The sequence below is a fragment of the Haliaeetus leucocephalus genome, unplaced genomic scaffold, assembly GCF_000737465.1.
Source record: "Haliaeetus leucocephalus isolate CR32 unplaced genomic scaffold, Haliaeetus_leucocephalus-4.0 Scaffold317, whole genome shotgun sequence".
In the NCBI taxonomy this organism is placed as follows: Eukaryota; Metazoa; Chordata; class Aves; order Accipitriformes; family Accipitridae; genus Haliaeetus; species Haliaeetus leucocephalus.
Genome location: NW_010972753.1, coordinates 7912387 through 8015600, shown reverse-complemented (window position 1 = coordinate 8015600; position 103214 = coordinate 7912387). Strand labels below are relative to the sequence as shown.

Here is a 103214-nt window from a genome sequence, read left to right as displayed (position 1 = left end):
CTAAGTGGTGTAGCAGGTCACTAACCATTTCCCCTTGGATTATGGGGCTTCATTCTGCTCCTCGTCCCTGTCTTCTGGCTGAGGGGACTGGGTACCCAGAGAACAAGTGGTCTTGCTATTAAAGACTGAGGCAAAGGCTGCATTAAGTACCTCAGCCTTTGCCTCAGCCTTTGTCGCTATGTTTCCCCCTGCATCCAATAAAGGATGGAGATTCTCCTTAGCCCTCCTATTATTGCTGATGTATTTATAGAAACCTTTTGTCTTTTACAGCAGTAGCCAGATTAAGTTCTTTGAGAGCTTTCGCCCTTCTAATTTTCTCCCTGCATAACCTCACAACATCCTTGTTGTCCTCCTGGGTTGCCTGCCCCTTCTTCCAAAGGTTGAAAACTCTTTTTTTTTTTTTTTTCCTTCTGGGTTCCAGGCAAAGCTCTCTGTTCAGCCAGGCCAGTCTCCTTCTCTGACAGCTCGTATGAGTTAAGAGGGGTTTTTTTGGTTGGCTGGGGTTTTTAAGTCTAAACATAAGTCTAACATAAATCTAACAATACAGAAAGCAAACAGAAAAATGTCTTCCGTACTGGTATTCCACTGGCCATGCTATCCTGTAACAAACCGGGTGATTCATGTGTTGTCTTTTTTTTTTCTTTTTTTCTTTTTTTTTTTTTTTTGCCTCTTGCTTAAAGTCAGGCGCTGTGTGAAATTAAATGCCCCAGATAATGGCTACATCAAGTGTTCAGGTGATGGAAATAACTATGGTGCTACATGTGAGTTCTCCTGCATTGGTGGCTACGAGCTGCAAGGAAGCCCAGCTAGAGTATGCCAGTACAATTTGGGGTGGTCAGGAGTGGAGCCAACCTGTGCACGTAAGTGAGTATTTCACCACTTTACCAGAAGGGCTGCCAGAGCAATGGTTCTTGTGGCAGTGAGAATTTGGGAAGGGGGTGTGAGGTGGAATACAGCTGCAAACTTTAATGCCCTAGAGGTAAGAAACCTAACATCTTCATCTCCTCTGCCAATTTGCACTTGCAGCTGAAGTCTTTGCTGGATGATGATGGTACCTCACAACTTATAGCATGTTTTAGCCCAAAGCTCTGTAAAAACTTCAGATTCTGGAGTCAATCCATCTTGCAAGCCAGAACAGCTTAAGATAAAATTGTTGGCTTCAGTGAGGCCAGTATTTCACCCCTATCTTCTTTATTATTATTCTCTCATTCCTGTGCTTCTGCTGTCTAACAGTTTGTGCTTTTAGAAATGGATCTGTTTTCAGTATGCTCTATAACTTTTGTTTTACATTTAATTTTAGCCATGAATATTAATGTGAATGTGAGGACCGCAGCTGCACTTCTGGATCAATTTTATGAGAAGCGGAGACTGCTAATTATTTCAACCCCTACTGCAGCCAACTTCTTCTACAGGATGCAGTTGGGTATGCTGCAGGTAAAAACAGTTTGGGGTGGGGGGCTGCAACTATTTTTTTTTAAATTTATTTTTAAAGAAAGACACAAGAGGAAAAGCTCCACTGCTTGATATAAATCCACAAACTTCAGCTGTTACATTGCAGCCATTGGAGGATCTGGCTGAAGCAGTAGTGGTTCTGGATTAATCCTTTTTACCTGGGTTTCAGTTTAAATGTCTCCCCAGCCTCTAATTCAGCTCCCTTCTGGATTGTGCTGCCTCTGACTGACCAGTCGCTGAATCCCAAGCGGTTCTGGCCCTCTTCCATCCTCCCCAAATTAATTTAACTTGTGCTCAATAATCATTCCCTAACTCACAGCAGCAAGTGCTTCTATCTATCTTGTTTCTTTTCACACAACTGTAACAAAATTCAGTATGAATAATCATTGGGTTATGGGCATGACGATGTTTTTAACTGCTGGCTGAAGTTACAGTTGTATTAAAAAAAATATTTTTTTTCTTTTCCCCCACTAGATTAACTTGGCAAGAAAATTCAATATATTGATCAAAATGAAATAGTTTAAAATACTAAATTTAATGGCTATAGTACTTTTCCCACTGCTTGACAGTGGTCAAACAAGTTGGCATGAAAGAAAACTTTCTGCAGTTGACTTCCATTTCACATACCTTGCTTTGATTGCCAAATTAGATTAGTGGCACAATGCTTAATACCCTGGCATCTTTTCATGTCATTACAAAGCCAAGTTTATATTTCTCCTAGGTGGTCCCTGTGTGTTGTTTTTCTTAGCATAGTTAAGAATCCGTCATTTAACATCCCCTGGAGTCATGAGGCTGTAGTTCTTTGCAGTGAGAATTAGAGACTTTTCAAAGTATGCTCTTACTTCAGTTCAAACCATCTCACTAACATAAGAAGATCGGACTCTTTATGAACACTTGCTGCATGCTCAAATCAACCCCCTGTTCTCTCACTGATAACTAACACACCTCTTTCTTCTTTTAACCCTTCCAGCCAGCACAGTGTGGTTTAGACCTCCGACATGTTACTGTAGTTGAATTGGTTGGTGTCTTCCCAGCACAGATAGGAAGAATAGGCGTAAAGCTGCTGCCCCCATCACTTGCCCTGCAACTCAGGTAAAGTAAGCTCTCTCTACTGTTGTGTTTGCACCTTAGCATATATGATGTATTGCTTTTGATTCCCTGCATCTCACTCTCTAAATATACATATTCTACTCTAACATACATAGCAAGATGCTGGAAGGCAGACATTGATGAGTAAGTTTTAGGATTAATTTGCTCGCTCTCTGTGCAAATAGCTACTGTAAATTTGTGGGCATTTGGTATTTATGAAATTAAAAGCATAGACTTCAGCTTGTTTCACATTTAAATGGGTCACAAGTTTAAGTCTATGCCACTCTTTCAAGTGCTATGTCTTCCTTGACCTTTTGCTCAAAGTGAGTGAATTTCTGAATTCGTGTGAACTCCCCATGCATCTCTTTGATCATGTTATAGGTCTATATTTTTGGGTGCTGCCACTGAAAACACTTCAAGTATGTCTGTATTTGTGCTGGAGTTGGTCCGATGCAGTCATGACAGGCTGCAATCACTTTGCAAGGACTTTGCCAGTGCAGCCCCAAATGGCAGCAACAGCTCATCTCTGCAGTGCTGCTGGTGGCTGCGGCCAGGCTGGAAGGGGAAGCAGCGGTTGCTCTTTGAAGTCCCACATGTAGAAATGATACAGGCAGGATTTCAAAGGGGAAATTATCTCAGCCTCCCCAGCCTGACTACAACAGTTTTACTGAGGTGCCTAAACTGTTTTAACTTGGGTTGAGCGTGGCAGGGGGTTGGTTTTCACTTGAAAGGGAGACTTCAAGTGCCAGCATTTCCTAGGGCCAGGAGGCCTCATTGGCAGGGAGAGTAGTAGTTATTTAGGAAAAAAGTCCAGGAGCATTATTTAGGCAACATCTTCTGTGATATGCCTGAGGAAATGGAGCGAGTTTCAACTGGGGACAATAAAAAAATGCTGACAAGTTGGAGAGGTTTTTTTTGGATTGCAAAATATAAAAACATTTGTTCTCTATAAAAGGAAAAAGAGAGCACAAAGAGCTTTCTCTTTTATTCAAAAAAGTAAAAGTACTTTTACTAAAGTTGAAATGATTTTCTTGTGGCTCTGTAGAAAATAAGCAGCTCTGGTAACACCTTATTCCCTGCCCCTGCCCCCCCCCCCCCAACCTTAAATGGGGTTAGATTTCAGAAATTGGTATAGTATGACCTGCCATGCACTCGGTAAAAGTTAGTTTTCCATTTGGTTTTTTTTTTTTTCTCTGTTGTTACTGCAGTGTGTGAATTACAGCATTCTAGTTCTGGAAGGCACTTAAATCAAAATGAAACGCACCCTTAAACATCTTGAATAAAGATGCTGTCCAGAACTGGCATTCAGTAAACTAATGAGCACAGGTACTCTAGTTAAAACTTTGGAAACCTCAGAAGTTAGCATTTGGATTTGTAGAAGGTAAGTGTTTTTTCTTAGGTGAGATGAGGCACAAGAGGAAGGTAGTTTCCTATCATCATAGCTTAGCTTCAAACTTTATTTTAGTTTGAATTTAATAGCCAAGCTCCCTAACTGCAACAAGAAGCCACCTAGAGCACTCAAACTTGTTAGAAGGCTGAGGAAGGTCAATTTTGATGCTTTGCACCTTACCAACATTCCCCCCCCAAGACCCTCTTCTTCATGGCAGCTTTCCTGCCCCATGGCTGCCTGAATTTATTTTCCCCACACCAGTGGTGTTGATGGACTGCATGTCTAAGGATCTTCTAGTTCATTAACTCCTTCAAGCAAAAGATGAAAAGAGCACCAAGGATATACTTTTGTTACACCTGTCACACCTCCAGAGGAGCTCGAATGACCATTTTTACCACTTGGAAGGAAAGGATTCTGCCATGATTACCAGTGGCTTTTGTTCTCCTAAATTGGAGTTACCACCAGGTAGATGGTTATCATTAGGAAGTGATGAAAACTGATTCCAATAATTTTGTCCTGCTTTTTCTCATTGTAGTTTTATACCATGTGGCAGCCAAGAAAGGGAATAGTCTACTTGTAACTCTAGCTCCATTGTGGTGGTTTTCATTGGGCAATGATTATAGTACTTTTGTCTTACCTTTTTTTTTTTTCTCTTGTGATAGCAATAGGGAATGACACGTCATAGTCAGAGGTCTGAGAAGAAAACAAAGCGGAGCCTGTATAGCCCCCTCTGACCATCCCTGCCTTCCTCTGCTTAGATCCAACAGGCTGGTTCTGCCATTTATTAGTTTGAAGTGCCCGGGCAGTAGATGACGGGCTTTAACAAAACACATTCCTTATTTTGCAGGCTGCTGCTGAGGATCCCCCATTACAATTTCAACATCGTGGTGATGGACAAGCACGGAATGGACAAGGAACGTTATCCTTTCCCAGCAACACCAGCTGAGCTCTTTGCACTTATTGACAATTTTCCCTTGAGAAAAGAAGAGATGAAACTGCAAGCAGAAATTGGCCAGTCATGTCCCTAATTCAGGATCGCAGGGCCTGCAGTTGTCAGTGAATTTTTTTTAATCCACATAATTCTCCCCTTGGTGCTACACAAAAGCATGGCTTTTTTAATCACTGATGTACAGATTTTTTGTGTCTATTTTTTAAGTCTGTCCGGCTGTGTAGCTACTTTGCATAGAAGTATGCATGATGCTTTTTTGTACTTTCAGCCATCTTTAGATAAATGTGTATGTAGGATTACTACCCAACGAAATTTCTTGTACAGAGAGTGAAGAACTGAGGCACGTTTCTGGGAGTTTATTTTGGATTTTTCATTCAGTGTAAAATTGGGGTTTCTTTCTTACTGTTTACAAGTCTTTTTATTAATAAAATATTGTTTTGCAAACAGATAGTTGTCTAAAATTCCTTGTGGAGATAAACTTTTATCGATTAATTCAAAAGTTGGATCAAAATACCTCTCTGCAAATGATTATAACAGAGATATTAGCCTCAGATTGAAAGTGTACAAGCAACTGAGCAGTGTCTTTCAGTTCCACTAATAACACGGTCGATCACAGACACAAACCATAAGCTGAACGCAATGCAAGTACCTGTTTTCAGCAGCAGTGAGGAAAAAACAGCTAATAGAGGTATGGAAGTCATTGCCAGAAGGAATATATAAAGGAACAGTGAGCAGTATAGAAGATGGGCAGTAATTACTAGAGGCCACATACTGCAATGCTTGATAGAAAAATACGCTCTTACCTGGTATGCTTCTGCTTCTGGCTTTTCATGTCCAACAGACTTGGAGTAGCAGATTTCTTTCCCTTCTTCATCCTGGAGTCAAACCAGGCTGTTGATTTGATGGCAGGGAAGCATCATCAAAGATTTGTCATTTCCAGATCTGTGAAAATATTTGTTTGCAAGTCATCACTCACAAATTAACAAAAACATAAAAAGTGTTAGGAGGCAATCTAAAAAGGACAGAGTTTTTTATTGTTTTACTATACCCCACAGTCTTGCCCATCCACTGCAAAGAATATACATTGTGCATGAAGAATGTAAGCATCAAAGGAGTGAAAATTGTGAGTTACAGCTTTGGATACCTGTTTACAGGATATGATGCATAATTTGACATGCCTGAAAAGCAGCACTCCCATGTCTTGCTGTTCATTCTTGCTGCTCAAGAGCACAGCCCTGTTTTTTCAGCCAAATGCTTGTTTGTCTTTGACTGTAAGGTAGATTGTTTAATTTTACACTCTGGTGTCAGTAAAGGAACAGTTTAACAGCATGTTTAAAGCAATCCTTACCAGAGTTCAGTCTCTCACACCCTCTGAAATTAGAAAAAACTCTTTTAAAAAGGTTGTTCCTGCAAGTGAATTAATTAATGAGGGAATAAATGTGAAGCGAGCAAAGCTAACTGTGGACTAAAGCGCAACAGCACCAAGGAAGGGGTGGGTGGTGGTAGCTCCTGTCTTCTGGACAGGATGGTCTGCTTCCGAGAGTGTTAGGAGACTGTTACCGAACTCACCAGAGTAGGTACGAAAGCATGGCACAGCCCCGGTGATGAATCCCTGCAGTGCTGATGCCAAAGGCAAAGAAGATCTGGGTACACGTGGTGGTGGTGCCAGGTTTGCAAGGATGAGCAACAGGAGGGCGAGGAAGCCCTGACTGAGCTTTCTGAGTGTTGGCCCTAGAAGTAAGATGCAAGGACAGGATTGATGACAAAAATCACAGAAATAGCGTTTCTGTTCCAGACCTGACCAAACCAAACCCAAAGTAAGTCCTGGACCCGCTATAAAGGAACAAGGCGGATAAGAGCCAGCGTGCTGATGGACACGGCTGTACTCCAGGTTGCTTTTCCTCTGCTGCCTAACACCAGTGGTTAAGAAAACTAGATGTGGCTGGGCACACCAAATTGCTTCATGCCTTAAGTGTCACATGTGGAACAGAGAACCTGAGGACACATCCACGCTGCTGTGGCCACAGTTCTCTGGCTCAGGTTCTCTGGCATACATATGCTTATAGCGTGAATGCGCAGGTAGACAGGGTTTTTTTCTCCTCACTTTCCTCATTGAAAAAGCACATCAACTGATTTCCAATGATTTAAGATTTTTTAAAAAAAATTTAAAAATCTCTAATGGGTCTGATTTTTCTACTGTATTGCTGCAATTCCAATCTGCAGCTGCTCCATTTTGATTTAGGTACAGAATCAGTGCATCCAGTCATTTTTCATGACTGAGTGAACCAGAGCAGGGCTTTACAATTGCTACAATCAGGAAAGCGATTGCAATCACTCCGCTGTTACAGGAAATTGAATTAAGTGGAGGAGAGTGCATGAGTGATTGGATTACTAGTTATAGTTCTACACAGAACATCTATTAAAATCTTGTGATTAAGAAAAGCTGTTCTTGATTAGTAATAAAATGTTTCTGGCATCTTCTGTTGTACTTTTTTGTGGGGAAGAGTGAAAAACATCATGTGCCACCTCTGTTTTGGAGTCAAATCAGCCTGCACGTATGCTATGCAGGGATGTGGCAGATTGGCCTTCTGGGAAAGGAGTGTTTGAAAAAGGGACTTAGTATTTCTGGCTTCATCCCAGCATTTATATATTCAAATAAACTCCAAATATTCAAATATATTCCAATTATTCATCCTGTAGACTTCAGGTCCCAGAAAAATAACACTGCGTAAACAAGGTACAGCATCTACACTAGTGCACTTTTTTTTTTTTTTTTTAAAATAAACGTTTAACAGAAAATTCAGCTCCCTCAAAATCATACAGGCTGGAGTCTTTGTTGTACTACCAACATGGCTGCTCTTGCCATAGCTCTAATCCTACCACTGCTGTCAAAACGCAAATCCTGTTTAAAACATGAATTTTAGTTGGGAGGATTAAAGGCTGTTTCCAAGAAGCAAGACCTGCCATGAATTTTGCCCTTTCCACTCCCACCTCCAAGCTATTCATTGCAGAAGATGTGACAGATCACAGTGTGTGGATACAGCCACAGGCTGGAGGTTCCTACATCAATCTGGAGATACTTTTCAATTTTGAATATGAACCAAAGACTTCAATCATTTTAGACCAGAAAAGAATTCATGTTTCTGTCATGCAACATCTTTTGCAAACAAAACTACTGGGATAATTGTGGGAAGCAGCAATTTCTCACCAGCACAAAACAATTTTGTAAATGGCCCGATTTTCCCCAAATCCTACCCAAGAATCCACCGAATTTGATGAGAATAACCCCTGCCACGAGAGAAGAGACAAAATTTGAAGTTGCACATCCCTATTCCTGAAGTTCAAACCATCCCCTCTGGGACAGAAAGCGTTACGCTTTAATGAAAACACCAATGACCCTTACAGCTCTGCGCTAAATGATTACAGCACGCAGCTTCGTTACAGCTCACTACTTACATAAGAGCATGAGTCAGACCGCCTAACATAATTAATGAAAACACAGAGGCTAAAAAGGAACCTGAAGTACATTTAAATACTCTTATGATCGCAACCCACTTTTTAAATTGAGGTGGTGAAATAATGGAGCTTAGGCTGTGCAATCTCAGCGCTAGATCACCTCCAGGCACTCACCTTACTCTGTTAGCGCTGTACATCCACAGAAAGGGAACAGGGAGCGATCGCTTCGCACCGTCGGGAGATGGCACGGCTCCTCTCGGCCGCGTAGCTGCTGCCCGTTTCTCTTTTCCCGTCTGTGGCTGGAGGATGTTTTTGTGGCAGCTCCATGAAGGGAAGAGTGGGAAAACACTAGGAGACGCTGGAAGGCAGAGAGCAGCAAGGCTGGCTGGGCTAGAGGAGCCAGTGAGGACTCTGGCAGTGGTGGACAGCCCATGCATTTCTCTGGCCTCTTCCACGCAGTGATCCGGCCGCTGCACGCTCTGTAAAATGCAAGGGAAACAGATGGCAAAGCCAGTGTCCGTGCAGCATGTGCTAGTGCGTACCTAGTTACCACCGTATCTCCCCACCCATGCACCCAGAAAGTAACCACGGCCTGAATTTCAGTAATTAGGTTGGCCCGTGCTTCCAATTCGCATGGAGAACTTCGCATCTATCACCTCAAAGAGAAGGGGAGGAGAGGCCGCAGTTCAGTTCTACAGAAGTTACAGAGGCGTCTTCCAGACCCCCAAGCAAATCCTTAGCTAAGGTCCCCAAGCAAAGGTACAAGGAGCAGAGGAATGGCAGGAGGGCTCTTCCCCCACCTGCAGCTGCCTTCCAGTCAACGGGTGTTTGACCTCCCACCCTCATAAAAGCCAGAACCAGCACGGGGACAAGCTAGACGGGACTGGCGTGAGGGCAAAGGAGCCAGCTGCTTGTGCCCAATTCACACCAAGACGCCAGTGAAGCCCGCTGAGGTGGTCTCCCCTTAACCAGGGTGCAGGAACCCACAACGCTGAGCTGGATTTTCAGACTAGTGCAAAGCGAGCAGAGGCCAGCACGGGCCCAGAGGCCAGGAGCGTTATTTGCTTTTCTGGTTCGTCTCGGTCAGGAAGGGACAACAAGACACAAAAACCTGGAGAACTGGAGAACCAAGAGAAGATGGAAGAGAGCTCTCAGCTCTGAGAGGTAAGTTGAAGTGAATGTGACTCAGCTGAAAGTATAAATTTAATGGAGTGATCAATTTTTTTTTTTGGTTTTTCTTAAAAAAAAAGTTGAAAAAAATCAGGGCCAGTAATTACAGAAAAGCTGCATTTTGAACATACCTCGGTTTTCAAGTGGGCAGGACCTCGAACTAGGGAAGAGGCAGGAGATTTGGAGACGGTGGGGAGGACCTGCTGAACACGCAGGGTTAAGGCACACGTAAAATAATTCTTTAGCAAGGGGGAAGACAACACTGCATTTCCCTTATTCTTAGAATTACATGTTAAAAAGAAAACAGGTTTAATGCTTGTGAAATAAAAAAATAGCTTAAAACCACTTACAGTGGAGAAATTAAGACCAAAAAAGCAGAGAGACACCGTCAATGGAGTCCCACCTCTGAAGACGTGGTGGGCCTCTTGCACTGTTCATCAAATATAACTAATGTCTTTACCTCAATGAGATAATAGGGGATATTCCTGAAATACATGCTTAGAAGTTTGCTGTAATGCATTTTAGGAGACACAAGGACACAGCAACATGTTTCACTATTTTAATTTTAAAAGATAGAACAGTAATCTTGACAACAGCTGCAAATGTATTACCAGCCACCTTTGTCCACAAAACTGAACGTACAGTGCATAGTACAAAAACGTTCTGGGCAGGAAACATTTTGTTTTGTCTAAATTTGGGCAGAACTTAATATACCGCAATGCCATTTACTGCTACTACTGTTCAAGTCCAGCAGAATAATTAAACAAATAGCTAGCAACAGATTTTAAGCAGAACAAAGGCAGAACGAGGGATACGTGACATTCTCCAATTGCTGCAACAAATGACTACGCTTGGCTTTAGGCAAACCTCAAAAATTAGAACTATCCTCAAAAATATACACCAAGCTCTCAGGAGCAGTAGCACACAGCCATATAGATGTTATTGCCACAAAGCAGAATTGTTGAAATCACTGATCTAAATAAAGGCCCAAGATGCAGCAAGGGTGAGTTTCAAAACAACCTAGAAAACACCTAAAAAGCAAGTTGAGATTCACTTTCTGGTGTCAATATACACAGTATAATTAACACTGTCTTACTACCACTTATCAAACAACATTTGCAGTCACCAGGCTGGAAATTCACGGGACACAGTGGTAAGGTTCTACTAGCGTGCTTCTCAGCATCTCCTGCTGAGTTATGGTAAAAGACATCACTGCGAATAAGTCAGCATCCTATTTTGGAATTCATCACGTGTTCTGCCACTATTTCTCTAGGGTTCTCAAATGTTAACATTGTGTGTAAAAATAAATAAATAATAATTTAAAAAAAATATATATATTAAAAAAAAAAAGAGTTTACAAAGCGCGTGGACCAGCTCTCAGGAGATGGCTATCTCTGTCATTGTTGCAAAGTACTGAAGAACAATACTGTATGTTAGGGAAGTAATATTTCAGTTTTTACCTCGTATGGATGAACGTAAGTGGGGCTATCACTTAACTGCTGCATGCTGCCTCCTTCCAGATACTGGAGATTATCGTTCAGGTAGAACGTTCTGGTGAGGGTTGCAAGGGAGGGATGAAGAGAAGAGAGACCCTTGCAAAGATTCAGGTACAACCCTTCCTATACTGTGTGAATCCACAAACTAGACAGCTGTGGAAATAGGACTCTGAGCTCTTTTTTGAAGGTGTAGGAGATCCAAGCAGCCTCTCTCTTCATTGACTCTCCAGAGCAAACCACAAACCTTCCATGCCTGAAGCTAGGCAATGTGTGTACCCCTCAAGAAGCCAAAATTATGCCAGTCTAAATGCACCCCTCCTGGTACCTCTCCTTATCAATTAGCACTAGTGGATGCTCAATAGCTGCTCTGCTGTTACAATTTAGTTGATGTTTTGCAGAATACAACTTAGAATAATTGCACTTGGCAGGGCCTAACCAGGCAGGAAAACAAAAATAAAAAATTAATACATAAAAATGCTTCTTTCATGCTACCTTAGCATAATCTGCATTGGAAGAGGCACAGAAGAATAAGCTTCCAGCCTAATGCACCATGATCAAAGCATACTCACCATCCCAATGCCTTCTCTCTTAAGCCATCTGCTAAAGCATCCAGCTGGGAAAGAAAGATCGAAATGTAGTATCTAAAAGGCATTCAAGGAAGGCAATGGCACTTGGATTAGCACACGAAGATGGAAACAGTGTCCCTCAGAGCCTTTGCAGCTTTCCTCCCACCCTCACTCAAACGTAACACGATGGAGGTGGAAGAGATGAGGTCACCATTTCAAACCTGCGTTAGCCTGTTTTTGGCATCTAAGCATGCGAGAGCATCAACATTTAGAAGCCTGAAGTTCCAATGTAGCTGATAAACTGGGCAGAGAAACTTCCAGAGAACAGGTCTGGATACCAAAGTCTGATGTCAGGGTTTGGAGAGCTCTCAGCATCAGCTCTTTTTGATGGATACTGGCAATAACCACACTGTCTAAAGAGGTATTTACTGGCCCCACTTGACGTTTTACAGTGAAAGTTGCACTTTTGTTGTTCTTTAATGGGCCAAACCCTCAAAATCTAATCACAAGGGGGAAAAGATAGTGATGAAAGCCCTGTAGTTACCTTGCTAGAAAAATATGTATCAGAGTAAAAGGTATTGTGCACCACATTTTCAAAAAACACTGTAGAGGAGGTTTCTTCTCCACTGACACATCTTCAGTTATTTAAGTCTGTGTGGAAAAATACTTCAGAAACATCAGCTCTGCTGTGTCTATTTACTCAGGGAAGGATTTTATGAATCATTGCTAAAATTGTGGTTATTTTCTCCTAAAAATTAGCCTTGAATAAACCATTCATGCACCTTCAATACCATAAACATACATACAGAAGGAAGGCTTTTGCCTAATTCCTGGCTTTCCGTCTTTTTGTTCAGCCTGGTAACACACAGTATGTGATGACGCACAATTACAGGCAATTAATTCAAATATCTGGGAAACAAGAAATCACATCTGCAGTTAATCATCTCGTGCTTTTCCAAACCATAAATCATTTTTGTAAAGGAAGAGACCAAAGATATAAGAGATGTAATTAAATGTGACATTTTCCACAAATCAAACGCTTCCTACAAATGTGCAGTTAACACCATAGAACAGCAAAGCTTTCCAAATTGCTCTAGTGTTTATACGATGCTCATCATCTCTTTGAGGCTCATTTGAGGCACAGTGTGATACCTATTATATGCTACCATAATGCAGAATTGTCACTGCTAACCTAGGAGGTAATTTCACTGCACTACTCCAAATCCCATCAATGGCAAAAACCACCACGTTGGCTGAAATTACTTCCCAGTTGAAATTTTTTCCTTTCATATGCTGAACTGAAGTTGACACCTACAGTCTATTCATAGCCCGGTCTATAATTTCAGGTGCAGGCTCAGAGGGAAATTTTGGCCCTTTGGAAGGAAAAGGCAGAACTTAAAGCCCATGTATGAGCCGGGTTACACTTCCCAGACGAGTCCATTCATCACAAACTCTATCATAGGACCAAAATGGGCAGAAGCCGAAGTAGTAAAGCACAGACTTTTTCCCTTCAAAGCAAGACTTGATTTAACTAAAATGTTCATACTTAGAAGGTTAGAAAATACCATTCAAAAATTAGACAAACTCTTGTACTCCATGTATAAATAAAAGATTTAGTACAGTTCAAAATTTTTTAAGGTTTTCAATTTGGCAAGAGAAAAAGGTGTCTGCTTTGGGGTCCAACTTGGAGGAATTTTTGTGTTCTTTTTGTTTTTCCCATTTTCACCATCAAAATGAAACAAACCCAAACCATCCAACTGCCCAGTGTTCCTCTACAACTCTAGCTGGAATTTTACCCTAAAGAATCGTTTTCTTTAGATTTAACAAGCTTTATCTTTTTGAATCAACTTCCAGCAAGTGAAAAATCAAGCTTGTGCCTCCATGTCAAGATGATATAATTATTCCCAAAATAAATGCAAGTTTGCAGTACAAACAACCAAGCCAACTCGGACCAATTCTGTTAGAGAGGTAGTTTAGGTGCCAAAAGTTAGGTTTAGTTTAGGAAAAAAAAAAGGTTGGTTTGGTTTAGGAAAATTCAGAAGAAACGTTGTTCACTCAGTTTACTGATCTTCCTTTGTCTTATACCCTGAGCAATCACATGCCATGCAATTATATTATTATTCAATCTGGCAAGCAGACACGTGCTGGCCTTGAAAAAAGATTATAATCCTATCTCATTATGGTAGGAGTAGCCCACAACAACTATTCAAAACAGCATGCTCTTCACATATGACCTGCGTAAGTCCCCAGAGGATGGGGGATCTAAGTAGGTGTAAAATCACTTTAGGAAACCAAATGGCAAAATTACCATTGAACAATTGTCACGGTTAATAAGATTAATGATTGAATTGGCCCAAACTCACTCTTATCATTAAATCCACTGTTAACTCACAGGGGGATGTTCAGGAGAAAAAAAGTCCTACTCTGGTTAATAATTAACATGCGTGGGCACGCCTGAATGGGATCCCAGCCCATTCAGAGAAAATTCCACAGTTGTGCAAATCATTCTGGCATGTGCTTTAATCACGTCACTCTACTCCAAAATCTGTTGCATCAAGGTCTTAGCTAACTACGTCCAAACCCAGTATGGGTCTCATCTCAGCGACCCATCAGATGGTGACAGGCATGTGAACATGTTCCTTCTGTTCAAGGGCACCAGAAGGTCTTGGCTAGAGCTGTCAACTGAATGAAAAACACAGTAATACCATGTAGTTCTGGAAACTGTTTGGGGATTTGTTACAATTTATTTTCATTAGAGGCTCTTTGATTACTTTGAACCAAGTCTGCCTTTCATACAGTGCATTAAAATAACCCAGAGAATGCCAGAACACCAGCACTGTACACCAGCTCACCTGCTCCTTATTTCTAGTGTGCAACACAGTGCATTGGCCTTCCTTGGTGGGCTGCTTGGTCCCAAGCCTGCCACCCTGCACGCTGCTCAGCCCAACCAGCAAACATGACAAAGAAATGTTGTTTGTTATCCTTCATAACATTACGGCTTCTTACCTTCCAAATACCAAAGCACAGACTGACTCTGAATCTGCTTGTACTGTATCACTGCTGTCTTCTAGGCCATCTTTGACCCAGAGGGAGACACGTAAACCAGGCATTACTTACTAAAAGACTAACTAGATGCTCACTCTGTGCCCCGCCAGAGGCAGAGGAGTTCATCAGCTGCATCCCAGTCACCAGAAGGGACAGGGAAAGCCAGTCCAATCTCTGTACAAGGTCCCGTCCTCACTGGCTTCAAGAGAAACACAATCCATACAAGAAACCTGGGTTAAAAACGTGGGCCTGAAAGTGCAGAATGCATTAAAATCTCACTCGGAGCCTTAACATCCAAGGCAAAAAGTACAATCCTTCCCCACTTTCAAACGGGCAAAGTGACAAGAGCCTGAACACCACTGAAGTCAAGCGTACCTGTGGTACCCCTTAAGTACTTAAAGTCTTTCAGAGTCTGCGTTTTCCCATGCTGGACCTCAGCATTAATATCCCCTCCACAGGGGCTCCCGGACTGTCAATCATCTTCTGCCAGAGGTGCTGCTCTTCCCCTTGAGAGTCCATCCAGTCAACCTCCTTGCCATTACTTACACCTGGCAATTGCAAAAACATGAAGCATTTTGGCATATTAGTAACCAGTTATTTAATATCCTTGCTTATTCGGTCCAACAGGGTATAAGAAAGATGACAAGCAATTTAGACCGCCACCTGTACAGGGAGTTATACTGAAAACAGGTAGCTCCTGGAGAGCACCAGTTTGTCATTACACTCCTTCGTGGCACCTGGGCAGAGGCACATAAACCTCCCCACTCTGCACCACAAACAACTTTCTTCTAACAGAGGAGGAAGAGACCCACACTTCTTCCAGATCACACCATCGTCAGCAGAAAGGCTGCTGCTGGACAAAAGTAGTCTCCTCCTTCTCACTGGGATGCTAAGAAATGCTTCCAAGGTATTCCCAGAATATTCTAGAATGCGCAGAAGTACAACAGGGCACCAAATTTTTGTGTCTCACTCATGAAGGAAAGAACTAAATCATCTACACATTACCTGTTGCCTTCTCTCCCTTTTCAATTTCCCCAAGTTCCCGTATACTTTCCATACATTCAGTAATGTTTCTGTCCCTCGTATACATGAATCACTTGGGGTGGGGAAGAAGGACAGCAGCGTTAAGAAATGCAATCACCAGTCAGGTGGGAACTTACCATTTCCAGTGCTCAAACGGACACCTCCCAGAAAAATATTACTGGAGAGCGACTCCTTGTCCCACACAGTCAGTTCTAGGCAGACATTACGTATATCCCTTGAACTCAAGCCACTGAAAGAAAAGGTATGATTCCACTGGGGGTTCACGCTCTTTTTTATTATGGGAGTTTTGTGTTTCGTAGCTTTGCTGTCATCTGGGAGAAGGTATCTGGGAGATATAAAAAAGGAAAATTGAATATGTAGATAGGATGTCATGTAATAGTCACAAAGAATTACAATCATGTAGAGATTCAAATGAGATCAGGACCCTATTCCCCACTGTTATTAAATTAAGCATACACCTGAAGCGTATGTTTAGCATTTGTGCTCCATTTGTTCTTATAGCTACAGTGCCAGTTATCAACAGCAAAAACTGAAATTAGGTCTCCTTGCCCCATGTCTTTCATCTTAACCACAAACTTTTTATTTCAGTGAGACTAAATATAGACAGGATCATAAAAATCCTGGCTAGAAGGGGCCTCTGGAGTCACCCAGTCCAGTCTCACTCTCAAAGCAGGACAGAAGGTCCTCCCAGAAAGAAACAGAAATGACTGATAAAGAAGGAACTTCAGCAGTTTAGCACCAGTACTTTGAATTGCCTAACACCCTACGGAGTGCAGAGAAACTAATGCTGTAAAGTCTGACAAGCTTTTCACATTTTACTTTTAGTGGAGAATTCCTTTAGAGAAACTAGAAGAACTTAATACTCTAGTTGAAAATCAGAGGTCTGTACAAATTTCCATAGTCTGTATCTTTGCCTCCTTCAGCAAAGCTAACGGAATAACTGTGTGGTTGCATTTAAATACTAAAGGGTTGCACGTACAAACAAATCACTAGACCTTGATCAGGATTCCTGTGCAGGTTTTTACTTGACAATAAACATGAGCTGGTTTATTGCAGGGGGCTAACAGTGGCCTAAGCTATGTCAAATTATCTCAAGCTAGTCTCAAGCTAACAGTGCAGATCAGACTGCTGCAGCACCTCAACTTGTTCATGGCAATTTTATTATGCTTTTGGCCATGACACATGACAGACCAATAGTCCGAGGAAAAGAGACTCCTATTCCACTGTACTGAATAATCCACGTCAGCAACAGCAAACACCACTAACTAGAGATACTCCAGAGAATTACTGGCCACACATTGCTACCGCTTACGTAAAAAGGCTCTGCCAACATTTTCTCCCTGAAGTCTGTTGCAAGCTCCAGGTGGGAACAAGCTGTAGTGGAATCAGACAGTCTATTTTCAGTGAAAGAAAATGCCTTCACATATATCAGGCAAAGAGAGATGGCATGGGAGAACACATACATAGAAAGAATAGCTCAAACTTCTACATGAAGTCTATGAGCTTAGTGATAGTTTGAAGCACACTACCAGATCAAGACAAATTCTCAGCTCCACCAGGGAATTAAAGGCAGGATGGTCACCGTTTAGTAACAGCACTCAAACTGTTACTAATGAACTACAGCATATCTAAAAATCAGCAATTCTAAAAGCTAACATTGAGAGCAAAAACTGGCAATGAAAAACGTTTTAAACTATCCATTATTTCCTAAATGTAACATTTCAAATGTATAACTTACATATATGAAAAATCCAATATAATGAGGCACGCAGGATTATGTTCATTTTATTCAAACACAAGTATATCCTATATGTAGCATTTTCTATATAGTTTGGATTTTGCTTGTCCAACACAAAATGCTGCTTATCTAATAAAAAGATGCATGTATGTCATACTATATATATCTTTATGTATGCACATGCACGCAGGCCTACAAGTGACACGGACCGTAAATTTTTCAAAATTATGCATCTTTAAAATCCAACCTGAAAGCCATCAGAACAGAATTTTTAAACCTCTTCTGTCAAAGAATATTAAATGTTAACAACAAGACACAATTAGAGTTAAGATACTACATTTGAAGTCAGTGATAGACTTCCTGGGCAGCCTCAGGGTTTAAATGTGCTCCTTGACACTGTACTGCCAAAGAGCTTTCCCAATTAAGCACTAGGAAAAAAACCCTCAACTATCTGTAGTATAAGAGAGAAAAATCTTTTCTCATTAGTGTATTTACTTGAATCAAAACAGAATTTCCTCACACAGATAATGAATTTTCTTTCTGCACATTTCAGGTGACACCCATTAGAACGAACCTCAGTTTGGTAGAGCATGCCAGCTTTTATAGGTGTTACTTGCAGTTTTACAAGGAATCCAAACAGATTTCTATCTTCCTGAAAACCAGTTTCTTATTCAGGAGTAGTCTGGCTATTCCTTTTAGTAAAAAAAAATGTACTGTTTCAATTTCCTGAAAATGTAAATGTCACCATCAGATCAGGTATCATCTCCAGTGCAAAAGCCCTAATTTACAACTTCTTGCCTCCAGGAGTGATGAATAGCCACCTACTTCTCTCTGCCGACTCAGTGGAAATGTTTTCCTTTACCAAACGTTATATTCTGTAACAGTGTGCGCATTAGCACACTGGATACTTCTGTATGAATGGTTCTGTACCACTTAACTGAGATGGCATTTAAATGTGATTGTATTTAACCACTGGGACAACTCATACCTCTCTGCCCTTATTCCACAGCATCCTTCTCTTCAGCATACCATTTCGAGGTGCCAGTTGCTTTTCAGGACTGACACTCCATGCACATATATACAGATATATTGAAAAAATTTGGGTCAGCCAAGATATGATTCAGTGCAGCCATTAAAAAAATGGGGAGAAAAAAAACCCACAGACCCTTTCACGAAAGTGTCAGACGTGCCTCCTGATTTCACTGCTGTTAAATTCTTCGCTTCTTTGATGAGGACTTCTAATATACCTCCAGATGGCATGTGAGAGTCTCCCTTTTTTCCCTTTTTGAAGCTCTTCTTTCCTGCACATCGAACAGAGTTGCAACATCATCATCAGAAATTATATATACACTGCAAGACTGATTTGGAAATGTAAATTGTTTTGGCTAGATTTTTTTTTTAATTGTTTACTGCAATGGGATTAAAGTATTCCTTATGAGGAGATTCTGATTCTCTGTGAGTAGAGAAACTAATAAGGCAGGGACAGAAAAATCACTCCATATTTGATAAAGAACTTGACCATGTAACTAACTAGTCCTTGCTAGACACAACGGAGAGCCCTGTCTGAAGTCCTGTCCAAATATGAGTATTTGTGGATTACTATGCTGACCAGAAAGAACTGCATGTCCTGTAAGTCCTACCCTCTTTGCAGAATCCACTTCTACCACTGGTGTTAAGGCAGCCCTACACCCCAAGCAAGGTATAAATGCAAAGCTTAAAATGCAGAAATACACCGCATGTATTCCACATGTAAGGATGTAGTGCTCCGCGGAGACCGTGACAAAGGACATGGTGCTCACTGACACGCTACTGCTTTTGAAGAGCACCATGAGGACACATGTACTTGCTGCTGCTGCAGATTCTAAGAGGCTTATCAGCAGGGATCGTACACGCCGATTCAGGCTGAAAGCATCAGGAAAAAAAGATCGGGAGGGATGTTAAAATGTACTAATTTAAAAAAATGCAGACAGTGTATATCTGGACTTTTCAGACAACAATTAGCTTTTAAGAGAAAAAACCTTGGAATTACTGCTAACAGAGGGAATGTAATTTGTCAAAAAAAAAAAAAAGAAAGAAAAAGAAAAGAACTCTAATACATCTATCAAATCCTAATGCTAACAAGCAATACTGTCACCAAGACGTACACTCAGGTGCTACCCAGTAATTGCTTTCACTTCAGATGATTGCTGTTCCTCGTGCTACTACAATGCAAAGAGTTAGTAACTATTTTCCTCTGTTCATTGTTGATGAAAATAATGGCTTACCCTAAAGATTTCAAATAATATTTTACAGGATTGAATTACAGCAATAATACAGTAAAACTGAGCAGAGGCAAAGCACTGTGAAAAAGAGGAGATAGGTAAGCTTAAGGATAATTAAGCATGAAGAACTAAGTGAAGTCTATTATATCCAGCTATACACTGGATATAATCAGCTGAACAAAGAACCCACAGACTATGATGTAGACAATTTATTTCTATATGGCTGTCCTCGATCATGTTATCTAATGTCTGAATTTTTTTTTAATTAGGTCGCAGCCATGCATCAACACTTGACTGCACACTCCTCTTCCCTTCTCTCTCCTGTAGTTCAATGTAAGAGCAGAGGATGGAGCAGGAGAAACATACTTACAGTTCAAAATTTCCACAGATAAAGACAACTGGTATATTTAAGTATGGTTTCAATCTTCACTAATACCTTTACTTCATCCTAGGTGAGGATTTTTAATGCTCAGAGGGATGTTATCATATGCTGCCATTAATGTTTGCTTTACCTTGAAACTGCCCTAGAGGAAGCATTAGGTTTCTGTCTGGCGGAATGTAACGTAAAACAACTGTCAGTTCTCCTTTATACTGAAGGCCAACATCTGTTGCTACCTCCACCTGAAAAGAAAAAAAACAAACAAACAGCACAGAAATCCAGCTAAGGTTAATCATTCACCTTCTCCTTTTGATTTTAATTTTGTTGTACCAGTACAGTCTTTGAAACACTTCTTAAACATATCAAGATGTATCAGCCCACTTTTACATAATTAGACATTCCTGATTGAATGCAATCACATTTTAGAAAACTTTATCAGCTAGGGAATGCAAGCTCTCAGAAGAATAAAGCCACATGGCATTAGATACTGTTCAGTGAACATATCGAGGAGAGAGATACCTAGCATGAGTAAGTGAAGCAAACAAACAGAAAAAAACCCGTCAAACTTATTTCTGCACATATAAACTGTAGCTAATTTAAGCTGACGCTCAGCCCTTATTTCCCCCAATCAGGATTTTAAACCGTAAGTGGTTTCATGTACTTTAGAGGAGTCACTCCTGAGTCACTCTTGGAATGGAGGCGTGGGGAACGAAGGCAAGGGAGGAGAGCGGGGTCCAGCTCTGAAATAGAAAACCTTGAAAACTGTTATTCCCAGTGTCCTGTCCCTTTTCTACACAACTACTATTTCTGCACCTTTTTGTTTTATAAATGTTTGAATCTTGCCCAGAAAGAATGCATTCAGTGCTCTTCAGAGCATCCTTGTTAAAAGAACATTAGGCCTTCACTGACAGGCGCTGAACTTCCATTCGCATTGTAAGAAGTTGGAAACTACATTTTAAAAACAATAGATGCAACACAGAGAGAACACATTATGCCAGTTCAAACTGACTTCTAGAAAAATAAAGTGCAGTGAAAACAGAAGTCTTGTATGTTTATATTAAAGATCAGGTCTATGAAAAACTCTGGCATATGCTAACCTTGCTCAGTGATATTTACTAATGGAGGTGGGACTATTCAGATTCTCACATTTCCGTTCTGTGCTTAGGTTTGGGTACAAATCAACAAATCTTCCTGATCTCTCAACAAGGACAAAGCACATGTATAAAGAGAAAGGATCCTCGAGGGCCGAGACACACACACCAAGGTACCACACGAGCCTCTAAAGAACTGCTTATAGACAAATGTCTGATCAGTGACAGTATTTCTCTGAAACGCCTTCAGCTTGTTTCCTGACTCCCCAGGAAGGTCAAAATTCTATTATCAAGAGAAAAAAGAACCAAAAAAACCCCACCAGAGATACATACGGTGATATGCACAGTCAGCACTGCCTTCCTATCGTAGCCTCCAGTCCAAGGCACTAACTGTGTTTAATGGGGCTAAGTCTGTACACAAGGATGGGACAGGGAACAAAGCAATTTTAGTGATAACAACATGGCCCTTTTGAGACTCTGAAGCACTTTTACAGCAACACAGGCATTCCTGCGCTGACTGAGAAAAACGGTCCTGTCTCCACCACTGTCTGATGCAAGTCGCTACAACAGAGGACAAAACAAAACCTGTAGTAAATGGCTGTGGAATAATTTGCACAACATCTAAATCCTGCCAGTCAGGCAGCTCCCTTATGGTCTGAACTATGCAAGTTTAGGATCAAGTTTCCCATAAAGGCAGCAAGGATTATTTTTTCCATTCTACTGATGGACAAGTAGTATAAGTTCTTACATCAGGAACAATTTGTCAACCTCCCCCCCAAACCCACATATAACGTGCCTCTAGACTCTGCCCCCTCTTTCACCACAGAACTATTTTCTCTTCTTTTTTCTGATTTAACCACACTCATCTTGAAAACAGACATTCAATGCTCATAGAAGAAACAGGTCTAAAGTCTCCAACCTTTTCACTAAAGCAGCTAAATTATTCATGATAGAACAAATAAAGCACTGTAATAAAACCTGGGAAATGTTTCACTGCCATTCCTGTCTCTATCAGGCAGATCATACAGGAGAACACCGTGTACTTTGCATGTGTATTAACCTGTGCTTTTTTTTTTAATTCAAAATACAATAATTGATTTTTTTTTTATTATCTTTGCTGATCAAAAATCTTAGCAGCACTTTAAGTTTAGAAACATTATTTATAACAACTTAGGAGGCAGACAAGACCAATTCTGTGTTTGCTTTCTTTGGTAAAAAAAGAACTCATTTAAAAATCCTTTTAATGGGTTTGGAAATAATCAGACAATACCTTCCAGCTGGAATGGCTGAAATGCTTAGCGCCTCATTACTTTTTTCCTGAGCAGGAGAGCTTCATGACTGTCTTTTTTTTTTTTTTTCTCCCCAAAGATTGAAATGAGATGACAAAGAGACTACTGCATGATAAGAAGCCCAATTTCAGACGAACATTGCATACAAACTCCAAGCAAAACGAATACTAGATGTGTATCTTATTGCTGTATACCGGTGCGTACTAAATAAGAGCAACATCTGACATCAGCCAGAGCTATGACACAGATTTAGTAGACATTTCTTCTACTTCAAGAGCGGACCCAACAAAAGTAACTTACACGAAGCAAGCTTGTAAGGAGGACTGTATAATCCTGGCCTGGACACAGTGCTGACTGAAACATGTTTGCCCATCATTAGGCACTTTCTCTTTCTAGTCTTATCTCATCGGGACCACGAAGGAAGAGCTGGTGGTCACCCTTATTAACAAAGCTGAACTAGGAAACTGGGAAGGATCTTTCTTGCCACTTATAAAGTGTATGAGTGTTCAAAGAAGAAACTAATTTCCTTACATATCTTCTGGCAAATTATTTACTAAAATATAAATTTGTGACAGTTTAGATGTAAGCCTCACAAAGGGCTATACCTAGAAATTAATTATACAGCAATCAGATCCATCACCCAACTGAGAGAAAGGCACAGATCAAACACTCCCTCCTAAAACCCCGAACATAACACTATTTCCTTAAAAATAATGAACACAGAGCAAACAAGTCATCTGAGTCTCTCTCCACATCACTTGCAGTAAAACCTTGGATTTTTCTGCAGCAAAAAAATACACTTTCTGAAATGGCAATCTAAACCACTGGAATTTCTGGGGATTCTGGCTGCTGCAGGAGCAAGCAAGGCAGAAGGCTTTAATCCTCTAGCTCACAATAGCTCTTGGAATCTCTTCCAAAAATAAACACCTTTGCCAAAGCAGGGGGTGCCTTAGAGACAGAAGTCATCCTATCCTTAGCTAAGTAGAATGCAAGTCCTGTTTCACAGACCAATTGATTTGCCTGCTCAGAAGCCTTATCTTGTACCTTCCTAGGCTAAGGTGAATAAGAGATTAATAAGTCATTTTGTCACAGCTGAAAAGTGTGAAGCGCTTTGAAATGAAACAAAAAAGACCTGTTTCTTTAATAAACTGTTAAGGGTTGAGTAGGGGGGAGTGGTAGAAAAGTCCTTTGGCTTATGTGCTGTTTTTTAAAAAGAATCCATTTCTTTGCAAGGCCATTTCTCCGCTGCCATTTATTACAAGACGAACTTACAGTTTATTTAAAAGGTGGGGTGGTTTTGTTTGTTTTTAAGTAGCTAATCATGTGTAAAGTTTTCATGAAGACTTTAAAACCGGTATGTTTTGATTGAATAAAGAACACAGACGTTACTTTTATTACCATATTAGACACTCAAAAAATCACTGTTTTATAAACACGTTCCAAAGGAAAAATAACTAAGCCTTGCTAAATTTGCTTTGCAACACTTTCACTGCCCCCTGGAAACCCTTACCTTGGGCTGGAGCACAAACCACTCATCGCCCTGATTTTCAAAGTTCCAGGAATCTAATGGAATTTCCACCTCCCCAAGGAAGCTGTTGTGTCCAAATCTGTCATAGTGCCAGACAGAAAGCTGCAGGGTCCTGGTTTCTAGCTGTGTGTGACTGATGACATACTACCAACAGAAGAAGAGAAAAAGAAACTCTCAGAATAAGCAAAAATAATAGTTTCCATGGAGCTTTTCAGAGCTCTAGTTCAATTTCATGAAGCCCACAGCAGCTAACAAATGAAGCATGAAAGAGAGATTTGTTTTCTTTGCAAATGACATTGATCTAGCTAGAAAGCTCATAATGTTAATGTTAAACCTAACTCTTCTCTTTGCAGTATGCATCCAATGGTAATTAATGTTACTATAACGATTGTGTTTCTTCTGTATTATTTACTGGGTATTTATGACTATAAAGAAAATTACGATGCTTAAAACTACTATCTTGTTAATTCCTTATATGTAAATGAAGCAGAGCATCAAAGTTTAGTTTGTAGGAAGAAACCCCACTAGTTCTTTCACCCCTAAAGAGAGTCTGCTGTACACTACTTCCTAGAAATAGTGTCCTCCTCTCCTTTTCAATTGTATCTTTGTAACTCACGAAAAATTGTTCTGAAAACAAGTAAAACTGCATCTGCAAAGCACTCACCAAGTGTCTCAGTCTTAGTAACCATTGTTGGTTTTGAAAGCTATTAAAAAACTCCTCTGAAGAAACAACATATTCTAGAAAATACACAGAAAACTACGAACATCTGGAATTGTAGCTCCGCATACTCTGCTTTTAGCAAAAGGCCCATTAATTCCCTGAAATTCACCCTTCTCCTAGTGTTAGCTGAGGAGACCCAGACGTCGTCTTTTTTGCATCGAGAACAACGTCTGGACATAGACACATATTCTCCAAAGGCTGAAACAGTCGAGTCAGTTGGCGAGCCACCCAAGTAGGCTATTCATGTATAAGTATGTCTAAAATGCTTAATCCTAGATGCCAACATTTCCACTGTGAGAGGTGTCGTATTTAGCAACAATGGAATAAAAGTCAAAGAGGGAAGATACAGACATTTAATTATTTTTCTTTTCTAACAGTAGTAATAGTTCAGGCGAGCAGATGCAGCTCTTGCTTGCCTACCTACAATTCAAGTAAGCCATCTTCGTTACAATTTGCATTTTTAGCAAGCTGCTAGATCCTATCCTCACCAAGCTCCCTACTAGCAAACATCTTTAGTGCTATTTTCCTTGCTAAATAGAGTCTAACACTTTTTTTTTCTTCAGTTCAGGCAAGTCTTAACTTTACTATAAACCATTTAAAAATGAAGCTATACAAGAAGACTCTCCCTTGGCAAGTAGTCTGGCCAGACCAAGTGTGTGTAAATCTGCAAAATGGTTTTGTAGCCAGGTTAAGCCAAGTATATTGGCCAGGGAACATCTGTTAGCCTCTATTATAAGAAACTTATTTAAAACATCACAGAAATTTAAAAAAAAAAAAAAAAAATTCAGGAGAAACTAAAAAGAGTTTCTGGCCTCGCGACGGCCAGCTGGGATAACTCTCGTCAATCGACAAGGAAGGGCAATCACCAGGAACCTTGTGGTCCACGTGCCAGACCAGTTCAGGCGGTGAACTGGGCAGAAACTCTGCCATTCCCGCCTGCACCACAGGGCCAAGGAGGTGAATAAGCAGCTCATGAGGAGCTCAAAATAGTTGAGTCTCTGTAGTGGACGTGGGCAAAAGGTAAGGAAGGAAGAGCCTGCGCGCTCTGCTCCACCAGCCCTCAAGGAAGTAATCTGTCATCGCCTTTTGCAACAGAAAGTGAACTTTACCACAGCTTTTGAGAAAGGCAAGAAGCCGCTGTTGGAATTTTCTTATCAAAGTCAGTTCTGCTCTAAAAATAAATTAAAGCCTCCAGGGAAATTCAGATTTTACTGCAAAAGGTTATTTTCTCTCGAAAATCACTTAGATGGGAAGTTTTAACCTAGCTCTATTTCAGCATCAGTTGCAAACTTTGGGCTTACAAAATCTTTAAGGTGCTTTTAACATCTCTGAGCTCAGGTTAGACAAGAACATCAGCAGTTTTGAAAGAGATCTATGGAAACTAATAGAAGTTTTGCCTGTAAAGGGGAGAACCAAACAAAAACACTTCCTCAATGCTGAAAGCCAGAAATTACAACTCATAGGATTACTAGACTGTTTTTTGCTTAAATACACTCATTTTGAGGTATCTCTTCCAAATTCTAATCCCCATACTGGAACACTTAAAGAAAATGCCTGTGAACACAAGCAGAACATTCATCACAGCCTGAGAGAGCAACAGTGTTCTCACCTTCAGCGTTTCATTAAATTCTGGGTTAGTGCTGTTACTTTTAATTTTGGTCTTGCGTTTACTTTGGCGGGACTTATCAGGCAGAAGGTAGGCTTTGACATATCTGCAGATCAAGTAGTACGTTATCAGCAAGGAATAAAAATGACCAGTTTGAGCAAGGACCTGACATTGCTACATTGGTGACACATACAAGATAATTCATTTCTGCAATCTAAACAATGTACATGTAACAGACAATATGTGAAACATGGAAAGGCATGGTCTTTATCTACGAATATAGCAATGTTATTCAGATAGATCAGAATAACAAAAGGCAGAGCTAAATTAATTTACTTGCCCTTAGAAATGCAGAAAGCTTTCCTAACACTTTCCCTTTTGTAGTATACGATTACTGACTGATTACACGTGAAAACACATACACTGAAAATACAAGAGAATGAAAAACTTCATACCTTGCATACGAAAGGATCACATATGACTAGAGACACTAATTATGACTTCCTGATGAGAGAATTTACACATTATACTGAAAACTATAATGAGAATCTCAGAAAACACGGTCCTTGCAAAGTGTATCTATGGATGCGTGAAATGGAAGTTCTCCCTATCCCTCCCTCCCTCCAAAACATCAGTCCTCTCATATACTTTAGTTTTGATTCTAGAAGTAAGAAATCAATTCAGCTTCCCTATTCCTTCATATTTTTTGCTCTTTTGTGGAGACTGCTATCAAACAGATTGATAATTTAAGTAATCTTATTGTTTTCCCAGAACAGCACACGCTGCCCTAAGAAACGTATTGAAAACGCATTTCCCACAGGGAATCCAAACCCAACCATCATCGAAACACTGGCTTGTAGCAACTGGATCCTATGAGTTCTCAGGCTCCTATCACAACCCTAGGCTACATCACTGCACGTGACACGGTGAAGGACACCCCTAGCAGAGCCTAAAAAGGAAATTCTTCTCTCTGCTTACGGATCAGTCCTTTGCTTCTTCTCATCTGCAACAGCCAGGTTTCTGCAACTTTTTACCAGGATGTTGAGGGCACCTGTTTTGTAGCTGTAGTTGATGTTGAGAAGGATTTCGCCGCTGACCTTCACGTTGCCATAGTCACCAGTTTCACTATATACACTCAGCATGCTGTTAATGCTAGTCTGGAAGGGGAGAGAAAAAGGACTTAGAGGCTTAAACAAATTACTCATTTCCAGACTCTGCTTTTTTCATACAGACACAGCCTTGCAATATTGTCACACTTGTTAGGACTTGCTATGAAAACAGATGGATCATAGAACAGAAATACCACTTGCTTCTATCTGATGTAAAAGGGAATAAGAACCATAATTAATAATAGCTTAAATGTCTAGACAGTTGATGTTTTTCCATACAGGACTCAAACCTATTTATAAACATGACTAAATCTAAATTACCACTGTTTAATCCATGCATGAACTGAAGAGCAGACAGGCTACATAAATTGTAAGCTCATGTAAGTCCCAAGCGGGGGGGGGGGGGGGGGGGAAAAAAAAACATCACCTTTCTGGCTCAGCTGTCCACCTAATTTTTAATAAGTCTCATAAGACAACTGCTGACAGAACCATTAGAAAAAGTTGTAAGAATGCTTCCCATAATGGAGATGGTAGAAAAGCATGTTTGTTTAAAGCAACACCCACCTCTCATTAGTAATTCTAAAAGAATGAGCAAAATTCCATACCCACCATTTCAGCAATTTTCCTAAAGCCAAAAAAATTTAGCAAAAAGCCCACAAAATTTTCCACTGCAGGGTAATATATCACACCCCAACTTCTTTTGTTCACTCATACCATACAGAGTATTGCTATGAGGATTTCCTCATCCAAAAGATTACAATTGGGAGAGCACTAAATATTTTTAAAGAAAACCAAATATGCACTCTGCCAGAACCAAAGGCATTCGAGAAATCTGATGAACGTTTTCTTTTGAGTCATTGATCAAGATTGCTCAAAAACACATATAACCATCTAAATCCTAACACATAGGAACCTTGCAAGACATACAGGTATAGTCTTCAACACAAAGGGAGAAAAGAGAGAGAAAACTTAAAAGTAAGCTAAGCAGAGGATTCAGGGGAACTCACAGTATCACCATCTGTTTCAGGCACATTTAAATACGTCCATTTTCTGTCAGAGCCTTCTGGGGAGTTCTTTAAAGAAGGCAGTGCAAAAGGTCAAGAGAAAAGAGCATTAGATAGCTGCAATAAGAAAGAATAAGTGCAGTGATAAATCCTTATCTATATAGACAGGTAAAGGAAGTTTGTATTGCAAAGCCATAACAAGCAAGAAAGGAAAAGGTATCACCAAATCAGAGAAAAGCTACGTGTTTTCCATGTACTTCAAGTATTGAAGGACACATGGCTCAAGGTAATCAAATAGAAATGAAGTATCTGCTGTATCAAAATAAACAAATTACATTTTTAGAACACCAACTCAGAAGATTTGGATTTGTCCTCATTTATGTCTGCACGAAGTCAATTCTCACTTAAGCTAGTCAAAAGCTAAGCATTCATGTATTTGCAGGATTGGTGCCTTTGTAAGAAATTGCAATTTCTCTGTGGAGTTTGTAAGAATAGATAAAAACACGCACAAATGTTTAAACATGTCACTCTTTGGGAAAAAAATACAGTAATAGAATACTGGGGGAAACATTTTTCCCCCTCTGCTTGCCAAAGCAGTATCTGGAAATCTCACCAACGAGCTCAAGGGAAAGTACATCTTGATCTACCTCCTTCCTTACTGGCTGCAGGGAGGAAGGAAGAGCACAGTCAAGGGGAAAAGCCACACAAAAAGTATTGGTCTGTGGCAAAACTCAACACTTTGGGCACCTTGCCTAAGGGCCCTGCAGCAAAGAAAGCTGAAGGGATAAGCAGGTCTGTGTCAATATGGTAAACAACACCAGACATAAAAACCAGAACAAGCAATCATTATCCATAAAGTTAATTTTATACATCAAGTCAGAATAATAAACAGCAAAAAGGGTGCTTTTTGTATTTCTGCTGGCCTTCTTGATCCTTCATTTAAAAAAAAAAAAAAAAGAAAAAAAAAAGAAAAATGCTTGTCCTTTTATTCCTTTGTACAATTGCTGAAATTCCACAAAGAGGACTGGTTAAAATCACTGGAGAATTAGCAATGCACAACGACAAACGTGTCCTATTTCCTCCTATTCCTAACATGCCTCGAGCTAAATTCCAGCCTTTACCATTTATGCATTTCCACCTCTAGCATACATGAAAAATGGGTATCCTTGGACACTGCCAGTGAACTTAACAGTCCCAGTATGTGCTACAAAACGCCTAAACTATGCCTGTAACAGGAACGTGACAATTTGTGTGCCCACTTCAGAAAACAAACAAGGTTATATCAACACAAGGCGGTGCACGAGTTGTTCTCTGCTGAATCCAAATATTCTTTTTCTTGATCTTTAGGTAAGTGGGCAGCAAGGGATAAATGATTTGGGAAAAAAAACCCACAGAAAGTCCTAAACAAGTAGATGACCTCTGACCCTAGAATTTATCCAAACACAATATCTGAATTGCTTACAAACCACAAAATAACACAAATTTAGAAGTATTTGATATACTTGACTTTTTTCCCCACAGACTCTGTTCTGTGGCATTTACACTGGACATTACATACACTAAGTGTAATGTCCTTAAGAAATCTACTCGTTTTCCAGTTTCGTAAGTAGTAAACAACCACCACATATGGAGGGTGCAGAGCCTCATTTTAGTACCTCACTAAGAATTATATTTGTTTTGCACCGTATCTTATTGCTGCAGTAAGGCACTTGAACAATTCAGTCTTACTGATGTAACGGGTCTTGACAACAACACATCAATACATTTAGGAGAGGAATCAGCGAAGGATGCAGAGAAAACGAAAAACACAGTTTGTGCATTAGCTTTGGGAAAACACAAAGAATACCCTAATGCTGAGATACAGTTCCTGTTCAATGTCACTTTCCATTTCCATTTTTGCTCACTCATATTAAAGGTAGATTTCAAGTATATTTACCCTTTGAGATATTTCTTCCTTTACCTCAAATGCTCATTGCCATACTGTACTTTAAATTCTCATATTCAAAAAAAGAAAGAAAAAACAAAGAAAAAACATGCAGTTAGAGCCTACTATTTATTAATAACATTATTTCAATGCAACTTAATAGTACACAGTCATTTGGCAGATAAGCACATGAAAAAAATCCATACAGTGCAGAAGGCTCAAAGGCTTATAACAAGGCAAAAAACAAGAGAGAGATGGGCAATGTTAGTAACTGGTAACACATGCTCAAGGGGAATAAAAAAAGAACCTGCAAAATTGACCTGCTCTTGCAGGGAGAAGCAGCTTGCCATTTGCAACTTTGCCATTAACATAGCATGCAGTGACATTAAAAATCATGTCATGGTGAATACAGAGAAACGAGAGCAATGAGATGTGAGATTATCTCAAACCTACAGCACTGGAAAAGCTACGCTCTGCTTAAGAAAAAGGTCAAAGGGAAATCCACAGCAAAGGACAAAACCCAATGCACAGACGGAATGCTGCCTACAGCACGTAGAGGGAAGGCTCTCTAAATGCAGATCCTCCGTTAGTGGCCTAAACGAGAAAACACTTAAGCACCTGCAACCTTCATATCAACATTCAGAAGAAAGAAAAATAATTCTGTCTAAAAAATCCATGGGACGAGCAAGCATTGGAGACAATGAGTCATAGTCAGCCTCAGGTAAGTGGGTCTAATTAGACCAGTGTCAACAGGCTACGTTTGCTCAAGTCTGATTTGGTGTGGAGTGCCACCCAGCTCTGTTGTGTCCGTTTCCATGAACTACACAAATCAGAAGGGAAAAGGGTCTGGACACGGCCAGATCTAAGACACGGAAATGCTCTGTGACAGCAATTTGCTCAGCCTTTTCTCCTCCCTAGGTAAGCCAAACTTGGATTCAGCCAACTCCATCCCTTTGTGATCAAGAACTTAAGTGGGCATTCCCTGGGCCCTGCTTCCATGGGGACTAACAGGGGTGCAGTCTAGAAAGGACAGTTCATTGGTTACTGTCATGGACCAAATTCTCTCTTCCCTTTTAGCATACAGACTCCTCATCTCTCTTCATCCTCTTCAAGTCTCCCATCTTCTACCTAGAGTTTGTTGCAGTTTTCTGATACTCTATATGCTGACCAGAGCTATTCTTAGGCACAAGTCATAAGGAAGAGTGGCCAGAGAGGGCTCTGCGACTTTTCTGAAGATGGTATAAGTTGCCCGCATCCTAAGTGTCAGATCCCAAAGATGAGATACACAGCATGTAGTCATAAACTAGGCATGTTAAAGGCTACTTTTATCATCCGTTTTCTTTCCTAGTGAACAAGACTGCATAATGAACTGCATAAGGCTTGTTATACCACTTTTGTTGCATCTCAAGCACCTGTTACAAGCTGAAAATGCAGCTATCCTTTTAAAACCAACTTTAAGTTGCAGCAGTTAAGACAACTGCAAGACTCAGACATCTAATTTACAGTATATAGTTTGTAGGTATGACAAGAAACAAAAGGATGTAACAGAAAAATACTACAATTGTTGCAGAAGGTAGAGAAGTTATCACCAACCAAAATCCCCAAGTATCTCCTTCCTCACTGTAAAGAGAAATACTTTTCTGATGTGGATGGCACAGCAATCATGTCATGAAGAATGGGAGAAGCTGGGTTGGGGGATGGACAATGATGTTACAGAAGTGGTGTATGCATGCAAACACACAGATGAGTATTTGTGTCCCAAGAAGGTGAACAATCAGAAAGTGGTTTGAGATGGAAGATGCCGCCACAGCCTTGTTCTCTTCATTTCAAGTAAATTAAGATTAAGTGGTCCTCTGCAAAGCTGAGCAGTCACGTATTGCAAACACCTATGGTTTGCCTTCTTCACGTCAGCTTGGTAGTAACCTGAGCGTGTGAGGAAATCTGCTGACGAGTATGCAAAATGGTTTTCGCTTTCCATGCACTTCAGAGAACATAATTTTAGCTTTGAACAGCATTAAAAATGTAATAGAAAAACTATCTAAATATTAAAGGATATTTCTCAAGTGGAGGATGAAAGATAATCTGCTGCTAAGTGGTATGAAGTTAAACTCCATTTTGGAGGAACAATGTTGTCTTGTGGAAGGAAAAAGCATGTTTTCTACTCAAGATCTTACTGTTGATAATCCACTTGTCAAATGTCCATGTTTCCTTGAATAACGAGAGGCCACTATGTCATCAATATCTTCTTCCGTTTCGTCCAGATAATCCTGAATGACAAACAGGCATTTTAGTCGTCGTGTTCTGCTCTGTATTTGGTCAGCTTCTGTAGCTTAGTTTTGTTTCATACATTTTCCACTTTAGGAAGATGGTGCAGGATGCATTCAAAATTCTGATCTCTAGAGGAATTTTGATTTACGTTTTCCACATCTTTGCACAGGCACACAGCGTAAGGGGAAAAGACGCTGTTATGGTATCAGGGTTCAATTGCTTAAGAACTGAAAAACTTGACACACATACTCTTATTCTGGAGGTGCATACCTTTGCATGGCCAACAACTGTGCACATAAACAAAACCCACTTCCATGCCTACTAAAAATCCTATGTGAATTACCTTATTCTACTTACTACTATTTGCATTCAGGAATTCAGGTTTGGAAATCTTAGAAGGACATGGCGAGACTTTTTCAAATCTTAACAAAAGAAAGGAGTGAATTAAGGTCAGACACCAGGGGCCAGGGGATCGTTGATACTGGTTTGTAGCCAGAAACCATTAGATGATTGATTTCTTGGTTACAGTCCAAGATCCATGTTTTTATGGGACATATTTTTTACAACCCAGCAATCCAGTTTTCCAATTATCCGTATTCATAGCAGTCACACTCACACAAATGGAAAAGCACACAATTTGCATTACACTTGCACCCTTTCACGCTGTCTTTGGTAACAGGCAACAATTTTGTGAACAGGATCATTAACACAGACCCACTTTCTAACAGGCAGTGCTGAAAGCCCCAGGTTATTGTCAAACCACATGGGAAGGAACTTGTCCTGCCATCATACACACTGAATATATTTGAGGGGTAAACAAAAAAACCCAGATGATGTGCATGTTTTAAAAATAATTAAATTCCTATATTATTTTAATAATTTTTTAAAAAAGGAGGAAAAATCAGTAATCGCACAGCTTCATATGCTTGAGTTTTAGTAAGTCAGACTGAACTGTAACATCTTTAGCTCATATACAGAAAAAAAATTCATTTTTTAAACATAGCAATAAAGCAAAATCTAAAAAGAAATTTAAAATCTGGTTGATGGTTCTAATAGGACTGTTAACTTTAAGTAAAAGTTAAAGGAAAAAAATCCAACAGACAGCTATTATGCTATTACGTGTAGCTTGGAAATTTCAACCATTTCCTTAAACCCTATGGCAGGTATTTTGAAAGTTTCTGCTTTTAGTCTTAATGAAGTCAAATATTCAACTTCCTTATTAACTGCTTTGCAGATATAAAAATCTCACGTGGTAACCTACCTCACACTCTATTGCTTAGTCTCTATCACTTTCTTAAACTAAACACAGAAGTACTGTATTCAGACTCAGGAGTCTCAAAGACTTCTATGATAATCAGGAAAAATAGAGCAAAGAAATGATGCTGGAGAGTTGAACTGCCACAGTTTATGTAAAGACCTGCAGAGCATTTATCATTAGAATGCATAAAACTAGCTGTTACATCTCTTCTCCTTTGTTCCAGTGACTGAACTGAAATAAAGCCAGCTGAAAGTGATGCAAAATTTTCTATTACTACTTTCCACTTGTAACTGCATATTTAATATTGAGCAGAAGGAAATCAGGATGAGCCATCACTCTACTTGGGACCAAAATTTACATACTGAAGCAAACATTCCTCTTCGCTTCATGTTCTTACAATGAGTTTCCTCTGCTAGTATCTTCTGTTTCGAATCTATTCAGGGCACTGTTACTACCCCACAGAAAAAAAGAAGTCAAAGATAATTTATACTCTATGGAAGAAGTCCATGGACACCCAGGCACAGCAGAGCAACTATTTCAGGGAAACAGATAGAGCTGAATCCTTCAAAAGTACCCCCCGCCCCCCAAACCCCTAAAATAAAAACAAAAAACCCACCCCACTCTTCACTTCTACTCTCCTCACTAACTTCAGAATTCAAGTGATGTACTCAAGTTTAAAACTTGGCACAAGAATACACAATTTTCTTTCTTGCTCATACAACAGGAATAAGCAAGTCTGGTAACACATGCAAAATTCTTTCATTTACACTGTCCATACCTGTGGACTTTAAAATAAACAATACTACATTTTTATTGCTGAATAGTTAAATACAGGACAAAAAAAGTAAGGCAACATCTTCAGACTGGGGTTTTTCAGGTGTAGACACTCAAAGGTTAACAGTGCTTCACAAAGAGTCCTACCAACAGCTAGCTGACTACCAATTTTTGTCTGCAAGCAGATATCTAAAACTGGGGAAAAAAAAAAAAGTTAACATTTAACCTATGCTCTTAATTCATTTTGCACCACAATGATTATGTTTCTCAGGAGGTGTTACAGAACTGCAACTACACCATTGGTTAGTGTTATTATCTTATTAAAGTTAGAGCTAGTAGGACATTAATCTCATAGTCTTCAGCGGGGGTTATAAAATGCACATTATCCAATTACTTCTAATAAAACAGCTGAGCATGTAATGAACACTACTTGGTCAGGAATTCAACACACACCTCTCTAGATAAGGTGCTCCCACTTGAACACAACACTAGATTTAACTGGTTCCCCATACTCCTTGGTAAGTACGTACTACACACAGTACGCAGGTTTCTGGGGGTTGTCCCTTTTCGCTATCAAGGGCAACGTCAAGTTAGAGAAGGAAAACACCCATACAATTTTCCAGCTGATCCCTCTGTATGTGTAACGGGGTTTCCTGATAAAGCTGGGAGCAAAGCAGCTAAAAAGCGTTTTCCCACCCTTTCACCTGATAAATTCCAGCAATCTGCGCATCCTACTGACACGTGGCATCTCCCGCACCACCGCTGTCAGCTCCAATCACCCAGGAACGAGACTGAAGGACCTCAGCTAGCTCCACCAGCTAGCTGGGAGAAAACGTGGTATAACTTGTCTCAGGCTGCAGGAGCTGTTGTTATCCTTGTCAGGTATCTTTCTTTTTGCCTCTTATAAAGATACAAGCACCAAATAAACTAAACTCCAGCAGGAATACAACTTTTATCCCAAAACACTGCATCCATAATGAATATGGGACAAGACTCCAAAGGACTCCTGTGAGTCAAACTACCCTAAAAAAATACGGTAACTAGCTAAAGCTGATGAATGCAATCAATTGATTTTGTAAGACAGAGCAAGTGAGGACATGGGTAGAATCAGAGATCTATGAACCTTGTTATGAATGAAGTTTAAAGGAGAATCAGCACTCTCACAGATCCCAGAGCAACTAAATCAAAGTTATGCCACAAGAGAGGTCTCTGATATTTGCAAAGAAGCTAGAGAGTTGCTGAGATGCAATCTGAAATTTCATTCAGTCAGCAAGACTGAAGCAAGAGTCAGCAAGAAAGAAAAAGAAAAGGAAAAAAACCAAAACCCTCTGAATAAGAGGAAGACAAAAATCAAAGAACAGAAAACCACTCTGGATTTTGCATCTCTGGCACCTGCCTCAGAGAAATCCCTAAGTGATAACTACAGTGCCTGGTACAATTAGAGCAGAAAACTGACATAAATATATTTAAAGTTTGTATTTTCTTATTTTATGCTTTTCTTCTGCAATGTTTTCCAGTTTCTTAATCAAGAACACAACCTTTTTCTTTACTACAATTAAAAAATAAACCACTTATTTTTGAAGCTTTTCTTCCACAGAAATCTGACACACAGGAAGGGCTTTTTTAATTTCCTTAAAGATTAACCCAAACAAAACAATGCTGCAGGCAAATTCTCTGAGTGTTTACAATCCAAGAAAACAGATGGGAATCCCAACACATCGTTTTCCACCGAGCCACAAGTATCAAATGCTACAAGAAGGGGAGACATCTCCCATGGCCAATGCTCTTCTGAAAAGAGCAGATGGTAGGGAAGGACTATGACAATAGACAAAATGCATAAACTATAATGCAGATGGTTCTGGGGGGTTTTAAGCTACAAGCACACATTTGGAAACTCCAGAACAAACTATGATTAGATGAAGAACTACTTAAATAACTTCTTCCCCCCCCCCATGCATATTTAACAAGCTTTGAAATTCTATGATAGCATTGATGCACATCTGCAACTTGTATATCTTGGACATGTGCATAAAAGGAGAGGGAAGTTGTGAATCATTTCAGGAAACGTAGCCCATAGAATACATAGAAAAAGGCACAGAGATGTTTGGGCGAAAACAGTGAACAGGAAGAAGAGGAGAGCAACAGTGACAGAACAGAAAGTTGGGGCTGCATTTGCTAAAAATATATATGAAGGGAAAAATCAAAACCAGACAAAGATTAAAGCCTTTAAAGTATAGTATTTCTCAGGATCAGAATTACAATCTAAGAAAGTATGAATTAACAGAACTTTGGAGCATGTGTAATATAGTGCCTGAAATTTATTTTTAGGTCAGATTTCTTTCACCTGTAAACTCAAAAACCAGCAAATCAATAACAAACTGTAACCATGACTATTCATTGGAATCATTCTATAGCCAACATACTTGGAAGATAAAGCTGTTTAAAAACTCATTAAATATCCCTGAAATAATGCTCTGCATTACTTATCTTTTACATAGATATACATACAGTGCCGATTTCATAAGTCTGAACAAACAGGATTTCCACCAGGTGAACATTTATGTATTTATAACTCACCAGTTCCTGATCTAAGGCACTAGGTACAGATTTGCTTCTTATGCTCAGAGTATCTTCATTTCCTTCAGAGAAAGATTCACTCAAATCTATCTCCGATCGGCTACGATCTAGAAGATAAAAACAATTAAAAAGATTGCTGTAATTTGTACAAAAACATTCCATTTCATCTTCCACACTTTAATAAGCGTTGTCTCAGACCCAATTGTTTTTTAAGAAAAAAACCATCAAAACAATATTTTAGGTATTTGTCACGAACTCTATGACAACTGAATGTCAATATGATAAATGGAAAAATATGCTTTCTGATGCTGTTCAGCCTTCTGGCCAATACTTTTTTCCCTGCACTATTTATCCACTGTAATTGTCTCCTGTGGATGATATTATAGATCAAGGTTTTGACTTTCTCTGGTAGGCCTATCAGCCCGGAATATTGCGAAACTTGCAGTCCAAGTGTTCACAGTGATTGTCACATCTGCCACCACCAAACTCTCCCCAGCGTCTGCTTCAGAATTAAGCAACTAGGGATGCAGATGGACACAGAAAGTACTTCTGCCATTACTGGTGTTCCCTGTGCACAAAGGAGGAGGAAGCAAACAAGTCTCGAGACCCGCACAAGTTTCTTTCAGTCCTACAGGCCACACATCCATTCAATAGGCAGAAGATTTGTTAGATGTCTTGGAGAAAGATTTTCTTAGTCCTCTCCATATAAATCTTTTGTGTTGAGAAAGAAAGAGGGGGAAGAGAATACTTTTAGATCCTGCAGGTAGGAATCTGGAAAGTTTTTAACTGTTCGTCTTCTACCTGGGCTATAGATGATGTGACAGGAAAAGTCACTCTCCTGAACTTAATGTCCTTTGAGATCCTCCAACACGGAGATAATGAGGAGTCCGAGGCCCGCTCCCAGGTTGCCTGCAATTTTGCTCAGCATCCATCTGCTTTGGTGACATGTGGCCTGTTCTTTTCTATTAGGAGAACCTTTATTTTATAAGGTAGCAGAAACAGGAGAATTTTCACTTCATAAAGTAGCAGTCTGTAGCACCTCTGCCTGGAGTTGCACTGTACAATATTCTCAAAGAAACACTGATGCTTTCAAGTTGGAAAATCTAAGGTGAAGAACATTATCTCCTTTGATTAGCTCTGTGGGATACATCACTAGGTTTCTGCTTTGGGCTAAATTCAGCTGAAATGAAGTGAGCCCTGCTGTGTTTCAGAGAGAAACCTGTAAATCTGGACCCACTCTGTTAGCCTTATAAGAAGGTGGCGGAGTGCGTGGGAGAAGCAGAAGAGTGCAACGCGCTCCTGCCTCCCGTTTCAGGTAGGAAAAGGAAGATCTCCACCCGCTGCTGCAAAGTGGCTCTGACAGCACCTCCCTGTGCAAGCCTCGTCTACCTAACAGCCTCCAATGAAATGAAGTAAATTACAGATGAATCAACTGGTTTGGCGTATCACGTATGAAAATGAAATGACGCGAAATCTGTATCTGAATTTTTTCCCAAATTTGCTTCTGGGCAAAGTGAGTGTGAAATGTAATGGCAGCAGCACAGTAGTATTTTATACAGATCGGAGATAGGTAGTATTTTATAGAGCTGACCACACAAAGAGTGATTTAACGATGTGCAATTATGAATGAAATCTTGTACCAGTTCTAAGAGCGTGTGATTTACCTAGTACTAACATTGTGCCAACATTACTGGGGTTAGGATTACCACTTCTTCAAATGTAAAACTTGTGAAGTGGTATAAACTTGGTTAGTAGGAGGGAAGGATCTTCAGAATGAATATAAACAAATTTATGAAACTTACATCCTTCAACGTGCTTTAAAAACAAAAGGAGCAGAGTCACAAGAATAGGAATAATCCTCTGATAATAAAGGCTGGCAGAAAGAAGGAAAAGACTTAATACTTGCCTGATGACAAAGATACCCTAGAAACTGCAATAGAAGGTGTTCCAGATGCTTTCCTACAGTGCTTCTTTACTAAATCTTCAGGTACACTTTCACTTGCTGGAATAATCATGCCAGTTTCTAAGCCAGGGTCCTGCCCAATAGGAAAAAATGCACACCCCATAAATACAAAAATCAAGCTTATTCACTATCAGTCTACAAAAGTGTAATTTCTATTAGCTCCAAAGCTCCTTTAGCATCCAGTCTATTACTGAATATATTTAGATTACTATCTAGTCTGCTTCGTTTAGCACAGATCATGCATAAAATTTGCACAAAGATGTGATTCATGCATACATTCTGAGTTTGCAACTGAAGAATCAGAGCAATGCATCAGGAGTGAGAGGAGGGAAGTGAAACACTCAAATCCATTAAAAGTTCACTTAGCTTGGAAATTAAAAAAAAAAGAAAGAAAGAAAGAAAAAAAGAAAAGACAAAACCTATTGTTTCTATACCAGCATAATGATTTCAGCTAGGGTAAAACCAAATGGACTTGAACTAATTAAATTATGCCAGTATAACCCTTAAATAAAGCCAATATGCTTGACAGCGTTATGGCTTTTTGCCTTCCTGTAAAGGAATACCTAACAACATCACTCCAACTAAATTAAATGGATTGGCCTTTTTCAACCAAATCTAATGCACTTGAAATCAAGTCAGTCTGTGTGCCAACAAGAATATAAATAAAACAACTATTAATTTATTTACAGCTCCTAAAACTGCCCTTCATATATACTAACTTATTTTTTATTAGGAAAAACAATTAGACCAAGTATTTGAGGTTAGAAAAAAAGCAATGCATTCAACAGGGCTCTGATCTCACATGCTTATCTACGTTTTTCCAAACATTAATGGTAAAAGGCATTACCTCTGACTATAAATTTCGCTTTCCTTGTACACTTAAGTTTTGGCAACTCGGAACAACTTGCTAGTCCAACCCTGATTTCTTAAGAGGGGTGACTGAAATGAATTCGGGAGGGTGTCTCAGTGCACAGCCAAGAGGAACGGCTTGACACGCAGGCAGGCTGTCTGGGACCGGAGAGAGTATCTGCTTCTGGCTAGATGAGCCGCATCCTTCTGCTTATTACCAAAGAGCCAAGGCAGCTAGCTCAGACGTGGCCACCTACATCCCAAGAGGCTTAACAGCAGGGAAGAGGAATCCCACATTTCGTTTTGATAAAGCGTCTAGCACACATTCTGTTTTATGCCATAATTTATGCAGAGGCCAGTGTCCAAATCCAGAAAAAAACTAAAATTAGCATGACCTGATCTCCTGTAAATGCTGAGCTTGCAAAGTTTCCCTTAGAAGTCAGTGGGAGCACGCTGGACTCTGCATGCTTGCAAGTCACATCCTTAGTTCACAGCACTTACTCAAGGCCCTGAAGTGCCAAAAATGCTTACTCACATCCCTTGTGCTTCCCCGTTCAGAATCTATTACCCATTATGTAATGCTGGACATTAAGAGCAATTTTTAGACAAAAGAAAAACGTCTGCCAAACTGAAAACCACATCACTGACAGAGCATGGCAAATTCTGTTCTAGTAGAGATCTTCACTGGTCCCAGCAGAATTAGGGAAGAACCAAAATCGTCTCTGTCAGGCTTGCCTTTTCTGGGCTACAAGTCGATCTAACAGGGCAGATACCAGCCAAGTCATCTCGTTTGGCGTCAGCTCTACATCACGGTACTTACCCGGCTATAATCTGCAGTCATGCTGCGCGTGCCGAGTGCTGGAGACCTCCGTAGGGAAGGGATGGAAACGTTGCCTCTGTTCGCAGGACCCACGGCCCCTTTCAGATGGCCTGCAGTGGACTCTGCAACACTGCTGTTCAGCGAAAGCGTGCTCCCTCTGGGACGGAGAGAAGAGTATTAAAGCGTTATTGCTTTGAGCAAACCAAGGCAACCCATTCAGCAAACCATCGCAAGAAAACAGCCGTGGTAGCAGTTTATTAGAATAACATTGCCCTGGATGAGTTGTGTGATCCGCTGCAAGGAAATGGTCACCTGGAAAGAAAAACACGGGCAAGGGTGAATTACAATTACTTTTTACATACAAGCATTTTCAGCATTTCTACCAGAACTGCAGATAGCCCCAATGGGCGGCTCTTGTCCAGGCTGCAGAAGCTGCATTCATCCATGTTCATTTTGCATTCGCATCTCAACAGTAGGTGCGACGACTCGTGTAACACTTCCTACCAGGCTGCTCCTTGGTTTAAAGGAAAACTACGGTAGTTCTGGCCACTTCTGCAGCCAATGTGAATGCCAGCACTGTCTCCAGAAAGTCTAAAATCCTTGGCTATCTGCTCTCGGTCCTCTCCAGAAAAACAACAACTTGCTCACTGCCCTATTTATATTGCAATAATGACTCTTGACCCAAACTTGGAAAGCTAAGAAAGCTGGGCAAGTCTTTTTGCCAGGTTTCGTGTTACTAAAAGTGACAAAAAAAGCGTCTGTCATCAGCATACCAGAATTCAGTTGCTAATACCACAACAGGCAGAAATTTTTCCATGGGACATTTTCTATTAGAAAATACTGATTAGTCCATGTGAACACTGAGGGTTAGAAAGGGTAAGCTGTTGCACTTTTTTGACCTTTTGAAACAATGAAAATTAATTTAAAATGTATTTCAACACATTTTCAATTGAAGTTTTATTTTCATTTGAAATTTGTTCTGCAGTAAAAATACAAGGTCTTGGCTGATCTACTCTTCTTTATCCACAAACATCAGTTCAAACTTTTTCATTTTTCTTCACAACTCAGAGAAGTCTCAAAGAGTCTTGCAGGACAGTAACAGTTCTGCACACATTCCTACTTACTACTATAATAAAAATTAGTGGTAAATAGGAATTGATGCAGGAATTACACCCTTTTCATATGGCAAATACAGTGTCAGAGGACAATAGTAGTGCAAATTTGCTGGAGAAAATTTTTGGAACTTACAGTATATTTTCAGACAAAAGAGGCTCGCTTAATAAATATTTCAGATTTGCAGGCATCTTCATTGTGCTGGATAACAGCTGAATTTCACCTTCACTTGGTTTAGGCTGTCATATCATGTTTAGAGTAACTGCAGTAAAAATCTTCTTTACCACAATGGAAATTTTGATTAGAACTACCACTGAACTGAGAAAAAAATACTCTGGAACACAACAGCTCCTGTCTCACTGCTTGTCCTGGTTTCAGCTGGGATGTAGTTAACTGTCTTCCTAGTAGCTGGTACAGTGCTATGTTTTGAGTTCAGTATGTGAAGAATGTTGATAACACTGATGTTTTCAGTTGTTGCTCAGTAGTGTTTAGACTAGAGTCAAGGATTTTTCAGCTTCTCATGCCCAGCCAGGGCACCTGACCCAAACTGGCCAACGGTGTATTCCATACCATGTGACGTCCCATCTAGTTTAGGAACTGGGAAGGGGGGGGCAGGGATTCGCCGCTCGGGGACTGGCTGGGTGTCGGTCGGCGGGTGGTGAGCAATTGCCCTGCACATGGTTTGTACATTCCGATCCTTTTATTACTACTGTTGTCATTTTATTAGTGTTATCATTATCATTATTAGTCTCTTCTTTTCTGTTCTACTAAACCGTTCTTATCTCAACCCACGAGTTTTACTTCTTTTCCTGATTTTCTCCCCCATCCCACTGGATGGGGGGGGAGTGAGTGAGTGGCTGCGTGGTGCTTAGTTGCTGGCTGGGGGTAAACCACGACACTGCTACATTAAGTGAGCACAGGCTCTGAGTCCACACTGGTGGAGCTATTGAAAACAAGGAACACAAAGGAAAACCCCAAACAAGACTGTCTACAAATGTTGTGCAACCATGTTTTTGTCTTTTAGTGAGCATATGGTAACCTTTTTAACAATTACTATCCAATTTCATATACTGACAACAGTAGATAATGCATAATAAACACGCTCTTACGCCTGTGTACTTCACATACATGCACCACTACTTTTTAATTTGATAAGCAAGTGATCAACAAATCCTACTAAATGTGCTTTGGTTGAATTTTAGCCCTATCTGTTTACACAGAGATGTGTCTTTGGTGCTGCAAAGTCAGAAAAATCAAGGGTACTGGCTGTCATCTGTATTTTATTAAAACTGTTGGACTTCAATGCACACACCTTAATTTCCAAATCTGCCCATGTATGGGAAGTAGCCAAAATGTTGAAAACCTGAGTTTTATTGCATGACACACCACTTTGATGGATTGTTCTGACTTTCTGTTACAAAAATTGTTGTTGCAGATTTTTTTTTCCTCACTGTGTAAACTAATGTAAATGAAGAGAAGTGTTCAGAAGGAATAGTGGGCTGGCATAAAAGATCTGAAAACATGTTACAAGGGGTTCTGCAGGAGTCATCAGTCAGACTGAGCACTTGCACATCCAACCTGCTAAACAGACCTCTCCTGTACTTTGCCCTTATTTCAATCTGCTATTAGAGAGAGGGTCAACACATTTTATACACATATTAAGTAGACAACGAAAGAAAAATGTTGTTATAAGGTGACTATGCCAGGCATTTCCACGTAGTAGACAAGACCTCAGTACATTGGGGTAGTGTGCCTGTGTAGATGAACCTGAAATTCCTATCCTATTTCTCCTAGAAGTATCCTGATGCAGCCTCCTGGTTAATTCAGCTGCAAAATCAGTAAACATTTTGCTGGAGCAGAAATAAACGAGTTGAAGAGATGAAATCATGGCCTGGGACTCCCTGTTCCCAGCTCAGTACATCTTCTCTTAAACAGTATTGTTTAGAAAGAATAAAAATTCTCAGTTTCCCTGCTGGTAGGTGAAATATTACCAATTTTGGCAATGCAGCTAAAAAGATGGTGGCAATTACAAAAATCAGAAATAGGCAGGAAAATCTAGGACAGCTACAGTGTCACAAGATGTTGTTATATTATTTTAATTTGAAACTCAAAACAGTTATGGAGGGTAGCCTGGGAAGCTTTGCTGTTATTTTTAATAATTACTACTCAGTTCTCTAAATTAGCAATAAATGAACTAAAGCAAGCATCCCTAGATATCTAATTAAATATTTAACCATGCATGTACAAGCCAGGAATTTTCATCCCTCTACTAAGAAATATAAGCTGCTCCTCAATCCCTCCACAAACTAATATTTAGGAAGTGCCATATCTTCCATGGACAGTAAAATAATTCAGCCCCCCCCCCAAAAGCATCTCCTGGCAACAAAGCGGGGTTAACTATGTACTTTGACACAGGACACTGATTTGGCCGGGTGAGATGAGATGACAGGTAGAGAAGGAAGTTGCCATAATGACTCAATATGCCTAATTTAATAAATCCCTCACCCTGGCTCCGGGCAAAAGCTAGAAATTGATGCTTTACGTGAAAGTCAAGCAAGGCAATCAAACATAAAGGCTATTTTTATAGACTACTTCACTCTGTTTATCCTTCTAAGTCTGTACACAGAGCTTGTTGGGTGCTGAATTCTACCACCCCAAACAAAATTATTTTGCTTCATTTATGGTTAACTGCATGACAACTTTCTTGCAGTTTGGCCATCAAAACAGCTGCACAGATCTCTCACAAGCATTCCTTTGTCCTTATTCTGCTAAACTCTTAGAGAAAGTTACTTAATATTGCATAACCTTAGTGTTAAGCAGCGCAGACACCAGATTCCTGAGCTTTTGTCTCTTAGATCCTTCACTCGTCTCTACCCAGACTCGTCATAACCCAGAAAATGAGCAAAAATACTACTTCTGGTCTCATCAAAGTCAGGTATGAATCTGGTTAGATACAAAAGGCCTAATTAGCTTAATGAAAAAAACTTTTGTGAACTGTGTATGGATTAAACAAGAAAACTAGCTTTAAAGCTGATTTGGCTAGTACATGCTGCAGCACCCAGTGGGGAGGGGATCAAATTATCAACTTTCAAGAAGATTGTCACCGTCAACTTTATACATGTTGCAGAATATCCAGCAATTGGGTATTTGAATTATAGGTAACAAAGGGAAGCAAGTTCTTGCTTAAACAAGAAGGCTCATCTGTGGGTGAATTAAACTTCGTGATGTTCCTTTTACCTGATATCCTGTGTTCCTGTACATCAGGAACTACACAGTCTCCCAGAAACACTGTTTTAGAGCTAGAAATTTCTATGGGATCTTACAGAAAATTATTATTATTTTTTGATCCAGAGTGCAAAATTTCTACGTGTGTGCACCTGAGAAAATAATGTGGGTCTACATCCGGTACAAACTATCCAAATGAACAAGAAAATAGTGAGCTATTTTTTGTCTTCATTTTGGAGGTGGGACATGAGAGCAATGTTGCATCTGGAATTTTCCAGTGCTATCAGAGGCAATAACAGAGATCTCTTAAGCCAGAAGAATGATAAATGGAATTCTATCAGAAATAACTGGGACAATAATCATGGAGAGAGAAGGTCAAACAGAGCCTCTGAAGAAGAAAATATAAATTATAATCAATTAACATGTCATTACTGGAGAAAAACTTTGGAACAAAGCACCTCAGGTCTGTAACATGAACACAGCTCATCAATTAAAAGCCAGAAAACAAAAAACAACATAGTGACAGCAATCACCAGCCAAACACAAGGAGAGAAAAGGAAGATGGGTGGAGATAATTTTTAGGTTTTCTCTTTCTTTTTTTTTTTAAATAAGCTGTGCTTCTCACATAGTATTAAAGCTGAGCACTCAAAGACACAATGCAACACAGAGGACTGGCACACACACGTAGGTCAAGCCTGGCATGAGCTGTACCAGATTTCTGCTGCTCACCTCTCAGAGCAAGGCGTTGACTTGCCATTGCGCAGACTTTGGGTTTCAGGTTCTGAGCCTGCGTTCCTTTCACCTTCGTCTTTTGCATTTTTAAGTTCTCCTTTGGTAACCGCCCTAATTACCCTCCTGATGAAAACACAGAATAAAAGATTTTAAAAGTTGTAAGTTATTTTCCCAGGAAACAGCAACCTGACTGAAATAGTGATGTGCGCATTCTATAAATTTCATGTGTCTGACCCATGGACAACTCCGGATATAAGGGTCAATAGAGCACCAAATCTGGTTATCAAACTGACTCCTATGGACAAAAAACCCCCATCATATTTGCTAGAAACTGTTTTTTAAGACACAAAACATTAAAACATCCCTCCTACTCAACATGGCCACTTCAAGCTTTGAACCAGAAGTGCCTTTTGTGAAAATTCCTCTATTTTATTTTTTTACAGTTCATACACAAAAAAGCATTTTGACTAAGTATGTGTATTTTCCCCTAGCAAATTACACTATATGTATTTTCTCTTAAATATTTCTTTGCAATTTCTACAATTATATGCATCAGTGCTCCAAACACTCTATTTTCTGAAAACATAACATCACCCCCTTACCCTGCAACATGTGGCCTAATAAGACAGAAATGAAAAAAATGAAATAAGGTTTTGAAAAATAATAGTATTCTTCATAGACTTACAAACAACAATAGACTGTTAAGTTATCCCATGACACTAAGTGTCAGTAGCAGTTGGCCCCAAAACGGCTTTGCTAAAAGAAATCCAACTCATGAGATACATGAATGTGGAACCTGAGGGAGGAAGAAGGAGCAAGGAAGAGGAGGAATAATGGACTACTTCTAAGAGAGGCCACAAAATATACTAGAAAAAGCAAGCCTAATTCTTGCAGGATTAAATTTCCTTTATGGGGAATGTCACCACCAGAAAACATTTCAGGCCACAAACTGAAAAAGGCTGAACACCACTAAAATAAACAACAGGCAATTACAAAAAAGAATGGTTTCTCATTGGGGAATATGACTAATAGGTTTGCACAAAGGATTTAAATGAAAAGAGGATTAGAAGAGTAAATTTTAATGCACTCTTACTATAGCTACCAATTAGCATGATTTAGAGCAACATCTAGGTCCCATTATAGTAGATTCCCTAAGCTGGTTCTTTCTTCACCTTAATTTGAGAAGCCAGATGCATACTGATGTTCTTTTTCCCAATATTATGGACAGATAAATCACTCGTGTTAATTTCTGGAGTCACTGAAACAAGTAATTCCATACTCAGCTCTTTTCAGAAGTAAAAAAGCTGTAGAAAGCTATCTACCTACCCTATATTTAGGATCCATAATAAAATGTGTTTTCTTCCAACAGAAACAAAGTTTTCCAACTAGCAGCCTGTGGAGCTCCAGCCATGAGCTCCCATTCACCCAAAAACCTCAAGTTACATCCAGACACCACTTGTGCAACCATATACTCAATGCATCTGTCCATGTCCCCCTGAGAGTAAGCAAGCGCTCCTCTAAGGCCATAGCCAAATTGGGCTTACACACATCACTGAGACTGCAAGATGACCAGCAACATAGCTGTTTATTTACTGTCATTCACACAAAAAAGGGGCACTGCTTGACGGTTAGACTGCATTTGCACAGCTGGAAGCTAAAGGAAAACTTGACTTGTGAGCAGAACTGACCAGTATACATAAAAAACAGGCCCTCCAAATACTATTTTTTTGCATTTGCTTCTTCAGCAAACCTGCCTTTAGGGACACTCTGTTACTTCTGAGTATAAACAAGAGAAATCCAGGAGTAAAACTGCCTTTTTTCTGCTACCTTTGTAGCTGAAGAGTAATTACTGCTGCATTTCCTAGGAAACAGCAGCCTAATTATAGTAAGTACACTTTTAAAGGAAGGCTGTTTCTAACCCTAGGAAGTTTGAGGCTGATGTGGAACACTAGAGAAACTCAAAAGAAAATCTGTCCAACCATGTACAGCTGTTTTCAGATTTATCAGTTTCCAAAAGAAAAGGCTTTACCCTATCTTTCTAGGTCCGCTGAAGACTGATTTATGCCCATTTGTGGAAGAGACTGATACATCTGGCCTTTTCTCTTCATTCTCTGGGGGTTGATCTTTAAAAGTTCTTCCTTCATCCTTGCTGGAAACCGTCTCTTTAGTGGATGGGAAAAGAAAAAAAAAAAAGGGAATGTTTGCACAAAAAAGGCAGGACATGTCAAACAATCTACAAAAACCAGATTTTTCCATTTTTCAATATTAAATAAAACCATATGATAAAATATCATGAAAAAAACTTGGGGTTTCTTTGGCTTTTCCTTTTAATAAAAGAAAATAAAACTTGAAGTAGCTTGAAATGTTTCTCATTATCAGCTCGTCTTCAACTACGCTTCTGAATTTATCACTGACAACTTTTAATAACCAAAGGATCTGAAATATAATTTTGCAGTGTACAGTATTTTCTCTGTTAAATGAAAGAATGTTATCCTAATTAAAATGTGTGTTCAACTAGGAGCAAGGTGTGGGAACAACGACTTAAATATGTTTTAATATATCTATCAAATAACAAAGTAACAAATCACAAAACACCCGATTTGACAGGCTGCATAATATCAAAACCCAAAGATACTTGCCAGTTTGACAGCTTCTGAAGCACAGCGATACTGGCAAGATCAGCGTTTTGCCAAGCAGTATACTTGCACCAGGCATTTTTACAATGGCAGTAAACCAGTCCTGCTCCCTACAAACTACTCATACCCATCACACTCCTACTGAAAGCAATAAATGCTGCATCTGAAAACAGACTACCCAAATAACAGCTTCTGTGTGCAGAGTGAAGTAACTGTTCAGTGAAGACAGAAGCATCAGCATTCAGGAAAAACTCCCGTTTCTTAAACCGGTGGTCCTGTGGTACCACGCAAGGTACCGCAGCAGCTCACAGACGTGGTACACTTGCTGCGCTTGGTCAGGACAGCCAGGCTGTTTACCTAAAAAGCGCAGGTGCAATTTATTGGAGATACCTGGGCAAACGGAAAGTCAAGTAAGAACTGAGAAGTACACCCAGTAGTCTGGATGTAGCCCATGCTCCAGCATGCAGCACAGCAGTTAACATTTACCTTTCTTTTTCAGAGTTGAAAAAGAAAAATGGAGTACTTTTTACACACCACCATCACAAATAAGAGAGCCAAAGTGAAAAAAAAGGCTGGGTTTAGATCTCTGCATACAGCCAAGTTTCCTGGCAGGAGCTGAGAATGAACTTCTAGAGTCTCTGCTGCTGGCTTTGCGGCCGAGTAATACTGCCACCCGTTTGGACAGTGCGATTTTAAGCAGCTCTCTATCTCCACAGAGAAACTTCTTCATTCATCCATACCTAACCTTTCCTACATATTAATCATTCATAAATCAGTGCATAGTAATAGCCAAATATGAAATTAAGATTAAAATACTGATTATACTTACAACTTCAACAGCGAAGAATAAAATACAAGTCAAATGCTCTGGAAACAAGGTTTGAACGTATTAAGCACAAGCAAATCTCTCTCTTGTGGTCCCTACCTGGGAATTTGCGTAGAATAGACTGTCTGACAACATCAGTTCCAAGATTTGATTGTTTGAAGCGCTTCGCTCTCTCTTCAAAAAACCATTCTCCTGTCACTATCCGTAGCTGTCTGTATGGGGAAAACAAAAAAAGCCAGAGACATGCACATTAACAAACTTGGCCAACCAAAGCTATTGCTTAAACCCTTAGGTCATCGTTCCACCGTCATGGTCACAAGCCCTGGACACCATTTGCACAGTTCAAAATAAAGAGTAAAAAGATTGATTGCAAAGCTTGGGATATTAGGACATGTAGCAGAAAAATAATATCATCTTGCTTTGGGAATGAAAAGTAATTTTCATCCAGTACATGGAAATTTACTTGGCAAAAAAGTGTTTCAACCACCTTCACCAGATTTCTGCAGAAAACACGTAACATACTATCTCCCTAGTCCTTTGGATAGTGAACTACTCAACCTCACAGTTTTCAGTATCTCCAAAATGACAAGAGATGCAGAAACAAAAACAGTAGATGGAAGAAGAAAAAACCCTACCAAAGCTCCTGCCAGCCAAGTCAGCAGTTCATGGACCCAATCTGATTATATACAGATTGCTGCAAGCTTATGTATATTTTTCATCTCTATGTTTCATATGCTGCCACTATATGTAGTTTCTTCACATGACAGTGCTGTTATGAATTAGCTATGTGTTGGAGGTTCAGAGCAATGAACTTTTGTCTTTGCTACTGTTCTGGATAATGCTGCTTTTTCTGGTTGCAAATTATCTTACCTATACTAGCAACAAAGAAATCCTGTACTGGCATTGCTGTTTTCCATAGGTATATTTTTATGCTGATTGTTAGCCTTTTGCTGAATTAGTTTAATTATGGTAAAACATCACCATTTCTACTGCCCCACTACATACAGTTGATGGCAGAAAGCTACTAAACATGAATACTCAAATAAAAAGCAAATAAACAAACTAAAAAAAACCCCAAACACATTAAAAACTGATTTAGTTCCAGACACACGTTCCTGATTACAGCTCAGTAAGAAAACTTATTTTCAAACCTATACCAGAAAAGAAATCATCTAGTCTCTTGGGCATGAAAATTACTACAGATTGATTTAGAGCACTGATCAATATCTTCGCTATTAAATTACATTTGAGTCATGCCTGAATGGAGGAGAGTCTTACTTGAGAAAACACTAAAAATTACAGAATAGGATCCTGCCATTGGTAAAAAGACCCTAACATCATCAGTTCTTCCTTTGCATGAGTCATTAAAAAAACATTAAAAAAAAATCAAAATCCAAAACATGTGCCCACAAGCATAGAAATAGAAGATTGTTGCCTTATCTTGTTGTTGCAGACTCCTAGTGACAAACCCGCCTATAATTCATCACCACAATCGGTCAGTTATTATGCAAGGCATTAAAAAAAAAATAAATCTCTATTTCCACTGGGAATTTTTAAATTACTTTTGTTCAACACAAACACTGGAAAGGACTCATTGCATTAGAAACTATGCATGGTCTGGCTAGTATGAAAAACAGTTTTTCTCTGAATGTGTATTTTCACAATTAATTTACAGCATGCACTTCTTCCTGCAGTTATTTTTATACCAAGATTTACAGCAAGTTTAATGCTCTATATCAAACTATAAACCCTTCAGACCTTTGACTACACCATCTTATTCCACTGCAATGTAAACGACATATCACGCTGCAGTATGAGCTACATCATAGTAGTTTTTTCTTTTTTTTTTTTCCCCTCACTTACTCCCAGGTTGGACCATAAAACTCCACAAGCGCTGTTATCCCCTTGGACAGAGATTTTATTCATCCCTAATATCTTACCAGCAATGCTTAACTTGATCAAGGTCAGGCAGGGCACTCCCTGCCCTCTTATTTGGACAAGCATCTTCACCCTTCTCCAAGCTCGGGACAATCTGAAGGAGAAGGTGTGACCTACGGCCAGGGTTTCAGCAGCTTGGGAGGCTGCCCCACACAAAGCTTTTACAACCAAAAACTTGTAATTATTTCCACCCCCAGCCCTGAATTGTGCCACCTGCCTGGGCTACTGTGGTTCCTGGAGGAGCAGCCCTCTGCCCCAGGGTCCCTGGAGAGCCATCTCCTACGTTTTCTGGCCAGATGTGAACAGTGATGAGGGAAAGAAAACCTCTCGGGTGCCTCCTGCATCAGAGGCACCCAGGGGACCTCTGCCTGGCCAGAACGGTGGCTGAGACCAGCACGTCTGCCTGTTTTACCATACGTTAGTCTTATAATCTGATGTGGAGATTCAACCCTGCAATAGCAGGACCAAGTGCTCAAGGAAGGTCATGGGGACTGGGGAGATCCAAGGGGCTGGACCCAACAAGGATGGTTGGGGTGGCTGTGGGAGGAGGCCGGGAAGGAAGAGGATGGAGGGCTGCTGGGCTGTGCAAGGAAGGATCAGCAATGGTGGTGGTGGTGGAGGGATGAGGTCCTCCCCCAGAATCCTTCCCCGGGAGAGGGCCTTCCTCTCCTCCTCCCCTCTGCTGTGGTATGGGTCACCCGCAACCTCAGAGCTCACCATCAGTCTCCCTCTCTCTCTCTCTCTCCCCCCACTCCATCCCACACCATCTGAACAACTTCTTCTACTCTTCCCTCTGGGACCAAAGCAGCCTGCAAGATGGGAAGGGCTGGCACCAGGCTAGGAGTGAGGAAGGAGTACTGTGGAGAAGAACTTTCTCTTCCTCTTGCCATCCCCTTGTAATAGTAACTACTGACCCCACACTCATCTTCCTCGCAGCCGTGTAAAGCTGTGCAGGGAAGAGGTAGGTTAGTCTCTTTGGGCAAAAACAGCTGATTCCTTTATCTTCTGGCAAAGGATAAATAAGCAATCTACTCCTCTTACTAATCTCTCTCTGCAGGCTGTAACCTGCCACCATTAAATAGCCGCTCATTACGTAGCTGGTGCCCTCTTGCTTAGCCAAGGAAGTTTGGGGTCATCGCTGCGTGCTCTGGCAAACACAGACTGGACCCCCAGGGAAAGCGGAGGGTGCGAACAACCCCTTTTGCGGCCTGAGTGGGCAAGGGAGCGTGACAGCTGCTACACCGATGGAGCCGAACCGTGTGCTGGTTCAGCTAACGACAGTAAACTGAATTGCCCATCATCTTTATTGGGCTGATCTTATTAAGCAGTAATAAAAGGCACATTCTAAGTTGAGGTACCAACTCCTTGGCACCACTTCGAGGAGGCCCACACCCATTCTGCTCTAACTTCACCAAGAGAACCAGGCCTGAGGTAAAACACAGACAACTCCCTCAACTGAGGCACAAAACAGCAAATAAAGGCGAGTATTGCCTTGTTTAAGTCAAGTGCTTCACCTCGCTAGCCAATCCTGTTATCCACACCAAAAGGGAAAAAACAACAGCCATCAATAGCCAGCCATTGCGAGCGTCACATGAAACAAGTCTAGAGGCCTCAGTCTTCATTTCAAACCTTCATCCTTATTATCATCAATGTAACTATCAATCGTGGGATCCTGACTTCAGCTGGAAGTCCTCTTTTGTGAAAATGTCCTTACCCAACAGATCACCTCTACAAAAATATCACATTCTAATGAAATAAGGGGAAAAAACCCAAGCTTTGCAGCTTTGAATTTCTAGTGCACTAATACTGGATGTATTTTTCACGTATACTGAACAATTCACAGAAAGATTGATGTTCGTGTTATCTTAATCATTCATACATGTCAGGAGTACCTATTAAAACAATTTTTGTTCTACACATAAATAGAAATGGATTCAGATTAAATGATTGCCTAAGTCTCTGACTTGAAGTTTGAATTTCATAATTACATTTGACATTCTGAATCAAAAACTGAAGAGCGAGACCTAAACAGTCTTATAATAATTTTATTTTCATGCATTTATAATTATGACAAAGGGAGACTGTCTTTCCTACTGAGATAGTGCATCTTTCTTCTATTTCTCATACAGAACTTAAAATGAACTCTTCCCACCTAAATGATTGTTTCATTGGGAAAAGAAACAAGGGCGTTCACTCAACAGTACATCAAATCAGTGCTTTCAGCTTTGGTTTTTCGTGTTGTTTTTAAAATGGGTCCAAGGTCCATTCTGACTGTAAATCATGGCATATGCATGCATATCCTTTACTTTCCTTTCTCAGTTAGCAATAGCATACAAAGTAAAGAAAAACATGTATGCATTCTACCAAAACAGTGTTTAGACTGGCCTTCCAAGGTGTGCAACAGGTGCTGAAGTCAGTAGCTTTACAAAGAAGGAAAACAGTGTTATAAATAGTAATAGCAACAATTTTTGCATGATTGCCCTGTCCTATACTCAAAATGACTAGGAAAATTTTAAAGAAAAATCACGTTCAAGTAGCTAGGTTTAGTACCAAATACTTCAGGTATCTGCTAAAGTCCTTATACATTAATTACTGATCCACCTACTCACATCATCATGTGAGAGGGAGTACATTACAGTTCCATGCTGCTTCTCCCTCTATGATCTCCTACTAAACGGCTTAACTTCATTAATGCACTGCTCAGTTTAAAAATGCAACATAACCTGTGGCCTATCGCTGCCAAAAAGTCAGCTTATTTTCCACTCTCATTTTTGCAAGACACTTCATGGTTAAATGCCAATTATAAAAATTCCATTTAAGATGGAAAGTCCCAGTTGTTACTTGTAATCATTTCTTTTGGGAAAATACCCACATTGGTAAAACAGTTTCACTATCCATTCGATCATCCAGCCTAACCCACATCCATAGTAGAGGAGAGAGATTTAGTCTAGCTTCCTTTCCCTCTCCTGTTCCTCAAGTTATTTTACTTCCTCCCTGGGAGTAAAATTTGGGAAAAAATGGCAAGACCAAAGGCTGGATAAAATGCAGCCTATACATGAAAATACCAAAACATACACACTCATCTTTGTATGTATTCAATTCCACAGAGCATTTTCTATAACATCAATTAATTCCAGAGTAATTTTTAATGTGCTGTGAGGCTATTAAATAGAAATTTTTGACCCTATTAAAAGAAGGGAAACTTGCTTAGAAGTTACTAAAATAAAAAGAAATTGTAAGAAATCTGAAAAGCATTTGCATACTAGAACATTTGAAATGCCTCTATTTTTGTGCTCCTAATGGGAATAAATGTTACCAAGATACTGATGAATTTTCATGACACTTCAAGACAACATAATTATTTCAAAGATGAAGAAAAATTTTCCATTACTGCTTTGTTCTGCTGTAATAACTTGGGCCACCTAGGCATTTTATCTTGCTGAAGAAGTCAATCAAAATAAAGGCATTGTTTGCAGATATCTAGACACATTCATAATGAGAAATACAGACAGCATCAAGATGCAAAATCAGCTTGTCAGCAGACTGCTCAAAGAACTTGATTTCCCTCAACCTATTGATCATTTTAGATGCCAAATTTGAAACACAAACTGATCATATTTTAAGAAGATGCAGGGAAAAAAGTGACCTTAATGGAAAGTTTCACTTTTAGTACCTATGCTTGAAAGCTCCTGATGGCCTCAGTTCCTTGTATGCAGGGAATGGAGCAAAAAGCTTCCTCTTTCGACGGGTGCATCGCTACATACAGGCTCGCTTTATCTCATTAAATACTACAACAATGTGACCTTCAAGCACACAATCACATAAATAAGGACTGTCTTGTTCTCTGCCCTCAGTAACTGGCAGAACTAAGAATTTGGCAGACCGCTTAGCTCTAACCCTTCTTGACCTTTAAAGCTTTATCTTGCAACTTTAAATTCTAGCTGGTAGTAACTCCCACAAACAGTAATTTTCTCTTTATGGACATTCAAGGGGAATATCCTGTTTCAGTAACTGTAAATTATAAGACAATTTATCTATAAACCTCAGTTTGTTATACTTAAAAATACTGATGAACATCTCTTACTATTCACATTTAAATGTACTTCCTCAAATTCACTAAATATCTTTTTGAAAGTGTTTTAGAATGTAATTAATGCGTTGTAGTGAGCTTTTCCATCACTATAAGCTGTTTTTCAGGCAAGTCTGACTCTGGAGAAATGGCAGATGAAATGCTTTAACGATTACATTGGAAGGGAGAAATCGGATTCACTTGTTGCCAGAGGAAGATGTTCTGGTTGACAGATGAACAGATAGATTGTATTATTAAACACAACGGTATCTCACCCCTACAGCTACCATCATGCTACTTTGTTCAGCAAATGATACTGTGTTTTACCATATCTTTAAAAAATGAGAATCTTGAAATTACGTGATCCTCAAGTCAAAGTCAGCATACTTTCCAGTTTGCTGCCATCTTTTTTTTTTATTTTTTTGGTGGCTGGACATAAACCCACCATAAATGTTAAAGCAATGATAACATTAGATCCCAGACTATGTAACAGAACGTCCTCTTGCTGTACTACAGGCATCCTAAACTCCCGTGCTATGAGCGGATAGGCAGGACTCCAGATGCTCAGAAGGAAGGAAAGGTCAAAATGTATTAAACAAAGCAACAGGCAGAAGCTGGCTGATATTATCTACAATTTCTTTTATTGCCATAAGATGTTCTTTGTTTCAGCAACCATTTTGGATTATCTGTAATTCAAGGGATTTCTGCAGTAATTTCTGTAGCACTTGTCAACATCTCTTTAAATGAACACACTCAACACCCAGTATCAGACCTTCTTCACTGACACCAGATGTAATGCAGTAGGCTTTCCAACAGTTCTGAAAAACTTGCTTCTGAACATATTCCTGCAGGTATAACTGATGACTACATAACAGGACTTTTACAGGTCACTACTATCACCATCACCTTAAGTGGCACTTAACAGACATACTTGAAGACAATTTTGGCAGAACAGCCAAGAGCTAGTATAGCACCAAAACTGGAAAGAGTTCACAAAGACCACAAATCCTTCTCCCTGCCTTTTAAGGGTCTCACAGTATGTACGCCAACATCCATATACATTATAGCAACAGTATAACCTGGCTCTTCTAATGGAAAGCACAGCAGGTGCTAGAGTCTATACAGATATCAACATTAACCCAGTCTCATTCATCAAGTTTGCTAGAAGAAAAGGATGGGGCAAAAGTTTCCTAACACTTTTTGCAAGCCACTAGCATGGTGAAACAATCCAACCTGACAGATACAAACACTGTATGCAGATCAATGCTGCAGAGCTAAAAGCTTTTTCCCCTCCTCCTGCCTTTTGTTTTCTACTCATACAGCATAAATGTCTCTTAACACTGGATTCCTATTTTATTTTCCTTGCTTTCTGCTTCTTAATCTTGCCAAAGGCCCTATTCACATTAACTTGATCAGCTCCTCTTTTAAATGTAACTCAAAAAGCCTAAAAATCCTGATTTTCCCTGCGTTTCTCACTTAAGTGAGAGAGAGGAAAGCAGAACTGAAGGAATTTAAACCAGAACTATGCACAATTATTTAACTGAAATACCTATCTCACTTTCATCTCTACACTGCCCACACAGAATATAATCTTTCTGTGTACTCCAGCAGTGTAAAAGGCATTTTACAGATCATTAAGTGTCACTATAGTCTTGCAAAAACACTGCATATGCCCAAAAAGAAAGGACAGAGAGATTTCACTTTAATAAAGATATCCAACACTGACAAAACTTTAGCACTTGCAAAGTTTAGCACTTTGCAAGCAAATTACACCATTGTTTGTAATAATTTAAAGGCAGGCTTCAACCAGAATTAGTTTTCAAGATGATTGCTAAGACCACTACATGGCATACAGAATTGCAGGACAATCACAAGAAGTAGAGGTGGCACAGGTTTTGAGAAGTTACCTCATCCATCTTTCAGCCCCAAAACAGGACCGTCTTTACTGATGTCATCATTCCTGACAGAGGTTTATTCAACCTGTTTTTAAATCGAGATTCTGCAACCTCTCCAAGTTATATCAATATTCATACCACCTAACCTAAATCCTTTCACTGCAATTTAAGTATCACGTTACTTTTCTTATCCAAAGCGAGTATGTAGAACAGCCTCTATGCCTGCTCAATGCAGCTGCCTTTTGTAGATTTGAAACTGAGTTATTTTTAGTTTTCTCTTGCCTAGGCCAAACACTTCTGACTCCTTCCATTACTCTGGACATACTGTGTGCTAGGCCTGTGATCATTATTTTCTGCTGAACTTTCTCCAGTTGGCCAACATGAAGTGCGCTACACAAAAACAGGCAGGTACACCACATAAAACAGGTTTGCATCATGTATTTTACAGGCCATAATTCTGTTTGTACATCCCTGTGTGATGCTGGACTTTTCTGCGGTGGAAAATACTGTTGATTCGTGTTCAGCTTTTCATTTAGTACAATACCCAGATCCTTTCTTAAGAAACAGCTGCACAGGCTGTTTTTGTCTTCGTTCTCTGTTTCTGCAGCTGTGTTTTTGCCCAACTGTAGTACTTCCACATGTCCGTAGGGAGCCACCACTTGCTTTTTCTTCAAGCCACTTCTCTAAATTGTAAGCATCACTTTGAATCCTAATCCTGTCCTTCAGCATGCCTGCAGCACCTCTCAGTTTGATGTCACCTGCAGGTGTAACTGGCAAACTCATCTGCTGCATCATCAAAGTCCTTAACTAAAATACTTAACGCTAAAATGCCGGGAAATATTCTGCTCTATACCACTGCTTTTTTGTTTTTGTTTGGGTTTTTTCTGACAGTGAAATGTCCATAACTGTTCTGGGAATGGAGCTTTATAATTTTCCAGGCAGATCTGCAATCACACCGACAGAATTTATTCCAGGGCATAGCTCCCCTGGTTGACTAGCTTATTAGAATGGTATGAGAGAAAGTATCAAAAGGTTCACTTAAGTTATAAGACATCAATAGATCCTCCTCTATTCACAAGGTCTGTCACCCTATCAAAGGAGGAAATTAAATTGGTTTTGACGTTATTTGTTCTTGAGCCAGCTCTTACTCATTGTCCTGTCATCTTCTCTCAGCTTTCAAACAGCACGGCAATCATTTGTTTCAGTATTTTTAGACAAATTAAAGGTAATTTGACAGGGACAACAACCCTTGATCTTCCTGTCTTCATTTTTAAAGAGTAGTATTGTGTTTGCCATTCTCCACTCTGTCATCTCAACTGCACCCCATCATTTCTGAAAGGCACGGCACTGAGATCATCTCAGGAACTGGCTGAAACAAACCGCGAGGAGCTCAGCCAGGCCCCTACCAATTTAAAATAATTTCACAAAATCAAGTCCTTGAACATGTTTCATCTTAAGAGGTAAGACATTTTCCTCTGTATGTGCCCCACTGGCTGCAGAGAAGGTTAAGGCATCTAGCTAAAAACAGATGTTAACCCTCTAAAGCTGAAGTTAGAAGACACGAACCCTAAACTCCATGTCCTGCTGTATTAATTTTTCACTAACTGTTTAGGTAGCCAAAGTCTGATGTAACTAGCAAGTTAGGTTCACACTCTGATACAATTTACAAAAAGCCTTATTTTCCTGATCTTATTAGTTTGATGGTCAGTAAAAAAAAAAAAAAAAACAACCCTCTGAAACTGCTCTGATTCTTTCCCCCTTTGACATGATTATTTTATCATGTCTTTTTTGTATACCATCCAGTTCTTACATCAGGATACATAACTGAGGTTTGTTGCCTGATACATTTCTGCTTTCCTTCATGGTTATCTGAGTCAAGCTACAAAATGGCATATTACCATACCAATTAAGTGAATTATTCTTCCAAGTATACACCAAGTAAATGTCTTTGAACATATAACATCTTTTTGTTTACTCGCTCGATATCCTGTGTTAGAATACAGATTTTCTGCTTTTCAGCACTGTGATCTGCTACCCTCCTCCTCCATTCCCCATGCTCAATATTCCAACTGTGAGAAATGTGATAGCCCCTTTTGTTTTACCTCCCACCATAGCACAATTTACTTTAGAATGCTCACTAATAGAGCCATTATAAATACAGTCCTCTCTTCATGCAGAGATGTTCAGTTACTGTAAACACACAAAAAAAGCAAGGATAGAAACATGGACTGAAGTGCTTGGACTCACAATTTTTATATCTCTTTCCTTACAAATCCACCTACCACATCAGTCAGAACATACAGACGTCACTTATCCTTAATTCTGTTTTGTTAATTTTGAATTACTTGTTTCTTACATTTATGTCTTCATAATGTGAATAGACTGTCACTGGTTTGTAACAGATTTTCTGTCATTTTCTTAGTACTTCCCACCAACAGCTTAGTATCTGTGATGCTCGCAGCTTTCGTTAGAAAGCAAGCTAGTTGAAACTGGCTTGGAATTGGAAAAAAAGATACTGCAAAACGGTGCGGCAAATAAAACCACCAGATAAGCCTCTCCCCTTGTGTGCTTGCTATGCATATGCTTTTGTGCGAAGGGGATGTAAAACAGTAACACCAGTACAAAATTACTTATACAGCGGTAATCTCTAAATGTATTTATGAAAGCTGCACAACTTACGCAATCTTGGCACACACTGAGCACTTCCACTGCCCGTCAGTTCCCACGACACGACACTTATTGCAAACTCGAAGTTTGCAGGTTTGGCACAGGTCTCCTCGGTCAAAGATTAAGCCCAGGCTTTTCTGACAGCGAACACAGACCCTGCCGTTGTCCTGTTGACAATGACGGTTGCCACCTTTCCTTCTCACTTCCAGAAGCTCATTTTTCAATTTCCTAAAAGCAAGAAAATAAAATCTTTTCATTTGGAGATACAACTTAATGATCTGTGAGAACTTTTTAACAGATTAAGATTTAGCACTGAAAACTACAAGACACAAGTAAGTTCAATACAAATGCTTTTTTATATATGCTGTATTTTTTGGCACACATACGACAAAGAAGAATAAATCTATCCTCCACGTCTCAGACATGCAGTCAAGTGGAATATCTTGTGGTAGGTGAGTATAAGTAACTGCAGACAGCTGAGCAGTTCTGGACAATTTGTAAACCATCTTTGCTTGTCCCTCTTCAATAATTCAAGTCATGCTGCGCCCAGGTTGATAGCAGCTCAAAACTGGGACTATCCTGTGCATCCACAGAAGGAAAAGAAGAAAATGTCTCCTGGAATTAATGTGCATTTAATTCTATGCCAGTGTAGAGTTAGTTAGGAATGCATATGCAGTTCTGCACTGGCTATTCAAAGTCTTAAAAAAAAAACCAAACCAAACCATCTAAATACATAGTGGTATTAAGCTGGGATGCCACAACTTAAAAAAAAAAAAAAAGGAGAATGTCCCTTTAAATAATGTGACTTGCAGATTGCCAGTTCTGCCACTGACTCTGCAGGATAAAACTATTTGCATTTAAGACCTAATTTTGAAGGCTGCAATTTCAATGGTGCATGAGTTGGGTCCTTAACAAGAAAATAACCATAAGTGAGATGTAACTACTATATTTCCAACTGCAAAAAAAAAAAAAAAGGGGGGGGGGGGAATTTGAAGAGAGTCAGGAAGGATGACAGCAGAGGAGGTTTACTATGTCTATCTTCCCAAACCAGGGACTCAAGCAGGACCCCATCATACCCCAAAACTCTAATACCTCCTTGTACCTTGATGCCTGACCTCAACTCCAGAGCTTTCCTTCTCGTGCCACAGCATCTAGCTCTTATCCCTCCCACCTCGACCCACAGAACCATCTAGGTTGGAGGGAAATATTGGAGGTCACCTAGTCTAAACTCACAGCCAAAGCAGGACCAGCCAGACTAGGTTGATCAAGGCTTTGTCCAACTGAATCTTGAGTAACAGAGTAACTCCAAGAGTCTACAATGTCTCTGAGCACCCCTTCCAGAATCCAAAACCTTATGTTTGTTTGTTTCTTTGTTTAAAAAAAAAAAAAAAAAAAAAGCAGCCCCCTTAATATCAGAATCTACCACATTCCAACTTGTTCCTTGTGCCTCTCCCAAGTCCTGCTCCACCTCTCTAATCATCTTGATGGCCCTCGACTGAACATGCTCCAGCATGTCAATGCCCCTCCTGTCCTGGGGAGCCCCAAACTGAAAACTGTATTCTAGATGTCGTCTCACAATTGCTGAATAGGGGGAATAATCCCCGGCCTCAGCTGCTAATGTAGTCCCGTATGGGGTCAAAATTGTTATGTCCTCTCAACACTTCTCAGCTGAAGCTCCATCCACTCAACCCCCAGGCTTCCCCTACCCTCTCATCCATCTCAACCTTTTCAATAAACAACCTACAGGTCCCCCGTTCTCTCCAGGCTCTTTCCTGACTTTCCCCAGCCCAAATCCCTCCTATCTTAAGCTCCTTCATCCTTTCAAACTCCACCTGCACTCCACTCTACCCCAGAATACCTCTCCCCCAGGGTCCCAGTCCAGCAACTACTAAGTTCTTTCAGTTTTACATGCCTGGGTGCTGCTGTGTCCCCATTCCCTCACCCTTCCCTATGCTCTCCTTCATGCACTGCTGTCAGCCAAGAGCTTCCAGAGTCCCTCTACCATAAAGCACTCCAGCTCACTGAAATCACAATCTCCGCATACACACAGATGCTTTAAGGGGCATTTAAAAAACCTAGCTATTGGTTTCACCTAAAGATCAGTAAAAAGCTATCAGGAAGAAAAACACTGTGGGAAGATAAAACCAATAAAAGATTACAGGTTGCAGCCCAGTGAAGGAGGCCGGGAACATTGCTTAGGCCACCAGGGACTAAGCTCTGACAGAATTAGGTTATTTGTGGATACATTGCCTTGCTAAAAGGTTGGCTAGCATTTTGCTTCCCACTGGGATCCCATGAACAACAGCTGCTCTGCAGCCACCTGGCCTGCAGATGCTCAAGCTCTGACAGCTTTTGAAAAAGGGCATGTCCAATCCCTCCAGGCAGTGACTACAAATCCTGTCAAGCGTTTTCCTCTGCTGGCCTCTATCCAAAAGTGATTTCTTCATTCTGCTTTGGACCCTTCTTCTCCCACATTCAATCCAAACAGCCCTTCTCTCATGCCATAACCTTCAAAAGCCTGTCCAGGCTTCACGTGCTTTCTCGGTACTTTGCTAATTGTTCTTGCAGTTTATCGATTGCATCTTACATCTACCTACTTCCTGCAGAGATACACTTAGTTACAAGTCCATGTCCATTTTCTTCTTCTGTCAATCAGCCAGTTCCAAATGCAGATGGGTGACCTGCACTAACAGCAACTGCCAGCTGCACTGCGATACTGCCATTGTGCACAGGGAAGATGATCACCACTTTTGCCATCCCTTCCTTGGATCTACTTCCTAAACAAGCCTGCCTTCAAACAAAGCAAAAGTCAACTTATCTGCTTCTTCTGGACTGAAAACTAAAGGCAAACACAGTGTTCACCCTGCCGCTACTAGAACGCCCTTGATCACACCATTTTAAAAGAGACACCACATCTATCCACTTGAATAACAAATACACCTTCCAGTACTTGTGAAGACATCTAATTGCCACAGAGGTTATGGTCACTTACATTTCACTAAACATTAAAAAACATTCACAAAATGCTTGATCATTTACTGTCTCCCCTCTCAGCAGCGTGAATTGGTCAGAGACAAAGTACTGTGCTACAGGGCCCTTTTATTTTAGTACAGGCACTTTTGGTACCAACTCATCTCAGGGAAATCTGTTGAGATTGGATCGTGCTTTCACACCTTGAGAGGTATTGCAGCACTTTCCAAGTTCACCCCCAAAGCCTTCCCTGTCACAGCTGAGTGTCCTTCTTCATCAGGAGTTCTTAATCTGGCCAATACTTGGTGCTTCTGTCCCTCTCATCTACTTTTTGTCTTCTGGAGTTTGCTGAAATGATCCACTTGCCTCTGCGCTGGGTCCATCCAATAAACAGCACTCAGAGCTGCGATGGGGAACACCGCTGTCGCGAGACTTTCAAGCATGGAAAATGCAGACCCAAGAAAAAGAAGAGAAAGGGCAGATCCAGTTTGTACCTGGCACCTGGATCACCACCTTCAGCTGCACCCACCAATTTCTGTTCTATCCTTCCCCTGTGAGCTGACAGCAGACAAGGACACACTGTCCAGCTGGAGCCCTGGGACTCCTCCTTGCTTCCATGAGGCCTCTTCAGCATCTCGGCCACTCCACTCTTACTATTCACTTCTCACAGGTCAGCTCAAACTGTTGATCTAACTTACCGGTACAGAGGTGACAGCAGTGGTTAACGTCTAAGTACAACAAGCAAACACTAACAGATTCAGCTTTACTGAGCTTCCTCACACACAACTCTCTCTGCATCTGTACTGGATTTACATGCCAAGGTTTTGGCACTTGGTCCTGGTCGGGGAGGGAGCGAGAGCACAGCCTGGTAGCCAGCCAAGATCAACCCACCACAGCCTCCTTTCCCCCTTTCCTGTCTGCTGCTTTGTTCTGAGTCTCCTTCAGCAGCAAAACCAGTTTACTAGTACTGGGGAGACAACTTAGTCTATGGAGAAGAAGAGGGCAAATCAGCCTTAAACACTCTGCGCGCGAGACGTTCTCTCATTGTTCACCCGCCTCTTAACAGATTTTCCTCTGGTCACCAATTCACAATAATGGCAACTTAGGCATTTGAAAATCTTGGAATTTTTGAATCCTTTCAAAATCCTCCCCCCTCAGAGTCATATGATTGATTCAACACTAAAATGATACTCAAAAATTTAAAAATCGTATTCGGTTCCTTGGTATGTCTAAGCTTCTCTTTGCAACCACAAGGGACAGGCTTTCCTCTTCCCTCCACTCATTCACAATGAACCCTAAGAGAACTCAGATGCTGTGGTCTAAGAAAAACACAACAAAGTCTGAGGGCTTCTGACACTATGATAGGAGGCAATATCACTGAGACATTCTTATTTCAGCTGGGGCACAGAAATTGTCTTCAGCTAGCTGGACCAGAGTCCTACAAACGCAGAGTATTGGTTATCCAGTCAGAAGGGAGCAATTGTAAGCAGAAGAGTTCAAGATAAGAAACTGAATGCTATAGGTCCTTCTAGATTCCCTGAAACACAAGAAAGGAGGGGGTAACTCAGAAGATGAATATTCTTAATCCTCAAATCTCAGAAGGGTTAAAATACTAAGCACTACCAAAGGCTCATTTTTCGTACCAGATTTATTTCCAGTGGCTCATTTTTACTTAAAATCAACACAATGACCCATTGCATTTCAGGAACTCCACAGGCAGTATGATGCCTTTTTTTTTTGTAATTATCAGTGTGTCCTACAGACTGCATCCAGGTGTTACACAATATTGAAAAGGGATAACAAGTGCAGCATGTAGCTGAACTGACTTACCGCTACTCTTTATCCCCCAAGATGGGAACCAGCTGTATTATAAACACCCTATTTCCTTTTGCCATCCCAACATTTGAGCTCTCCTTAATTTTCAAGGAATCTAATTAACCATGAAGTTAGATATTTTAATCTCAAATATTAAACAAGAATTAATCTTTATCAATCCTCTCCTAGTAATATGCAAGAGAAAAACTCAACAGAACCCAATTTACTAAGCTGCTGAAGAAAAAGAATCCTATCATACACTGAAGTTTCTAAACCATCTATTACAACAGCTGTTTGACAGAGGATAGGTACTAAAAAGAAATTTGTTACTGCCAAGGATAGCAGAACATTTAGCCATTCCTCTAACTGTGAATTTATATTAAGATCCCTCTACTGTCTCAGAAAATATGTGAAGTACATTGGAGAGGAGTTCTGTTGTAACTAGTATTCCAGGTAACACTGAATGACCTAATCTAAACCTTCCCAAATAGGGCCTAAAAGACCCATATAAAATATCAAAGCAGGAAACAAACAAACAAAACTTAGCCAACACCGAATTTGAGAAACGACTCAGATCTTACATTAAGTCCATCTAACAAGAAAACGTGAAAACTTGATGCCTTGAAAAGATGAGGAAAAAAATGCAGGCAGGAAGGACCGCAATTCTACAAAACCCAAAGCAAGGAGCAGCAAGCAGTTGTAGCTCTTGGCACATTTGCCCACCACCTGCAAGAGGCACAAAAGAGGCCCCAAAAGAGTCTGACTCCTCCCTACTGATGCTAAAACTCACGAGGCAGTCAACGGCGCTCATTCCCTCATAAATGCAGCCTCCAGAGATGGAATACTCCCAAACCCTTACAACCCTGTAAAGGGGAAGAAGCAATAAGAAGCCTTAACAGATCCATTTCTTCTTAATAGTATGTTTTACCCTAGAGAACATTTATTCCCCAAATGCAGAAAAGTAGAATAGCTATAGTGCTGCAAGAGGCAAGACACTTACTGCTCAAGCCATTCACTTAAATGAATGCCATAATTTCCTCTAATTCTGTAAGCACGATCCACTTGCTTTGAGCCAGGTAACTTTTTTTTTTTAAATACCAAGCTGATTTTTTTTTTTTTCCTTCATTTCAGTACAATTTTGGAAAACTTTTTGTTTTGAAAATCTTTTCTACCTCGTCTCCTCTCCCTTTTTTGAAAAACCATGGTTGAATGCAATGGCATACATGATTCCTCAGTTTGATTTTCAAAGTTCTTCTGCATCTTTCTTCTCCCCATTTCAAACAGCTTTTTCATCTTAAGATGTAGAGCATCAGAATCCACGTATTCCTAATTTTATTTTGCCATTCTAAGTTTCCAGAGTTCAGAGAGTCATAAAAAAATTGCAGTTTTTAAAAAAAAAAAAACAAACACAAACCTGTCCTCAACCAACTATAATTAAAGACTTCAGCAGGAAAAAAGTTTAAATATATGAAATTGCTCCAGTCTTGCACCTGTTCTTAACAAAGTTCTGTTTCCTGCACAGATGAGTTGACACATCCTCCTTCTGAAGCTCTACAGCTGTTAACTTAGATACTGATACTAGAGAATTTTTCTGTGCAGGAACTGGTATCAACATACTTCTGGAGGCTGAGAGAGAAAGGAAATTTTCTCCCCAGACTGATTCCCAGTATCTCCTCCAAATTCAACCAGATTCTCTCCACTGTCTGACACAGTATGTGGAAAGTAACAGTAAATATTGTTGACAATTCACAAAAGGATGGGCTATTACCAATTTCCATTGAGATCTCCTTGTATTGTAAAATCTAGCCATTTGAGTACCTGAAGTATTTTTTAGGTTCATATTTTATAAGCACAGATTTCCACATTTTGCTTATGTAACAGATCTGTATGATAAAAACTGTCTTAAAAATATCCAAGTATGGAGGTATATTTGTGACAATGAAAGGAAAGAGGGAAAGGCAAAGAATACATTTGTAAAGGAAAAGAGAACTGGCATAATGAATGGCAGAATAGAGCCCAGTGAACAGAAGGAAAGAAGGCATGGGAACTGAAATTATATTGGATACTATAATAATGCCAAACTTCCACAGATGAACCTTCTTCTGAGTAACTCCCTCATCCTCTCAACTAAAAACTGTTAATAAGATCTAAAAAAAAAAAAAAAAAAGGGCAAATTGCTTGTTGGTTTCTTACTAGTCTTTGATAAAATAAACTGTACCCAGAGTATGAGAATTAATGACCATCAGAAATTCTTTCACCAATGGAGGATGTTCATTCTCAAACACTGGAGATCAAAACAGGTATCTTTACCCTTAGAGTACTGGCAATAGTAACTACTTTTGATGGAAAAGTCTCCGGTTCAAAGAATAACAACGTGTTAAATTCACTTGACAATGAGATAGCTGTCAGACAAGCAACCCCCTAACTTCCCATACACGTATGGATGAGCAATATGCTTTAACATAAGGACTCCTTCCTTCAAATATGTATCTGCAGTTTTGCAAAAACACAGACCATATACCATACTACATACTATCTTGCAATGCTTTTGTGCTTATAAATAAGTCCAAATGTATACTCAGCAGATAAGTCAATTCCCGTTACTCAAAATTTTTTTTCTGAAGTACTTGCCTGTAGTTACCACATGGTGGTATCCATGCTAACAGTCTCTCCTATATTGTAGTGAAGTTAATACCTGATTTGCTTCTGTGGATCTCTTCGGACTGATAAGGAGATGCCATTTTAATTAACTGAAAAGACAGGAATGCCAACTTGCCTTGTCAATACAGATCTGGGACTGGTGCAATTCTTACACAACTTCTGGCAACCTAAATGCTGAGGGAATAATTCAAGTACTAACCCAATAAAGCCTTATCCTTGGAAGAAATTGGCATGTTCCTTGTTTTCTCACTTCAGCAATTATTACACTGGCATCTCCTCTTCTAAAAGCATGGTATTCACAGCTTTGCTTCATAAAGAATGAAAAGAACCATTGTATTTTAAATGCTGCCTAAGAAAATAGTCAAGATAAGAAAGAAAGGTACATTAGCGGTAAGTGTGTCATGTGTGTTTGCTCTGCGGTAGCAGAAGAATATTGAGATGAAGAGCTAGCTCCAAATGCAAAACGCTACGACCATCAGACCCAGTTCCCTGCGTAACACCACATCTGGGGAGGATGCAGTGGGGCTGCTGTTGGAACAGAAACAAACCAACAACAGTTAAATGAAACACACCTGGTACATGCTACACCCTTCCTTTTGGCAAATACATTCTTTCGATTTAGTATTGATTTCATGACTTGTGACACTACACATCAAATATGACATGGGTTTTCATAAAAAGGGTCTTAAAAGAACAAAACTATTTAAAAATTGTAAAAGGATGGAGAAATAAGGAAAAGGATACATGTTTCAGTCCAAAACATTCAGTTCAGAATGTCTTGACTGACATTATCTGGATGCAAGTTTCTCCCAGCAACTCACATGTTAAAAAAACCCTACTTTTTCACCCTCAGTGTGGTCAAGTTCACTATTTTTAGGTATTTTAGCTCTATGTAATTTAATGATTTCACCCAAATAATCTTAGCATTTGAAAATAATCATGATGATCATTCGGCTGACATCAAAAGCATCATAGAGCAGTGTTTAGAACACTATAGGTTATTTGCACAGGTGATCTAACAGCTTTAAATCAATATTCTAAGAAAATTTCCAGTCACACAAGATGCACACTTAACGTTAAGAACATAAATGCCCTAATATTTATTAAGCAGGTTGCTTATTTGTATTATCAAAACTAGACCACAGAAAGAGTATTTCCTGCCTTCTGTGTTTCTCTCACATGTAGGTGAAATACTTGTACATCAAATGAAAATACCAGAACAGTCACCTGCACTCCAGAACACCAGTGTGAACAGTGATAGTGGAAAATAACTCCTTGACAATTTCGTTATTAAGACATCCTCTTACACTTACTATTGCTTTCATGTTGAATAGAAAGACCCTTTCAAGTCACAATGTTTTTTGAAGACTAATAGGGACAGAAAAAAACAATTATCAAGATAGATTTAGAAAGAGTGGAACAGACTAATAAAAATTCTTTGGTACAATGTACAAGCAAGCATCTCACCAGAATGAAAAATGCCTTGAAAATAAATACAAAGGAACTTGTTCTTCTGCAAAGTGCTTCAATAAAATACATGACAGATTGCACCAAATGGAATTCCAAAGACAACAAATGTTCCTCTGAAGTATACTTATAAGCCATAATTAAAGATATCCTTGCCAAGCTTTTCGGAAAGAAAAATTATGAAGTCTCCTAGGAAGCAGTTACCCACTCAGTTCTTCATAGGTTGTATACCTTGGAAGTCTTTTATAGACTACTTTCCACCATCCTCAGGCACAGTATGGTCTAGTGACAATTCTCCAAATATGCTCTGATCTGAAATCAATTGGTTCATATACAGGTGCTAGAACTATGCATAAGCATCATGTTCCACCATTAGTTATCCTAATTAGCATTTTATTTCAGATTAACTTCATTTTCAGCTTTTTCTTAGGGTGCTCTTTCCATTTGTACCAAAACACAGGTAAGCCAATACCACCTGCCGCTTTACTGAACCGCAGTCTCCAGAGGTGCCTTGGGTTCTCAAACTCAGTAGGTTTGGCAGAGTGACTTCTATTAGTGCCAAAAAAAGCAGAAAATTAGGAGGTTTATGAAATTGTATTTTAAAAAAAAAAAAACCAACCCCCCAAAAAACAAACCAAAGGAAAAAAAACCACAAAACCTCAGGAGTTTCAACTTTCCACTTGAGACTGGGAAATAAAAGCAGTAGAAAAGAAAGCTTTCTGGGAGTTTGGGAAGGTAGTGATCTGATACACTGCTGCACTTCATACCGACACCTTTGATCGAGGACTACTGGCAGGTCACACGTTTCCAAGGCTGCCACCTTAGAAAACTGAAATACTTACTTTGAAATGCCTATCCTATTACAAAATAGAGCACAATGCCTGGAACAAACAGTGCTCCATCTGTTTTCTTGTGTTCTGTTTTCTTTTTCATCTGACAAATCATGAAGGAGATGAAAATATTAATTTGCCCACACCACCATAAAGAAACACCTTTCCTTCCAGTCTTGCAGCTGAAGAATCAACCAGTTTTAGCCCACTCCATTTAGGTGAGCTGCTACATTTCTCCAGTTAAACGGGCTGCACACCAACAGAGGCATTGCACTTAGACTCGGTTCTCTCAAGGTAAAAAGATTTCCAAAACCGGCAGCTCATTCTGCATGGATTTCCAAATAATAGTTCTATACAAAAGAAGCCTCAGCAGGTGCTGAGCATACATCTCTGCAATGCACAAGGTCTAAAATGCTTTTTAGCAAATCAAAGGGAGGAACAATGCAGCCTGGACTTGGAATACATGGACAGAAACCAGCAAAGGCTGGAAATCTTCCCTTTGTCACCCATTACACTCAGCAGCCTCGCCAACACCAACTGCTGCATACATCCACGCTAAGCCCGTTTCTCAGAACCAGCACTGTAAAAAAGTTTGAAAGGGCAGCAGAAAGAAGCGAGAGGAAGGAGCAACAACATACTGGAAAAGCCTAGGAACCTTTGCAGAACTGATACTTAGCGGAACTAACTCAGTTTGAGTCATCTAAAATAAGTGATTCTCAGCCTGCCTCTACATATTGTTCTCCGAACTTTGATTTTTACCTTTTTTCCTCAGAAAAGAACACATGGACTCTATTACTACCCTGAGTGTCTATGTCTCCCATCAGCAACTTTTGAGATCCATACCTGAGATTTTCAGGCTTACTTATTTATTAGTAAATTTGGAAAATGAGGGGTCCCTCCTGCTCCCTATTCTGTAAATATTGCAACAGAAAGAAAAAGGTCATGATCTCGCATTTGCCCTATGTTGTAGAGACTCCCGTACAGTGGCACACACCTACTTTCTCTCCCTGGGCCACTTTCCAAACTTCCCCTCCCACAGTCAGCTCTGAAGGCACAAAGCATACAGCTCCTCTCAGAGGAAGAAAGTTCAAAAGCCTTACTAAAGCCTTCCATTCACAGCAGGAAATTCAGCCAAACTGGGCAAAATCTACAGAATCTGAAATTTAAAAACCACTGCTGTGTATTTTTGCACTTGTTACCTTTCTTACTCTTTTGTCTTGAAGCAATGGACACAATCTTTTGTTTACAGAGGGCCACACTAGCAAGCAATTTTCTTTTTAACACACTTTGACTTATAATTAACTGTGCCACCTCCCAACACTCAACCTTCTCCTGAGGCATCTAGAAAATCTTCACTGGGTACCACAAAAATATCTTAAAAATATGGTCTGTAGTATAGAACAATAATAAAAAGGGTTACCTTATCCTTTTATCTTCAACTTTTTTCAGATACTCATCTCTCTTCAGTACTCCCAATATCGTTTCTTTTTCATGTTCCAGCAAAAATGACAAATTGATGATCTCCAAGTGCTTCGTCATGATTCTTCAACAGCCACTCTTTCAATGACTGCTTTGCCCAATCAACTCTTCCAACAATTTATTTGCACAAGTCCAAAGGCACGTTTGTGCCAGAGTTACAAGATCCACACCATCAAGAGGTATTTTGAAAAAATGCTTCTTTAAATTAACCAGGTGTCAAGACTGTATTGCTTTGCCTTCCAACTACGCAAGAAATAAAGGTTTCTTCTTTGTTCCTTCCTCAAGAAAACCAGTCATTTTCCTGGTTACTGAATGCCCTCGTGCCCTGGCCGACGCTCACCGGCACGCTGCCAGCCTTCAGGCTGCAGTCACAAGCAGCTGCAGAATCAACTTCCCGGCATAATTGTAGTTTGGAGCCACAAAATAGCTGGGTGTATTGATTTCAAACTACCTGCAAGTCAAAACAAACAAGTGTAGGTGATTTTGACAGTACCGTCACAGTCTGATTGAGAAAGGCTTAATCTACTAAAGCCACCAAAGAATGGCTTGCAGACTATCAGGTTATCTCGGGGGCTACTTATATGTCATGTTTTCTATGTTGTTGTTTATTTACTCGCTAATCATTGATTATTATGCTCCCACGAGGGCTCTGCAATTATCTTCCTACTGCAATACATTTAAATGACTATATTCACCTTGTAATACTTCCATCCTAACAGTAATAAGCATGGGGGTGGGGGGTGGGAGGAGGAATGATTCTACTCATTTCCCTGCAATTACTTTAAGGGAAAAGTAAAAATTAACAAGTGGAAGGGCTTCAGAGGACAGCACTAAAGTTAAGACTCACCTCAAAACAAGTATACACCTGCATTTTAGCAAATCGTCCATTACACTCACTTCACATTCAATTCAGAGAAATAGGAACTTTCAAGGAGTGATTCATCCACTTACTGCAGACATTTAATTTAGGATGACGTGTTCTAGAAATGCTCATTACCTTCCAGTAAATGCAGCAAGAACTTAGAGTGACTTATTAACATGTAGCCACCCAGAAGTAAGACAAATGTCACTTTTCTTTGTTGTTGTTGGAGGGAGGACATTTCTAAACAGAAAACAACTTCCAAACTAAACCAAAAGAGACACCCTAGTCCATCCTGGAGCTCTGAACTTGAAAGTGTTTGGAAAGAGTCACCAGGAAGCTACTTGGAAAATATCTAAAACTTCTAGTTAACTGGTTGGAACATCCAGCCCTCACAGTCTCATAAGTAAACATAGAGTTTCACATCAAAACAAGGCATGACCTCCAAGACACTTTTCCTTAAAGAAATTAAGCTATGTGAACAGTTGCACATTGTACTTTGAAGCATACACACATTATATACAATATACAAACATAAACCCATTTATACACAAAAAAATGCATCTGCATCATCATACGTAAGTACAAATACATATGTGTGCATACATAGGTGCACATATGCTATAAGATAATGCAGATTTATTCTATATTATGCATGCTGGAAGAACTAAAACAGCTTTTAAGATTTTTTTAATTTTTTTTTTTTAAAGCAGCCCTTGCTTCCCTAGCTTTCAATAGTTTGGAAAGGTTTTGACAAAAATAAATAGCACAGAGAACTGAAGGAGTAGTGTTCATAGTCTGAGACAATTATGGGTATAAGACAAGATATCCTTCTGTTTCCCTTCCTAACAACCACTGAAGCAGCAAATACTGTTGCCAATGGCATCAAATGAAATTCTTGTGTTGCTTTTCACCAACTACTTCAGAATATGAGTTTTGAAATACTTCATTCCCCCAGTTATCTGACTATTTATTAGTAAAAGATACAAATGTCACAATTTAAGTTCAAAGGAGATTTTTCCTCATATTAGTCTTACATGAGCATGGGAATTTCTTCTGATATTTTATAACCTGTTTCAATTAATCTTTAAAATTTTCAAATTAATTTAAAAAATCATAAAATACAACTGGCATATAAGTATTTTCATCTTTTTTTTTCTCTAAGAAAATAGTAATATAAATCTTACTGTTTCTGCAATACAGATCCAACTATCAGTGTCACTTCCATCAGGTAAGAAAATGGGACAGAAAGGCCAAACACAAACTGAAAGCGCACAACAAGTCAATGCAAGGCAGAAATACAAGTCAGGATTGCCAGTGATGAGCTTACTATTGCTGAAAATTGGGAAACAAAGAACAGACTACTACTTCTGGCTAGATTGCTATCTTAAGCATATAAAAGCCAAGTAATAAAAACACACATAGAAAAAAAATTAATTTGATTCTTTGCATTTATTTTAATAGAAAAAATAAAACACTGGACCATTATGTTTATTCTTAAATTCTTGAAAATGGTGTTTATTAATTAATACCATAAGGCCAAGTTACTTGTAAGCAAAAGGAAGAAATCCAACATGTGAATTACACTTTGTTACTATCAAGAAGGCCAGTTTCTTTTGTGAACTGCCTACCAAAATGCCTGGTGAAAACAGCACTTTCATCCCAGCTGGAAACTAACATCAGTGGGCTAGGGAGCATGGGGCATCAGCATAAAACTCACAGAGCCAAGTTCAGCAGTCAGAGAATAAGCTAAGTTGCTTGGCTGGTCAAGGCGCTCTGAATTTTTGTTCATAAGTTTTCCTTGCAGGGGTAGCGTAGGTGAGACACATTATTCTGACAAGCATTTATTTTAACTGAGAAAAAAAGCCACGTTTTATTGAAAAATGGAAAACCAAGAGGTTAAGGGGAAAGAATGAGCAATGCAATTAGAAATTTAGGGCAACAAAAGCATTAAAAATGGTCTCTGACAGCACCATTATTGTCCGGATGATGCACTACAGGTAACTAGGGTTCCTGCAGAATAACAATACAATGGTACGACAAGCAGGCTGACAAGAACACTCTACCTTGTAAGATGTATTCTGGTATTGGGAATTCAGGAAAGAGAAAAAACACTTCAAAAGATTAGACATCTGGCCATTTTTTCTGAGTTTTTTTCTTTTAACTCTAAAGAGGTTAGTACTCCTATCAGAATATCTGAAAGACACAAAAATTCCCTTTGGCTAAGCATATTGCCTATCCTTGAATGTCCTGGAAGATTTCTGTCTCAATACAGGGAGGCACATGTGAAATCCAAAATTACTAAGGTGACATGCCATAATCAGGAATCTGGTTACTTCGTTTGGTACCTAGAGCATAGGGTCAAATATGTAGACTCCAGAGCAGAACTAAGCACTGGTAAGGGTGATGAGACCACAAACTATCAGATCAGATGGACTTAATTTTAAGAGAGTGCTACACCCTCCTGTGCCAGATGTAATTCAGCTGCAAGATCATTCCACTAAGTTTCTTACAGCTTTCAGCAGTAAGGAAATCCTAAACCACAGAACACACGCCATTGGCAGCAGAGGCAACACTTGCAGGTAGAAAGCAGGCGGGATCTAAAATCCCACACGAATGGAAATCCTTCTGAGCCACAGGTCCACAGGCAGTCAGAGCAACCCCTGGCCGTGCTCAGAAATAGGTGGGGAAGAGGTCAGATTTAGGGGCCAGCACCAGAGGTGGTGGTAAGAGGTTTGAAGGCATGGAGAGTGGAAGCACGCAAGAAGAGGTTAAGGAAGGAGAGAATGGCGGAATTATTCCCACTGCCCACAGGCACAACCTGACATTGCAACTGATCTCCGAGCTACCACTGCCTTCCATGCCAGATGAGACAGGTGTAGAAACACCAGAGCAGACTCACTGGACTGTGGTCTAGTCAATAAAATTCTGGTATCTCATGCTGACAGCTGACCTTTTAGCTGAACTATGTGAATCTTGAATAGAAATTATTATAGTCTTGTTTGTAAAGACTACAACAGAAACTATGTTAAGAGTTTGCAATCTAGAGAATAATGCAGAATATTATTATGTTTACCAAATAGACAGACAGACCCAAATTGCATTCATGTTACCCACATTAACAGAAAGATGTCTGTAGTAAAATCTATTCTTACAGAAAGACTACAATCAACTGAAGTTTTATGCTATTCACAATGGGGTTTGTTGCTTTCTATTTTTTACTGAACATGCCTGGGAATAGAACCTTCAGTCCCATTTATGACAAAAATCTTGTGGGTTTTAACTGTCTTTATCATGTAACAGTGGGATTTAGCAAGTGTCAGAAAATACAATTTTACCTGCTTATGTGTTCAACCAACTCTATGTAGGTTAAAATACCTTGTGAACTAGCAAAAATATTCTCCTAAAGAGCTGGGGTGTCAGCCTGTTTAATGGTCTCATGTTCAGTATTAGTGAGACATAAAACCTACCAATGACAGTCTTAAAAACAAGCATCCTCAAATTTCCCTTATTGCTTTGGTGGGGTAATGCAGTCTCCAGCCCAACACTGAGCATGCTGGCTTTTGTGTTCAGGGCTGCAGTACCATATCTGATGCTGAAATAGCCCCGTTTTTCTGTCCATCAGCTATCTGACATACGTGTACCAACCAGCTAATTGACATTAAGATTCGGACCCACCTTACCTTCCAGATTTTCTTCTGCACTATGAAATTGCTACTCAAAAATAATAGATTTCCTAACCAGACACTGTCTAGCTGCTGAAGCTTCAGCAAATACCTCAAGAGAAGCTCGTATTTGTTCAGACAGGATTCCTTGTAAATACATCACACACGTGACCTCTGCCTAGGTAATATTCCCTACCTCAGCAGCAGCTAACTTGGCAAAAACCAAGTTTTCCCAGTTCTTAGATAATGTTACTCTTGCAAAGCTATCTTTTAGGACTGAAGATTGTGCAGGTATCTTTACCCTACATGAAGCAGATCCAGTAAAAAAATCCCTTGTCCCTTCACTCCTGCCTGATGAGACAAATTCTGTGTTGAAACTCTGATAACACTGCCTTCACTCTGCCATGTGCTGGTACAAGAGCTACAAAACCATCCCCTACTTCACAGCAGGAGACCTTCTGGTTTAGCTCCTGTACCGTTTGTGGTAAGCGGTGGGCATTCCTGTTATACACGCAGTTGTTAAACAAAAAGAAAGGCGATAGCAAAATCAGCAGGAACACTTATTCTATGGAAAAGGAGACTAATGAGGTACTGGTTTTAACAAACTACCACTTAAGACTTCCCTGCTTTAGACAACATGTGATCAGAGACCAGGCTTGTATTTCACATTAGGATTTAATAGCAAAATTTGTGCTGCTTCTTTCCTGCACTACTTTTTGCTCTCTGCCTAAACAGTCCAGAATAAATCAGCTGACAAAAGCTGAATTATGAACCAACTTAGGGTTTAAAAACAAAAGCAGCCAGACAGCTTTTAGAAAGTGACAATGATCCTTTTAACAGATTTTTGATGTTTTATTAAGCAGCCCTGTGGCTGGTTAGGAAGTTTAGTTGTTTTCATCTTAAACTGAGTGAAGATTTCACACAACAGAGCATTTGGGGTACACTAAAATGCAGATTAGGACACATGGAAAAATGCAAACCCCCCTAATAGGATGGGGTTAATTCTAATTTACATTCAATTTGTAGTTAGAGCATTAATTTCTTAAGTCAGAGTAATGCAACAATCTAACATTGGACTTGCAAAGGAACTAGTAAAGGAGAAGGAATGAAGTAACACAATGGCAAGACAGTATGTAAGTGAGCCTCTCAAGTGTGTGGTTGTTTTCCCTTGCCTCATGAAAATGGGTAAAAGAACTGCTCACTGGGACTATCTGCATGCTTTTCCCACTCCTCTTATCCCTGTGGAAAGGGATTTCTAGAATGGAGTCGTCCTCTCTGAAGCTATTGTTGAGGGAAGATATGTTAGAAATAACAGACTTGGCAGCACATGACAGCTCTCACAAAATTGGAACTGAATAATAAATTGCAGTTTATCCTGCAGTATACCTTCATCCACTGTATACAGGTACTGTGTCTATCCAGGCAGCATTTGCTCACCCTCCCAAGAAAAAAGAATTACTTAAGGCTTGTTTAAAAAAAAAAAAAAAAAACAAAAAGCACTACAGTGGGAAAGAACATCTTTTTTTTTTTTTTTGCTAACTGCTAGCACAGCTGCTTGTGACTATTGGAAATACAGCACCCCCAAAACTGAATCTTTGTGAGGGGCGTTCGTTAAGAGCTACAGGAAGCACAGTGAATCCACTGCAATCAGCTACATTTGTAGTTACCACAGGTGCAGTGACCACTCCTGTCACTGCTGCGCGTATCCTCCGGAACCCAGCAAATCAACAGCTTCATCTGCACTCCAAAACGCTTTCCCCTCATCTCTCCCCAGTCTCCCTGGGAAGGAGGAGAGGCATCCTGCCCCCAAGAGACAGAGCTGAAAGGAAGCGAGAGGAATTATCCTCTTTTCTTCAACGGTGCTATTATCAAATTGCTGGATGCAAGAAATTACTCCCACCACCAAGCCATTATGTTTACTTAGCCAGAAGCCAGTACATGGAACGATTTAGTGACTCAGCAACAGAGGCAGCATCTTCCATGTGCACTGACTGCAGTGGTATGGGAATCACGGCATCACCTCACGTGGCTTGAGTGACAGAGCCTTCACCTACCGCTGGTGGGGAATTCTTTGCCAGCAGAGAAATGTGCTCTGCACTACGCGTATTTACTAACACCGGTGGATCTGGGACACGCACAAACAGTATTTCCATACTGGTAAAGATATTCCTACTAACAGCAGCCAAATGCAACGTGGTGTTGTGGACTATAATTGACTTTTGCCACGAGAAGCTGAGATATGTCGTCTCTCAAAAAGGGACCGACTACTGCCAGAACCAAAGCTGCAGGAGGCACAACGGCAATGTTTGAAACTCAGCAGGAGCAGAACCGATAGCACTGCTGCCTCTGACACACACGTCAGGAGGCCACAGTTCCCACCTTCCAGCTCAGTGCTGGCACTATGTATCACAACATCCCCAGTCTGGATCCAATACACGCAGCTTTGACACTCAAAGAGAGACGCATTTCATCTATGCCATGCTTAAAACACACCAGTACTCTGCGTCCTGAGTTCACTCACGTGGGGGTCTGAAATAAAATTCAAAACTAAGATGGCATCGCTAGGTAGCCACCAAAACACATTCCATGTCATCTTTCATCTTTTCTGAGGCCCACAGCTGTATGCAAACCTATGATGGGGGAAGGGAGGAAAGGACCGCCACCATTAAGTCTAATAAAACAGCAGACAGACTTAAAAAGGTTCTTGTCATATCAAGAACCTTTAACAAATATAAAGCTTACCATGTTGAGAGTGTAATGGCCAACTAGTCCCTCTTCCTGTTCTAACTAAAGCATACCGCTTGCAGAATGCCATACACAGGAGCAAGAAAAACCAGCTTCACTTCTTAACGATGTGTTTGCAGAGTGCACACGCCCAGGTAAGCAAACTAAATGCCAGCAGGTACTGAAGCACCAGGAAATGGTTGTTGCACAAAATCAATACATTTGCAAGGTAAGGAAGAGCAACTCAAGACACTGAAGTCAAGCAGTAAGAAAAGAAAACCAAACTAAATTTGTTGAATGCGATTTCGGTTAATGGCACTTGGATTAGACTGACTGAGAGCTCTAGCCAGTACTACAACACAAGTAGTAAGCAAACAGATTCTTTGCTAAAAACAAACTTCAAAGATCTTTAGATATAAGAGCTAGAAGATTTATGAACTGACAAGTTGTATATTGCTTTAAAGAAAAGGTCCCTTATGAGTGGCAGCCACATTGTTTGAAGAGACATTAAAAGCACAGAATGCCATCATACGAATTTGTATCAGCACACTGGAATGAATATAAACTGAGAGAAAGGCTGAAACTCTAATTTTTTAAGCCTAATCCTCTGTAAATCATGTAGCGTAAGCGTGTTTGACTTCATAGTAGTAAGAAACTCAGATTCATTAAGCAAAACCATTGGATTCAGAACCAGTTCATTTTTTAGGTCAGGCACAATTCCAGCTTTCTGGCAAGGTCTTGGCAAAGCTGCCTGTGTCCATGGAGGAGCAGGACACCCTGAAACATCTGTGGCCATGAGTAAGTCCACGCCAGAGCAGGTAAATCTCAAAGTGTCTGTGGCCGCGGTTATGCCTGTGCCAACAGCAGGTACACCTTGGAAGGGGTTGTGGCCCAAGGGTAAGTCCACGCTGGAGAAGGTACACCTCAAAGCACCTCTGACTCTGGATAAAAGTCCATGCTGCAGCAGGTACACCTCGAAGCATCGGTGGCTGTGCATGAGGTCATGCTGAAACACTTCAAAGCGTGTGGTCATGGATAAACCCATGAGAGAGCAGGTACGCCCCTGGAGGGACTGCAGTCTGTGGATAAGTCCAAGCCAGAGCAGGAGCAAAGGGAGGAGTTCATGCGACGTTAAACCCAATGGTCTGCTCCAAAGGGACCAGGGCTGGAGATTGTAATGGAAATACCTTTCAATTGTTGTAACCTGGGATTGGAGTTGCATGTTATAGGAATTACTATAGCAGGAACCACCTGAACCAACGGAGAACAGGCCTTACAAGAAGCAGTGCAAGTGCAGCGGTGACCTGACCTGAGCTGGCTTTGGTGCCCGATAACTCCACGCAACACACCATCTCTCCTGTCCTGAGTGACCACCATAACAGATGGAGACCACAGTCATGGACTAAATGAACTCAAAGAACATTTTGTGGACATTTAGGGACATTTTACAGACATTTCACAGGGGTGGTCCATAGACTAAGGGAATGATATCTGTGTATTCTATCAAAGAATGGGAAGGGGGGCGGTGGGTAATGAGGTGGTATTGGATAGTGTGAGACCCAAGCATGAGATAAATGCTAAGGAATAACAGGTGGAGAATGTGCTGGTCTTGGCTGGGATAGAGTGATTTTCTTCATAGTAGCTAGTATGGGGCTATGTTTTGGATTTGTGCTGAAAACAGTGTTGATAACACAGGGATGTTTTCATTACTGCTGAGCAGTGCTTATGTAGAGTCAAGGCCTTTTCTGCTCCTCACCCCACCAGCGAGGAGGCTGGGGGGGCACAAGAAGTTGGGAGGGGACACAGCTGGGACAGCTGACCCCAACTGACCCAAGGGAGATTCCAGACCATAGGACGTCATGCTCAGCATATAAAGCTGGGGGAAGAAGGAAAGGGGGGATGTTTGGAGTGATGGTGTTTGTCTTCCCAAGTCACCGTTAGGTGTGATGGAGCCCTGCTGTCCTGGAGATGGCTGAACACCTGCCTGCCCATGGGAAGTGGGGAATGAATTCCTGGTTTTGCTTTGCTTGCGTACATAACTTTCGCTTTCCCTATTAAACTGTCTTTAACTCAGCCCATGAGTTTTCTCGCTTTCACCCTTCTGATTCTCTCTCCCATCCCGCTGTGGGGGGAGTGAGCTACCGGCTGTGCGGTGCTTAGTTGCTGGTGGGGGTTAAACCATGACACTGTCATATTGCTGAAGAATAACTCAGAGATTTAGAATGGTCTGTTTTGTGCAAGATATATTTTGTATATATCAAATTAACAAGTAAGGCTGTAATCAGAAAGGCACACAGTTGGCCGTCATAGAGTAAGGGCACCCTGGAACAATTAGGCCTTGATGTTTTGAGGATGCTCCATGTGCATTGCCAACTTGGCAAGAATACTCAAGGTCCATCAGAGAGAAAAGAAATGTTAAGGATAATTGGACCTAAGAAATGCAGGATGCGACTGATAAAAAGAAACATCCTGCTCCAGAAGACACCAAAGGCCGGATGATTGCCAAAGAAGTATGAACTGGGGGGAAGGTAAAGGTGGCAGGGGGAGATCGCGACCTCCGACTCAATTTAAGGCTGGAAGAACTTGTCCCCCCACACCTGCAAGGAGCATGCATGCTAATCTACATAGCAATGGAGGCTAATTTAAATATAACTGGCCAATAGTAGATGAGATGATGACTACTAACCAATGAATGTAAATTTAGGCAGGTTTTGACTAATCATGTAACAGAATAAATACATTGTTTTTCTTTGGTGTGGTGTGGTAGCTTTGTGGAATTACCACCTAGCACCCATCTTTGCGCAAATATGAAATAATTAACGTCTCTCCTGAGTGCGTGACTACTGGCTCATTGCACACCAGGAAATGAATCCGCTTTTTGGACAACAATGTGCCTACAGGACTGCAGATCTCTCTCCAACCACTGTCATTGCCTTCGAGATACATCTAGTTTTTAGCACCGGTGTAATAACATTTCAAAACCAAAACTGTAGGTGTTTAAAGACTAAAGCAATAATGTTAAAGCTCATTTAGTCTACAAAGTATTCTACCTTACTGTGTAAGAAAGCAGTAAATTAACATGCCTGACTTGTATAATAAGAGAGCTAAGACTAAGCTCAGCACTGCCGGTCTGAGCATTTATCAAACCACGCTCCTACTACAGGTCTCCCTCTGCTTGTTTTTCAGCCCTCATAAAAATCTTCAAGTAACATGAAAAAGCATTTTTAAATATATAAAAATGATGTTTTCTGTCTCCTTGCTGTAGAACTTTAGGCTCACCCAGCTCCTCAAACGGTCAGGTTACATACTGCATGCAACAGGGAACACCACAACGCTTGGTTGCTGCCCCAATAACCTTGTGCGGCTTTTCAAGCATGCTATGCTGGGAGAAAGGCAGCATGTATGCAGGCAGGGGAGCAAGTGCAGAACAGACCAAAGGTAGAGAGTACACCAGACGGCATTCACTTGTGAACACAAGCCCACACTCCCCAGAGCTCCTACAAAACAATTAAATAAGAGAACTTAACCCCATAGGTGATGCTTTGAAATAAATACCTAATAATCTTCTCTACATTGCACTGCTTTAGCTAGTATACTTACAAGCAAGAGACAAGGAGCAGGAAGAATAACACAACAGGGTGGCAACCTTTTTCTTTTGTTTTGCTCATCAAGCAAACATGGTTCACTTCCCTGGCTAAGCATTTAGTCAGAAAAGATGATACCTCCCAGGGTAACAAAGAAAAAAAAATTCAATGCATCAGCATGCAAAATTAAACAAACCAAACAGATCCAAACCAAAGAATGAATGAAGGAAAAATATTTTTGCTATTGTTAAGCAAAAATCATCTGTGCAATGTTAAATCATCCAAGAAAATATGACTTAGGACTTGAGTCATCTCAATCTTATTGCTTAGTCACAGCGTGTATGAAGGCAGTATTCATTCAGTACTGAACTTTACCTTAATACATTTAAGTTATTCCCTTTGTCCCTATACTTTCTGTGATGAAGTGGAAAGAAAAGGGGTGAACCAAGGTCTCAAACAGAACAGATTTATACACAGTTGTAAAATAAGTTCTAATATGCACCTTACAGGCGTTTTATTTGATAGCTGGGTAAATTATAAATTTAACCGAGACTCACAGTTATGAAATTTAACTAAAACAAGTTGAAGAAAGTTTATCAACTGTTTACTTTTAAGAATTTGAAACCTCCTTTCCTCACATTAAAATAGGCATGGCCTCTGGGAGCAAGAAATCACTTCTTGATATTGAGTTCTTTTAGAAATATAAAACAAGTATAATGCCAGCAAGATTCCTAACCATTCTTTCTAACCACTAGCGTGTCTTACAGTACATCCTTACAACTATCAACACAGTAAGCTTAGGAGAAGTAAAGTTAATACGTATTACGTTATGACACGATTGCATTTGAGAGCAGGATGCACAGGACAGGAGTGAGCTAGCACACCCAGGACACCTGAAAGCCACTGTCATTTCTGTTACTGGTCAGCAGCTGCTGCCCTGTGATCTAGTCGTGACCCATCTCCATCCTCTTTAAATGCCCTCTCTCCTGTTCAGTGGGACTTGAGGCTGCTCTGGGCAGCAGCTATCACGTGTAACTGTGTGAGATCCCTGGGGAAGCACTATTACAGGAAGCTTCATCTGACGCGAAGTAGAAAATGCGTGGTAAAACAAGAACATTATTTTCATTACTTAACAAGATGTTCTCACAAAAAAAGTACCTGTTTCTTTTAGCTGCAGCAAGTGATTGACTGAAATATCAGTAAGTTCTCTTGATCTTTTTCCCCAACAGAAGTTTCTCATCAGAAAACATGAGCAGGTATGTTCCACAGAAGTGGATGAGGATTCTTCAAAACCTTAAATAGAAACTTGTTTTCAAGTCTTCAAGTTCAAACGTTTTCACTAATTTGCTGAATTCAGAGTACTACAAAGAAGGTGCCTTGACTTCATCAAATGTTTCATTTTGCAGAAAAACTCATGACTATCAATCTAAGGTTTAGCCTACTTGATAAAATTCTGTCATTGACTTTGCTTTTCTCATGAATAAATAAAAATGAAATTATCACAGAGCTTTGCAAGAGGGATGCAGGAAGATTGCTGAGGAACTGCAGTCAGGCTGCAGAGTCAGAAAAGAGGGAACTAGCATTTAGAAGAGCAGCCATTTGAAGAAGCATCCACCAAGCCAGTGAAACCCCTCTGGGTTTGGGGAGAAGGGAACCCCAGACCTTGCGTGTGAGTGCTTTGAGTGAGGAAAGGTGTGTGTGTGGCGTGTGTGTGTGTAGAAGGTGAGAAATCCAGTCCTCTGTTATTTCAGCCTGGGAGGTGCCAAGTGCTCATTTGCCTTTCTGCAACAACAGTATGGTGTAGTAACACTCATTATCCACTACACGTGATAACAACTTTCTATTTGATTTAGCAAAGCAACTGGATTCAGGTTTCAATTTGTTTTCATGCACACCAAAGGTATATAATCATACATTATATGACTTATCTCTACAGAGGTGTGAAAAATCTTTCGGAGATTCATCTGCCCAAGGCTGGGGGCACGGATGTTGGACTAGATGGTCTTTAAAGGTCCTTTCCAACTCAAAACCATCCTATGATTCTATTCTATGATCCCTCTTATTTATTCTGACCTAGTCATCCCAGCCCCACTCTATAAGCAACAGAGAAAAATAGGCATTTCTAGGGCATGACTCATCTCATCTTCATGAGAAGATTTGAAAAAGGTCAGACAAATTCTTGTCTAGTAGCATCCATTTCTCTCCACTGACTATGAAGGGGATGCTGCACGATTGCCTCAAATGCAGGCATACAAAACACATGAGCAAATGCATCCTGCTTCTCATCTGCAGTATAAAATGAGCTGTTCACAAAGACACTTGTCCAGAAACCTACCAGAGGATATAAACAGCTTAATTAGAAAGTGGGATGAGCTTGGAGTGTTGCCTTGTTTTGTTTTTCATTAAACACAATGCTACATTTTTTTTTCTCTACAAACAGTAAATAAAGCTAACGGGTCGCTTAAATCTTGCCATGAAATGCATCAGGACGTCATCCCAGTGTGTCTACCTCAAAATGAGCATGGCTGGGAAGTCTGCATTTGTAAGTATATCAGTTTCCAAAATTCTTGTGGCAGGCAGGAAAAAAAAAACCCACAAAAATCTAGTTAGAAAATGTAATCTCACTTTCACAGGTTACACTGCTGTCAGTCTGAAGACTGGGTTGTGCATCAACTATGAGAGCGCTGAGGATCACTTTCTGTAGGGCAGGGAAGGTGGTGGAATATGTGGAGGTTTTCCTTTGCTTCCCAAAGTGGGATATGTAACACAAATGTCTATCCAAGACAGCTCAGAGTAATAGCAGTAGGTCTGTGGGGAGCAGCCACGCATATCACCTATGACTGAGGACCAGAGCTTGGATCAGTGAGAAAAACTACATGCTGCCATCTGATCACCTAGGACCCCAACAAATCCAACGAACAACTTTAGCACAAGCCTATATGAGACTGACAGCAGCATACACAGGATCAGCATCCTTTTTCATACACTGTATAACAAGCAAAGAAAAGTGACAGATTCCCCCGAAAATACTGTTTGTCAGACAAAGGGAATATCTGGGATGGTTTTCTTTGCCATTTTAAAATGCTTTGCCCTCTCAACACAGCCCATCCAGTTCCTCAGTTGTATCTCTCCTGAGAAAAGGGCATGCAGCTGAAGTTGCCAGCGCTGAACAGACTGCCTGGCTTCAGTCCAGTCTGCACAAAAAGCAGCAGCAGAGATTTGGCAGCAGTGTCTTCAACAGTGGCTAGTAAGCAGCAGCCAGGCACAGGGCTGGAGGACTGAAGCTCAAAGCTGCACAACGGATCACCGCGTGGGAAGCGCTCCAGAGTAGAAGGAAGCAGATGTAACTGCTAAAGATGACTTTATAGGACATGACACAAGACACAGATTTACACTGAAGAAATACCTTATGAGACCTGAGGCCTCAACCAGTCTTTGTTAGCAATCTGAATTTTTCAAATGTAAAGGCTACCTAGTGTACACTATATTATGATGCTTTATGCTAACTATAAGAAAAGGATCACAAGCTTTCTCATATATCCTTCTGGCCATGACCTCTCAAGGCAATTCCATGATATAATACTCATGGGTGCTGTACAAACAGCAGGAGGACATAGAACCCTCAAGAAGCAGCTCCCACTCTGACACAGACAAACCCTTAATCATTTCTCTTCACTTCAGATTCCTTTTGTTACCATACTTTATACCTCTCTCCCTCTTTTCAGCTAGATGCATAATTCCAGCAGCACTACAAGCAAAAGAGTTTAAGGGCCTGGAGGTGGGCTTCCAGAGTTGCTACTTGTCCCAGAGCTACTCTTCCAAGCTTCGGGAAGAACAGGGGGTGGGCGCCGGCACTATATTACTACTACACTACCTTTTAGGCGAAATGGCAAAAGAGTAATTATTCAGGAGAAAGACAACGCAGAGCTGCGCTCATGGGATATTAATCATAACTTGACCTTTCTGTAGCAGCTTTGTGCCTCCTTTTGGCCAAGATTTACTCCAACAATCTGCATCGTAAGTGTTTTGGCCTTTTGATTGCATTTGCAATACAGACAGCTTGTGCCACTTGAAACCATACCAAAATGTATCATGATGTGAGGGTCAAACCACTCACGGGTCTGGGTTTGAGATGGAAAGCATAGTTGATGCACACTTCTAGTAGGAAATTAATGAAAGATCTTTCAGAGAGGGACAAGTCATCTCTGAGATGGTCCAGTGTACACAGGGCCAAAGTTTGCCAGCATGGAACGGATGGTGGCTCCATGCCCTCACCTGAGGAGCACATCTCTCCAAGATGATGGGGACATAGTCAGGAGATGCTAGTAGTAGTATCTCTTGCCACTGCTGCTGCCTCTTGCTAACCTACAGCAATCAGCCCACCATAAACTAACCTGTAAAGCCAAGTTCCTCATTTACCAATACAGGTTTTAGAAGCTAAGGATAAATTATTAACCAGGCTTCCATAAATGTATCAGTGTGAACACAGTTACATCTCTTCCAGTGATAAAATGCTGGATACCCACATTCCACAGCTGAGCATTTCTCCTTACATATCATGTGCAGCAACTATAATTTTATAGATGCCCTCAGGGAGTACATAGGAGTGATAAGGACAGTTTTAGCTTGGGACTATTGAAAGGTTAGTAAGATTTATCTATTTGATCCCTGACTCAGAGCACAGAGATTTGTCGTAGGTTTTGTTATTTTCCCCACATTTATTAGTGTATCAGCTTGTTGTTGCACACAGCTCATGCTCTTCAGCTTAGCAGGCACTCTCAAAAGGGCTCATGCGTGCACTTTGTCTGGGGCAGACTAGCTTGTCTTCCAAGAAAATTTGGAAGAAAATGCCTCCCTACATGATAAACCCAGATGGCTGAGGAAGAGAAAAGGACAGACATTTTTCCGTAACTTATTCCAGTAGTGGACCAAGTGATCTTCCCAGTCCATTGGTATTGAAACACCACTCACCAGCAAACAGTGCCCCACATTTCCACGTGTAGACTATCGGATACTGATTATAACCATTTGGTTCCCCTTAGAGACTGCAGAGGAAGAACTGTCAGGACTGAAAGTCTCTTATTTTTTGACAGAAGAACAAGCCTCCCCAACTTAAAAAAAGTGCATGATTTTGACTCTATCTACATCTTTGTTCTTTTCTTTATCATTATTGCAAATCAGCATGCTCAAACACGCATCTTTTCCTATTTTATTTAAAGCCCCTAAAGTAATGTTTCCAGAAACCAGGGTAAATAAATGCAAACAAAAAAGAGGTCTTGACAAAAACACTTTCTGATCATCCCTAGTTAATATTCTATAACAACTCCTGCCTTTACCACTTGTGAATATCGGTACTATTCCAACCCTCAGCAATTAAGTTTGTGTGCGTGCACACAAGCCCCTAGGCAATTGTTGCTATATTGTGAACGCTATTCCTGGAATTCTTCAAGAAACAGAACAAAAACCCCTAAGGCATGAAGTCTTAGGCACAGCCTTCCGTACTAAACCAGATTTTCAACTGTTCAACACCTTAAAAATGTGTCAATTTTTACTCTGCTCACTTGGCAATATGAGAAAATTTTAAAAATATGCAACCACAAACATTATTTTGCACAGGACTCCTGTTCCATTCAAGACACAGGAAAGATAACGGCAAGGCAGCTGCCCAAAATTTCTTCCAAGGTTCATTATTTAGCATATAGCCCATGCCTCATTTGTGGCACATTTTCTCACTCCTGAATACAGAATTAATAGAAGACTCGACGTTTTCTGTCATACTTGTACACATGTACCCAGGTACCTTACAAACACTTATCTATATAGTATTTTTGACGTATTATCTTAAGTTTTAGATAGAAAAGCAAACTCCTTTAAGTTAATGGCAGGACAGGAAGGGAGACACTTTGGTAACTTAATATAATGGCTGGACACTCCAGTTACAGACAGCCTGATTTTTCAAGTATATTGAACAACCATAATCCTGTATGATTTTAAAGAAACTTATGGACTCCCAGCGCCTTTGAGTGTCAGGCCCTTAAGTATAAAATACTTCACCTTGCTATAGAGAACAAGAACCCTTGAACTCATCCTCTTCTTTCCTTGCAAAGGCTTCCCTATGCCCTCCCAAAAGACACAAACCATCTTTTTTATGGAAAAAAGCCCCACATATATCCATTACATATTTTTATACATACATACGCACACATACACACACCATTGCAGAACTATAGAGCAGCGATTCTAATATAAAGTGAGAGTGACACAGGTAAACTGATAAACTGGAAAACCAGTTATAAGCAACATGATTACGTTTCTATATTCAAATTCAACAGAGCATCTAAAATCAACTGGAAATCTGAAACTGTTCTCTGCAACATTTGTTTAAAAACAGCAGCACTATTGTAAAACTAATCATTTCCAACAAAAGGATAGCAAGAGACACTAAGAAAGTCAGTTCCAGAAGCTAAATGGCCTTTCCAGCTGTGAGATGACATCTTCTTGGAAGACATTAAGGAATACATATTTCTATAAGCTTTTTTTAATATAAGCTTTTAAAAAAGATGCAAAACAAACCCCCCAAAATCAAAGTAAGGTTAGAGTGAACTTTACTAGGGCTGTATAATGCAAAAGATGAAGCAGTAAAATCCAGCTAGTAACATACATTACAGTTTCAAACTGCTCTTTGAAAGCAGAAAATGTAACCAGAAGCTAACAACATAAGTTACATAGCTTTGTCTTCGTCACACATGATCTACTAAACAAAAAGCATAGCCTCGTAAAGAACACACCTCAGGCTATTAAAAGCATCTCAAAAGGTTAAAATATTCTCCTCCAATCTGAGGGGATTGTACTTAGTAACAGATTATTGAACCTTTTATTTCTTAACTGCTCCAAACTTAACCCCCAAAAATACAGACCAACCCCAACAACAACAGAAGCTAGCCTGATCCCTTTTGTCAACCTGCACTCTCTCTGTAGAGGTAATTCAGCGTTAAATACTTGTTAAAAATAATATCTGAAGACAACATTATCTTTAGTACTTTAATCCATTACTAAGAAAACTGCAAGATTTTACTGAAATACTAGATTAGATCACCCTTAGAAATGGCAGTTCCTTCCCCTCTTAAATGATGAGTCCTAGAAACTCTAAGTTATTTTTTAGCAAATATATTTAGATTCACAGCCTTCCTCCCTCCACTCCTTCACCTCTTACATTTATAAATAAACTACCTGTAGCAATACTGAATAGTCTCTTAAAAATGGAAGCAAGGTCCATTTCCAAACAATGCAGAATGGCAGATGGAAGAACTTTTTAATTGAATTCAGTATTGTTTAGCAGCCTGTTTGATGGCACAACTCTGCAGTGCAGTTGTGCCAGTCCATAGGTCAAACACAGTATGAATTCAAACAGTCGCAGAGAGAGCACAGGATGCAGAGCGGTTTGCATATAACATCCTCAGTAAGGTTTCCTGCCATAAGGAAACATGTGGTGTTCAAGCAGGGAACACCACTCCATTAAACAACAACAACAAAAGTTTAAGCTTTCCTTGAATTAAATTAGAGCTCGAGCACTTTCTTTGGTGCATAGCAAGGGGAAGAGAAAAGGGGTGCAGGCTGAAATGTCCTTTCCTATGAAAAGGATCAATCTTTAGATCACAGAATTTTATGACCAAGACACAATAAACTAACTTTGAATTATTTTGGCTATGTTACCCAGAAGATTCAGTAAACTAATAAACAGATACACTTAAAAGTTTGATTATGCTACAGTAATGATCGCTAATCTGTGGAAAATGAGTGGATGGTCCCTCTGCTATATAGTTCAATGTTGCTAGCAGTACACCAAAAGACTGAGTGCATGAAGATACTGAAGTTCAACCAGCTGCAAAATAAATAAACTTACAGGACTGGTGTGCATACAAAGTGGTGGTGATATATTTTTTTACTTTTTTCATGCTACAATAGGATTTGAATGTCCCAGTACTGCAATGGGTTATGGGGACTACAGAAAACCTTAGGGAATCAATTTTTTAGTTTCACATGCGTCGGTACAAAAAGCTATCCCAAGATGCACTCCATCATGTTCATGAAAACCCAAGCCACAGTTAAGCCTCTTGTGCGAGGCTTACTCCTTCACAATTGTTCCAGTGTCACCTGAAAAATCACATTTTCTGCACACAGCTTGAATGCAGGTGCAACACAAATTCCCACAAAAAGGAATCCAGTTACTTCTTTATAGTGATAACCTCATTTCTCAACAGCAGCAACCTTTTTGGAAGGGATTTTACCACCAGAGCTGCAGACCTGTCAACTCTCACCCATAAGATTCATTCAATTCCCACCTTAGGCTCCCTTATTGGTCTGTCTGCTTCACAGCAACGCAAGCGCTTTCCCCCAGTTTGTGAACTTGCATGAACAAAACGTAGCTGGTCAGCTCATCACACACTGGGCAGATGAGATAATAGGGAAGGATAAAATCTTTTGTGCTGCACCACAACTTTGCATCTCTCCTGGCCATAACTCGCTAGGAAGCCCAATCCCCAGGTGTAGTTTCCTTGTTGCAGACCCAATCCTTCCAAACGACCTGATGTGCACAGGAAACATCCATCCCACGGATCAAGGCAGAGGAACGTGTTCCCGGACACGACAACAGACACAAACCCGCACATCAGAAGGGAAAGCAGAGGTTTGGAGATGGCCTGAGCCAAGGACGCCTTGCCCGCGTGTGAGCAAAACGTGATTTGTGTCAGTGGGACGGACTAGCATCTCCCTGGGACTGTAGGCAGATCAAGGCAAGGCTGCCTCTGGCTAATCACTGAGGAGCTGGATGGGAGATGATCTCACCTGTGGGATGTTCTCCTCACTGTTTGTGAAGGGAGTAAGCCAGGATATGGAAAAATATTGTGTTTAAATTAAAAAAAAAAAATAAAAAAAAAAGCTGAATTGTTTATACACAGTGCATATGTTTGCAAACAGGGAAGTCCTACCCATGAAGGCAAAAGGAGAGGCACAGTTAGATCTCCAGGTCTCTAGGTGTGGACTAAAATTGGTTTAATAAATGAATCCACTGATCCTAGATGTATTGAGCGCAGGCCTTACTACTGTTACAAATCGCCTGACAAGAAGATTACTCACGACCTATTGCGAAGACAAAGGCAACAGAAGTATCTGAATGCCTTTAGACACTGGAACATACCCTCCAGCCTGGAGGAATAGATGAGAAATCAGGATTAAGTGACCACTTAATTGCTAGACACAGATTACTCAGATTACTCATTTTCCATGCTGACGCAGAATTGAGTAAGTAGGAGTCAGACTGTCAAGTTCACCAGAACCCTGGGGAATACATAATACTCATCTTATATGTGTTTACGTATAGTATTACATGAAACTATTCTCAAAATCCATCCATCAATTTACCTTCTCTGACATCTCGCTTGTATTGAGCACTCTGAAATTTTCATCAGCTTTTCAAATATTCTCTTCTCCTGTATTAGCAGGCAAAGCTTACAACAACTCATTTAAGGGCATTTAAAGGTAAGACAGGTTTAAAATTATTTGGCTGTAACTCTTCAATCAGATTGTGTCCCCTCAGTAATTTATTATAGAAACTTCTAAAATAAAAGTTCCATCTATACAAGTAATTTCCATGTAAATTATTATAAAACCACAAAATTCTTGAGAAGTTTCTTAAACGCTTTTGTTCTGTGATACATGGTCATGTAAATAATCAGTTCACCACTGCTCATGAGAATCTCTATCGCCATGTAAAAATATGAAAAGTGACAATCCTCCGAAAGGAGCAGGCAGACTGCTACTAAAAAGAAACCATTTCCACCACATGTAAACCACAGCAAATCTCTTGGCTTCTCTATCCTTCAGCTCCCAGCCTACACAGGGAGAACCCCTTCTCTTGCCTCAAGAGGTTATCTCAAGGAAAAATACATCAACGACCATTAGACTCACTGATATTATGGGTATACCAGACATTTCACCAAAATGCACACATTATGTCAAATTGCTAAAGTCCTCCATTTATTTTCTGTGGCAAATAGGGTCCCTTCCTTCTTGGTTTGCACATAACATAGGTGAGCCAGGAAGCCTCTCCAACTTTTTTTTTTTAATTATAAAAGCTCATTTTCCTAACAAATTTATGAAGTTACCTATCAGAGATGAAGTTTTCCATGGTACGTATGTTGAGGTTTGGGGACATATTTTAGCTAAAATTTCTAAAAAAAGCAAAGAAAAAAACCCCACCACATTGCTCTTTCTTTGTCATAGGTCCATTTTCACAAATCCACATACAAGTTGAAGAATAGGGACTTCAAACGTAAACAGGATAGGGAGAATTTTCTATCAGGTAATATCTTTCTGCAGATGCTGTTAAAATTAATCTGGCTAAAACTACATTTTAAGCTTCTGGAAGAAGGCGTAGCTCATACAAATTTGATAAAGACTTGCTAGAGCTACCAAATACATGAAGACAGAAGTTGTCCAAGGGTCAAATTTGGGCTGATTTTGGGGGAATGAAAAGGAAAATTAAAAAAAAAAAAAAAATCCAAAACAAAACCCACAACCCCACACAAAATGAAAAACACCCTGCGTGCAAGACATACTGGACAACCTGATTTGTAAGAATTGCTGGTTATGCCATTTGTAATACATCTTAATCAACCAATTCCATCTGTTCTCATCCTTACCAGAAGGGAGGGTCTTTCAAGACTTTTCCATAAACATCTGTCTCATCCCTTAAGCAATGAAATTCAAGTTTATGGGGCAGCTGACACTATTTGCTTAGCAAAAAGAAGGAACGCTACACACCAAAACAAATAATTCATTTGATGACTTTCTTGTCTGAACTATAAATAGTTTAAAAGTTAATTAAATGGGTAGACTGAGAGAGCAAGGCACTGAAAGCTAAGATTAATACCCTGGGGTATCAATATAGAAACAACTCCATTCAGGATGTTTCACAAAATTTAGAAAGCTTGCTTTGATTTATAGACTTCCATCAGGTCTATTAATTGCAATAGTCCAGATACAAACTTTATTGAGGAAGCACTTTATTGAGGATTCCACTTAGTTAAGGAGTTATGGAAAATTGTGCGGAGTAAAATGAAGGTATTCAGTATTTGCCCCATTCCTTCTGTTCTTTTGTAGTCAGAAATGCCAACCTCTCTAGACCTTTTTTTCTGACCTAACATGAGCGCTCTTACGCTTTGCTCCCAGAGAACATGGAAAACTGCACTAGCACAGGTCATGAAATGTCATTGCAAAGTAACATGGTTAATGGTTGCAAGCCTTAAATACTATTATGCTGTTTCCAGCTTGGCTGACTGCTCTCCTTCAGTGAGCGGGTAACCTGTAGCTTTTTTTTTTTTTTTGTCACAGCTTCCCCCCACCCCAGCCCCCAAAGTCGCCAGACACATACATACTTGCAGCCTTTTAGTGTGGGGAAGGTGTAACAGTATTTTGGTAGTCACTTTGTCCTTAGTGCTCCACTGGAATATAAGAGTGAAGAACTATCGTACTGGGAGTTGGAAAAGGGACTCTAAAGATGAAATAATTAGAGCTGTGAAAAATTATCTGTTTTTTCTAGAGCTTGAAGCAATTATTTTCTTTGGGTTGCAGTCATCATGACTGAAACAATCATTTCTGTTCAAACCCACCCTAGAATAAAACCCATTTTTAATGGGTTTCAGTATAGATTTTATTCCAACCCAGAACTACCACAAACTTTGGAAAGCCTACTTTGAGTTTCAAGGTTGTCATTAAAATCTGCCCCCTTGAACATGCACGTATCTCAATTTCACATAATTTGAGTTTTCATAGAAGACCGAGAACTACCAGCCTCCAGCACATTTCCAGATGTGCAGGGGTGTGCATATATGAGTAAGTGTCGTTGTGTCTGAGGGAATTAACCATTTGAATCTGTGTCTGGAAGGACTCCCCCCCCATCCATTGTGCCAGGCAGAATTCTTCATGAGAACAAAGAGCCCAGTTTAAACTGCTTTAAACACAGGGATCCAGCTCCTCTGGTAATATAAACTGATATGGCTCTTAAAGGAATAAGAATTGTCATTAGATTGTTCACTTGGGTTCAGTCTGGTTCAGCTCCATTCTTAGTTTTCCTCAAACTCAACACTTTAATACAACATTTTGTTACAACTGTTAGAGGGGGAAAAAAAAAAAAAGTCTCAGGTAGCCAGGGAGTTGCAATAAACCAGCACAGTCCCTGACCACATTAAAGCATACTCTTCCTCTGCTAGAATCACTGGATGCCTTTTTAGCCAAAGTCCACCAAAAAGCATAATTGGTAAAATTTCTGTTTATTTCTAGAGAATCCTGGACATCAAGTACCACATAGCATTTCGTTACAATACTGTAATGAACATTACTGCTCAACTGTTTCAATACATTGTCTCATGCTGATCATCCATTTACTTTTCTGTATGTGATAGGGTTTCAAAACACAGTTGGAGAAGTCAGCCTCTACTACTGAAGGTCATACTACTGCAGTGCAACAAAACCCACAGGCAGAAAGCAAAAAATATGCTGTATATGCTGTGTATTTATGAATCAACATCCTCAGACTCCAAGAGGTATTAACCAGAGGTGCAGCAATAATAAATCAGGTGGGTTAACACTGTGGGATTCCTTAAATAATAACAGAAAAGTTGTAATGTATTAATAGTCAATGTAGGGAATATGGTCACGGTCCCTTAATTTAAGGATGCAGAAATTTTGTAATACAAAAGTGGCATCTGGCTAATACAGAAACATTTGCTTGAATGCCAACTCTGACTAACTAAAAGATTCTCCTTACTTTTAGGGAGCCATGCACTCAGCCCGTTTTCTTTTTGCACTACCCATATTCACCAGTAAAAAACCAGTATCATACCACAGGGAGTACACTTTAATATTAGAGGTATTTTCCACCATTATTTTAAGATATTCTTTCAAAAGACCAAGTTTCTGTCTAAGCTATGTAGCTTTTAAAACGAACCACAAACTACTTTGGTATAGTAGGTCCTTCAAAACTAAACAGAGAAACCCACTGGGAGGCAAAAAGAAACTCTTTCTAAACCACAAAACACAGACTGTTAATTGTCATTGGCCCCCTGCTTATTCCCTCCTGCCCCTTGAGACATGATATTCCATAATCCTTCTGCTGCTACTCTTTTGCCTAAAAACTGCTATTTATGTATGCGTGTTAGCATTACAGTAAAAGAAAACAACTCATGATCCCATAAAAGGATGCCAGAATTATTTATCCCCAGGAACCCAAACATAACACACTTTTAAGACCTCATATATGTATTTGTAGTGCTTTCCTTCCCAAAATGTTGTTCAAATATCTGGTTACTATACTGAAAGAAGAATATCTTGCTGTGTATATCATCCTTTATGATTTACAGGTCTTTTGATTTTCCTCCCCAAAACAAAAAAAAAAAAGCAGAAAGATAACAATGGGGGACCTTATATTGACAGCAAGGCTCAAGAATATTTGCAGTAATGAAAAGAAAGCTTTCAGCCTTCTCTCACATAATTTATGCACCAATAACTGAGCATCACTTCATTGCTGTCCTCAAGCTTAACTGTCTGAAGGCATTCGCACAGTTACCTAACAAAAAATTCTGTTTGTGAATCAACTTGAGAGTTTTCTATGTATATGAACATATACATATTTATTCTTCTTGTATAAAGCTACAGCTTTCATACTGTACAGACTACAGTTGAATTCTTAATGTTGAACTTCTGAGTGTCTTTTATTGTCTTGACTCATTTCATGCTTGTGCTCTGCTCCCTCTGAAGTCGAAGTGGTGAGATTCATCCACCTAGGAGCATGCAGTAGACCGCAGCGTGTTCTCTGCCCACCATCACTGCATCTTCACCCGATGCAATGAGACGACAGGAGGGACAGAGCACTCTGAAGCCAAAAGAGGAAAACCACTCTGTCGTTTTTCCTCTGGCTTCAGCTTGCACTTACATGAGAACTATCTCCACTGTAAAACCAGTGATGACAGTAAGACAAGCAGCACTACTCCATTTAGTGATCCCTGCCTTGTTACTGGGTTGGTTTTTTTTAATAGGGAATTCAAATGACAAAAAGAAAGTCACATCCCCAGCTATGTGAGGCTGCCACATGGCGATACATTATTCTGTCCCTCTTGCCATTCCTCTGCTCCTCAAATGTCACAGTGAAAAACTTCAACCTGGTCTCATTCCCTCACCATTAAGAAGAGCCAGAAGGTTAAAAGGGGCATTTTTGAGAATGTGAAAAATAAACGCAGTTTCAAAAAAGTGCAAGTTTATACATCAGGTGCAATCTACTTCCAAGCAAAATCAGCAGGATTGTATCAAGTCAAAAGACAAGAGTGTCAAACGAGACTTTACTTCTAGCTTTTAAGCATAGAGCAATCAAAAAAACCATATACTACACACAGTACTTAAACTATTCCACCATAAACAGCTTATGCAATTGAAGTTCTCTCCTTTTTTTCTTAAGTCATGGGGTTTTCAAATTTGAGATCAGCTGTTTGTGTGCTAGCAATACAAATTAACACAAACACACCCCAAACGAACTTGCAATCCATGCTATGTTGTCTCATGGCTATGTTTTCAGTATCAAATTAAATATGATGTTGCCCAGATTTAAGGTTAAGAAACAGTTATTGCTTTTCTAACATTACTTTTTCAATTAAAGGGAGGTCAGGCTAATAAAACATCATTTGTGATATTGCTATACATTTTAAGGTGGCTTGCTACAGACATAGCAAGTCTCTGAATTGATCCGCAGTACATTTAAAATTAAGTTAATGAAATTAATCTATCTCGAGTAACAACACTGACTCAGATCAATCTCATCAGAAGCCAACATGTGAATGAGTGCAGAGGTTCAATGAATGAAAGCCAGAAGCTTCATGATGGAAGCAGGCACAGGAACAGGCCAGAAGACAGACTGAACTTGTTCAGAAAGAGAACTTTCAGTCAGGTCATTTCAGTAAAGCAGTAGAAGGCAAAGGCTTCTAAAACAAGAGAAAAGAAAGCCCACAGCTCTTTTTTTTTTTTTGCTTTTACCCAGAGGCAAGTCCTTCAATCTTGAGTCTGGGAGAGAAAGCGCAATCCTCAGAAGGTGACAAACTGTTTGGAAAATGATTCTACAGCACTATCTTTGAAGCGGAGGTCTTACTCTTAAGCATAAAAGCACCAAGTATGTAGAGTATTTCTAAACACGCCCAAGGCTTAACTCTGTTCTGAAAAGCAATGAACTTAAAAACAGTACCTTGTGACTGATGTACAAGTTTTACTACTGGATGTTGCGCATCCCTGATTCATGCAGGGAGGTAGATTGTAACCGAGTTTCCTCACACAAGAGACACACCGCTACTGGAACACCATTCCAAGCAGAAGCAGGATTCTGTCCAGGATTGTGCCTGGACAACGGTCAGGCATTGTCCAGGCCACTGCAGATGACCATCTACAATGGTGATCATAGACTGTCAATTAAAACCATCTACAATCTCATGGGAAGCTGAAAGACATGGACAACAAACACAAATCCTTCACAACATTTCTTTTCCCTTGTTTTCCTCAAAACCCAACTTTACTCTGAAAAGTAACAATCAGCAATCATCAGCATTATCGTCACTAAATTAGCGAGGAGGCTTTTGCAGGTATGAATGGTTCATGTCTTCCATCAAGTCTAGAGCTGAATGCTTACTTGCTTTTACTTCCAAACACAGTCTTTTCATATTTGGAAACATGGTGTGGCAAACTACCATTAAAACGTTTGCACAAAATTAATCAGAAGTGAGCTCATAATTGCAATTCAGATATAAACAATATCATAAACAATATCACATTATTTAAACACTTAATTGAGAAGGTGCACTTTCAAAACTCATGTCCCACAAATCATTTTGACATGTTTCTGCTCCCTTCCGCAATAGAAATGAAATGTCATCCACAAGGTCATGGTTCGAAGTGATTTCAACACAAACTGGAAATTCCTGCCAAATCAGAGATTGTCTCAAAAAAACCCCCCACAAACAAAACTTAAGAAAAGGTTTGATCAAGAGGGACTTGTACCTTATCACAGATAATACTGTTTAAACAATTCCCTTAAAGATTCTCACAATCATAACCAAAACAAACCCCTGCCTAAAGACATTCAGGAAAAACAGGAAATCCAAAGGAATATTATTTCTCATATGAAATGCTGACTGCCCAAATACTGGGAGAATGCGCAGTTAAATTTGCCTAAACAGCCTCTGTTCAGGTTCTGCGCTTAGAAAAGCCAAAGCCAGACAAATGTATACTAATGAAAGCACAGGGTTTACAAATACGCCAGCAGCACCATGGCATGCAGAATTCCTCACACCCTAGTCATTCAGGGCACTCCTTACTCACCCCAGTGCCAGCTAGATGACACTTCTATTTGCAAAGGTTACTCATACTTCTCCACCCTTCTTTGCTGCCATAATCATTTCACAGCAGAAACAGAAAATACCAAGGAGGTATAGCCTTCTCCCTTATCAGTCTTTTGTCTTACCTAATAAATCATTATTCTCCAGTGCATTAACAATTTTTTTTCTGCTGACTGCGTCCCACATGTCCATATTGTTCCAATAGCAAGGGTTTCAAAACTAGACAGGGTTAAAAACAACAGTCCCACTGAAAACTTAGCTACAGCTTCGTTATTTTTTCCCCTTTAAAATTTAACACTGGTAATAATAATGGAGAGGGCTCTAATCTAGATACAGATGCCAACAGTTAATAGACCTTTTCACTACTATATCATCTTAGTCTACTTAAAATACATCTACAGACCAAAGGGGTAGAAATACTCCTGGAGAGAAGTACGTACTTGTACTTTAACTCCAGAGCATGACAAAAGTCCAAGAAGCTGTTTTAATAGTTAGCAACTGTGAAAAATGTTACAGAAACAGCAGCTAGTATAGAAAAAGCTGTTAGAAAAAGTGCCTTCTGCAATGCAACATATCACTGCAGACAGCCATGTTGCAATTTTTTACTATTAATCTCCAAGGTAAAACCCAAATATGTTTTGAACCTATGGGTTTCAAGAATACTCACTTTCATCATATTCCAGTCTTCTGGATTACTTTACACAAGATGAAGATTCCCCATTCCCGATACAAATCTCATGTTCTCACCTGTCCACGTTAACGCACTCCGTAACTCAGTTAGTACTATTGCTACACTAAGGCCTACAGTGAATGGATAGTAATTGCTACACCAGATCTTTATTTAACCAAATGCATGACTTACACTTCTCTTAGCTTTCCTAAGTCACACATGTGTATAAGGGCCTGGCATCCTTGACATCATTAGCCTATTTATTATCTTAAGCAGGTTTAATATTGCGAGAATGGGAATTCAGTTCCTTATTTCCTCCATTTTTCTCTTCCCCAACCCATCAGGCACTAGGGATTTTGTGCAAAGATTCAGGAAAAGGAATGAGGTTTTAGAAGCAATATTAAGTACATCTGTTCCTAAGTCTGACCTTTTCTACAGTTCTGCAGTGCCCCCAGAAGTAAGGGGAGAGGCTCAGATTCAACTCATATACAAGTGTTTAAAAAGCTATCAGCTGTGCCATGTAGTAACTGCAAATGAAAAATACCATCACCAAATGACAAATGGCTTGCTTGCAAACAGTGCTTTCTCCCAGAAATCTGTCTAATAGCAGAATCCTTGGAAACAACGTTCCCGTGGTCATGAACATTTGCTTCCATGGTATTCAGATAATACCCTGCAAGTTCTGTACCATACATATAAAACTCCATTTCTTTCAAGCTCCACTCTCCTGCTCAACCCCTGGAAATGCATTGGTGCTGTATACAATCCCTGCATTGTCCCCATCCCTGTAATACATCACATAAAAACTTCAAAACATTCATGCTGCCAACATGTTTTCCTCCCACCTGCCGATACACTGCCACTTCCACGCTTTGCGAGGCTGTACAGGTGAAAGGTATTAGTCTAACCCCAAAGTTACCCCTGTCCCAGGGGAGAGACACTATTAAGTTCAGCTGCATTCAGATCACAAGTTATCCCAATACATAATGCAATCACTCCTCAAAGCACGGTCTTCCTCACGTGAAATGGTTGTGGTGAAACGTAATCTCTCACAAAAAAAGCTGTGACAAATTCATCTGGAACCAAGACAGAGCAACTGAAAAGAGAATTTATATGTCAACAGCGAGGGATGCCCAAGATAATGTAAATATTCCAGAGATGCATTGAAGTGAAGATGCAGAGCAACTCTCTTCAAAATAAATAAATAAATTAAGTGCTCATTTAAGGAGACACCTGTTAATACTCATTTGTGGAATATGGTACAAACCACAATGGAATTTTGTTTTATTTCTGATACCCATTTATGTTTCTAAGCAATACAAAAAGCATACCCAGGGAAAAGTTACAGTGAAAATAAAAAGGTACAGATCAGAGTAATTGAATTACGAAGAAATATCAGTGCAGGCTGAGGTAAAGATAAAAAAAATTGGACAAATTCAGTTCCTGAGCAATTGATTCTGCTCTGAAGCTGTGCCTCAGCATATGGAAAGCCACACAGAACAGGGCCACTCGGTCACACCCAGGACAGACTAAGATAGAAGCTTAAAAAGACCTTTTTTTACAGCAGAGCCAGGCTGTTTGGAACAGGAAGAAGGCAGAAGGCTTCATTGGCATACATTGTCGGTATATGTTTATATTGTCGTTCTATATAACTAGATGAGGAAAAACTGCTCTAAAGATCCCAACAGAAATATGCAATATCAGCTTCCTGCGCCTACCACAAATCCACCTCCTACCTACTGCCCTTGGAGTCAAACCCACGCTGTCCTTCAAGGTCTACTCTTCCAGCTGTTCTTACCTATTTTGCTTTCCTAAGTTTCCAGGCTCTGGGACAGCACAGCAGCACGCTCATCCCTGGCATGAAGGAAGTTTGATTAGAAGGCAGAGTAAATGTAGACAAGGCAATAGCAATAAAGAACTGGGAAACAAAGGGCTGGGTCACTGAGCAATCCTGCACTGCAGCTGCCTTCAGCCGTCGCTCTATCAAATGGATTCCCTTCCTCCCTCCCACCCTGCAAGACCAAATGTCTTACTAATAGGCAGCAGTTAATCATCAGCTATGAAATTCGTCTCTTTTGATAAGGAGATTTAGAGGAGAGCACGTTATGTAATAAGAACATGTTTTGTAGATAGGCAAATGACTAGATGAGTGCAACATCACCCTGAAAATTGTTTAGTAAGATCCTTCATACCTACTGTTCTTCCACTCTAAAAAATACAGCTACAACCCCAAATTCACATGGAATTTTGGTTAAATAAGCATTTCTCCATCCCAAAAAGAACGTAAGATTTCAACTACCATGAAATCTATAAAAGTCAAAACATGCTAGTAAGTATTTTCTAAGGGTAAACATAGTGCTGAAGACAGCTTAGAAACATTAACACATTAAAATCACTTCAAATGTTTAAACACGTTGATATTGTCTGGAAATCATACCCACACCTCCAGCCTTACAAACCACATTCCTCAAACCTTACTCAGATCAACAGGAACTCTCGTCGCAGCTCTCACCTTCCAGATCTTCACTATAATCGCTTAGATGCGAAACAGAAGTGCAAAGACCCCTATAATTGCATTTGGGGAATAATTTATACTAGCAATACACAGAAAAGCACGTAGCCAAAGGCTAGCCACTGATATTATCAAGCCCTTTTACATCAAAAAGCTTGAGGGGGGAAGCAAAGGAAAGAGAGAGTATATAGAGGATGTGCTCCCAGAGACGACACAGCTTTCCTGATTATATGCCTAATAGAGGTAATGAGTTCATTAGGATCACCTGTTCCAGCCTCCCCTACAGATAGCCCAGAAGATTTCCCCATACTAAGTCCTGTTAAAAACAGACCTGCCTTTAGAAAAAACATCCTTGGTTTAAAGTTTTTTAATGAGGAAAAGCTTTAAGAACTTATTAGTCTAATGAATGCTGTTATTTTAAAAAACTGCACCCTGTGTCTAGCTGCTGGATGTCCAACGTCAAATTTCCAACACTGGATGTTGTTAAACCTTTTCTCTCTTCAGTAAAGGGCCCATACTTCACCTTGACATTTCTAGGCAGTGATCCAATCACTTTTTTCTTTCTTTTGGATCCACTCAAGACAACATATGCTCCGAGTAGCTTTACAGCAAGGGGGCTTTTAAACATTTTATATCCTGCAGCAGGCTGCACCTTGCACACAAATCTCTCACCTGAAGTGCGTACAGCAAAACAGTAACACCTGTGCACCTCACATAATTTTCCCACCTGCTCCTCTATCTGCTCACATTAGAGGGCTACTCCCCGGCTGACCTCTCATCAACCTGTGCCAAGTTTTTTCCAAAAATCACTAACTCTGAGACGCAGAATCCCCTAACTCACTGTTCCTCGTAGTATGACTCCACACTGGGTGTGCTGAAAGGTGTACTGGCTACCTGCACTCGGTAACTACAAAGTAACCTAAGCTACTTTATGTAAGTGGTTTTCAGTCTCCATCATTTACTCCGTTCTTTGTACAGTCGTATCATAAAATGTAAGTGTAGTAAGTAGACTATATTTTTCAAAGAAAAAAACCTGGAAGAAAACTTAAGGTAGCACACAACTGGGAGCAGATCTTCACCCGAGGGCCACAGAGCCACTCACCTGCTCAGTGACGAAGAGGACAAACAAGCTCCCGTTCCATATCACCCCTTCCACCGACCCATAACCGCGAACGGCATCACCGACAGGCAAGATCCGCCACCTTCCATTTTCACGGTCACGTATGGTAAAAAGCATTAAAAAAAAAAAAAAATAAAACCCCACCCAACCACGCGGGTACCTCCCGCCAGGTTATTAGTGCCAGAAGCCCCCGCTCTCCCCACGGGGGGGGCCGGGCTGGTGCAGCCCCCGCTCCACCGGGACCGCGCCGCAGGCTCCGTCCTAGTCCTTCTCTCGGGGGGATAAACCCCAAAGCAACAAGAAAAAAAAAAACTAAACCCCCCAAAACCCCAAACCCAAACAGTTGCTGTTAAGAAAGAGGGACTTACCAGACACCTCGGCAGGAGAAGGAAAATACCTACAAGCAGCAGCATCCCCGCCGAGGCTGCTGATGGCAACTCCACAGCTCGGTGGAGCCGGGAGGTGAAGTCCCGCTCCCGCCGCCGTGGAGCTCAGCTCCCGGCTCAGGCAG

The 103214-nt window shown here is 40.1% G+C and overlaps 2 protein-coding genes across 2 annotated transcripts in view; one reads left to right on the top strand and one right to left on the bottom strand.

The window, feature by feature from the left end:
• The window catches only part of SRPX (sushi-repeat containing protein, X-linked), a 25390-nt gene extending 20068 nt beyond the window's left edge, over positions 1-5322 (top strand). Inside the window, exons 7-10 of the mRNA XM_010571386.1 lie at positions 681-860; positions 1301-1434; positions 2423-2544; positions 4779-5322. Of these exons, the coding sequence (XP_010569688.1) occupies positions 681-860; positions 1301-1434; positions 2423-2544; positions 4779-4959 (617 nt within the window). The 3' untranslated portion in view covers positions 4960-5322. The remainder of the gene's footprint in view (positions 1-680; positions 861-1300; positions 1435-2422; positions 2545-4778) is intronic.
• A 9696-nt stretch (positions 5323-15018) lies between these two features.
• Positions 15019-71199, bottom strand: SYTL5 (synaptotagmin-like 5). The gene is made up of 17 exons (XM_010571340.1): positions 71081-71199; positions 59930-60145; positions 49448-49560; positions 47916-48048; positions 45884-46009; positions 40817-40973; positions 39091-39220; positions 37185-37291; positions 32482-32574; positions 28387-28452; positions 27249-27427; positions 26274-26376; positions 23926-24087; positions 20169-20277; positions 18561-18696; positions 15774-15982; positions 15019-15161 (listed from the first exon to the last, which is right to left on the bottom strand). The coding sequence occupies exons 1-17, from the start codon at positions 71197-71199 to the stop codon at positions 15019-15021; spliced, it is 2301 nt and encodes a 766-aa protein (XP_010569642.1).
• Between the last annotated feature and the right edge of the window lie 32015 nt (positions 71200-103214).

Bases quoted from the DNA above. Each gene is read 5' to 3' on its own strand.
- SYTL5 (XM_010571340.1), bottom strand. From the start codon at position 71,199: ATGACGAAGCACTTGGAGATCATCAATTTGTCATTTTTGCTGGAACAT. The intron at 48,049-49,447 runs GTAGGGACCACA...CATCCACTAAAG, and splicing joins TATTCTACGCAAATTCCCAG to AGACGGTTTCCAGCAAGGAT. The intron at 24,088-26,273 runs GTGAGAACACTG...TTCTGTTGGTAG, and splicing joins AATTTAATGAAACGCTGAAG to TATGTCATCAGTCACACACA.